Here is a 144,179-nt window from a genome sequence, read left to right on the forward strand (position 1 = left end):
GAGAGAATAGACAGACAGCAGGACGGGGAATGGCTGATAACAGAGAGAAATAGACTGAGAGCAGGACGAGGGAATGGCTGATAACAGAGAGAAATAGACTGACAGCAGGACGGGGAATGGCTGATAACAGAGAGAAATAGACTGACAGCAGGACGGGGAATGGCTGATAACAGAGAGAAATAGACTGACAGCAGGACGGAGAATGGCTGATAACAGAGAGCAATAGACTGACAGCAGGACGGGGATTGGCTGATAACAGAGAGAAAAAGACTGACAGCAGGACAGGGGAATGGCTGATAACAGAAAGAAATAGACTGACAGCAGGATGGGGAATGGCTGATAGAGAGAAATAGACTGACAACAGGACGGGGGAATGGCTGATAACAGAGAGAATAGACTGACAGCAGGACGGGGGAATGGCTGATAAAAGAGAAAAATAGACTGACAGCAGGACAGGAGAATGGCTGATAACAGAGAGAAATAGACTGACAGCGGGATGGGGAATGGCTGATAACAGAGAGAATAGACTGACAGCGGGATGGGGAATGGCTGATAACAGAGAGAATAGACTGACAGCGGGATGGGGAATGGCTGATAACAGAGAGAAATAGACTGAGAGCAGGACAAGGGAATGGCTGATAACAGAGAGAAATAGACTGACAGCAGGACGGGGGAATGGCTGATAACAGAGAGAAATAGACAGACAGCAGGACGGGGAATGGCTGATAACAGAGAGAAATAGACTGACAGCAGGACGTGGAATGGCTGATAAGAGAGAGAAAAAGACTGACAGCAGGACAGGGAATGGCTGATAACAGAGAGAAATAGACTGACAGCGGGATGGGGAATGGCTGTTAACAGAGAGAAAAAGACTGACAGCAGGACAGGGGAATGGCTGATAACAGAGAAATAGACTGACAGCAAGATGGGGAATGGCTGATAACAGAGAGAAATAGACTGACAGCGGGATGGGGAATGGCTGATAACAGAGAAATAGACTGACAGCGGGATGGGGAATGGCTGATAACAGAGAGAAATAGACTGACAGCAGGACGGGGGAATGGCTGATAACAGAGAGAAATAGACTGACAGCAGGATGGGGATTGGCTGTTAACAGAGAGAAATAGACTGACAGCAGGACAGGGGAATGGCTGATAACAGAGAGAAATAGACTGACAGCAGGACGGGGGAATGGCTGATAACAGAGAGAAATAAACTGACAGCAGGACGGGGGAATGGCTGATAACAGAGAGAAATAGACTGACAGCGGCATGGGGAATGGCTGATAACAGAGAGAAATAGACTGACAGCAGGACGAGATTGGCTGATAACAGAGAGAAATAGACTGACAGCAGGACAGGGGAATGGCTGATAGCAGAGAGAAAAAGACTGACAGCAGGACGGGGAATGGCTGAAAACAGAGAGAAATAGACTGACAGCAGTAAGGGGGAATGGCTGATAACAGAGAGAAATAGACTGACAGCAGGACCGGGATTGGCTGATAACAGAGAGAAATAGACTGCCAGAAGGACAGGGGAATGGCTGATAACAGAGAGAATAGACTGACAGCAGAATAGGGGAATGGCTGATAACAGAGAGAAATAGACTGACAGCAGGACGGGGGAATGGCTGATAACAGAGAGAAATAGACTGACAGCAGGACGGGGGAATGGCTGATAACAGAGAGAAATAGACTGACAGCGGCATGGGGAATGGCTGATAACAGAGAGAAATAGACTGACAGCAGGACGAGATTGGCTGATAACAGAGAGAAATAGACTGACAGCAGGACGGGGAATGGCTGAAAACAGAGAGAAATAGACTGACAGCAGTAAGGGGGAATGGCTGATAACAGAGAGAAATAGACTGACAGCAGGACCGGGATTGGCTGATAACAGAGAGAAATAGACTGCCAGAAGGACAGGGGAATGGCTGATAACAGAGAGAATAGACTGACAGCAGGACAGGGGAATGGCTGATAACAGAGAGAAATAGACTGACAACAGGACGGGGGAATGGCTGATAACAGAGAGAATAGACTGACAGCAGGACAGAGGAATGGCTGATAACAGAGAGAATAGACTGACAGCAGGACGGGATTGGCTGATAAAAAAGAGAAATAGACTGACAGCAGGACAGGAGAATGGCTGATAGAGAGAAATAGACTGACAGCGGGATGGGGAATGGCTGATAACAGAGAGAATAGACTGACAGCAGGACATGGGAATGGTTGATAACAGAGAGAAATAAACTGAACACAGGACAGGGGAATGGCTGATAACAGAGAGAATAGACTGACAGCAGGACAGGAGAATGGCTGATAACAGAGAAATAGACGGACAGCAAGATGGGGAATGGCTGATAACAGAGAGAAATAGACTGACAGCAGGACGTGGAATGGCTGATAACAGAGAGAATAGACAGCAGGACGGGGAATGGCTGATAACAGAGAGAAATAGACTGACAGCAGAATAGGGGAATGGCTGATAACAGAGATAAATAGACTGACAGCAGGACGGGGGAATGGCTGATAACAGAGAGAAATAGACTGACAGCGGCATGGGGAATGGCTGATAACAGAGAGAAATAGACTGACAGCAGGACGGGGGAATGGCTGATAACAGAGAGAAATAGACTGACAGCGGCATGGGGAATGGCTGATAACAGAGAGAAATAGACTGACAGCAGGACGAGATTGGCTGATAACAGAGAGAAATAGACTGACAGCAGGACGGGGAATGGCTGAAAACAGAGAGAAATAGACTGACAGCAGTAAGGGGGAATGGCTGATAACAGAGAGAAATAGACTGACAGCAGGACCGGGATTGGCTGATAACAGAGAAAAATAGACTGCCAGAAGGACAGGGGAATGGCTGATAACAGAGAGAATAGACTGACAGCAGAACAGGGGAATGGCTGATAACAGAGAGAATAGACTGACAGCAGGACAGGGGAATGGCTGATAACAGAGAGAAATAGACTGACAACAGGACGGGGGAATGGCTGATAACAGAGAGAATAGACTGACAGCAGGACAGAGGAATGGCTGATAACAGAGAGAATAGACTGACAGCAGGACGGGGATTGGCTGATAAAAGAGAGAAATAAACTGACAGCAGGACAGGAGAATGGCTGATAGAGAGAAATAGACTGACAGCGGGATGGGGAATGGCTGATAACAGAGAGTATAGACTGACAGCAGGACATGGGAATGGTTGATAACAGAGAGAAATAAACTGAACACAGGACAGGGGAATGGCTGATAACAGAGAGAATAGACTGACAGCAGGACAGGAGAATGGCTGATAACAGAGAAATAGACGGACAGCAAGATGGGGAATGGCTGATAACAGAGAGAAATAGACTGACAGCAGGACGTGGAATGGCTGATAACAGAGAGAATAAACAGCAGGACGGGGAATGGCTGATAACAGAGAGAAATAGACTGAGAGCAGGACGAGGGAATGGCTGATAACAGAGAGAAATAGACTGACAGCAGGACGGGGAATGGCTGAAAACAGAGAGAAATAGACTGACAGCAGTAAGGGGGAATGGCTGATAACAGAGAGAAATAGACTGACAGCAGAACCGGGATTGGCTGATAACAGAGAGAAATAGACTGCCAGAAGGACAGGGGAATGGCTGATAACAGAGAGAATAGACTGACAGCAGAACAGGGGAATGGCTGATAGCAGAGTGAATAGACTGACAGCAGGACAGGGGAATGGCTGATAACAGAGAGAAATAGACTGACAATAGGACGGGGGAATGGCTGATAATAGAGAGAATAGACTGACAGCAGGACAGAGGAATGGCTGATAACAGAGAGAATAGACTGACAGCAGGACGGGGATTGGCTGATAAAAGAGAGAAATAGACTGACAGCAGGACAGGAGAATGGCTGATAGAGAGAAATAGACTGACAGCGGGATGGGGAATGGCTGATAACAGAGAGAATAGACAGACAGCAGGACGGGGAATGGCTGATAACAGAGAGAAATAGACTGAGAGCAGGACGAGGGAATGGCTGATAACAGAGAGAAATAGACTGACAGCAGGACGGGGAATGGCTGATAACAGAGAGAAATAGACTGACAGCAGGACAGGGAATGGCTGATAACAGAGAGAATAGACTGACAGCATGACGGGGGAATGGCTGATAACAGGGATAAATAGCCTGACAGCAGGACGGAGAATGGCTGATAACAGAGAGAAATAGACTGACAGCAGGACGGGGAATGGCTGATAACAGAGAGAAATAGACTGACAGCGGGATGGGGAATGGCTATTAACAGAGAGAAATAGACTAACAGCAGGACAGGGGAATGGCTGATAAAAGAGAGAAATAAAATGACAGCAGGACGGGGATTGGCTGATAACAGAGAGAAAAAGACTGACAGCAGGACAGGGGAATGGCTGATAACAGAAAGAAATAGACTGACAGCAGGATGGGGAATGGCTGATAGAGAGAAATAGACTGACAACAGGACGGGGGAATGGCTGATAACAGAGAGAATAGACTGACAGCAGGACGGGGGAATGGCTGATAAAAGAGAAAAATAGACTGACAGCAGGACAGGAGAATGGCTGATAACAGAGAGAAATAGACTGACAGCGGGATGGGGAATGGCTGATAACAGAGAGAAATAGACTGACAGCAGGACAGGGAATGGCTGATAACAGAGAGAAATAGACTGACAGCGGGATGGGGAATGGCTGTTAACAGAGAGAAATAGACTGACAGCAGGACAGGGGAATGGCTGATAACAGAGAAACAGACTGACAGTAAGATGGGGAATGGCTGATAACAGAGAGAAATAGACTGACAGCGGGATGGGGAATGGCTGATAACAGAGAAATAGACAGACAGCGGGATGGGGAATGGCTGATAACAGAGAGAAATAGACTGACAGCAGGACGGGGGAATGGCTGATAACAGAGAGAAATAGACTGACAGCAGGATGGGGATTGGCTGTTAACAGAGAGAAATAGACTGACAGCAGGACAGGGGAATGGCTGATAACAGAGAGAAATAGACTGACAGCAGGACGGGGGAATGGCTGATAACAGAGAGAAATAGACTGACAGCAGGACGGGGGAATGGCTGATAACAGAGAGAAATAGACTGACAGCAGGACGGGGAATGGCTGAAAACAGAGAGAAATAGACTGACAGCAGTAAGGGGGAATGGCTGATAACAGAGAGAAATAGACAGACAGCAGGACCGGGATTGGCTGATAACAAAGAGAAATAGACTGCCAGAAGGACAGGGGAATGGCTGATAACAGAGAGAATAGACTGACAGCAGAACAGGGGAATGGCTGATAACAGAGAGATATAGACTGACAACAGGACGGGGGAATGGCTGATATCAGAGAGAATAGACTGACAGCAGGATGGGGGAATGGCTGATAACAGAGAGAATAGACTGACAGCAGGACAGAGGAATGGCTGATAACAGAGAGAATAGACTGACAGCAGGACGGGGATTGGCTGATAAAAGAGAGAAATAGACTGACAGCAGGACAGGAGAATGGCTGATAGAGAGAAATAGACTGACAGCGGGATGGGGAATGGCTGATAACAGAGAGAATAGACTGACAGCAGGACAGGGGAATGGTTGATAACAGAGAGAAACAGACTGAACACAGGACAGGGGAATGGCTGATAACAGAGAGAATAGACTGACAGCGGGACAGGAGAATGGCTGATAAAAGAGAAATAGACGGACAGCAAGATGGGGAATGGCTGATAACAGAGAGAAATAGACTGACAGCGGGATGGGGAATGGCTGAAACAGAGAGAATAGACAGACAGCAGGACGGGGAATGGCTGATAACAGAGAGAAATAGACTGAGAGCAGGACGAGGGAATGGCTGATAACAGAGAGAAATAGACTGACAGCAGGACGGGGAATGGCTGATAACAGAGAGAAATAGACTGACAGCAGGACGGGGAATGGCTGATAACAGAGAGAAATAGACTGACAGCAGGACGGAGAATGGCTGATAACAGAGAGCAATAGACTGACAGCAGGACGGGGATTGGCTGATAACAGAGAGAAAAAGACTGACAGCAGGACAGGGGAATGGCTGATAACAGAAAGAAATAGACTGACAGCAGGATGGGGAATGGCTGATAGAGAGAAATAGACTGACAACAGGACGGGGGAATGGCTGATAACAGAGAGAATAGACTGACAGCAGGACGGGGGAATGGCTGATAAAAGAGAAAAATAGACTGACAGCAGGACAGGAGAATGGCTGATAACAGAGAGAAATAGACTGACAGCGGGATGGGGAATGGCTGATAACAGAGAGAATAGACTGACAGCGGGATGGGGAATGGCTGATAACAGAGAGAATAGACTGACAGCGGGATGGGGAATGGCTGATAACAGAGAGAAATAGACTGAGAGCAGGACAAGGGAATGGCTGATAACAGAGAGAAATAGACTGACAGCAGGACGGGGGAATGGCTGATAACAGAGAGAAATAGACAGACAGCAGGACGGGGAATGGCTGATAACAGAGAGAAATAGACTGACAGCAGGACGTGGAATGGCTGATAAGAGAGAGAAAAAGACTGACAGCAGGACAGGGAATGGCTGATAACAGAGAGAAATAGACTGACAGCGGGATGGGGAATGGCTGTTAACAGAGAGAAAAAGACTGACAGCAGGACAGGGGAATGGCTGATAACAGAGAAATAGACTGACAGCAAGATGGGGAATGGCTGATAACAGAGAGAAATAGACTGACAGCGGGATGGGGAATGGCTGATAACAGAGAAATAGACTGACAGCGGGATGGGGAATGGCTGATAACAGAGAGAAATAGACTGACAGCAGGACGGGGGAATGGCTGATAACAGAGAGAAATAGACTGACAGCAGGATGGGGATTGGCTGTTAACAGAGAGAAATAGACTGACAGCAGGACAGGGGAATGGCTGATAACAGAGAGAAATAGACTGACAGCAGGACGGGGGAATGGCTGATAACAGAGAGAAATAAACTGACAGCAGGACGGGGGAATGGCTGATAACAGAGAGAAATAGACTGACAGCGGCATGGGGAATGGCTGATAACAGAGAGAAATAGACTGACAGCAGGACGAGATTGGCTGATAACAGAGAGAAATAGACTGACAGCAGGACAGGGGAATGGCTGATAGCAGAGAGAAAAAGACTGACAGCAGGACGGGGAATGGCTGAAAACAGAGAGAAATAGACTGACAGCAGTAAGGGGGAATGGCTGATAACAGAGAGAAATAGACTGACAGCAGGACCGGGATTGGCTGATAACAGAGAGAAATAGACTGCCAGAAGGACAGGGGAATTGCTGATAACAGAGAGAATAGACTGACAGCAGAATAGGGGAATGGCTGATAACAGAGAGAAATAGACTGACAGCAGGACGGGGGAATGGCTGATAACAGAGAGAAATAGACTGACAGCAGGACGGGGGAATGGCTGATAACAGAGAGAAATAGACTGACAGCGGCATGGGGAATGGCTGATAACAGAGAGAAATAGACTGACAGCAGGACGAGATTGGCTGATAACAGAGAGAAATAGACTGACAGCAGGACGGGGAATGGCTGAAAACAGAGAGAAATAGACTGACAGCAGTAAGGGGGAATGGCTGATAACAGAGAGAAATAGACTGACAGCAGGACCGGGATTGGCTGATAACAGAGAGAAATAGACTGCCAGAAGGACAGGGGAATGGCTGATAACAGAGAGAATAGACTGACAGCAGGACAGGGGAATGGCTGATAACAGAGAGAAATAGACTGACAACAGTACGGGGGAATGGCTGATAACAGAGAGAATAGACTGACAGCAGGACATGGGAATGGTTGATAACAGAGAGAAATAAACTGAACACAGGACAGGGGAATGGCTGATAACAAAGAGAATAGACTGACAGCAGGACAGGAGAATGGCTGATAACAGAGAAATAGACGGACAGCAAGATGGGGAATGGCTGATAACAGAGAGAAATAGACTGACAGCAGGACGTGGAATGGCTGATAACAGAGAGAATAGACAGCAGGACGGGGAATGGCTGATAACAGAGAGAAATAGACTGAGAGCAGGACGAGGGAATGGCTGATAACAGAGAGAAATAGACTGACAGCAGGACGGGGAATGGCTGAAAACAGAGAGAAATAGACTGACAGCAGTAAGGGGGAATGGCTGATAACAGAGAGAAATAGACTGACAGCAGGACCGGGATTGGCTGATAACAGAGAGAAATAGACTGCCAGAAGGACAGGGGAATGGCTGATAACAGAGAGAATAGACTGACAGCAGAACAGGGGAATGGCTGATAGCAGAGTGAATAGACTGACAGCAGGACAGGGGAATGGCTGATAACAGAGAGAAATAGACTGACAACAGGACGGGGGAATGGCTGATAACAGAGAGAATAGACTGACAGCAGGACAGAGGAATGGCTGATAACAGAGAAAATAGACTGACAGCAGGACGGGGATTGGCTGATAAAAGAGAGAAATAGACTGACAGCAGGACAGGAGAATGGCTGATAGAGAGAAATAGACTGACAGCGGGATGGGGAATGGCTGATAACAGAGAGAATAGACTGACAGCAGGACAGGGGAATGGTTGATAACATAGAGAAATAGACTGAACACAGGACAGGGGAATGGCTGATAACAGAGAGAATAGACTGACAGCAGGACAGGAGAATGGCTGATAAAAGAGAAATAGACGGACAGCAAGATGGGGAATGGCTGATAACAGAGAGAAATAGACTGACAGCGGGATGGGGAATGGCTGATAACAGAGAGAATAGACAGACAGCAGGACGGGGAATGGCTGATAACAGAGAGAAATAGACTGAGAGCAGGACGAGGGAATGGCTGATAACAGAGAGAAATAGACTGACAGCAGGACGGGGAATGGCTGATAACAGAGAGAAATAGACTGACAGCAGGACAGGGAATGGCTGATAACAGAGAGAATAGACTGACAGCATGACGGGGGAATGGCTGATAACAGGGATAAATAGCCTGACAGCAGGACGGAGAATGGCTGATAACAGAGAGAAATAGACTGACAGCAGGACGGGGAATGGCTGATAACAGAGAGAAATAGACTGACAGCGGGATGGGGAATGGCTATTAACAGAGAGAAATAGACTAACAGCAGGACAGGGGAATGGCTGATAACAGAGAGAAATAAACTGACAGCAGGACGGGGAATGGCTGATAAAAGAGAAAAATAGACTGACAGCAGGACAGGAGAATGGCTGATAACAGAGAGAAATAGACTGAGAGCAGGACGGGAAATGGCTGATAACAGAGAGAAATAGACTGACAGCAGGACAGGGAATGGCTGATAACAGAGAGAAATAGACTGACAGCGGGACGGGGAATGGCTGTTAACAGAGAGAAATAGACTGACAGCAGGACAGGGAATGGCTGATAACAGAGAGAAATAGACTGACAGCGGGATGGGGAATGGCTGATAACAGAGAGAATAGACTGACAGCGGGATGGGGAATGGCTGATAACAGAGAGAATAGACTGACAGCGAGATGGGGAATGGCTGATAACAGAGAGAAATAGACTGAGAGCAGGACGGGAAATGGCTGATAACAGAGAGAAATAGACTGCCAGAAGGACAGGGGAATGGCTGATAACAGAGAGAATAGACTGACAGCAGAACAGGGGAATGGCTGATAGCAGAGTGAATAGACTGACAGCAGGACAGGGGAATGGCTGATAACAGAGAGAAATAGACTGACAACAGGACGGGGGAATGGCTGATAACAGAGAGAATAGACTGACAGCAGGACAGAGGAATGGCTGATAACAGAGAAAATAGACTGACAGCAGGACGGGGATTGGCTGATAACAGAGAGAAATAGACTGACAGCGGGATGGGGAATGGCTGATAACAGAGAGAATAGACTGACAGCGGGATGGGGAATGGCTGATAACAGAGAGAATAGACTGACAACGAGATGGGGAATGGCTGATAACAGAGAGAAATAGACTGAGAGCAGGACGGGAAATGGCTGATAACAGAGAGAAATAGACTGACAGCAGGACAAGGGAATGGCTGATAACAGAGAGAAATAGACTGACAGCGGGACGGGGAATGGCTGTTAACAGAGAGAAATAGACTGACAGCAGGACAGGGGAATGGCTGATAACAGAGAAATAGACTGACAGCAAGATGGGGAATGGCTGATAACAGAGAGAAATAGACTGACAGCGGGATGGGGAATGGCTGATAACAGAGAGAAATAGACTGACAGCAGGACGGGGGAATGGCTGATAACAGAGAGAAATAGACTGACAGCAGGATAGGGATTGGCTGATAACAGAGAGAAATAGACTGACAGCAGGATAGGGATTGGCTGTTAACAGAGAGAAATAGACTGACAGCAGGACAGGGGAATGGCTGATAACAGAGAGAAATAGACTGACAGCAGGACGGGGGAATGGCTGATAACAGAGAGAAATAAACTGACAGCAGGACGGGGGAATGGCTGATAACAGAGAGAAATAGACTGACAGCGGCATGGGGAATGGCTGATAACAGAGAGAAATAGACTGACAGCAGGACGAGATTGGCTGATAACAGAGAGAAATAGACTGACAGCAGTACAGGGGAATGGCTGATAACAGAGAGAAATAGACTGACAGCAGGACGGGGAATGGCTGAAAACAGAGAGAAATAGACTGACAGCAGTAAGGGGAATGGCTGATAACAGAGAGAAATAGACTGACAGCGGGATGGGGAATGGCTGATAACAGAGAAATAGACTGACAGCGGGATGGGGAATGGCTGATAACAGAGAGAAATAGACTGACAGCGGGATGGGGAATGGCTGATAACAGAGAAATAGACTGACAGCGGGATGGGGAATGGCTGATAACAGAGAGAAATAGACTGACAGCAGGACGGGGGAATGGCTGATAACAGAGAGAAATAGACTGACAGCAGGATGGGGATTGGCTGTTAACAGAGAGAAATAGACTGACAGCAGGACAGGGGAATGGCTGATAACAGAGAGAAATAGACTGACAGCAGGACGGGGGAATGGCTGATAACAGAGAGAAATAGACTGACAGCAGGACGGGGGAATGGCTGATAACAGAGAGAAATAGACTGACAGCAGGACGGGGAATGGCTGAAAACAGAGAGAAATAGACTGACAGCAGTAAGGGGGAATGGCTGATAACAGAGAGAAATAGACTGACAGCAGGACCGGGATTGGCTGATAACAAAGAGAAATAGACTGCCAGAAGGACAGGGGAATGGCTGATAACAGAGAGAATAGACTGACAGCAGAACAGGGGAATGGCTGATAACAGAGAGATATAGACTGACAACAGGACGGGGGAATGGCTGATATCAGAGAGAATAGACTGACAGCAGGATGGGGGAATGGCTGATAACAGAGAGAATAGACTGACAGCAGGACAGAGGAATGGCTGATAACAGAGAGAATAGACTGACAGCAGGACGGGGATTGGCTGATAAAAGAGAGAAATAGACTGACAGCAGGACAGGAGAATGGCTGATAGAGAGAAATAGACTGACAGCGGGATGGGGAATGGCTGATAACAGAGAGAATAGACTGACAGCAGGACAGGGGAATGGTTGATAACAGAGAGAAACAGACTGAACACAGGACAGGGGAATGGCTGATAACAGAGAGAATAGACTGACAGCGGGACAGGAGAATGGCTGATAAAAGAGAAATAGACGGACAGCAAGATGGGGAATGGCTGATAACAGAGAGAAATAGACTGACAGCGGGATGGGGAATGGCTGATAACAGAGAGAAATAGACTGACAGCAGGACGGGGGAATGGCTGATAACAGAGAGAAATAGACTGACAGCAGGATAGGGATTGGCTGATAACAGAGAGAAATAGACTGACAGCAGGATAGGGATTGGCTGTTAACAGAGAGAAATAGACTGACAGCAGGACAGGGGAATGGCTGATAACAGAGAGAAATAGACTGACAGCAGGACGGGGGAATGGCTGATAACAGAGAGAAATAAACTGACAGCAGGACGGGGGAATGGCTGATAACAGAGAGAAATAGACTGACAGCGGCATGGGGAATGGCTGATAACAGAGAGAAATAGACTGACAGCAGGACGAGATTGGCTGATAACAGAGAGAAATAGACTGACAGCAGTACAGGGGAATGGCTGATAACAGAGAGAAATAGACTGACAGCAGGACGGGGAATGGCTGAAAACAGAGAGAAATAGACTGACAGCAGTAAGGGGAATGGCTGATAACAGAGAGAAATAGACTGACAGCGGGATGGGGAATGGCTGATAACAGAGAAATAGACTGACAGCGGGATGGGGAATGGCTGATAACAGAGAGAAATAGACTGACAGCGGGATGGGGAATGGCTGATAACAGAGAAATAGACTGACAGCGGGATGGGGAATGGCTGATAACAGAGAGAAATAGACTGACAGCAGGACGGGGGAATGGCTGATAACAGAGAGAAATAGACTGACAGCAGGATGGGGATTGGCTGTTAACAGAGAGAAATAGACTGACAGCAGGACAGGGGAATGGCTGATAACAGAGAGAAATAGACTGACAGCAGGACGGGGGAATGGCTGATAACAGAGAGAAATAGACTGACAGCAGGACGGGGGAATGGCTGATAACAGAGAGAAATAGACTGACAGCAGGACGGGGAATGGCTGAAAACAGAGAGAAATAGACTGACAGCAGTAAGGGGGAATGGCTGATAACAGAGAGAAATAGACTGACAGCAGGACCGGGATTGGCTGATAACAAAGAGAAATAGACTGCCAGAAGGACAGGGGAATGGCTGATAACAGAGAGAATAGACTGACAGCAGAACAGGGGAATGGCTGATAACAGAGAGATATAGACTGACAACAGGACGGGGGAATGGCTGATATCAGAGAGAATAGACTGACAGCAGGATGGGGGAATGGCTGATAACAGAGAGAATAGACTGACAGCAGGACAGAGGAATGGCTGATAACAGAGAGAATAGACTGACAGCAGGACGGGGATTGGCTGATAAAAGAGAGAAATAGACTGACAGCAGGACAGGAGAATGGCTGATAGAGAGAAATAGACTGACAGCGGGATGGGGAATGGCTGATAACAGAGAGAATAGACTGACAGCAGGACAGGGGAATGGTTGATAACAGAGAGAAACAGACTGAACACAGGACAGGGGAATGGCTGATAACAGAGAGAATAGACTGACAGCGGGACAGGAGAATGGCTGATAAAAGAGAAATAGACGGACAGCAAGATGGGGAATGGCTGATAACAGAGAGAAATAGACTGACAGCGGGATGGGGAATGGCTGATAACAGAGAGAATAGACAGACAGCAGGACGGGGAATGGCTGATAACAGAGAGAAATAGACTGAGAGCAGGACGAGGGAATGGCTGATAACAGAGAGAAATAGACTGACAGCAGGACGGGGAATGGCTGATAACAGAGAGAAATAGACTGACAGCAGGACGGGGAATGGCTGATAACAGAGAGAAATAGACTGACAGCAGGACGGAGAATGGCTGATAACAGAGAGCAATAGACTGACAGCAGGACGGGGAATGGCTGATAACAGAGAGAAAAAGACTGACAGCAGGACAGGGGAATGGCTGATAACAGAAAGAAAAAGACTGACAGCAGGATGGGGAATGGCTGATAGAGAGAAATAGACTGACAACAGGACGGGGGAATGGCTGATAACAGAGAGAAATAGACTGACAGCAGGACGGGGGAATGGCTGATAACAGAGAGAAATAAACTGACAGCAGGACGGGGGAATGGCTGATAACAGAGAGAAATAGACTGACAGCGGCATGGGGAACGGCTGATAACAGAGAGAAATAGACTGACAGCAGGACGAGATTGGCTGATAACAGAGAGAAATAGACTGACAGCAGTACAGGGGAATGGCTGATAACAGAGAGAAATAGACTGACAGCAGGACGGGGAATGGCTGAAAACAGAGAGAAATAGACTGACAGCAGGACCGGGATTGGCTGATAACAGAGAGAAATAGACTGCCAGAAGGACAGGGGAATGGCTGATAACAGAGAGAATAGACTGACAGCAGAATAGGGGAATGGCTGACAACAGAGAGAAATAGACTGACAGCAGGACGGGGGAATGGCTGATAACAGAGAGAAATAGACTGACAGCAGGACGGGGGAATGGCTGATAACAGAGAGAAATAGACTGACAGCGGCATGGGGAATGGCTGATAACAGAGAGAAATAGACTGACAGCAGGACGAGATTGGCTGATAACAGAGAGAAATAGACTGACAGCAGTAAGGGGGAATGGCTGATAACAGAGAGAAATAGACTGACAGCAGGACCGGGATTGGCTGATAACAGAGAGAAATAGACTGCCAGAAGGACAGGGGAATGGCTGATAACAGAGAGAATAGACTGACAGCAGAACAGGGGAATGGCTGATAACAGAGAGAATAGACTGACAGCAGGACAGGGGAATGGCTGATAACAGAGAGAAATAGACTGACAACAGGACGGGGGAATGGCTGATAACAGAGAGAATAGACTGACAGCAGGATGGGGGAATGGCTGATAACAGAGAGAATAGACTGACAGCAGGACAGAGGAATGGCTGATAACAGAGAGAATAGACTGACAGCAGGACGGGGATTGGCTGATAAAAGAGAGAAATAGACTGACAGCAGGACAGGAGAATGGCTGATAGAGAGAAATAGACTGACAGCGGGATGGGGAATGGCTGATAACAGAGAGAATAGACTGACAGCAGGACAGGGGAATGGTTGATAACAGAGAGAAATAGACTGAACACAGGACAGGGGAATGGCTGATAACAGAGAGAATAGACTGACAGCAGGACAGGAGAATGGCTGATAACAGAGAAATAGACGGACAGCAAGATGGGGAATGGCTGATAACAGAGAGAAATAGACTGACAGCAGGACGGGGAATGGCTGATAACAGAGAGAAATAGACTGACAGCAGGACAGGGAATGGCTGATAACAGAGAGAATAGACTGACAGCATGACGGGGGAATGGCTGATAACAGGGATAAATAGCCTGACAGCAGGACGGAGAATGGCTGATAACAGAGAGAAATAGACTGACAGCAGGACGGGGAATGGCTGATAACAGAGAGAAATAGACTGACAGCGGCATGGGGAATGGCTGATAACAGAGAGAAATAGACTGACAGCAGGACGAGATTGGCTGATAACAGAGAGAAATAGACTGACAGCAGGACGGGGAATGGCTGAAAACAGAGAGAAATAGACTGACAGCAGTAAGGGGGAATGGCTGATAACAGAGAGAAATAGACTGACAGCAGGACCGGGATTGGCTGATAACAGAGAGAAATAGACTGCCAGAAGGACAGGGGAATGGCTGATAACAGAGAGAATAGACTGACAGCAGAACAGGGGAATGGCTGATAACAGAGAGAATAGACTGACAGCAGGACAGGGGAATGGCTGATAACAGAGAGAAATAGACTGACAACAGGACGGGGGAATGGCTGATAACAGAGAGAATAGACTGACAGCAGGATGGGGGAATAGCTGATAACAGAGAGAATAGACTGACAGCAGGACAGAGGAATGGCTGATAAGAGAGAGAATAGACTGACAGCAGGACGGGGATTGGCTGATAAAAGAGAGAAATAGACTGACAGCAGGACAGGAGAATGGCTGATAGAGAGAAATAGACTGACAGCGGGATGGGGAATGGCTGATAACAGAGAGAATAGACTGACAGCAGGACAGGGGAATGGTTGATAACAGAGAGAAATAGACTGAACACAGGACAGGGGAATGGCTGATAACAGAGAGAAATAGACTGACAGCAGGACGGGGGAATGGCTGATAACAGAGAGAAATAGACTGACAGCAGGACGGGGAATGGCTGAAAACAGAGAGAAATAGACTGACAGCAGTAAGGGGGAATGGCTGATAACAGAGAGAAATAGACTGACAGCAGGACCGGGATTGGCTGATAACAAAGAGAAATAAACTGCCAGAAGGACAGGGGAATGGCTGATAACAGAGAGAATAGACTGACAGCAGAACAGGGGAATGGCTGATAACAGAGAGATATAGACTGACAACAGGACGGGGGAATGGCTGATATCAGAGAGAATAGACTGACAGCAGGACAGGGGGAATGGCTGATAACAGAGAGAATAGACTGACAGCAGGACAGAGGAATGGCTGATAACAGAGAGAATAGACTGACAGCAGGACGGGGATTGGCTGATAAAAGAGAGAAATAGACTGACAGCAGGACAGGAGAATGGCTGATAGAGAGAAATAGACTGACAGCGGGATGGGGAATGGCTGATAACAGAGAGAATAGACTGACAGCAGGACAGGGGAATGGTTGATAACAGAGAGAAACAGACTGAACACAGGACAGGGGAATGGCTGATAACAGAGAGAATAGACTGACAGCGGGACAGGAGAATGGCTGATAAAAGAGAAATAGACGGACAGCAAGATGGGGAATGGCTGATAACAGAGAGAAATAGACTGACAGCGGGATGGGGAATGGCTGATAACAGAGAGAATAGACAGACAGCAGGACGGGGAATGGCTGATAACAGAGAGAAATAGACTGAGAGCAGGACGAGGGAATGGCTGATAACAGAGAGAAATAGACTGACAGCAGGACGGGGAATGGCTGATAACAGAGAGAAATAGACTGACAGCAGGACGGGGAATGGCTGATAACAGAGAGAAATAGACTGACAGCAGGACGGAGAATGGCTGATAACAGAGAGCAATAGACTGACAGCAGGACGGGGAATGGCTGATAACAGAGAGAAAAAGACTGACAGCAGGACAGGGGAATGGCTGATAACAGAAAGAAATAGACTGACAGCAGGATGGGGAATGGCTGATAGAGAGAAATAGACTGACAACAGGACGGGGGAATGGCTGATAACAGAGAGAAATAGACTGACAGCAGGACGGGGGAATGGCTGATAACAGAGAGAAATAAACTGACAGCAGGACGGGGGAATGGCTGATAACAGAGAGAAATAGACTGACAGCGGCATGGGGAATGGCTGATAACAGAGAGAAATAGACTGACAGCAGGACGAGATTGGCTGATAACAGAGAGAAATAGACTGACAGCAGTACAGGGGAATGGCTGATAACAGAGAGAAATAGACTGAGAGCAGGACGGGGAATGGCTGAAAACAGAGAGAAATAGACTGCCAGAAGGACAGGGGAATGGCTGATAACAGAGAGAATAGACTGACAGCAGAATAGGGGAAAGGCTGACAACAGAGAGAAATAGACTGACAGCAGGACGGGGGAATGGCTGATAACAGAGATAAATAGACTGACAGCAGGACGGGGGAATGGCTGATAACAGAGAGAAATAGACTGACAGCGGCATGGGGAATGGCTGATAACAGAGAGAAATAGACTGACAGCAGGACGAGATTGGCTGATAACAGAGAGAAATAGACTGACAGCAGGACGGGGAATGGCTGAAAAGAGAGAGAAATAGACTGACAGCAGTAAGGGGGAATGGCTGATAACAGAGAGAAATAGACTGACAGCAGGACCGGGATTGGCTGATAACAGAGAGAAATAGACTGCCAGAAGGACAGGGGAATGGCTGATAACAGAGAGAATAGACTGACAGCAGAACAGGGGAATGGCTGATAACAGAGAGAATAGACTGACAGCAGGACAGGGGAATGGCTGATAACAGAGAGAAATAGACTGACAGCAGGACAGGAGAATGGCTGATAGAGAGAAATAGACTGACAGCGGGATGGGGAATGGCTGATAACAGAGAGAATAGACTGACAGCAGGACAGGGGAATGGTTGATAACAGAGAGAAATAGACTGAACACAGGACAGGGGAATGGCTGATAACAGAGAGAATAGACTGACAGCAGGACAGGAGAATGGCTGATAACAGAGAAATAGACGGACAGCAAGATGGGGAATGGCTGATAACAGAGAGAAATAGACTGACAGCAGGACGGGGAATGGCTGATAACAGAGAGAAATAGACTGACAGCAGGACAGGGAATGGCTGATAACAGAGAGAATAGACTGACAGCATGACGGGGGAATGGCTGATAACAGGGATAAATAGCCTGACAGCAGGACGGAGAATGGCTGATAACAGAGAGAAATAGACTGACAGCAGGACGGGGAATGGCTGATAACAGAGAGAAATAGACTGACAGCGGCATGGGGAATGGCTGATAACAGAGAGAAATAGACTGACAGCAGGACGAGATTGGCTGATAACAGAGAGAAATAGACTGACAGCAGGACGGGGAATGGCTGAAAACAGAGAGAAATAGACTGACAGCAGTAAGGGGGAATGGCTGATAACAGAGAGAAATAGACTGACAGCAGGACCGGGATTGGCTGATAACAGAGAGAAATAGACTGCCAGAAGGACAGGGGAATGGCTGATAACAGAGAGAATAGACTGACAGCAGAACAGGGGAATGGCTGATAACAGAGAGAATAGACTGACAGCAGGACAGGGGAATGGCTGATAACAGAGAGAAATAGACTGACAACAGGACGGGGGAATGGCTGATAACAGAGAGAATAGACTGACAGCAGGATGGGGGAATAGCTGATAACAGAGAGAATAGACTGACAGCAGGACAGAGGAATGGCTGATAAGAGAGAGAATAGACTGACAGCAGGACGGGGATTGGCTGATAAAAGAGAGAAATAGACTGACAGCAGGACAGGAGAATGGCTGATAGAGAGAAATAGACTGACAGCGGGATGGGGAATGGCTGATAACAGAGAGAATAGACTGACAGCAGGACAGGGGAATGGTTGATAACAGAGAGAAATAGACTGAACACAGGACAGGGGAATGGCTGATAACAGAGAGAATAGACTGACAGCAGGACAGGAGAATGGCTGATAACAGAGAAATAGACGGACAGCAAGATGGGGAATGGCTGATAACAGAGAGAAATAGACTGACAGCAGGACGGGGAATGGCTGATAACAGAGAGAAATAGACTGACAGCAGGACGGGGAATGGCTGATAACAGAGAGAAATAGACTGACAGCAGGACAGGGAATGGCTGATAACAGAGAGAAATAGACTGACAGCGGGATGGGGAATGGCTATTAACAGAGAGAAATAGACTAACAGCAGGACAGGGGAATGGCTGATAACAGAGAGAAATAAACTGACAGCAGGACGGGGGAATGGCTGATAACAGAGGGAAATAGACTGACAGCAGGATTGGGATTGGCTGTTAACAGAGAGAAATAGACTGACAGCAGGACGGGGAAATGGCTGATAACAGAGAGCAATAGACTGACAGCAGGACGGGGATTGGCTGATAACAGAGAGAAATAGACTGACAGCAGGACAGGGGAATGGCTGATAACAGAGAGAAATAGACTGGCAGCAGGACAGGGGAATGGCTGATAACAGATAGAAATAGACTGACAGCAGGATGGGGAATGGCTGATAGAGAGAAATAGACTGACAACAGGACGGGGGAATGGCTGATAACAGAGAGAATAGACTGACAGCAGGACGGGGGAATGGCTGATAAAAGAGAAAAATAGACTGACAGCAGGACAGGAGAATGGCTGATAACAGAGAGAAATAGACTGACAGCGGGATGGGGAATGGCTGATAACAGAGAGAATAGACTGACAGCGGGATGGGGAATGGCTGATAACAGAGAAAATAGACTGACAGCGGGATGGGGAATGGCTGATAACAGAGAGAAATAGACTGAGAGCAGGACAAGGGAATGGCTGATAACAGAGAGAAATAGACAGACAGCAGGATGGGGAATGGCTGATAACAGAGAGAAATAGACTGACAGCAGTTCGGGGAATGGCTGATAAGAGAGAGAAATAGACTGACAGCAGGACAGGGAATGGCTGATAACAGAGAGAAATAGACTGAGAGCAGGACGGGGAATGGCTGATAACAGAGAGAAATAGACTGACAGCAGGATAGGGATTGGCTGTTAACAGAGAGAAATAGACTGACTGCAGGACGGGGAATGGCTGATAACAGAGAGCAATAGACTGACAGCAGGACAGGGGAATGGCTGATAACAGAGAGAAATAGACTGGCAGCAGGACAGGGGAATGGCTGATAACAGATAGAAATAGACTGACAGCAGGATGGGGAATGGCTGATAACAGAGACAATAGACTGACAGCAGGACGGGGGAATGGCTGATAAAAGAGAAAAATAGACTGACAGCAGGACAGGAGAATGGCTGATAACAGAGAGAAATAGACTGACAGCGGGATGGGGAATGGCTGATAACAGAGAGAATAGACTGACAGCGGAATGGGGAATGGCTGATAACAGAGAGAATAGACTGACAGCGGGATGGGGAATGGCTGATAACAGAGAGAAATAGACTGAGAGCAGGACAAGGGAATGGCTGAAAACAGAGAGAAATAGACTGCCAGAAGGACAGGGGAATGGCTGATAACAGAGAGAATAGACTGACAGCAGAATAGGGGAAAGGCTGACAACAGAGAGAAATAGACTGACAGCAGGACGGGGGAATGGCTGATAACAGAGATAAATAGACTGACAGCAGGACGGGGGAATGGCTGATAACAGAGAGAAATAGACTGACAGCGGCATGGGGAATGGCTGATAACAGAGAGAAATAGACTGACAGCAGGACGAGATTGGCTGATAACAGAGAGAAATAGACTGACAGCAGGACGGGGAATGGCTGAAAAGAGAGAGAAATAGACTGACAGCAGTAAGGGGGAATGGCTGATAACAGAGAGAAATAGACTGACAGCAGGACCGGGATTGGCTGATAACAGAGAGAAATAGACTGCCAGAAGGACAGGGGAATGGCTGATAACAGAGAGAATAGACTGACAGCAGAACAGGGGAATGGCTGATAACAGAGAGAATAGACTGACAGCAGGACAGGGGAATGGCTGATAACAGAGAGAAATAGACTGACAGCAGGACAGGAGAATGGCTGATAGAGAGAAATAGACTGACAGCGGGATGGGGAATGGCTGATAACAGAGAGAATAGACTGACAGCAGGACAGGGGAATGGTTGATAACAGAGAGAAATAGACTGAACACAGGACAGGGGAATGGCTGATAACAGAGAGAATAGACTGACAGCAGGACAGGAGAATGGCTGATAACAGAGAAATAGACGGACAGCAAGATGGGGAATGGCTGATAACAGAGAGAAATAGACTGACAGCAGGACGGGGAATGGCTGATAACAGAGAGAAATAGACTGACAGCAGGACAGGGAATGGCTGATAACAGAGAGAATAGACTGACAGCATGACGGGGGAATGGCTGATAACAGGGATAAATAGCCTGACAGCAGGACGGAGAATGGCTGATAACAGAGAGAAATAGACTGACAGCAGGACGGGGAATGGCTGATAACAGAGAGAAATAGACTGACAGCGGCATGGGGAATGGCTGATAACAGAGAGAAATAGACTGACAGCAGGACGAGATTGGCTGATAACAGAGAGAAATAGACTGACAGCAGGACGGGGAATGGCTGAAAACAGAGAGAAATAGACTGACAGCAGTAAGGGGGAATGGCTGATAACAGAGAGAAATAGACTGACAGCAGGACCGGGATTGGCTGATAACAGAGAGAAATAGACTGCCAGAAGGACAGGGGAATGGCTGATAACAGAGAGAATAGACTGACAGCAGAACAGGGGAATGGCTGATAACAGAGAGAATAGACTGACAGCAGGACAGGGGAATGGCTGATAACAGAGAGAAATAGACTGACAACAGGACGGGGGAATGGCTGATAACAGAGAGAATAGACTGACAGCAGGATGGGGGAATAGCTGATAACAGAGAGAATAGACTGACAGCAGGACAGAGGAATGGCTGATAAGAGAGAGAATAGACTGACAGCAGGACGGGGATTGGCTGATAAAAGAGAGAAATAGACTGACAGCAGGACAGGAGAATGGCTGATAGAGAGAAATAGACTGACAGCGGGATGGGGAATGGCTGATAACAGAGAGAATAGACTGACAGCAGGACAGGGGAATGGTTGATAACAGAGAGAAATAGACTGAACACAGGACAGGGGAATGGCTGATAACAGAGAGAATAGACTGACAGCAGGACAGGAGAATGGCTGATAACAGAGAAATAGACGGACAGCAAGATGGGGAATGGCTGATAACAGAGAGAAATAGACTGACAGCAGGACGGGGAATGGCTGATAACAGAGAGAAATAGACTGACAGCAGGACGGGGAATGGCTGATAACAGAGAGAAATAGACTGACAGCAGGACAGGGAATGGCTGATAACAGAGAGAAATAGACTGACAGCGGGATGGGGAATGGCTATTAACAGAGAGAAATAGACTAACAGCAGGACAGGGGAATGGCTGATAACAGAGAGAAATAAACTGACAGCAGGACGGGGGAATGGCTGATAACAGAGAGAAATAGACTGACAGCGGGATGGGGAATGGCTATTAACAGAGAGAAATAGACTAACAGCAGGACAGGGGAATGGCTGATAACAGAGAGAAATAGACTGACAACAGGACGGGGGAATGGCTGATAACAGAGAGAATAGACTGACAGCAGGACAGAGGAATGGCTGATAACAGAGAGAATAGACTGACAGCAGGACGGGATTGGCTGATAAAAAAGAGAAATAGACTGACAGCAGGACAGGAGAATGGCTGATAGAGAGAAATAGACTGACAGCGGGATGGGGAATGGCTGATAACAGAGAGAATAGACTGACAGCAGGACATGGGAATGGTTGATAACAGAGAGAAATAAACTGAACACAGGACAGGGGAATGGCTGATAACAGAGAGAATAGACTGACAGCAGGACAGGAGAATGGCTGATAACAGAGAAATAGACGGACAGCAAGATGGGGAATGGCTGATAACAGAGAGAAATAGACTGACAGCAGGACGTGGAATGGCTGATAACAGAGAGAATAGACAGCAGGACGGGGAATGGCTGATAACAGAGAGAAATAGACTGACAGCAGAATAGGGGAATGGCTGATAACAGAGAGAAATAGACTGACAGCAGGACGGGGGAATGGCTGATAACAGAGAGAAATAGACTGACAGCGGCATGGGGAATGGCTGATAACAGAGAGAAATAGACTGACAGCAGGACGGGGGAATGGCTGATAACAGAGAGAAATAGACTGACAGCGGCATGGGGAATGGCTGATAACAGAGAGAAATAGACTGACAGCAGGACGAGATTGGCTGATAACAGAGAGAAATAGACTGACAGCAGGACGGGGAATGGCTGAAAACAGAGAGAAATAGACTGACAGCAGTAAGGGGGAATGGCTGATAACAGAGAGAAATAGACTGACAGCAGGACCGGGATTGGCTGATAACAGAGAAAAATAGACTGCCAGAAGGACAGGGGAATGGCTGATAACAGAGAGAATAGACTGACAGCAGAACAGGGGAATGGCTGATAACAGAGAGAATAGACTGACAGCAGGACAGGGGAATGGCTGATAACAGAGAGAAATAGACTGACAACAGGACGGGGGAATGGCTGATAACAGAGAGAATAGACTGACAGCAGGACAGAGGAATGGCTGATAACAGAGAGAATAGACTGACAGCAGGACGGGGATTGGCTGATAAAAGAGAGAAATAAACTGACAGCAGGACAGGAGAATGGCTGATAGAGAGAAATAGACTGACAGCGGGATGGGGAATGGCTGATAACAGAGAGTATAGACTGACAGCAGGACATGGGAATGGTTGATAACAGAGAGAAATAAACTGAACACAGGACAGGGGAATGGCTGATAACAGAGAGAATAGACTGACAGCAGGACAGGAGAATGGCTGATAACAGAGAAATAGACGGACAGCAAGATGGGGAATGGCTGATAACAGAGAGAAATAGACTGACAGCAGGACGTGGAATGGCTGATAACAGAGAGAATAAACAGCAGGACGGGGAATGGCTGATAACAGAGAGAAATAGACTGAGAGCAGGACGAGGGAATGGCTGATAACAGAGAGAAATAGACTGACAGCAGGACGGGGAATGGCTGAAAACAGAGAGAAATAGACTGACAGCAGTAAGGGGGAATGGCTGATAACAGAGAGAAATAGACTGACAGCAGAACCGGGATTGGCTGATAACAGAGAGAAATAGACTGCCAGAAGGACAGGGGAATGGCTGATAACAGAGAGAATAGACTGACAGCAGAACAGGGGAATGGCTGATAGCAGAGTGAATAGACTGACAGCAGGACAGGGGAATGGCTGATAACAGAGAGAAATAGACTGACAATAGGACGGGGGAATGGCTGATAATAGAGAGAATAGACTGACAGCAGGACAGAGGAATGGCTGATAACAGAGAGAATAGACTGACAGCAGGACGGGGATTGGCTGATAAAAGAGAGAAATAGACTGACAGCAGGACAGGAGAATGGCTGATAGAGAGAAATAGACTGACAGCGGGATGGGGAATGGCTGATAACAGAGAGAATAGACAGACAGCAGGACGGGGAATGGCTGATAACAGAGAGAAATAGACTGAGAGCAGGACGAGGGAATGGCTGATAACAGAGAGAAATAGACTGACAGCAGGACGGGGAATGGCTGATAACAGAGAGAAATAGACTGACAGCAGGACAGGGAATGGCTGATAACAGAGAGAATAGACTGACAGCATGACGGGGGAATGGCTGATAACAGGGATAAATAGCCTGACAGCAGGACGGAGAATGGCTGATAACAGAGAGAAATAGACTGACAGCAGGACGGGGAATGGCTGATAACAGAGAGAAATAGACTGACAGCGGGATGGGGAATGGCTATTAACAGAGAGAAATAGACTAACAGCAGGACAGGGGAATGGCTGATAAAAGAGAGAAATAAAATGACAGCAGGACGGGGATTGGCTGATAACAGAGAGAAAAAGACTGACAGCAGGACAGGGGAATGGCTGATAACAGAAAGAAATAGACTGACAGCAGGATGGGGAATGGCTGATAGAGAGAAATAGACTGACAACAGGACGGGGGAATGGCTGATAACAGAGAGAATAGACTGACAGCAGGACGGGGGAATGGCTGATAAAAGAGAAAAATAGACTGACAGCAGGACAGGAGAATGGCTGATAACAGAGAGAAATAGACTGACAGCGGGATGGGGAATGGCTGATAACAGAGAGAAATAGACTGACAGCAGGACAGGGAATGGCTGATAACAGAGAGAAATAGACTGACAGCGGGATGGGGAATGGCTGTTAACAGAGAGAAATAGACTGACAGCAGGACAGGGGAATGGCTGATAACAGAGAAACAGACTGACAGTAAGATGGGGAATGGCTGATAACAGAGAGAAATAGACTGACAGCGGGATGGGGAATGGCTGATAACAGAGAAATAGACAGACAGCGGGATGGGGAATGGCTGATAACAGAGAGAAATAGACTGACAGCAGGACGGGGGAATGGCTGATAACAGAGAGAAATAGACTGACAGCAGGATGGGGATTGGCTGTTAACAGAGAGAAATAGACTGACAGCAGGACAGGGGAATGGCTGATAACAGAGAGAAATAGACTGACAGCAGGACGGGGGAATGGCTGATAACAGAGAGAAATAGACTGACAGCAGGACGGGGGAATGGCTGATAACAGAGAGAAATAGACTGACAGCAGGACGGGGAATGGCTGAAAACAGAGAGAAATAGACTGACAGCAGTAAGGGGGAATGGCTGATAACAGAGAGAAATAGACAGACAGCAGGACCGGGATTGGCTGATAACAAAGAGAAATAGACTGCCAGAAGGACAGGGGAATGGCTGATAACAGAGAGAATAGACTGACAGCAGAACAGGGGAATGGCTGATAACAGAGAGATATAGACTGACAACAGGACGGGGGAATGGCTGATATCAGAGAGAATAGACTGACAGCAGGATGGGGGAATGGCTGATAACAGAGAGAATAGACTGACAGCAGGACAGAGGAATGGCTGATAACAGAGAGAATAGACTGACAGCAGGACGGGGATTGGCTGATAAAAGAGAGAAATAGACTGACAGCAGGACAGGAGAATGGCTGATAGAGAGAAATAGACTGACAGCGGGATGGGGAATGGCTGATAACAGAGAGAATAGACTGACAGCAGGACAGGGGAATGGTTGATAACAGAGAGAAACAGACTGAACACAGGACAGGGGAATGGCTGATAACAGAGAGAATAGACTGACAGCGGGACAGGAGAATGGCTGATAAAAGAGAAATAGACGGACAGCAAGATGGGGAATGGCTGATAACAGAGAGAAATAGACTGACAGCGGGATGGGGAATGGCTGAAACAGAGAGAATAGACAGACAGCAGGACGGGGAATGGCTGATAACAGAGAGAAATAGACTGAGAGCAGGACGAGGGAATGGCTGATAACAGAGAGAAATAGACTGACAGCAGGACGGGGAATGGCTGATAACAGAGAGAAATAGACTGACAGCAGGACGGGGAATGGCTGATAACAGAGAGAAATAGACTGACAGCAGGACGGAGAATGGCTGATAACAGAGAGCAATAGACTGACAGCAGGACGGGGATTGGCTGATAACAGAGAGAAAAAGACTGACAGCAGGACAGGGGAATGGCTGATAACAGAAAGAAATAGACTGACAGCAGGATGGGGAATGGCTGATAGAGAGAAATAGACTGACAACAGGACGGGGGAATGGCTGATAACAGAGAGAATAGACTGACAGCAGGACGGGGGAATGGCTGATAAAAGAGAAAAATAGACTGACAGCAGGACAGGAGAATGGCTGATAACAGAGAGAAATAGACTGACAGCGGGATGGGGAATGGCTGATAACAGAGAGAATAGACTGACAGCGGGATGGGGAATGGCTGATAACAGAGAGAATAGACTGACAGCGGGATGGGGAATGGCTGATAACAGAGAGAAATAGACTGAGAGCAGGACAAGGGAATGGCTGATAACAGAGAGAAATAGACTGACAGCAGGACGGGGGAATGGCTGATAACAGAGAGAAATAGACAGACAGCAGGACGGGGAATGGCTGATAACAGAGAGAAATAGACTGACAGCAGGACGTGGAATGGCTGATAAGAGAGAGAAAAAGACTGACAGCAGGACAGGGAATGGCTGATAACAGAGAGAAATAGACTGACAGCGGGATGGGGAATGGCTGTTAACAGAGAGAAAAAGACTGACAGCAGGACAGGGGAATGGCTGATAACAGAGAAATAGACTGACAGCAAGATGGGGAATGGCTGATAACAGAGAGAAATAGACTGACAGCGGGATGGGGAATGGCTGATAACAGAGAAATAGACTGACAGCGGGATGGGGAATGGCTGATAACAGAGAGAAATAGACTGACAGCAGGACGGGGGAATGGCTGATAACAGAGAGAAATAGACTGACAGCAGGATGGGGATTGGCTGTTAACAGAGAGAAATAGACTGACAGCAGGACAGGGGAATGGCTGATAACAGAGAGAAATAGACTGACAGCAGGACGGGGGAATGGCTGATAACAGAGAGAAATAAACTGACAGCAGGACGGGGGAATGGCTGATAACAGAGAGAAATAGACTGACAGCGGCATGGGGAATGGCTGATAACAGAGAGAAATAGACTGACAGCAGGACGAGATTGGCTGATAACAGAGAGAAATAGACTGACAGCAGGACAGGGGAATGGCTGATAGCAGAGAGAAAAAGACTGACAGCAGGACGGGGAATGGCTGAAAACAGAGAGAAATAGACTGACAGCAGTAAGGGGGAATGGCTGATAACAGAGAGAAATAGACTGACAGCAGGACCGGGATTGGCTGATAACAGAGAGAAATAGACTGCCAGAAGGACAGGGGAATTGCTGATAACAGAGAGAATAGACTGACAGCAGAATAGGGGAATGGCTGATAACAGAGAGAAATAGACTGACAGCAGGACGGGGGAATGGCTGATAACAGAGAGAAATAGACTGACAGCAGGACGGGGGAATGGCTGATAACAGAGAGAAATAGACTGACAGCGGCATGGGGAATGGCTGATAACAGAGAGAAATAGACTGACAGCAGGACGAGATTGGCTGATAACAGAGAGAAATAGACTGACAGCAGGACGGGGAATGGCTGAAAACAGAGAGAAATAGACTGACAGCAGTAAGGGGGAATGGCTGATAACAGAGAGAAATAGACTGACAGCAGGACCGGGATTGGCTGATAACAGAGAGAAATAGACTGCCAGAAGGACAGGGGAATGGCTGATAACAGAGAGAATAGACTGACAGCAGGACAGGGGAATGGCTGATAACAGAGAGAAATAGACTGACAACAGTACGGGGGAATGGCTGATAACAGAGAGAATAGACTGACAGCAGGACATGGGAATGGTTGATAACAGAGAGAAATAAACTGAACACAGGACAGGGGAATGGCTGATAACAGAGAGAATAGACTGACAGCAGGACAGGAGAATGGCTGATAACAGAGAAATAGACGGACAGCAAGATGGGGAATGGCTGATAACAGAGAGAAATAGACTGACAGCAGGACGTGGAATGGCTGATAACAGAGAGAATAGACAGCAGGACGGGGAATGGCTGATAACAGAGAGAAATAGACTGAGAGCAGGACGAGGGAATGGCTGATAACAGAGAGAAATAGACTGACAGCAGGACGGGGAATGGCTGAAAACAGAGAGAAATAGACTGACAGCAGTAAGGGGGAATGGCTGATAACAGAGAGAAATAGACTGACAGCAGGACCGGGATTGGCTGATAACAGAGAGAAATAGACTGCCAGAAGGACAGGGGAATGGCTGATAACAGAGAGAATAGACTGACAGCAGAACAGGGGAATGGCTGATAGCAGAGTGAATAGACTGACAGCAGGACAGGGGAATGGCTGATAACAGAGAGAAATAGACTGACAACAGGACGGGGGAATGGCTGATAACAGAGAGAATAGACTGACAGCAGGACAGAGGAATGGCTGATAACAGAGAAAATAGACTGACAGCAGGACGGGGATTGGCTGATAAAAGAGAGAAATAGACTGACAGCAGGACAGGAGAATGGCTGATAGAGAGAAATAGACTGACAGCGGGATGGGGAATGGCTGATAACAGAGAGAATAGACTGACAGCAGGACAGGGGAATGGTTGATAACATAGAGAAATAGACTGAACACAGGACAGGGGAATGGCTGATAACAGAGAGAATAGACTGACAGCAGGACAGGAGAATGGCTGATAAAAGAGAAATAGACGGACAGCAAGATGGGGAATGGCTGATAACAGAGAGAAATAGACTGACAGCGGGATGGGGAATGGCTGATAACAGAGAGAATAGACAGACAGCAGGACGGGGAATGGCTGATAACAGAGAGAAATAGACTGAGAGCAGGACGAGGGAATGGCTGATAACAGAGAGAAATAGACTGACAGCAGGACGGGGAATGGCTGATAACAGAGAGAAATAGACTGACAGCAGGACAGGGAATGGCTGATAACAGAGAGAATAGACTGACAGCATGACGGGGGAATGGCTGATAACAGGGATAAATAGCCTGACAGCAGGACGGAGAATGGCTGATAACAGAGAGAAATAGACTGACAGCAGGACGGGGAATGGCTGATAACAGAGAGAAATAGACTGACAGCGGGATGGGGAATGGCTATTAACAGAGAGAAATAGACTAACAGCAGGACAGGGGAATGGCTGATAACAGAGAGAAATAAACTGACAGCAGGACGGGGATTGGCTGATAACAGAAAGAAATAGACTGACAGCAGGATGGGGAATGGCTGATAGAGAGAAATAGACTGACAACAGGACGGGGGAATGGCTGATAACAGAGAGAATAGACTGACAGCAGGACGGGGGAATGGCTGATAAAAGAGAAAAATAGACTGACAGCAGGACAGGAGAATGGCTGATAACAGAGAGAAATAGACTGAGAGCAGGACGGGAAATGGCTGATAACAGAGAGAAATAGACTGACAGCAGGACAGGGAATGGCTGATAACAGAGAGAAATAGACTGACAGCGGGACGGGGAATGGCTGTTAACAGAGAGAAATAGACTGACAGCAGGACAGGGAATGGCTGATAACAGAGAGAAATAGACTGACAGCGGGATGGGGAATGGCTGATAACAGAGAGAATAGACTGACAGCGGGATGGGGAATGGCTGATAACAGAGAGAATAGACTGACAGCGAGATGGGGAATGGCTGATAACAGAGAGAAATAGACTGAGAGCAGGACGGGAAATGGCTGATAACAGAGAGAAATAGACTGCCAGAAGGACAGGGGAATGGCTGATAACAGAGAGAATAGACTGACAGCAGAACAGGGGAATGGCTGATAGCAGAGTGAATAGACTGACAGCAGGACAGGGGAATGGCTGATAACAGAGAGAAATAGACTGACAACAGGACGGGGGAATGGCTGATAACAGAGAGAATAGACTGACAGCAGGACAGAGGAATGGCTGATAACAGAGAAAATAGACTGACAGCAGGACGGGGATTGGCTGATAACAGAGAGAAATAGACTGACAGCGGGATGGGGAATGGCTGATAACAAAGAGAATAGACTGACAGCGGGATGGGGAATGGCTGATAACAGAGAGAATAGACTGACAACGAGATGGGGAATGGCTGATAACAGAGAGAAATAGACTGAGAGCAGGACGGGAAATGGCTGATAACAGAGAGAAATAGACTGACAGCAGGACAAGGGAATGGCTGATAACAGAGAGAAATAGACTGACAGCGGGACGGGGAATGGCTGTTAACAGAGAGAAATAGACTGACAGCAGGACAGGGGAATGGCTGATAACAGAGAAATAGACTGACAGCAAGATGGGGAATGGCTGATAACAGAGAGAAATAGACTGACAGCGGGATGGGGAATGGCTGATAACAGAGAGAAATAGACTGACAGCAGGACGGGGGAATGGCTGATAACAGAGAGAAATAGACTGACAGCAGGATAGGGATTGGCTGATAACAGAGAGAAATAGACTGACAGCAGGATAGGGATTGGCTGTTAACAGAGAGAAATAGACTGACAGCAGGACAGGGGAATGGCTGATAACAGAGAGAAATAGACTGACAGCAGGACGGGGGAATGGCTGATAACAGAGAGAAATAAACTGACAGCAGGACGGGGGAATGGCTGATAACAGAGAGAAATAGACTGACAGCGGCATGGGGAATGGCTGATAACAGAGAGAAATAGACTGACAGCAGGACGAGATTGGCTGATAACAGAGAGAAATAGACTGACAGCAGTACAGGGGAATGGCTGATAACAGAGAGAAATAGACTGACAGCAGGACGGGGAATGGCTGAAAACAGAGAGAAATAGACTGACAGCAGTAAGGGGAATGGCTGATAACAGAGAGAAATAGACTGACAGCGGGATGGGGAATGGCTGATAACAGAGAAATAGACTGACAGCGGGATGGGGAATGGCTGATAACAGAGAGAAATAGACTGACAGCGGGATGGGGAATGGCTGATAACAGAGAAATAGACTGACAGCGGGATGGGGAATGGCTGATAACAGAGAGAAATAGACTGACAGCAGGACGGGGGAATGGCTGATAACAGAGAGAAATAGACTGACAGCAGGATGGGGATTGGCTGTTAACAGAGAGAAATAGACTGACAGCAGGACAGGGGAATGGCTGATAACAGAGAGAAATAGACTGACAGCAGGACGGGGGAATGGCTGATAACAGAGAGAAATAGACTGACAGCAGGACGGGGGAATGGCTGATAACAGAGAGAAATAGACTGACAGCAGGACGGGGAATGGCTGAAAACAGAGAGAAATAGACTGACAGCAGTAAGGGGGAATGGCTGATAACAGAGAGAAATAGACTGACAGCAGGACCGGGATTGGCTGATAACAAAGAGAAATAGACTGCCAGAAGGACAGGGGAATGGCTGATAACAGAGAGAATAGACTGACAGCAGAACAGGGGAATGGCTGATAACAGAGAGATATAGACTGACAACAGGACGGGGGAATGGCTGATATCAGAGAGAATAGACTGACAGCAGGATGGGGGAATGGCTGATAACAGAGAGAATAGACTGACAGCAGGACAGAGGAATGGCTGATAACAGAGAGAATAGACTGACAGCAGGACGGGGATTGGCTGATAAAAGAGAGAAATAGACTGACAGCAGGACAGGAGAATGGCTGATAGAGAGAAATAGACTGACAGCGGGATGGGGAATGGCTGATAACAGAGAGAATAGACTGACAGCAGGACAGGGGAATGGTTGATAACAGAGAGAAACAGACTGAACACAGGACAGGGGAATGGCTGATAACAGAGAGAATAGACTGACAGCGGGACAGGAGAATGGCTGATAAAAGAGAAATAGACGGACAGCAAGATGGGGAATGGCTGATAACAGAGAGAAATAGACTGACAGCGGGATGGGGAATGGCTGATAACAGAGAGAATAGACAGACAGCAGGACGGGGAATGGCTGATAACAGAGAGAAATAGACTGAGAGCAGGACGAGGGAATGGCTGATAACAGAGAGAAATAGACTGACAGCAGGACGGGGAATGGCTGATAACAGAGAGAAATAGACTGACAGCAGGACGGGGAATGGCTGATAACAGAGAGAAATAGACTGACAGCAGGACGGAGAATGGCTGATAACAGAGAGCAATAGACTGACAGCAGGACGGGGAATGGCTGATAACAGAGAGAAAAAGACTGACAGCAGGACAGGGGAATGGCTGATAACAGAAAGAAAAAGACTGACAGCAGGATGGGGAATGGCTGATAGAGAGAAATAGACTGACAACAGGACGGGGGAATGGCTGATAACAGAGAGAAATAGACTGACAGCAGGACGGGGGAATGGCTGATAACAGAGAGAAATAAACTGACAGCAGGACGGGGGAATGGCTGATAACAGAGAGAAATAGACTGACAGCGGCATGGGGAACGGCTGATAACAGAGAGAAATAGACTGACAGCAGGACGAGATTGGCTGATAACAGAGAGAAATAGACTGACAGCAGTACAGGGGAATGGCTGATAACAGAGAGAAATAGACTGACAGCAGGACGGGGAATGGCTGAAAACAGAGAGAAATAGACTGACAGCAGGACCGGGATTGGCTGATAACAGAGAGAAATAGACTGCCAGAAGGACAGGGGAATGGCTGATAACAGAGAGAATAGACTGACAGCAGAATAGGGGAATGGCTGACAACAGAGAGAAATAGACTGACAGCAGGACGGGGGAATGGCTGATAACAGAGAGAAATAGACTGACAGCAGGACGGGGGAATGGCTGATAACAGAGAGAAATAGACTGACAGCGGCATGGGGAATGGCTGATAACAGAGAGAAATAGACTGACAGCAGGACGAGATTGGCTGATAACAGAGAGAAATTGACTGACAGCAGTAAGGGGGAATGGCTGATAACAGAGAGAACTAGACTGACAGCAGGACCGGGATTGGCTGATAACAGAGAGAAATAGACTGCCAGAAGGACAGGGGAATGGCTGATAACAGAGAGAATAGACTGACAGCAGAACAGGGGAATGGCTGATAACAGAGAGAATAGACTGACAGCAGGACAGGGGAATGGCTGATAACAGAGAGAAATAGACTGACAACAGGACGGGGGAATGGCTGATAACAGAGAGAATAGACTGACAGCAGGATGGGGGAATGGCTGATAACAGAGAGAATAGACTGACAGCAGGACAGAGGAATGGCTGATAACAGAGAGAATAGACTGACAGCAGGACGGGGATTGGCTGATAAAAGAGAGAAATAGACTGACAGCAGGACAGGAGAATGGCTGATAGAGAGAAATAGACTGACAGCGGGATGGGGAATGGCTGATAACAGAGAGAATAGACTGACAGCAGGACAGGGGAATGGTTGATAACAGAGAGAAATAGACTGAACACAGGACAGGGGAATGGCTGATAACAGAGAGAATAGACTGACAGCAGGACAGGAGAATGGCTGATAACAGAGAAATAGACGGACAGCAAGATGGGGAATGGCTGATAACAGAGAGAAATAGACTGACAGCAGGACGGGGAATGGCTGATAACAGAGAGAAATAGACTGACAGCAGGACAGGGAATGGCTGATAACAGAGAGAATAGACTGACAGCATGACGGGGGAATGGCTGATAACAGGGATAAATAGCCTGACAGCAGGACGGAGAATGGCTGATAACAGAGAGAAATAGACTGACAGCAGGACGGGGAATGGCTGATAACAGAGAGAAATAGACTGACAGCGGCATGGGGAATGGCTGATAACAGAGAGAAATAGACTGACAGCAGGACGAGATTGGCTGATAACAGAGAGAAATAGACTGACAGCAGGACGGGGAATGGCTGAAAACAGAGAGAAATAGACTGACAGCAGTAAGGGGGAATGGCTGATAACAGAGAGAAATAGACTGACAGCAGGACCGGGATTGGCTGATAACAGAGAGAAATAGACTGCCAGAAGGACAGGGGAATGGCTGATAACAGAGAGAATAGACTGACAGCAGAACAGGGGAATGGCTGATAACAGAGAGAATAGACTGACAGCAGGACAGGGGAATGGCTGATAACAGAGAGAAATAGACTGACAACAGGACGGGGGAATGGCTGATAACAGAGAGAATAGACTGACAGCAGGATGGGGGAATAGCTGATAACAGAGAGAATAGACTGACAGCAGGACAGAGGAATGGCTGATAAGAGAGAGAATAGACTGACAGCAGGACGGGGATTGGCTGATAAAAGAGAGAAATAGACTGACAGCAGGACAGGAGAATGGCTGATAGAGAGAAATAGACTGACAGCGGGATGGGGAATGGCTGATAACAGAGAGAATAGACTGACAGCAGGACAGGGGAATGGTTGATAACAGAGAGAAATAGACTGAACACAGGACAGGGGAATGGCTGATAACAGAGAGAAATAGACTGACAGCAGGACGGGGGAATGGCTGATAACAGAGAGAAATAGACTGACAGCAGGACGGGGAATGGCTGAAAACAGAGAGAAATAGACTGACAGCAGTAAGGGGGAATGGCTGATAACAGAGAGAAATAGACTGACAGCAGGACCGGGATTGGCTGATAACAAAGAGAAATAGACTGCCAGAAGGACAGGGGAATGGCTGATAACAGAGAGAATAGACTGACAGCAGAACAGGGGAATGGCTGATAACAGAGAGATATAGACTGACAACAGGACGGGGGAATGGCTGATATCAGAGAGAATAGACTGACAGCAGGACAGGGGGAATGGCTGATAACAGAGAGAATAGACTGACAGCAGGACAGAGGAATGGCTGATAACAGAGAGAATAGACTGACAGCAGGACGGGGATTGGCTGATAAAAGAGAGAAATAGACTGACAGCAGGACAGGAGAATGGCTGATAGAGAGAAATAGACTGACAGCGGGATGGGGAATGGCTGATAACAGAGAGAATAGACTGACAGCAGGACAGGGGAATGGTTGATAACAGAGAGAAACAGACTGAACACAGGACAGGGGAATGGCTGATAACAGAGAGAATAGACTGACAGCGGGACAGGAGAATGGCTGATAAAAGAGAAATAGACGGACAGCAAGATGGGGAATGGCTGATAACAGAGAGAAATAGACTGACAGCGGGATGGGGAATGGCTGATAACAGAGAGAATAGACAGACAGCAGGACGGGGAATGGCTGATAACAGAGAGAAATAGACTGAGAGCAGGACGAGGGAATGGCTGATAACAGAGAGAAATAGACTGACAGCAGGACGGGGAATGGCTGATAACAGAGAGAAATAGACTGACAGCAGGACGGGGAATGGCTGATAACAGAGAGAAATAGACTGACAGCAGGACGGAGAATGGCTGATAACAGAGAGCAATAGACTGACAGCAGGACGGGGAATGGCTGATAACAGAGAGAAAAAGACTGACAGCAGGACAGGGGAATGGCTGATAACAGAAAGAAATAGACTGACAGCAGGATGGGGAATGGCTGATAGAGAGAAATAGACTGACAACAGGACGGGGGAATGGCTGATAACAGAGAGAAATAGACTGACAGCAGGACGGGGGAATGGCTGATAACAGAGAGAAATAAACTGACAGCAGGACGGGGGAATGGCTGATAACAGAGAGAAATAGACTGACAGCGGCATGGGGAATGGCTGATAACAGAGAGAAATAGACTGACAGCAGGACGAGATTGGCTGATAACAGAGAGAAATAGACTGACAGCAGTACAGGGGAATGGCTGATAACAGAGAGAAATAGACTGAGAGCAGGACGGGGAATGGCTGAAAACAGAGAGAAATAGACTGCCAGAAGGACAGGGGAATGGCTGATAACAGAGAGAATAGACTGACAGCAGAATAGGGGAAAGGCTGACAACAGAGAGAAATAGACTGACAGCAGGACGGGGGAATGGCTGATAACAGAGATAAATAGACTGACAGCAGGACGGGGGAATGGCTGATAACAGAGAGAAATAGACTGACAGCGGCATGGGGAATGGCTGATAACAGAGAGAAATAGACTGACAGCAGGACGAGATTGGCTGATAACAGAGAGAAATAGACTGACAGCAGGACGGGGAATGGCTGAAAAGAGAGATAAATAGACTGACAGCAGTAAGGGGGAATGGCTGATAACAGAGAGAAATAGACTGACAGCAGGACCGGGATTGGCTGATAACAGAGAGAAATAGACTGCCAGAAGGACAGGGGAATGGCTGATAACAGAGAGAATAGACTGACAGCAGAACAGGGGAATGGCTGATAACAGAGAGAATAGACTGACAGCAGGACAGGGGAATGGCTGATAACAGAGAGAAATAGACTGACAGCAGGACAGGAGAATGGCTGATAGAGAGAAATAGACTGACAGCGGGATGGGGAATGGCTGATAACAGAGAGAATAGACTGACAGCAGGACAGGGGAATGGTTGATAACAGAGAGAAATAGACTGAACACAGGACAGGGGAATGGCTGATAACAGAGAGAATAGACTGACAGCAGGACAGGAGAATGGCTGATAACAGAGAAATAGACGGACAGCAAGATGGGGAATGGCTGATAACAGAGAGAAATAGACTGACAGCAGGACGGGGAATGGCTGATAACAGAGAGAAATAGACTGACAGCAGGACAGGGAATGGCTGATAACAGAGAGAATAGACTGACAGCATGACGGGGGAATGGCTGATAACAGGGATAAATAGCCTGACAGCAGGACGGAGAATGGCTGATAACAGAGAGAAATAGACTGACAGCAGGACGGGGAATGGCTGATAACAGAGAGAAATAGACTGACAGCGGCATGGGGAATGGCTGATAACAGAGAGAAATAGACTGACAGCAGGACGAGATTGGCTGATAACAGAGAGAAATAGACTGACAGCAGGACGGGGAATGGCTGAAAACAGAGAGAAATAGACTGACAGCAGTAAGGGGGAATGGCTGATAACAGAGAGAAATAGACTGACAGCAGGACCGGGATTGGCTGATAACAGAGAGAAATAGACTGCCAGAAGGACAGGGGAATGGCTGATAACAGAGAGAATAGACTGACAGCAGAACAGGGGAATGGCTGATAACAGAGAGAATAGACTGACAGCAGGACAGGGGAATGGCTGATAACAGAGAGAAATAGACTGACAACAGGACGGGGGAATGGCTGATAACAGAGAGAATAGACTGACAGCAGGATGGGGGAATAGCTGATAACAGAGAGAATAGACTGACAGCAGGACAGAGGAATGGCTGATAAGAGAGAGAATAGACTGACAGCAGGACGGGGATTGGCTGATAAAAGAGAGAAATAGACTGACAGCAGGACAGGAGAATGGCTGATAGAGAGAAATAGACTGACAGCGGGATGGGGAATGGCTGATAACAGAGAGAATAGACTGACAGCAGGACAGGGGAATGGTTGATAACAGAGAGAAATAGACTGAACACAGGACAGGGGAATGGCTGATAACAGAGAGAATAGACTGACAGCAGGACAGGAGAATGGCTGATAACAGAGAAATAGACGGACAGCAAGATGGGGAATGGCTGATAACAGAGAGAAATAGACTGACAGCAGGACGGGGAATGGCTGATAACAGAGAGAAATAGACTGACAGCAGGACGGGGAATGGCTGATAACAGAGAGAAATAGACTGACAGCAGGACAGGGAATGGCTGATAACAGAGAGAAATAGACTGACAGCGGGATGGGGAATGGCTATTAACAGAGAGAAATAGACTAACAGCAGGACAGGGGAATGGCTGATAACAGAGAGAAATAAACTGACAGCAGGACGGGGGAATGGCTGATAACAGAGGGAAATAGACTGACAGCAGGATTGGGATTGGCTGTTAACAGAGAGAAATAGACTGACAGCAGGACGGGGAAATGGCTGATAACAGAGAGCAATAGACTGACAGCAGGACGGGGATTGGCTGATAACAGAGAGAAATAGACTGACAGCAGGACAGGGGAATGGCTGATAACAGAGAGAAATAGACTGGCAGCAGGACAGGGGAATGGCTGATAACAGATAGAAATAGACTGACAGCAGGATGGGGAATGGCTGATAGAGAGAAATAGACTGACAACAGGACGGGGGAATGGCTGATAACAGAGAGAATAGACTGACAGCAGGACGGGGGAATGGCTGATAAAAGAGAAAAATAGACTGACAGCAGGACAGGAGAATGGCTGATAACAGAGAGAAATAGACTGACAGCGGGATGGGGAATGGCTGATAACAGAGAGAATAGACTGACAGCGGGATGGGGAATGGCTGATAACAGAGAAAATAGACTGACAGCGGGATGGGGAATGGCTGATAACAGAGAGAAATAGACTGAGAGCAGGACAAGGGAATGGCTGATAACAGAGAGAAATAGACAGACAGCAGGATGGGGAATGGCTGATAACAGAGAGAAATAGACTGACAGCAGTTCGGGGAATGGCTGATAAGAGAGAGAAATAGACTGACAGCAGGACAGGGAATGGCTGATAACAGAGAGAAATAGACTGAGAGCAGGACGGGGAATGGCTGATAACAGAGAGAAATAGACTGACAGCAGGATAGGGATTGGCTGTTAACAGAGAGAAATAGACTGACTGCAGGACGGGGAATGGCTGATAACAGAGAGCAATAGACTGACAGCAGGACAGGGGAATGGCTGATAACAGAGAGAAATAGACTGGCAGCAGGACAGGGGAATGGCTGATAACAGATAGAAATAGACTGACAGCAGGATGGGGAATGGCTGATAACAGAGACAATAGACTGACAGCAGGACGGGGGAATGGCTGATAAAAGAGAAAAATAGACTGACAGCAGGACAGGAGAATGGCTGATAACAGAGAGAAATAGACTGACAGCGGGATGGGGAATGGCTGATAACAGAGAGAATAGACTGACAGCGGAATGGGGAATGGCTGATAACAGAGAGAATAGACTGACAGCGGGATGGGGAATGGCTGATAACAGAGAGAAATAGACTGAGAGCAGGACAAGGGAATGGCTGAAAACAGAGAGAAATAGACTGCCAGAAGGACAGGGGAATGGCTGATAACAGAGAGAATAGACTGACAGCAGAATAGGGGAAAGGCTGACAACAGAGAGAAATAGACTGACAGCAGGACGGGGGAATGGCTGATAACAGAGATAAATAGACTGACAGCAGGACGGGGGAATGGCTGATAACAGAGAGAAATAGACTGACAGCGGCATGGGGAATGGCTGATAACAGAGAGAAATAGACTGACAGCAGGACGAGATTGGCTGATAACAGAGAGAAATAGACTGACAGCAGGACGGGGAATGGCTGAAAAGAGAGAGAAATAGACTGACAGCAGTAAGGGGGAATGGCTGATAACAGAGAGAAATAGACTGACAGCAGGACCGGGATTGGCTGATAACAGAGAGAAATAGACTGCCAGAAGGACAGGGGAATGGCTGATAACAGAGAGAATAGACTGACAGCAGAACAGGGGAATGGCTGATAACAGAGAGAATAGACTGACAGCAGGACAGGGGAATGGCTGATAACAGAGAGAAATAGACTGACAGCAGGACAGGAGAATGGCTGATAGAGAGAAATAGACTGACAGCGGGATGGGGAATGGCTGATAACAGAGAGAATAGACTGACAGCAGGACAGGGGAATGGTTGATAACAGAGAGAAATAGACTGAACACAGGACAGGGGAATGGCTGATAACAGAGAGAATAGACTGACAGCAGGACAGGAGAATGGCTGATAACAGAGAAATAGACGGACAGCAAGATGGGGAATGGCTGATAACAGAGAGAAATAGACTGACAGCAGGACGGGGAATGGCTGATAACAGAGAGAAATAGACTGACAGCAGGACAGGGAATGGCTGATAACAGAGAGAATAGACTGACAGCATGACGGGGGAATGGCTGATAACAGGGATAAATAGCCTGACAGCAGGACGGAGAATGGCTGATAACAGAGAGAAATAGACTGACAGCAGGACGGGGAATGGCTGATAACAGAGAGAAATAGACTGACAGCGGCATGGGGAATGGCTGATAACAGAGAGAAATAGACTGACAGCAGGACGAGATTGGCTGATAACAGAGAGAAATAGACTGACAGCAGGACGGGGAATGGCTGAAAACAGAGAGAAATAGACTGACAGCAGTAAGGGGGAATGGCTGATAACAGAGAGAAATAGACTGACAGCAGGACCGGGATTGGCTGATAACAGAGAGAAATAGACTGCCAGAAGGACAGGGGAATGGCTGATAACAGAGAGAATAGACTGACAGCAGAACAGGGGAATGGCTGATAACAGAGAGAATAGACTGACAGCAGGACAGGGGAATGGCTGATAACAGAGAGAAATAGACTGACAACAGGACGGGGGAATGGCTGATAACAGAGAGAATAGACTGACAGCAGGATGGGGGAATAGCTGATAACAGAGAGAATAGACTGACAGCAGGACAGAGGAATGGCTGATAAGAGAGAGAATAGACTGACAGCAGGACGGGGATTGGCTGATAAAAGAGAGAAATAGACTGACAGCAGGACAGGAGAATGGCTGATAGAGAGAAATAGACTGACAGCGGGATGGGGAATGGCTGATAACAGAGAGAATAGACTGACAGCAGGACAGGGGAATGGTTGATAACAGAGAGAAATAGACTGAACACAGGACAGGGGAATGGCTGATAACAGAGAGAATAGACTGACAGCAGGACAGGAGAATGGCTGATAACAGAGAAATAGACGGACAGCAAGATGGGGAATGGCTGATAACAGAGAGAAATAGACTGACAGCAGGACGGGGAATGGCTGATAACAGAGAGAAATAGACTGACAGCAGGACGGGGAATGGCTGATAACAGAGAGAAATAGACTGACAGCAGGACAGGGAATGGCTGATAACAGAGAGAAATAGACTGACAGCGGGATGGGGAATGGCTATTAACAGAGAGAAATAGACTAACAGCAGGACAGGGGAATGGCTGATAACAGAGAGAAATAAACTGACAGCAGGACGGGGGAATGGCTGATAACAGAGGGAAATAGACTGACAGCAGGATTGGGATTGGCTGTTAACAGAGAGAAATAGACTGACAGCAGGACGGGGAAATGGCTGATAACAGAGAGCAATAGACTGACAGCAGGACGGGGATTGGCTGATAACAGAGAGAAATAGACTGACAGCAGGACAGGGGAATGGCTGATAACAGAGAGAAATAGACTGGCAGCAGGACAGGGGAATGGCTGATAACAGATAGAAATAGACTGACAGCAGGATGGGGAATGGCTGATAGAGAGAAATAGACTGACAACAGGACGGGGGAATGGCTGATAACAGAGAGAATAGACTGACAGCAGGACGGGGGAATGGCTGATAAAAGAGAAAAATAGACTGACAGCAGGACAGGAGAATGGCTGATAACAGAGAGAAATAGACTGACAGCGGGATGGGGAATGGCTGATAACAGAGAGAATAGACTGACAGCGGGATGGGGAATGGCTGATAACAGAGAAAATAGACTGACAGCGGGATGGGGAATGGCTGATAACAGAGAGAAATAGACTGAGAGCAGGACAAGGGAATGGCTGATAACAGAGATAAATAGACAGACAGCAGGATGGGGAATGGCTGATAACAGAGAGAAATAGACTGACAGCAGTTCGGGGAATGGCTGATAAGAGAGAGAAATAGACTGACAGCAGGACAGGGAATGGCTGATAACAGAGAGAAATAGACTGAGAGCAGGACGGGGAATGGCTGATAACAGAGAGAAATAGACTGACAGCAGGATAGGGATTGGCTGTTAACAGAGAGAAATAGACTGACTGCAGGACGGGGAATGGCTGATAACAGAGAGCAATAGACTGACAGCAGGACAGGGGAATGGCTGATAACAGAGAGAAATAGACTGGCAGCAGGACAGGGGAATGGCTGATAACAGATAGAAATAGACTGACAGCAGGATGGGGAATGGCTGATAACAGAGACAATAGACTGACAGCAGGACGGGGGAATGGCTGATAAAAGAGAAAAATAGACTGACAGCAGGACAGGAGAATGGCTGATAACAGAGAGAAATAGACTGACAGCGGGATGGGGAATGGCTGATAACAGAGAGAATAGACTGACAGCGGAATGGGGAATGGCTGATAACAGAGAGAATAGACTGACAGCGGGATGGGGAATGGCTGATAACAGAGAGAAATAGACTGAGAGCAGGACAAGGGAATGGCTGATAACAGAGAGAAATAGACTGACAGCAGGACGGGGGAATGGCTGATAACAGAGAGAAATAGACAGACAGCAGGACGGGGAATGGCTGATAACAGAGAGAAATAGACTGACAGCAGGACGGGGAATGGCTGATAAGAGAGAGAAATAGACTGACAGCAGGACAGGGAAAGGCTGATAACAGAGAGAAATAGACTGACAGCGGGATGGGGAATGGCTGTTAACAGAGAGAAATAGACTGACAGCAGGACAGGGGAATGGCTGATAACAGAGAAATAGACTGACAGCAAGATGGGGAATGGCTGATAACAGAGAGAAATAGACTGACAGCGGGATGGGGAATGGCTGATAACAGAGAAATAGACTGACAGCGGGATGGGGAATGGCTGATAACAGAGAGAAATAGACTGACAGCAGGACGGGGGAATGGCTGATAACAGAGAGAAATAGACTGACAGCAGGATGGGGATTGGCTGTTAACAGAGAGAAATAGACTGACAGCAGGACAGGGGAATGGCTGATAACAGAGAGAAATAGACTGACAGCAGGACGGGGTAATGGCTGATAACAGAGAGAAATAGACTGACAGCAGGACGGGGGAATGGCAGATAACAGAGAGAAATAGACTGACAGCGGCATGGGGAATGGCTGATAACAGAGAGAAATAGACTGACAGCAGGACGAGATTGGCTGATAACAGAGAGAAATAGACTGACAGCAGGACAGGGGAATGGCTGATAACAGAGAGAAATAGACTGACAGCAGTAAGGGGGAATGGCTGATAACAGAGAGAAATAGACTGACAGCAGGACCGGGATTGGCTGATAACAGAGAGAAATAGACTGCCAGAAGGACAGGGGAATGGCTGATAACAGAGAGAATAGACTGACAGCAGAACAGGGGAATGGCTGATAGCAGAGAGAATAGACTGACAGCAGGACAGGGGAATGGCTGATAAGAGAGAGAAATAGACTGACAACAGGACGGGGGAATGGCTGATAACAGAGAGAATAGACTGACAGCAGGATGGGGGAATGGCTGATAACAGAGAGAATAGACTGACAACAGGACGGGGGAATGGCTGATAACAGAGAGAATAGACTGACAGTAGGACAGAGGAATGGCTGATAACAGAGAGAATAGACTGACAGCAGGACGGGGATTGGCTGATAAAAGAGAGAAATAGACTGACAGCAGGACAGGAGAATGGCTGATAGAGAGAAATAGACTGACAGCGGGATGGGGAATGGCTGATAACAGAGAGAATAGACTGCCAGAAGGACAGGGGAATGGCTGATAACAGAGAGAATAGACTGACAGCAGAACAGGGGAATGGCTGATAGCGGAGAGAATAGACTGACAGCAGGACAGGGGAATGGCTGATAAGAGAGAGAAATAGACTGACAACAGGACGGGGGAATGGCTGATAACAGAGAGAATAGACTGACAGCAGGATGGGGGAATGGCTGATAACAGAGAGAATAGACTGACAGCAGGACAGAGGAATGGCTGATAACAGAGAGAATAGACTGACAGCAGGACGGAGATTGGCTGATAAAAGAGAGAAATAGACTGACAGCAGGACAGGAGAATGGCTGATAGAGAGAAATAGACTGACAGTGGGATGGGGAATGGCTGATAACAGAGAGAATAGACTGACAGCAGGACAGGGGAATGGTTGATAACAGAGAGAAATAGACTGACAGCAGGACCGGGATTGGCTGATAACAGAGAGAATAGACAGACAGCAGGACAGGAGAATGGCTGATAACAGAGAGAATAGACTGACAGCAGGACAGGAGAATGGCTGATAAAAGAGAAATAGACTGACAGCGGGATGGGGAATGGCTGATAACAGAGAGAAATAGACTGACAGCAGGACAGGGAATGGCTGATAACAGAGAGAATAGACTGACAGCATGACGGGGGAATGGCTGATAACAGGGATAAATAGCCTGACAGCAGGACGGAGAATGGCTGATAACAGAGAGAAATAAACTGACAGCAGGATAGGGATTGGCTGTTAACAGAGAGAAATAGACTGACTGCAGGACGGGGAAATGGCTGATAACAGATAGCAATAGACTGACAGCAGGACGGGGATTGGCTGATAACAGAGAGAAAAAGACTGACAGCAGGACAGGGGAATGGCTGATAACAGAAAGAAATAGACTGACAGCAGGATGGGGAATGGCTGATAGAGAGAAATAGACTGACAACAGGACGGGGGAATGGCTGATAACAGAGAGAAATAGACTGACAGCAGGATGGGGATTGGCTGTTAACAGAGAGAAATAGACTGACAGCAGGACAGGGGAATGGCTGATAACAGAGAGAAATAGACTGACAGCAGGACGGGGGAATGGCTGATAACAGAGAGAGATAAACTGACAGCAGGATGGGGGAATGGCTGATAACAGAGAGAAATAGACTGACAGCGGCATGGGGAATGGCTGATAACAGAGAGAAATAGACTGACAGCAGGACGAGATTGGCTGATAACAGAGAGAAATAGACTGACAGCAGGACAGGGGAATGGCTGATAGCAGAGAGAAAAAGACTGACAGCAGGACGGGGAATGGCTGAAAACAGAGAGAAATAGACTGACAGCAGTAAGGGGGAATGGCTGATAACAGAGAGAAATAGACTGACAGCAGGACCGGGATTGGCTGATAACAGAGAGAAATAGACTGCCAGAAGGACAGGGGAATGGCTGATAACAGAGAGAATAGACTGACAGCAGGATGGGGGAATGGCTGATAACAGAGAGAAATAGACTGACAGCATGACGGGGGAATGGCTGATAACAGAGAGAAATAGACTGACAGCGGCATGGGGAATGGCTGATAACAGAGAGAAATAGACTGACAGCAGGACGAGATTGGCTGATAACAGAGAGAAATAGACTGACAGCAGGACGGGGAATGGCTGAAAACAGAGAGAAATAGACTGACAGCAGTAAGGGTAATGGCTGAAAACAGAGAGAAATAGACTGACAGCAGGACCGGGATTGGCTGATAACAGAGAGAAATAGACTGACAGCAGGACGGGGAATGGCTAAAAACAGAGAGAAATAGACTGACAGCAGGACGGGGAATGGCTGAAAACAGAGAGAAATAGACTGACAGCAGGACCGGGATTGGCTGATAACAGAGAGAAATAGACTGCCAGAAGGACAGGGGAATGGCTGATAACAGAGAGAATAGACTGACAGCAGGACGGGGATTGGCTGATAAAAGAGAGAAATAGACTGACAGCAGAACAGGGGAATGGCTGATAACAGCGAGAATAGACTGATAGACTGACAGCAGGACAGGGGAATGGCTGAGAACAGAGAGAAATAGACTGACAACAGGACGGGGGAATGTCTGATAACAGAGAGAATAGACTGACAGTAGGACAGAGGAATGGCTGATAACAGAGAGAATAGACTGACAGCAGGACGGGGATTGGCTGATAAAAGAGAGAAATAGACTGAACACAGGACAGGGGAATGGCTGATAAAAGAGAAAAATAGACTGACAGCAGGACAGGAGAATGGCTGATAACAGAGAGAAATAGACTGACAGCAGGACGTGGAATGGCTGATAAGAGAGAGAAATAGACTGACAGCAGGACAGGGAATGGCTGATAACAGAGAAAAATAGACTGACAGCGGGATGGGGAATGGCTGTTAACAGAGAGAAAAAGACTGACAGCAGGACAGGGGAATGGCTGATAACAGAGAAATAGACTGACAGCAAGATGGGGAATGGCTGATAACAGAGAGAAATAGACTGACAGCGGGATGGGGAATGGCTGATAATAGAGAAATAGACTGACAGCGGGATGGGGAATGGCTGATAACAGAGAGAAATAGACTGACAGCAGGACTGGGGAATGGCTGATAACAGAGAGAAATAGACTGACAGCAGGATGGGGATTGGCTGTTAACAGAGAGAAATAGACTGACAGCAGGACAGGGGAATGGCTGATAACAGAGAGAAATAGACTGACAGCAGGACGGGGGAATGGCTGATAACAGAGAGAAATAAACTGACAGCAGGACGGGGGAATGGCTGATAACAGAGAAATAGACTGACAGTGGCATGGGGAATGGCTGATAACAGAGAGAAATAGACTGACAGCAGGACGAGATTGGCTGATAACAGAGAGAAATAGACTGACAGCAGGACAGGGGAATGACTGATAGCAGAGAGAAAAAGACTGACAGCAGGACGGGGAATGGCTGAAAACAGAGAGAAATAGACTGACAGCAGTAAGGGGGAATGGCTGATAACAGAGAGAAATAGACTGACAGCAGGACCGGGATTGGCTGATAACAGAGAGAAATAGACTGCCAGAAGGACAGGGGAATGGCTGATAACAGAGAGAATAGACTGACAGCAGAATAGGGGAATGGCTGATAACAGAGAGAAATAGACTGACAGCAGGACGGGGGAATGGCTGATAACAGAGAGAAATAGACTGACAGCAGGACGGGGGAATGGCTGATAACAGAGAGAAATAGACTGACAGCGGCATGGGGAATGGCTGATAGCAGAGAGAAAAAGACTGACAGCAGGACGGGGAATGGCTGAAAACAGAGAGAAATAGACTGACAGCAGTAAGGGGGAATGGCTGATAACAGAGAGAAATAGACTGACAGCAGGACCGGGATTGGCTGATAACAGAGAGAAATAGACTGCCAGAAGGACAGGGGAATGGCTGATAACAGAGAGAATAGACTGACAGCAGGATGGGGGAATGGCTGATAACAGAGAGAAATAGACTGACAGCATGACGGGGGAATGGCTGATAACAGAGAGAAATAGACTGACAGCGGCATGGGGAATGGCTGATAACAGAGAGAAATAGACTGACAGCAGGACGAGATTGGCTGATAACAGAGAGAAATAGACTGACAGCAGGACGGGGAATGGCTGAAAACAGAGAGAAATAGACTGACAGCAGTAAGGGTAATGGCTGAAAACAGAGAGAAATAGACTGACAGCAGGACCGGGAATGGCTAAAAACAGAGAGAAATAGACTGACAGCAGGACGGGGAATGGCTGAAAACAGAGAGAAATAGACTGACAGCAGGACCGGGATTGGCTGATAACAGAGAGAAATAGACTGCCAGAAGGACAGGGGAATGGCTGATAACAGAGAGAATAGACTGACAGCAGAATAGGGGAATGGCTGATAACAGAGAGAAATAGACTGACAGCAGGACGGGGGAATGGCTGATAACAGAGAGAAATAGACTGACAGCAGGACGGGGGAATGGCTGATAACAGAGAGAAATAGACTGACAGCGGCATGGGGAATGGCTGATAGCAGAGAGAAAAAGACTGACAGCAGGACGGGGAATGGCTGAAAACAGAGAGAAATAGACTGACAGCAGTAAGGGGGAATGGCTGATAACAGAGAGAAATAGACTGACAGCAGGACCGGGATTGGCTGATAACAGAGAGAAATAGACTGCCAGAAGGACAGGGGAATGGCTGATAACAGAGAGAATAGACTGACAGCAGGATGGGGGAATGGCTGATAACAGAGAGAAATAGACTGACAGCATGACGGGGGAATGGCTGATAACAGAGAGAAATAGACTGACAGCGGCATGGGGAATGGCTGATAACAGAGAGAAATAGACTGACAGCAGGACGAGATTGGCTGATAACAGAGAGAAATAGACTGACAGCAGGACGGGGAATGGCTGAAAACAGAGAGAAATAGACTGACAGCAGTAAGGGTAATGGCTGAAAACAGAGAGAAATAGACTGACAGCAGGACGGGGAATGGCTAAAAACAGAGAGAAATAGACTGACAGCAGGACGGGGAATGGCTGAAAACAGAGAGAAATAGACTGACAGCAGGACCGGGATTGGCTGATAACAGAGAGAAATAGACTGCCAGAAGGACAGGGGAATGGCTGATAACAGAGAGAATAGACTGACAGCAGAACAGGGGAATGGCTGATAACAGCGAGAATAGACTGATAGACTGACAGCAGGACAGGGGAATGGCTGAGAACAGAGAGAAATAGACTGACAACAGGACGGGGGAATGTCTGATAACAGAGAGAATAGACTGACAGTAGGACAGAGGAATGGCTGATAACAGAGAGAATAGACTGACAGCAGGACGGGGATTGGCTGATAAAAGAGAGAAATAGACTGACAGCAGGACAGGAGAATGGCTGATAGAGAGAAATAGACTGACAGCGGGATGGGGAATGGCTGATAACAGAGAGAATAGACTGACAGCAGGACAGGGGAATGGTTGATAACAGAGAGAAATAGACTGAACACAGGACAGGGGAATGGCTGATAAAAGAGAAAAATAGACTGACAGCAGGACAGGAGAATGGCTGATAACAGAGAGAAATAGACTGACAGCAGGACGTGGAATGGCTGATAAGAGAGAGAAATAGACTGACAGCAGGACAGGGAATGGCTGATAACAGAGAAAAATAGACTGACAGCGGGATGGGGAATGGCTGTTAACAGAGAGAAAAAGACTGACAGCAGGACAGGGGAATGGCTGATAACAGAGAAATAGACTGACAGCAAGATGGGGAATGGCTGATAACAGAGAGAAATAGACTGACAGCGGGATGGGGAATGGCTGATAATAGAGAAATAGACTGACAGCGGGATGGGGAATGGCTGATAACAGAGAGAAATAGACTGACAGCAGGACTGGGGAATGGCTGATAACAGAGAGAAATAGACTGACAGCAGGATGGGGATTGGCTGTTAACAGAGAGAAATAGACTGACAGCAGGACAGGGGAATGGCTGATAACAGAGAGAAATAGACTGACAGCAGGACGGGGGAATGGCTGATAACAGAGAGAAATAAACTGACAGCAGGACGGGGGAATGGCTGATAACAGAGAAATAGACTGACAGTGGCATGGGGAATGGCTGATAACAGAGAGAAATAGACTGACAGCAGGACGAGATTGGCTGATAACAGAGAGAAATAGACTGACAGCAGGACAGGGGAATGACTGATAGCAGAGAGAAAAAGACTGACAGCAGGACGGGGAATGGCTGAAAACAGAGAGAAATAGACTGACAGCAGTAAGGGGGAATGGCTGATAACAGAGAGAAATAGACTGACAGCAGGACCGGGATTGGCTGATAACAGAGAGAAATAGACTGCCAGAAGGACAGGAGAATGGCTGATAACAGAGAGAATAGACTGACAGCAGAATAGGGGAATGGCTGATAACAGAGAGAAATAGACTGACAGCAGGACGGGGGAATGGCTGATAACAGAGAGAAATAGACTGACAGCAGGACGGGGGAATGGCTGATAACAGAGAGAAATAGACTGACAGCGGCATGGGGAATGGCTGATAACAGAGAGAAATAGACTGACAGCAGGACAGGGAATGGCTGAAAACAGAGAGAAATAGACTGACAGCAGTAAGGGGGAATGGCTGATAACAGAGAGAAATAGACTGACAGCAGGACCGGGATTGGCTGATAACAGAGAGAAATAGACTGCCAGAAGGACAGGGGAATGGCTGATAACAGAGAGAATAGACTGACAGCAGAACAGGGGAATGGCTGATAACAGAGAGAATAGACTGACAGCAGGACAGGGGAATGGCTGATAACAGAGAGAAATAGACTGACAACAGGACGGGGGAATGGCTGATAACAGAGAGAATAGACTGACAGCAGGACAGAGGAATGGCTGATAACAGAGAGAAAAGACTGACAGCAGGACGGGGATTGGCTGATAAAGGAGAGAAATAGACTGACAGCAGGACAGGAGAATGGCTGATAGAGAGAAATAGACTGACAGCGGGATGGGGAATGGCTGATAACAGAGAGTATAGACTGACAGCAGGACATGGGAATGGTTGATAACAGAGAGAAATAAACTGAACACAGGACAGGGGAATGGCTGATAACAGAGAGAATAGACTGACAGCAGGACAGGAGAATGGCTGATAACAGAGAGAAATAGACTGACAGCAGGACCGGGATTGGCTGATAACAGAGAGAAATAGACTGCCAGAAGGACAGGGGAATGGCTGATAACAGAGAGAATAGACTGACAGCAGAACAGGGGAATGGCTGATAGCAGAGTGAATAGACTGACAGCAGGACAGGGGAATGGCTGATAACAGAGAGAATAGACTGACAGCAGGACAGAGGAATGGCTGATAACAGAGAGAATAGACTGACAGCAGGACGGGGATTGGCTGATAAAAGAGAGAAATAGACTGACAGCAGGACAGGAGAATGGCTGATAGAGAGAAATAGACTGACAGCGGGATGGGGAATGGCTGATAACAGAGAGAATAGACTGACAGCAGGACAGGGGAATGGTTGATAACAGAGAGAAATAGACTGAACACAGGACAGGGGAATGGCTGATAAAAGAGAAATAGACGGACAGCAAGATGGGGAATGGCTGATAACAGAGAGAATAGACTGACAGCGGGATGGGGAATGGCTGATAACAGAGAGAATAGACAGACAGCAGGACGGGGAATGGCTGATAACAGAGAGAAATAGACTGAGAGCAGGACGAGGGAATGGCTGATAACAGAGAGAAATAGACTGACAGCAGGACGGGGAATGGCTGATAACAGAGAGAAATAGACTGACAGCAGGACAGGGAATGGCTGATAACAGAGAGAATAGACTGACAGCATGACGGGGGAATGGCTGATAACAGGGATAAATAGCCTGACAGCAGGACGGAGAATGGCTGATAACAGAGAGAAATAGACTGACAGCAGGACGGGGAATGGCTGATAACAGAGAGAAATAGACTGACAGCGGGATGGGGAATGGCTATTAACAGAGAGAAATAGACTAACAGCAGGACAGGGGAATGGCTGATAACAGAGAGAAATAAACTGACAGCAGGACGGGGATTGGCTGATAACAGAGAGAAAAAGACTGACAGCAGGACAGGGGAATGGCTGATAACAGAAAGAAATAGACTGACAGCAGGATGGGGAATGGCTGATAGAGAGAAATAGACTGACAACAGGACGGGGGAATGGCTGATAACAGAGAGAATAGACTGACAGCAGGACGGGGGAATGGCTGATAAAAGAGAAAAATAGACTGACAGCAGGACAGGAGAATGGCTGATAACAGAGAGAAATAGACTGACAGCGGGATGGGGAATGGCTGATAACAGAGAGAATAGACTGACAGCAGGACGGGGAATGGCTGATAAGAGAGAGAAATAGACTGACAGCAGGACAGGGAATGGCTGATAACAGAGAGAAATAGACTGACAGCGGGATGGGGAATGGCTGTTAACAGAGAGAAATAGACTGACAGCAGGACAGGGGAATGGCTGATAACAGAGAAACAGACTGACAGTAAGATGGGGAATGGCTGATAACAGAGAGAAATAGACTGACAGCGGGATGGGGAATGGCTGATAACAGAGAGAAATAGACTGACAGCAGGACGGGGGAATGGCTGATAACAGAGAGAAATAGACTGACAGCAGGATGGGGATTGGCTGTTAACAGAGAGAAATAGACTGACAGCAGGACAGGGGAATGGCTGATAACAGAGAGAAATAGACTGACAGCAGGACGGGGGAATGGCTGATAACAGAGAGAAATAGACTGACAGCAGGACGGGGGAATGGCTGATAACAGAGAGAAATAGACTGACAGCAGGACGGGGAATGGCTGAAAACAGAGAGAAATAGACTGACAGCAGTAAGGGGGAATGGCTGATAACAGAGAGAAATAGACAGACAGCAGGACCGGGATTGGCTGATAACAAAGAGAAATAGACTGCCAGAAGGACAGGGGAATGGCTGATAACAGAGAGAATAGACTGACAGCAGAACAGGGGAATGGCTGATAACAGAGAGATATAGACTGACAACAGGACGGGGGAATGGCTGATATCAGAGAGAATAGACTGACAGCAGGATGGGGGAATGGCTGATAACAGAGAGAATAGACTGACAGCAGGACAGAGGAATGGCTGATAACAGAGAGAATAGACTGACAGCAGGACGGGGATTGGCTGATAAAAGAGAGAAATAGACTGACAGCAGGACAGGAGAATGGCTGATAGAGAGAAATAGACTGACAGCGGGATGGGGAATGGCTGATAACAAAGAGAATAGACTGACAGCAGGACAGGGGAATGGTTGATAACAGAGAGAAACAGACTGAACACAGGACAGGGGAATGGCTGATAACAGAGAGAATAGACTGACAGCGGGACAGGAGAATGGCTGATAAAAGAGAAATAGACGGACAGCAAGATGGGGAATGGCTGATAACAGAGAGAAATAGACTGACAGCGGGATGGGGAATGGCTGAAACAGAGAGAATAGACAGACAGCAGGACGGGGAATGGCTGATAACAGAGAGAAATAGACGGAGAGCAGGACGAGGGAATGGCTGATAACAGAGAGAAATAGACTGACAGCAGGACGGGGAATGGCTGATAACAGAGAGAAATAGACTGACAGCAGGACGGGGAATGGCTGATAACAGAGAGAAATAGACTGACAGCAGGACGGAGAATGGCTGATAACAGAGAGCAATAGACTGACAGCAGGACAGGGGAATGGCTGATAGCAGAGAGAAAAAGACTGACAGCAGGACGGGGAATGGCTGAAAACAGAGAGAAATAGACTGACAGCAGTAAGGGGGAATGGCTGATAACAGAGAGAAATAGACTGACAGCAGGATCGGGATTGGCTGATAACAGAGAGAAATAGACTGCCAGAAGGACAGGGGAATGGCTGATAACAGAGAGAATAGACTGACAGCAGAATAGGGGAATGGCTGATAACAGAGAGAAATAGACTGACAGCAGGACGGGGGAATGGCTGATAACAGAGAGAAATAGACTGACAGCATGACGGGGGAATGGCTGATAACAGAGAGAAATAGACTGACAGCGGCATGGGGAATGGCTGATAACAGAGAGAAATAGACTGACAGCAGGACGAGATTGGCTGATAACAGAGAGAAATAGACTGACAGCAGGACGGGGAATGGCTGAAAACAGAGAGAAATAGACTGACAGCAGGAAGGGTAATGGCTGAAAACAGAGAGAAATAGACTGACAGCAGGACCGGGATTAGCTGATAACAGAGAGAAATAGACTGACAGCAGGACGGGGAATGGCTAAAAACAGAGAGAAATAGACTGACAGCAGGACGGGGAATGGCTGAAAACAGAGAGAAATAGACTGACAGCAGGACCGGGATTGGCTGATAACAGAGAGAAATAGACTGCCAGAAGGACAGGGGAATGGCTGATAACAGAGAGAATAGACTGACAGCAGAACAGGGGAATGGCTGATAACAGAGAGAATAGACTGATAGACTGACAGCAGGACAGGGGAATGGCTGATAACAGAGAGAAAGACTGACAACAGGACGGGGGAATGGCTGATAACAGAGAGAATAGACTGACAGTAGGACAGAGGAATGGCTGATAACAGAGAGAATAGACTGACAGCAGGACGGGGATTGGCTGATAAAAGAGAGAAATAGACTGACAGCAGGACAGGAGAATGGCTGATAGAGAGAAATAGACTGACAGCGGGATGGGGAATGGCTGATAACAGAGAGAATAGACTGCCAGAAGGACAGGGGAATGGCTGATAACAGAGAGAATAGACTGACAGCAGAACAGGGGAATGGCTGATAGCAGAGAGAATAGACTGACAGCAGGACAGGGGAATGGCTGATAAGAGAGAGAAATAGACTGACAACAGGACGGGGGAATGGCTGATAACAGAGAGAATAGACTGACAGCAGGACAGAGGAATGGCTGATAACAGAGAGAATAGACTGACAGCAGGACGGGGATTGGCTGATAAAAGAGAGAAATAGACTGACAGCAGGACAGGAGAATGGCTGATAGAGAGAAATAGACTGACAGTGGGATGGGGAATGGCTGATAACAGAGAGAATAGACTGACAGCAGGACAGGGGAATGGTTGATAACAGAGAGAAATAGACTGACAGCAGGACCGGGATTGGCTGATAACAGAGAGAATAGACTGACAGCAGGACAGGAGAATGGCTGATAAAAGAGAAATAGACTGACAGCGGGATGGGGAATGGCTGATAACAGAGAGAAATAGACTGACAGCAGGACAGGGAATGGCTGATAACAGAGAGAATAGACTGACAGCATGACGGGGGAATGGCTGATAACAGGGATAAATAGCCTGACAGCAGGACGGAGAATGGCTGATAACAGAGAGAAATAAACTGACAGCAGGATAGGGATTGGCTGTTAACAGAGAGAAATAGACTGACTGCAGGATGGGGAAATGGCTGATAACAGAGAGCAATAGACTGACAGCAGGACGGGGATCGGCTGATAACAGAGAGAAAAAGACTGACAGCAGGACAGGGGAATGGCTGATAACAGAAAGAAATAGACTGACAGCAGGATGGGGAATGGCTGATAGAGAGAAATAGACTGACAACAGGACGGGGGAATGGCTGATAACAGAGAGAAATAGACTGACAGCAGGATGGGGATTGGCTGTTAACAGAGAGAAATAGACTGACAGCAGGACAGGGGAATGGCTGATAACAGAGAGAAATAGACTGACAGCAGGACGGGGGAATGGCTGATAACAGAGAGAAATAAACTGACAGCAGGATGGGGGAATGGCTGATAACAGAGAGAAATAGACTGACAGCGGCATGGGGAATGGCTGATAACAGAGAGAAATAGACTGACAGCAGGACGAGATTGGCTGATAACAGAGAGAAATAGACTGACAGCAGGACAGGGGAATGGCTGATAAGAGAGAGAAATAGACTGACAGCAGGACAGGGAATGGCTGATAACAGAGAAAAATAGACTGACAGCGGGATGGGGAATGGCTGTTAACAGAGAGAAAAAGACTGACAGCAGGACAGGGGAATGGCTGATAACAGAGAAATAGACTGACAGCAAGATGGGGAATGGCTGATAACAGAGAGAAATAGACTGACAGCGGGATGGGGAATGGCTGATAATAGAGAAATAGACTGACAGCGGGATGGGGAATGGCTGATAACAGAGAGAAATAGACTGACAGCAGGACTGGGGAATGGCTGATAACAGAGAGAAATAGACTGACAGCAGGATGGGGATTGGCTGTTAACAGAGAGAAATAGACTGACAGCAGGACAGGGGAATGGCTGATAACAGAGAGAAATAGACTGACAGCAGGACGGGGGAATGGCTGATAACAGAGAGAAATAAACTGACAGCAGGACGGGGGAATGGCTGATAACAGAGAAATAGACTGACAGTGGCATGGGGAATGGCTGATAACAGAGAGAAATAGACTGACAGCAGGACGAGATTGGCTGATAACAGAGAGAAATAGACTGACAGCAGGACAGGGGAATGACTGATAGCAGAGAGAAAAAGACTGACAGCAGGACGGGGAATGGCTGAAAACAGAGAGAAATAGACTGACAGCAGTAAGGGGGAATGGCTGATAACAGAGAGAAATAGACTGACAGCAGGACCGGGATTGGCTGATAACAGAGAGAAATAGACTGCCAGAAGGACAGGGGAATGGCTGATAACAGAGAGAATAGACTGACAGCAGAATAGGGGAATGGCTGATAACAGAGAGAAATAGACTGACAGCAGGACGGGGGAATGGCTGATAACAGAGAGAAATAGACTGACAGCAGGACGGGGGAATGGCTGATAACAGAGAGAAATAGACTGACAGCGGCATGGGGAATGGCTGATAGCAGAGAGAAAAAGACTGACAGCAGGACGGGGAATGGCTGAAAACAGAGAGAAATAGACTGACAGCAGTAAGGGGGAATGGCTGATAACAGAGAGAAATAGACTGACAGCAGGACCGGGATTGGCTGATAACAGAGAGAAATAGACTGCCAGAAGGACAGGGGAATGGCTGATAACAGAGAGAATAGACTGACAGCAGGATGGGGGAATGGCTGATAACAGAGAGAAATAGACTGACAGCATGACGGGGGAATGGCTGATAACAGAGAGAAATAGACTGACAGCGGCATGGGGAATGGCTGATAACAGAGAGAAATAGACTGACAGCAGGACGAGATTGGCTGATAACAGAGAGAAATAGACTGACAGCAGGACGGGGAATGGCTGAAAACAGAGAGAAATAGACTGACAGCAGTAAGGGTAATGGCTGAAAACAGAGAGAAATAGACTGACAGCAGGACCGGGAATGGCTAAAAACAGAGAGAAATAGACTGACAGCAGGACGGGGAATGGCTGAAAACAGAGAGAAATAGACTGACAGCAGGACCGGGATTGGCTGATAACAGAGAGAAATAGACTGCCAGAAGGACAGGGGAATGGCTGATAACAGAGAGAATAGACTGACAGCAGAATAGGGGAATGGCTGATAACAGAGAGAAATAGACTGACAGCAGGACGGGGGAATGGCTGATAACAGAGAGAAATAGACTGACAGCAGGACGGGGGAATGGCTGATAACAGAGAGAAATAGACTGACAGCGGCATGGGGAATGGCTGATAGCAGAGAGAAAAAGACTGACAGCAGGACGGGGAATGGCTGAAAACAGAGAGAAATAGACTGACAGCAGTAAGGGGGAATGGCTGATAACAGAGAGAAATAGACTGACAGCAGGACCGGGATTGGCTGATAACAGAGAGAAATAGACTGCCAGAAGGACAGGGGAATGGCTGATAACAGAGAGAATAGACTGACAGCAGGATGGGGGAATGGCTGATAACAGAGAGAAATAGACTGACAGCATGACGGGGGAATGGCTGATAACAGAGAGAAATAGACTGACAGCGGCATGGGGAATGGCTGATAACAGAGAGAAATAGACTGACAGCAGGACGAGATTGGCTGATAACAGAGAGAAATAGACTGACAGCAGGACGGGGAATGGCTGAAAACAGAGAGAAATAGACTGACAGCAGTAAGGGTAATGGCTGAAAACAGAGAGAAATAGACTGACAGCAGGACGGGGAATGGCTAAAAACAGAGAGAAATAGACTGACAGCAGGACGGGGAATGGCTGAAAACAGAGAGAAATAGACTGACAGCAGGACCGGGATTGGCTGATAACAGAGAGAAATAGACTGCCAGAAGGACAGGGGAATGGCTGATAACAGAGAGAATAGACTGACAGCAGAACAGGGGAATGGCTGATAACAGCGAGAATAGACTGATAGACTGACAGCAGGACAGGGGAATGGCTGAGAACAGAGAGAAATAGACTGACAACAGGACGGGGGAATGTCTGATAACAGAGAGAATAGACTGACAGTAGGACAGAGGAATGGCTGATAACAGAGAGAATAGACTGACAGCAGGACGGGGATTGGCTGATAAAAGAGAGAAATAGACTGACAGCAGGACAGGAGAATGGCTGATAGAGAGAAATAGACTGACAGCGGGATGGGGAATGGCTGATAACAGAGAGAATAGACTGACAGCAGGACAGGGGAATGGTTGATAACAGAGAGAAATAGACTGAACACAGGACAGGGGAATGGCTGATAAAAGAGAAAAATAGACTGACAGCAGGACAGGAGAATGGCTGATAACAGAGAGAAATAGACTGACAGCAGGACGTGGAATGGCTGATAAGAGAGAGAAATAGACTGACAGCAGGACAGGGAATGGCTGATAACAGAGAAAAATAGACTGACAGCGGGATGGGGAATGGCTGTTAACAGAGAGAAAAAGACTGACAGCAGGACAGGGGAATGGCTGATAACAGAGAAATAGACTGACAGCAAGATGGGGAATGGCTGATAACAGAGAGAAATAGACTGACAGCGGGATGGGGAATGGCTGATAATAGAGAAATAGACTGACAGCGGGATGGGGAATGGCTGATAACAGAGAGAAATAGACTGACAGCAGGACTGGGGAATGGCTGATAACAGAGAGAAATAGACTGACAGCAGGATGGGGATTGGCTGTTAACAGAGAGAAATAGACTGACAGCAGGACAGGGGAATGGCTGATAACAGAGAGAAATAGACTGACAGCAGGACGGGGGAATGGCTGATAACAGAGAGAAATAAACTGACAGCAGGACGGGGGAATGGCTGATAACAGAGAAATAGACTGACAGTGGCATGGGGAATGGCTGATAACAGAGAGAAATAGACTGACAGCAGGACGAGATTGGCTGATAACAGAGAGAAATAGACTGACAGCAGGACAGGGGAATGACTGATAGCAGAGAGAAAAAGACTGACAGCAGGACGGGGAATGGCTGAAAACAGAGAGAAATAGACTGACAGCAGTAAGGGGGAATGGCTGATAACAGAGAGAAATAGACTGACAGCAGGACCGGGATTGGCTGATAACAGAGAGAAATAGACTGCCAGAAGGACAGGGGAATGGCTGATAACAGAGAGAATAGACTGACAGCAGAATAGGGGAATGGCTGATAACAGAGAGAAATAGACTGACAGCAGGACGGGGGAATGGCTGATAACAGAGAGAAATAGACTGACAGCAGGACGGGGGAATGGCTGATAACAGAGAGAAATAGACTGACAGCGGCATGGGGAATGGCTGATAACAGAGAGAAATAGACTGACAGCAGGACAGGGAATGGCTGAAAACAGAGAGAAATAGACTGACAGCAGTAAGGGGGAATGGCTGATAACAGAGAGAAATAGACTGACAGCAGGACCGGGATTGGCTGATAACAGAGAGAAATAGACTGCCAGAAGGACAGGGGAATGGCTGATAACAGAGAGAATAGACTGACAGCAGAACAGGGGAATGGCTGATAACAGAGAGAATAGACTGACAGCAGGACAGGGGAATGGCTGATAACAGAGAGAAATAGACTGACAACAGGACGGGGGAATGGCTGATAACAGAGAGAATAGACTGACAGCAGGACAGAGGAATGGCTGATAACAGAGAGAAAAGACTGACAGCAGGACGGGGATTGGCTGATAAAAGAGAGAAATAGACTGACAGCAGGACAGGAGAATGGCTGATAGAGAGAAATAGACTGACAGCGGGATGGGGAATGGCTGATAACAGAGAGTATAGACTGACAGCAGGACATGGGAATGGTTGATAACAGAGAGAAATAAACTGAACACAGGACAGGGGAATGGCTGATAACAGAGAGAATAGACTGACAGCAGGACAGGAGAATGGCTGATAACAGAGAGAAATAGACTGACAGCAGGACCGGGATTGGCTGATAACAGAGAGAAATAGACTGCCAGAAGGACAGGGGAATGGCTGATAACAGAGAGAATAGACTGACAGCAGAACAGGGGAATGGCTGATAGCAGAGTGAATAGACTGACAGCAGGACAGGGGAATGGCTGATAACAGAGAGAATAGACTGACAGCAGGACAGAGGAATGGCTGATAACAGAGAGAATAGACTGACAGCAGGACGGGGATTGGCTGATAAAAGAGAGAAATAGACTGACAGCAGGACAGGAGAATGGCTGATAGAGAGAAATAGACTGACAGCGGGATGGGGAATGGCTGATAACAGAGAGAATAGACTGACAGCAGGACAGGGGAATGGTTGATAACAGAGAGAAATAGACTGAACACAGGACAGGGGAATGGCTGATAAAAGAGAAATAGACGGACAGCAAGATGGGGAATGGCTGATAACAGAGAGAATAGACTGACAGCGGGATGGGGAATGGCTGATAACAGAGAGAATAGACAGACAGCAGGACGGGGAATGGCTGATAACAGAGAGAAATAGACTGAGAGCAGGACGAGGGAATGGCTGATAACAGAGAGAAATAGACTGACAGCAGGACGGGGAATGGCTGATAACAGAGAGAAATAGACTGACAGCAGGACAGGGAATGGCTGATAACAGAGAGAATAGACTGACAGCATGACGGGGGAATGGCTGATAACAGGGATAAATAGCCTTACAGCAGGACGGAGAATGGCTGATAACAGAGAGAAATAGACTGACAGCAGGACGGGGAATGGCTGATAACAGAGAGAAATAGACTGACAGCGGGATGGGGAATGGCTATTAACAGAGAGAAATAGACTAACAGCAGGACAGGGGAATGGCTGATAACAGAGAGAAATAAACTGACAGCAGGACGGGGATTGGCTGATAACAGAGAGAAAAAGACTGACAGCAGGACAGGGGAATGGCTGATAACAGAAAGAAATAGACTGACAGCAGGATGGGGAATGGCTGATAGAGAGAAATAGACTGACAACAGGACGGGGGAATGGCTGATAACAGAGAGAATAGACTGACAGCAGGACGGGGGAATGGCTGATAAAAGAGAAAAATAGACTGACAGCAGGACAGGAGAATGGCTGATAACAGAGAGAAATAGACTGACAGCGGGATGGGGAATGGCTGATAACAGAGAGAATAGACTGACAGCAGGACGGGGAATGGCTGATAAGAGAGAGAAATAGACTGACAGCAGGACAGGGAATGGCTGATAACAGAGAGAAATAGACTGACAGCGGGATGGGGAATGGCTGTTAACAGAGAGAAATAGACTGACAGCAGGACAGGGGAATGGCTGATAACAGAGAAACAGACTGACAGTAAGATGGGGAATGGCTGATAACAGAGAGAAATAGACTGACAGCGGGATGGGGAATGGCTGATAACAGAGAAATAGACTGACAGCGGGATGGGGAATGGCTGATAACAGAGAGAAATAGACTGACAGCAGGACGGGGGAATGGCTGATAACAGAGAGAAATAGACTGACAGCAGGATGGGGATTGGCTGTTAACAGAGAGAAATAGACTGACAGCAGGACAGGGGAATGGCTGATAACAGAGAGAAATAGACTGACAGCAGGACGGGGGAATGGCTGATAACAGAGAGAAATAGACTGACAGCAGGACGGGGGAATGGCTGATAACAGAGAGAAATAGACTGACAGCAGGACGGGGAATGGCTGAAAACAGAGAGAAATAGACTGACAGCAGTAAGGGGGAATGGCTGATAACAGAGAGAAATAGACAGACAGCAGGACCGGGATTGGCTGATAACAAAGAGAAATAGACTGCCAGAAGGACAGGGGAATGGCTGATAACAGAGAGAATAGACTGACAGCAGAACAGGGGAATGGCTGATAACAGAGAGATATAGACTGACAACAGGACGGGGGAATGGCTGATATCAGAGAGAATAGACTGACAGCAGGATGGGGGAATGGCTGATAACAGAGAGAATAGACTGACAGCAGGACAGAGGAATGGCTGATAACAGAGAGAATAGACTGACAGCAGGACGGGGATTGGCTGATAAAAGAGAGAAATAGACTGACAGCAGGACAGGAGAATGGCTGATAGAGAGAAATAGACTGACAGCGGGATGGGGAATGGCTGATAACAAAGAGAATAGACTGACAGCAGGACAGGGGAATGGTTGATAACAGAGAGAAACAGACTGAACACAGGACAGGGGAATGGCTGATAACAGAGAGAATAGACTGACAGCGGGACAGGAGAATGGCTGATAAAAGAGAAATAGACGGACAGCAAGATGGGGAATGGCTGATAACAGAGAGAAATAGACTGACAGCGGGATGGGGAATGGCTGAAACAGAGAGAATAGACAGACAGCAGGACGGGGAATGGCTGATAACAGAGAGAAATAGACTGAGAGCAGGACGAGGGAATGGCTGATAACAGAGAGAAATAGACTGACAGCAGGACGGGGAATGGCTGATAACAGAGAGAAATAGACTGACAGCAGGACGGGGAATGGCTGATAACAGAGAGAAATAGACTGACAGCAGGACGGAGAATGGCTGATAACAGAGAGCAATAGACTGACAGCAGGACAGGGGAATGGCTGATAGCAGAGAGAAAAAGACTGACAGCAGGACGGGGAATGGCTGAAAACAGAGAGAAATAGACTGACAGCAGTAAGGGGGAATGGCTGATAACAGAGAGAAATAGACTGACAGCAGGATCGGGATTGGCTGATAACAGAGAGAAATAGACTGCCAGAAGGACAGGGGAATGGCTGATAACAGAGAGAATAGACTGACAGCAGAATAGGGGAATGGCTGATAACAGAGAGAAATAGACTGACAGCAGGACGGGGGAATGGCTGATAACAGAGAGAAATAGACTGACAGCATGACGGGGGAATGGCTGATAACAGAGAGAAATAGACTGACAGCGGCATGGGGAATGGCTGATAACAGAGAGAAATAGACTGACAGCAGGACGAGATTGGCTGATAACAGAGAGAAATAGACTGACAGCAGGACGGGGAATGGCTGAAAACAGAGAGAAATAGACTGACAGCAGGAAGGGTAATGGCTGAAAACAGAGAGAAATAGACTGACAGCAGGACCGGGATTAGCTGATAACAGAGAGAAATAGACTGACAGCAGGACGGGGAATGGCTAAAAACAGAGAGAAATAGACTGACAGCAGGACGGGGAATGGCTGAAAACAGAGAGAAATAGACTGACAGCAGGACCGGGATTGGCTGATAACAGAGAGAAATAGACTGCCAGAAGGACAGGGGAATGGCTGATAACAGAGAGAATAGACTGACAGCAGAACAGGGGAATGGCTGATAACAGAGAGAATAGACTGATAGACTGACAGCAGGACAGGGGAATGGCTGATAACAGAGAGAAAGACTGACAACAGGACGGGGGAATGGCTGATAACAGAGAGAATAGACTGACAGTAGGACAGAGGAATGGCTGATAACAGAGAGAATAGACTGACAGCAGGACGGGGATTGGCTGATAAAAGAGAGAAATAGACTGACAGCAGGACAGGAGAATGGCTGATAGAGAGAAATAGACTGACAGCGGGATGGGGAATGGCTGATAACAGAGAGAATAGACTGCCAGAAGGACAGGGGAATGGCTGATAACAGAGAGAATAGACTGACAGCAGAACAGGGGAATGGCTGATAGCAGAGAGAATAGACTGACAGCAGGACAGGGGAATGGCTGATAAGAGAGAGAAATAGACTGACAACAGGACGGGGGAATGGCTGATAACAGAGAGAATAGACTGACAGCAGGACAGAGGAATGGCTGATAACAGAGAGAATAGACTGACAGCAGGACGGGGATTGGCTGATAAAAGAGAGAAATAGACTGACAGCAGGACAGGAGAATGGCTGATAGAGAGAAATAGACTGACAGTGGGATGGGGAATGGCTGATAACAGAGAGAATAGACTGACAGCAGGACAGGGGAATGGTTGATAACAGAGAGAAATAGACTGACAGCAGGACCGGGATTGGCTGATAACAGAGAGAATAGACTGACAGCAGGACAGGAGAATGGCTGATAAAAGAGAAATAGACTGACAGCGGGATGGGGAATGGCTGATAACAGAGAGAAATAGACTGACAGCAGGACAGGGAATGGCTGATAACAGAGAGAATAGACTGACAGCATGACGGGGGAATGGCTGATAACAGGGATAAATAGCCTGACAGCAGGACGGAGAATGGCTGATAACAGAGAGAAATAAACTGACAGCAGGATAGGGATTGGCTGTTAACAGAGAGAAATAGACTGACTGCAGGATGGGGAAATGGCTGATAACAGAGAGCAATAGACTGACAGCAGGACGGGGATCGGCTGATAACAGAGAGAAAAAGACTGACAGCAGGACAGGGGAATGGCTGATAACAGAAAGAAATAGACTGACAGCAGGATGGGGAATGGCTGATAGAGAGAAATAGACTGACAACAGGACGGGGGAATGGCTGATAACAGAGAGAAATAGACTGACAGCAGGATGGGGATTGGCTGTTAACAGAGAGAAATAGACTGACAGCAGGACAGGGGAATGGCTGATAACAGAGAGAAATAGACTGACAGCAGGACGGGGGAATGGCTGATAACAGAGAGAAATAAACTGACAGCAGGATGGGGGAATGGCTGATAACAGAGAGAAATAGACTGACAGCGGCATGGGGAATGGCTGATAACAGAGAGAAATAGACTGACAGCAGGACGAGATTGGCTGATAACAGAGAGAAATAGACTGACAGCAGGACAGGGGAATGGCTGATAGCAGAGAGAAAAAGACTGACAGCAGGACGGGGAATGGCTGAAAACAGAGAGAAATAGACTGACAGCAGTAAGGGGGAATGGCTGATAACAGAGAGAAATAGACTGACAGCAGGACCGGGATTGGCTGATAACAGAGAGAAATAGACTGCCAGAAGGACAGGGGAATGGCTGATAACAGAGAGAATAGACTGACAGCAGAATAGGGGAATGGCTGATAACAGAGAGAAATAGACTGACAGCAGGACGGGGGAATGGCTGATAACAGAGAGAAATAGACTGACAGCATGACGGGGGAATGGCTGATAACAGAGAGAAATAGACTGACAGCGGCATGGGGAAAGGCTGATAACAGAGAGAAATAGACTGACAGCAGGACGAGATTGGCTGATAACAGAGAGAAATAGACTGACAGCAGGACGGGGAATGGCTGAAAACAGAGAGAAATAGACTGACAGCAGTAAGGGTAATGGCTGAAAACAGAGAGAAATAGACTGACAGCAGGACCGGGATTGGCTGATAACAGAGAGAAATAGACTGACAGCAGGACGGGGAATGGCTAAAAACAGAGAGAAATAGACTGACAGCAGGACGGGGAATGGCTGAAAACAGAGAGAAAGAGACTGACAGCAGGACCGGGATTGGCTGATAACAGAGAGAAATAGACTGCCAGAAGGACAGGGGAATGGCTGATAACAGAGAGAATAGACTGACAGCAGAACAGGGGAATGGCTGATAACAGAGAGAATAGACTGATAGACTGACAGCAGGACAGGGGAATGGCTGAGAACAGAGAGAAATAGACTGACAACAGGACGGGGGAATGGCTGATAACAGAGAGAATAGACTGACAGTAGGACAGAGGAATGGCTGATAACAGAGAGAATAGACTGACAGCAGGACGGGGATTGGCTGATAAAAGAGAGAAATAGACTGACAGCAGGACAGGAGAATGGCTGATAGAGAGAAATAGACTGACAGCGGGATGGGGAATGGCTGATAACAGAGAGAATAGACTGAACACAGGACAGGGGAATGGTTGATAACAGAGAGAAATAGACTGAACACAGGACAGGGGAATGGCTGATAAAAGAGAAAAATAGACTGACAGCAGGACAGGAGAATGGCTGATAACAGAGAGAAATAGACTGACAGCAGGACGTGGAATGGCTGATAAGAGAGAGAAATAGACTGACAGCAGGACAGGGAATGGCTGATAACAGAGAAAAATAGACTGACAGCGGGATGGGGAATGGCTGTTAACAGAGAGAAAAAGACTGACAGCAGGACAGGGGAATGGCTGATAACAGAGAAATAGACTGACAGCAAGATGGGGAATGGCTGATAACAGAGAGAAATAGACTGACAGCGGGATGGGGAATGGCTGATAACAGAGAAATAGACTGACAGCGGGATGGGGAATGGCTGATAACAGAGAGAAATAGACTGACAGCAGGACTGGGGAATGGCTGATAACAGAGAGAAATAGACTGACAGCAGGATGGGGATTGGCTGTTAACAGAGAGAAATAGACTGACAGCAGGACAGGGGAATGGCTGATAACAGAGAGAAATAGACTGACAGCAGGACGGGGGAATGGCTGATAACAGAGAGAAATAAACTGACAGCAGGACGGGGGAATGGCTGATAACAGAGAAATAGACTGACAGTGGCATGGGGAATGGCTGATAACAGAGAGAAATAGACTGACAGCAGGACGAGATTGGCTGATAACAGAGAGAAATAGACTGACAGCAGGACAGGGGAATGGCTGATAGCAGAGAGAAAAAGACTGACAGCAGGACGGGGAATGGCTGAAAACAGAGAGAAATAGACTGACAGCAGTAAGGGGGAATGGCTGATAACAGAGAGAAATAGACTGACAGCAGGACCGGGATTGGCTGATAACAGAGAGAAATAGACTGCCAGAAGGACAGGGGAATGGCTGATAACAGAGAGAATAGACTGACAGCAGAATAGGGGAATGGCTGATAACAGAGAGAAATAGACTGACAGCAGGACGGGGGAATGGCTGATAACAGAGAGAAATAGACTGACAGCAGGACGGGGGAATGGCTGATAACAGAGAGAAATAGACTGACAGCGGCATGGGGAATGGCTGATAACAGAGAGAAATAGACTGACAGCAGGACCGGGATTGGCTGATAACAGAGAGAAATAGACTGCCAGAAGGACAGGGGAATGGCTGATAACAGAGAGAATAGACTGACAGCAGAACAGGGGAATGGCTGATAACAGAGAGAATAGACTGACAGCAGGACAGGGGAATGGCTGATAACAGAGAGAAATAGACTGACAACAGGACGGGGGAATGGCTGATAACAGAGAGAATAGACTGACAGCAGGACAGAGGAATGGCTGATAACAGAGAGAAAAGACTGACAGCAGGACGGGGATTGGCTGATAAAAGAGAGAAATAGACTGACAGCAGGACAGGAGAATGGCTGATAGAGAGAAATAGACTGACAGCGGGATGGGGAATGGCTGATAACAGAGAGTATAGACTGACAGCAGGACATGGGAATGGTTGATAACAGAGAGAAATAAACTGAACACAGGACAGGGGAATGGCTGATAACAGAGAGAATAGACTGACAGCAGGACAGGAGAATGGCTGATAACAGAGAAATAGACGGACAGCAAGATGGGGAATGGCTGATAACAGAGAGAAATAGACTGACAGCAGGACGTGGAATGGCTGATAACAGAGAGAATAGACAGCAGGACGGGGAATGGCTGATAACAGAGAGAAATAGACTGAGAGCAGGACGAGGGAATGGCTGATAACAGAGAGAAATAGACTGACAGCAGGACGGGGAATGGCTGAAAACAGAGAGAAATAGACTGACAGCAGTAAGGGGGAATGGCTGATAACAGAGAGAAATAGACTGACAGCAGGACCGGGATTGGCTGATAACAGAGAGAAATAGACTGCCAGAAGGACAGGGGAATGGCTGATAACAGAGAGAATAGACTGACAGCAGAACAGGGGAATGGCTGATAGCAGAGTGAATAGACTGACAGCAGGACAGGGGAATGGCTGATAACAGAGAGAATAGACTGACAGCAGGACAGAGGAATGGCTGATAACAGAGAGAATAGACTGACAGCAGGACGGGGATTGGCTGATAAAAGAGAGAAATAGACTGACAGCAGGACAGGAGAATGGCTGATAGAGAGAAATAGACTGACAGCGGGATGGGGAATGGCTGATAACAGAGAGAATAGACTGACAGCAGGACAGGGGAATGGTTGATAACAGAGAGAAATAGACTGAACACAGGACAGGGGAATGGCTGATAACAGAGAGAATAGACTGACAGCAGGACAGGAGAATGGCTGATAAAAGAGAAATAGACGGACAGCAAGATGGGGAATGGCTGATAACAGAGAAAAATAGACTGACAGCGGGATGGGGAATGGCTGATAACAGAGAGAATAGACAGACAGCAGGACGGGGAATGGCTGATAACAGAGAGAAATAGACTGAGAGCAGGACGAGGGAATGGCTGATAACAGAGAGAAATAGACTGACAGCAGGACGGGGAATGGCTGATAACAGAGAGAAATAGACTGACAGCAGGACAGGGAATGGCTGATAACAGAGAGAATAGACTGACAGCATGACGGGGGAATGGCTGATAACAGGGATAAATAGCCTGACAGCAGGACGGAGAATGGCTGATAACAGAGAGAAATAGACTGACAGCAGGACGGGGAATGGCTGATAACAGAGAGAAATAGACTGACAGCGGGATGGGGAATGGCTATTAACAGAGAGAAATAGACTAACAGCAGGACAGGGGAATGGCTGATAACAGAGAGAAATAAACTGACAGCAGGACGGGGATTGGCTGATAACAGAGAGAAAAAGACTGACAGCAGGACAGGGGAATGGCTGATAACAGAAAGAAATAGACTGACAGCAGGATGGGGAATGGCTGATAGAGAGAAATAGACTGACAACAGGACGGGGGAATGGCTGATAACAGAGAGAATAGACTGACAGCAGGACGGGGGAATGGCTGATAAAAGAGAAAAATAGACTGACAGCAGGACAGGAGAATGGCTGATAACAGAGAGAAATAGACTGACAGCGGGATGGGGAATGGCTGATAACAGAGAGAATAGACTGACAGCAGGACGGGGAATGGCTGATAAGAGAGAGAAATAGACTGACAGCAGGACAGGGAATGGCTGATAACAGAGAGAAATAGACTGACAGCGGGATGGGGAATGGCTGTTAACAGAGAGAAATAGACTGACAGCAGGACAGGGGAATGGCTGATAACAGAGAAACAGACTGACAGTAAGATGGGGAATGGCTGATAACAGAGAGAAATAGACTGACAGCGGGATGGGGAATGGCTGATAACAGAGAGAAATAGACTGACAGCAGGATGGGGATTGGCTGTTAACAGAGAGAAATAGACTGACAGCAGGACAGGGGAATGGCTGATAACAGAGAGAAATAGACTGACAGCAGGACGGGGGAATGGCTGATAACAGAGAGAAATAGACTGACAGCAGGACGGGGGAATGGCTGATAACAGAGAGAATAGACTGACAGCAGAACAGGGGAATGGCTGATAACAGAGAGATATAGACTGACAACAGGACGGGGGAATGGCTGATATCAGAGAGAATAGACTGACAGCAGGATGGGGGAATGGCTGATAACAGAGAGAATAGACTGACAGCAGGACAGAGGAATGGCTGATAACAGAGAGAAATAGACTGACAGCAGGACGGGGGAATGGCTGATAACAGAGAGAAATAGACTGACAGCAGGACGGGGGAATGGCTGATAACAGAGAGAAATAGACTGACAGCAGGACGGGGAATGGCTGAAAACAGAGAGAAATAGACTGACAGCAGTAAGGGGGAATGGCTGATAACAGAGAGAAATAGACAGACAGCAGGACCGGGATTGGCTGATAACAAAGAGAAATAGACTGCCAGAAGGACAGGGGAATGGCTGATAACAGAGAGAATAGACTGACAGCAGAACAGGGGAATGGCTGATAACAGAGAGATATAGACTGACAACAGGACGGGGGAATGGCTGATATCAGAGAGAATAGACTGACAGCAGGATGGGGGAATGGCTGATAACAGAGAGAATAGACTGACAGCAGGACAGAGGAATGGCTGATAACAGAGAGAATAGACTGACAGCAGGACGGGGATTGGCTGATAAAAGAGAGAAATAGACTGACAGCAGGACAGGAGAATGGCTGATAGAGAGAAATAGACTGACAGCGGGATGGGGAATGGCTGATAACAAAGAGAATAGACTGACAGCAGGACAGGGGAATGGTTGATAACAGAGAGAAACAGACTGAACACAGGACAGGGGAATGGCTGATAACAGAGAGAATAGACTGACAGCGGGACAGGAGAATGGCTGATAAAAGAGAAATAGACGGACAGCAAGATGGGGAATGGCTGATAACAGAGAGAAATAGACTGACAGCGGGATGGGGAATGGCTGAAACAGAGAGAATAGACAGACAGCAGGACGGGGAATGGCTGATAACAGAGAGAAATAGACTGAGAGCAGGACGAGGGAATGGCTGATAACAGAGAGAAATAGACTGACAGCAGGACGGGGAATGGCTGATAACAGAGAGAAATAGACTGACAGCAGGACGGGGAATGGCTGATAACAGAGAGAAATAGACTGACAGCAGGACGGAGAATGGCTGATAACAGAGAGCAATAGACTGACAGCAGGACGGGGATTGGCTGATAACAGAGAGAAAAAGACTGACAGCAGGACAGGGGAATGGCTGATAACAGAAAGAAATAGACTGACAGCAGGATGGGGAATGGCTGATAGAGAGAAATAGACTGACAACAGGACGGGGGAATGGCTGATAACAGAGAGAATAGACTGACAGCAGGACGGGGGAATGGCTGATAAAAGAGAAAAATAGACTGACAGCAGGACAGGAGAATGGCTGATAACAGAGAGAAATAGACTGACAGCGGGATGGGGAATGGCTGATAACAGAGAGAATAGACTGACAGCGGGATGGGGAATGGCTGATAACAGAGAGAATAGACTGACAGCGGGATGGGGAATGGCTGAAAACAGAGAGAAATAGACTGAGAGCAGGACAAGGGAATGGCTGATAACAGAGAGAAATAGACTGACAGCAGGACGGGGGAATGGCTGATAACAGAGAGAAATAGACAGACAGCAGGACGGGGAATGGCTGATAACAGAGAGAAATAGACTGACAGCAGGACGTGGAATGGCTGATAAGAGAGAGAAAAAGACTGACAGCAGGACAGGGAATGGCTGATAACAGAGAGAAATAGACTGACAGCGGGATGGGGAATGGCTGTTAACAGAGAGAAAAAGACTGACAGCAGGACAGGGGAATGGCTGATAACAGAGAAATAGACTGACAGCAAGATGGGGAATGGCTGATAACAGAGAGAAATAGACTGACAGCGGGATGGGGAATGGCTGATAACAGAGAAATAGACTGACAGCGGGATGGGGAATGGCTGATAACAGAGAGAAATAGACTGACAGCAGGACGGGGGAATGGCTGATAACAGAGAGAAATAGACTGACAGCAGGATGGGGATTGGCTGTTAACAGAGAGAAATAGACTGACAGCAGGACAGGGGAATGGCTGATAACAGAGAGAAATAGACTGACAGCAGGACGGGGGAATGGCTGATAACAGAGAGAAATAAACTGACAGCAGGACGGGGGAATGGCTGATAACAGAGAGAAATAGACTGACAGCGGCATGGGGAATGGCTGATAACAGAGAGAAATAGACTGACAGCAGGACGAGATTGGCTGATAACAGAGAGAAATAGACTGCCAGAAGGACAGGGGAATGGCTGATAACAGAGAGAATAGACTGACAGCAGGACGGGGAATGGCTGAAAACAGAGAGAAATAGACTGACAGCAGTAAGGGGGAATGGCTGATAACAGAGAGAAATAGACTGACAGCAGGACCGGGATTGGCTGATAACAGAGAGAAATAGACTGCCAGAAGGACAGGGGAATGGCTGATAACAGAGAGAATAGACTGACAGCAGGACAGGGGAATGGCTGATAACAGAGAGAAATAGACTGACAACAGGACGGGGGAATGGCTGATAACAGAGAGAATAGACTGACAGCAGGACAGAGGAATGGCTGATAACAGAGAGAATAGACTGACAGCAGGACGGGGATTGGCTGATAAAAAAGAGAAATAGACTGACAGCAGGACAGGAGAATGGCTGATAGAGAGAAATAGACTGACAGCGGGATGGGAAATGGCTGATAACAGAGAGAATAGACTGACAGCAGGACATGGGAATGGTTGATAACAGAGAGAAATAAACTGAACACAGGACAGGGGAATGGCTGATAACAGAGAGAATAGACTGACAGCAGGACAGGAGAATGGCTGATAACAGAGAAATAGACGGACAGCAAGATGGGGAATGGCTGATAACAGAGAGAAATAGACTGACAGCAGGACGTTGAATAGCTGATAACAGAGAGAATAGACAGCAGGACGGGGAATGGCTGATAACAGAGAGAAATAGACTGAGAGCAGGACGAGGGAATGGCTGATAACAGAGAGAAATAGACTGAGAGCAGGACGAGGGAATGGCTGATAACAGAGAGAAATAAACTGACAGCAGGACGGGGAATGGCTGAAAACAGAGAGAAATAGACTGACAGCAGTAAGGGGGAATGGCTGATAACAGAGAGAAATAGACTGCCAGAAGGACAGGGGAATGGCTGATAACAGAGAGAATAGACTGACAGCAGAACAGGGGAATGGCTGATAGCAGAGTGAATAGACTGACAGCAGGACAGGGGAATGGCTGATAACAGAGAGAAATAGACTGACAACAGGACGGGGGAATGGCTGATAACAGAGAGAATAGACTGACAGCAGGACAGAGGAATGGCTGATAACAGAGAGAATAGACTGACAGCAGGACGGGAATTGGCTGATAAAAGAGAGAAATAGACTGACAGTAGGACAGGAGAATGGCTGATAGAGAGAAATAGACTGACAGCGGGATGGGGAATGGCTGATAACAGAGAGAATAGACTGACAGCAGGACAGGGGAATGGTTGATAACAGAGAGAAATAGACTGAACACAGGACAGGGGAATGGCTGATAACAGAGAGAATAGACTGACAGCAGGACAGGAGAATGGCTGATAAAAGAGAAATAGACGGACAGCAAGATGGGGAATGGCTGATAACAGAGAGAAATAGACTGACAGCGGGATGGGGAATGGCTGATAACAGAGAGAATAGACAGACAGCAGGACGGGGAATGGCTGATAACAGAGAGAAATAGACTGAGAGCAGGACGAGGGAATGGCTGATAACAGAGAGAAATAGACTGACAGCAGGACGCGGAATGGCTGATAACAGAGAGAAATAGACTGACAGCAGGACAGGGAATGGCTGATAACAGAGAGAATAGACTGACAGCATGACGGGGGAATGGCTGATAACAGGGATAAATAGCCTGACAGCAGGACGGAGAATGGCTGATAACAGAGAGAAATAGACTGACAGCAGGACGGGGAATGGCTGATAACAGAGAGAAATAGACTGACAGCGGGATGGGGAATGGCTATTAACAGAGAGAAATAGACTAACAGCAGGACAGGGGAATGGCTGATAACAGAGAGAAATAAACTGACAGCAGGACGGGGATTGGCTGATAACAGAGAGAAAAAGACTGACAGCAGGACAGGGGAATGGCTGATAACAGAAAGAAATAGACTGACAGCAGGATGGGGAATGGCTGATAGAGAGAAATAGACTGACAACAGGACGGGGGAATGGCTGATAACAGAGAGAATAGACTGACAGCAGGACGGGGGAATGGCTGATAAAAGAGAAAAATAGACTGACAGCAGGACAGGAGAATGGCTGATAACAGAGAAATAGACTGACAGCAAGATGGGGAATGGCTGATAACAGAGAGAAATAGACTGACAGCGGGATGGGGAATGGCTGATAACAGAGAAATAGACTGACAGCGGGATGGGGAATGGCTGATAACAGAGAGAAATAGACTGACAGCAGGACTGGGGAATGGCTGATAACAGAGAGAAATAGACTGACAGCAGGATGGGGATTGGCTGTTAACAGAGAGAAATAGACTGACAGCAGGACAGGGGAATGGCTGATAACAGAGAGAAATAGACTGACAGCAGGACGGGGGAATGGCTGATAACAGAGAGAAATAAACTGACAGCAGGACGGGGGAATGGCTGATAACAGAGAAATAGACTGACAGTGGCATGGGGAATGGCTGATAACAGAGAGAAATAGACTGACAGCAGGACGAGATTGGCTGATAACAGAGAGAAATAGACTGACAGCAGGACAGGGGAATGGCTGATAGCAGAGAGAAAAAGACTGACAGCAGGACGGGGAATGGCTGAAAACAGAGAGAAATAGACTGACAGCAGTAAGGGGGAATGGCTGATAACAGAGAGAAATAGACTGACAGCAGGACCGGGATTGGCTGATAACAGAGAGAAATAGACTGCCAGAAGGACAGGGGAATGGCTGATAACAGAGAGAATAGACTGACAGCAGAATAGGGGAATGGCTGATAACAGAGAGAAATAGACTGACAGCAGGACGGGGGAATGGCTGATAACAGAGAGAAATAGACTGACAGCAGGACGGGGGAATGGCTGATAACAGAGAGAAATAGACTGACAGCGGCATGGGGAATGGCTGATAACAGAGAGAAATAGACTGACAGCAGGACCGGGATTGGCTGATAACAGAGAGAAATAGACTGCCAGAAGGACAGGGGAATGGCTGATAACAGAGAGAATAGACTGACAGCAGAACAGGGGAATGGCTGATAACAGAGAGAATAGACTGACAGCAGGACAGGGGAATGGCTGATAACAGAGAGAAATAGACTGACAACAGGACGGGGGAATGGCTGATAACAGAGAGAATAGACTGACAGCAGGACAGAGGAATGGCTGATAACAGAGAGAAAAGACTGACAGCAGGACGGGGATTGGCTGATAAAAGAGAGAAATAGACTGACAGCAGGACAGGAGAATGGCTGATAGAGAGAAATAGACTGACAGCGGGATGGGGAATGGCTGATAACAGAGAGTATAGACTGACAGCAGGACATGGGAATGGTTGATAACAGAGAGAAATAAACTGAACACAGGACAGGGGAATGGCTGATAACAGAGAGAATAGACTGACAGCAGGACAGGAGAATGGCTGATAACAGAGAAATAGACGGACAGCAAGATGGGGAATGGCTGATAACAGAGAGAAATAGACTGACAGCAGGACGTGGAATGGCTGATAACAGAGAGAATAGACAGCAGGACGGGGAATGGCTGATAACAGAGAGAAATAGACTGAGAGCAGGACGAGGGAATGGCTGATAACAGAGAGAAATAGACTGACAGCAGGACGGGGAATGGCTGAAAACAGAGAGAAATAGACTGACAGCAGTAAGGGGGAATGGCTGATAACAGAGAGAAATAGACTGACAACAGGACCGGGATTGGCTGATAACAGAGAGAAATAGACTGCCAGAAGGACAGGGGAATGGCTGATAACAGAGAGAATAGACTGACAGCAGAACAGGGGAATGGCTGATAGCAGAGTGAATAGACTGACAGCAGGACAGGGGAATGGCTGATAACAGAGAGAATAGACTGACAGCAGGACAGAGGAATGGCTGATAACAGAGAGAATAGACTGACAGCAGGACGGGGATTGGCTGATAAAAGAGAAATAGACTGACAGCAGGACAGGAGAATGGCTGATAGAGAGAAATAGACTGACAGCGGGATGGGGAATGGCTGATAACAGAGAGAATAGACTGACAGCAGGACAGGGGAATGGTTGATAACAGAGAGAAATAGACTGAACACAGGACAGGGGAATGGCTGATAACAGAGAGAATAGACTGACAGCAGGACAGGAGAATGGCTGATAAAAGAGAAATAGACGGACAGCAAGATGGGGAATGGCTGATAACAGAGAAAAATAGACTGACAGCGGGATGGGGAATGGCTGATAACAGAGAGAATAGACAGACAGCAGGACGGGGAATGGCTGATAACAGAGAGAAATAGACTGAGAGCAGGACGAGGGAATGGCTGATAACAGAGAGAAATAGACTGACAGCAGGACGGGGAATGGCTGATAACAGAGAGAAATAGACTGACAGCAGGACAGGGAATGGCTGATAACAGAGAGAATAGACTGACAGCATGACGGGGGAATGGCTGATAACAGGGATAAATAGCCTGACAGCAGGACGGAGAATGGCTGATAACAGAGAGAAATAGACTGACAGCAGGACGGGGAATGGCTGATAACAGAGAGAAATAGACTGACAGCGGGATGGGGAATGGCTATTAACAGAGAGAAATAGACTAACAGCAGGACAGGGGAATGGCTGATAACAGAGAGAAATAAACTGACAGCAGGACGGGGATTGGCTGATAACAGAGAGAAAAAGACTGACAGCAGGACAGGGGAATGGCTGATAACAGAAAGAAATAGACTGACAGCAGGATGGGGAATGGCTGATAGAGAGAAATAGACTGACAACAGGACGGGGGAATGGCTGATAACAGAGAGAATAGACTGACAGCAGGACGGGGGAATGGCTGATAAAAGAGAAAAATAGACTGACAGCAGGACAGGAGAATGGCTGATAACAGAGAGAAATAGACTGACAGCGGGATGGGGAATGGCTGATAACAGAGAGAATAGACTGACAGCAGGACGGGGAATGGCTGATAAGAGAGAGAAATAGACTGACAGCAGGACAGGGAATGGCTGATAACAGAGAGAAATAGACTGACAGCGGGATGGGGAATGGCTGTTAACAGAGAGAAATAGACTGACAGCAGGACAGGGGAATGGCTGATAACAGAGAAACAGACTGACAGTAAGATGGGGAATGGCTGATAACAGAGAGAAATAGACTGACAGCGGGATGGGGAATGGCTGATAACAGAGAGAAATAGACTGACAGCAGGATGGGGATTGGCTGTTAACAGAGAGAAATAGACTGACAGCAGGACAGGGGAATGGCTGATAACAGAGAGAAATAGACTGACAGCAGGACGGGGGAATGGCTGATAACAGAGAGAAATAGACTGACAGCAGGACGGGGGAATGGCTGATAACAGAGAGAATAGACTGACAGCAGAACAGGGGAATGGCTGATAACAGAGAGATATAGACTGACAACAGGACGGGGGAATGGCTGATATCAGAGAGAATAGACTGACAGCAGGATGGGGGAATGGCTGATAACAGAGAGAATAGACTGACAGCAGGACAGAGGAATGGCTGATAACAGAGAGAAATAGACTGACAGCAGGACGGGGGAATGGCTGATAACAGAGAGAAATAGACTGACAGCAGGACGGGGGAATGGCTGATAACAGAGAGAAATAGACTGACAGCAGGACGGGGAATGGCTGAAAACAGAGAGAAATAGACTGACAGCAGTAAGGGGGAATGGCTGATAACAGAGAGAAATAGACAGACAGCAGGACCGGGATTGGCTGATAACAAAGAGAAATAGACTGCCAGAAGGACAGGGGAATGGCTGATAACAGAGAGAATAGACTGACAGCAGAACAGGGGAATGGCTGATAACAGAGAGATATAGACTGACAACAGGACGGGGGAATGGCTGATATCAGAGAGAATAGACTGACAGCAGGATGGGGGAATGGCTGATAACAGAGAGAATAGACTGACAGCAGGACAGAGGAATGGCTGATAACAGAGAGAATAGACTGACAGCAGGACGGGGATTGGCTGATAAAAGAGAGAAATAGACTGACAGCAGGACAGGAGAATGGCTGATAGAGAGAAATAGACTGACAGCGGGATGGGGAATGGCTGATAACAAAGAGAATAGACTGACAGCAGGACAGGGGAATGGTTGATAACAGAGAGAAACAGACTGAACACAGGACAGGGGAATGGCTGATAACAGAGAGAATAGACTGACAGCGGGACATGAGAATGGCTGATAAAAGAGAAATAGACTGACAGCAAGATGGGGAATGGCTGATAACAGAGAGAAATAGACTGACAGCGGGATGGGGAATGGCTGAAACAGAGAGAATAGACAGACAGCAGGACGGGGAATGGCTGATAACAGAGAGAAATAGACTGAGAGCAGGACGAGGGAATGGCTGATAACAGAGAGAAATAGACTGACAGCAGGACGGGGAATGGCTGATAACAGAGAGAAATAGACTGACAGCAGGACGGGGAATGGCTGATAACAGAGAGAAATAGACTGACAGCAGGACGGAGAATGGCTGATAACAGAGAGCAATAGACTGACAGCAGGACGGGGATTGGCTGATAACAGAGAGAAAAAGACTGACAGCAGGACAGGGGAATGGCTGATAACAGAAAGAAATAGACTGACAGCAGGATGGGGAATGGCTGATAGAGAGAAATAGACTGACAACAGGACGGGGGAATGGCTGATAACAGAGAGAATAGACTGACAGCAGGACGGGGGAATGGCTGATAAAAGAGAAAAATAGACTGACAGCAGGACAGGAGAATGGCTGATAACAGAGAGAAATAGACTGACAGCGGGATGGGGAATGGCTGATAACAGAGAGAATAGACTGACAGCGGGATGGGGAATGGCTGATAACAGAGAGAATAGACTGACAGCGGGATGGGGAATGGCTGAAAACAGAGAGAAATAGACTGAGAGCAGGACAAGGGAATGGCTGATAACAGAGAGAAATAGACTGACAGCAGGACGGGGGAATGGCTGATAACAGAGAGAAATAGACAGACAGCAGGACGGGGAATGGCTGATAACAGAGAGAAATAGACTGACAGCAGGACGTGGAATGGCTGATAAGAGAGAGAAAAAGACTGACAGCAGGACAGGGAATGGCTGATAACAGAGAGAAATAGACTGACAGCGGGATGGGGAATGGCTGTTAACAGAGAGAAAAAGACTGACAGCAGGACAGGGGAATGGCTGATAACAGAGAAATAGACTGACAGCAAGATGGGGAATGGCTGATAACAGAGAGAAATAGACTGACAGCGGGATGGGGAATGGCTGATAACAGAGAAATAGACTGACAGCGGGATGGGGAATGGCTGATAACAGAGAGAAATAGACTGACAGCAGGACGGGGGAATGGCTGATAACAGAGAGAAATAGACTGACAGCAGGATGGGGATTGGCTGTTAACAGAGAGAAATAGACTGACAGCAGGACAGGGGAATGGCTGATAACAGAGAGAAATAGACTGACAGCAGGACGGGGGAATGGCTGATAACAGAGAGAAATAAACTGACAGCAGGACGGGGGAATGGCTGATAACAGAGAGAAATAGACTGACAGCGGCATGGGGAATGGCTGATAACAGAGAGAAATAGACTGACAGCAGGACGAGATTGGCTGATAACAGAGAGAAATAGACTGCCAGAAGGACAGGGGAATGGCTGATAACAGAGAGAATAGACTGACAGCAGGACGGGGAATGGCTGAAAACAGAGAGAAATAGACTGACAGCAGTAAGGGGGAATGGCTGATAACAGAGAGAAATAGACTGACAGCAGGACCGGGATTGGCTGATAACAGAGAGAAATAGACTGCCAGAAGGACAGGGGAATGGCTGATAACAGAGAGAATAGACTGACAGCAGAATAGGGGAATGGCTGATAACAGAGAGAAATAGACTGACAGCAGGACGGGGGAATGGCTGATAACAGAGAGAAATAGACTGACAGCAGGACGGGGGAATGGCTGATAACAGAGAGAAATAGACTGACAGCGGCATGGGGAATGGCTGATAACAGAGAGAAATAGACTGGCTGATAACAGAGAGAAATAGACTGACAGAAGGACGGGGAATGGCTGAAAACAGAGAGAAATAGACTGACAGCAGTAAGGGGGAATGGCTGATAACAGAGAGAAATAGACTGACAGCAGGACCGGGATTGGCTGATAACAGAGAGAAATAGACTGCCAGAAGGACAGGGGAATGGCTGATAACAGAGAGAATAGACTGACAGCAGGACAGGGGAATGGCTGATAACAGAGAGAAATAGACTGACAACAGGACGGGGGAATGGCTGATAACAGAGAGAATAGACTGACAGCAGGACAGAGGAATGGCTGATAACAGAGAGAATAGACTGACAGCAGGACGGGGATTGGCTGATAAAAAAGAGAAATAGACTGACAGCAGGACAGGAGAATGGCTGATAGAGAGAAATAGACTGACAGCGGGATGGGGAATGGCTGATAACAGAGAGAATAGACTGACAGCAGGACATGGGAATGGTTGATAACAGAGAGAAATAAACTGAACACAGGACAGGGGAATGGCTGATAACAGAGAGAATAGACTGACAGCAGGACAGGAGAATGGCTGATAACAGAGAAATAGACGGACAGCAAGATGGGGAATGGCTGATAACAGAGAGAAATAGACTGACAGCAGGACGTTGAATAGCTGATAACAGAGAGAATAGACAGCAGGACGGGGAATGGCTGATAACAGAGAGAAATAGACTGAGAGCAGGACGAGGGAATGGCTGATAACAGAGAGAAATAGACTGAGAGCAGGACGAGGGAATGGCTGATAACAGAGAGAAATAAACTGACAGCAGGACGGGGAATGGCTGAAAACAGAGAGAAATAGACTGACAGCAGTAAGGGGGAATGGCTGATAACAGAGAGAAATAGACTGCCAGAAGGACAGGGGAATGGCTGATAACAGAGAGAATAGACTGACAGCAGAACAGGGGAATGGCTGATAGCAGAGTGAATAGACTGACAGCAGGACAGGGGAATGGCTGATAACAGAGAGAAATAGACTGACAACAGGACGGGGGAATGGCTGATAACAGAGAGAATAGACTGACAGCAGGACAGAGGAATGGCTGATAACAGAGAGAATAGACTGACAGCAGGACGGGAATTGGCTGATAAAAGAGAGAAATAGACTGACAGTAGGACAGGAGAATGGCTGATAGAGAGAAATAGACTGACAGCGGGATGGGGAATGGCTGATAACAGAGAGAATAGACTGACAGCAGGACAGGGGAATGGTTGATAACAGAGAGAAATAGACTGAACACAGGACAGGGGAATGGCTGATAACAGAGAGAATAGACTGACAGCAGGACAGGAGAATGGCTGATAAAAGAGAAATAGACGGACAGCAAGATGGGGAATGGCTGATAACAGAGAGAAATAGACTGACAGCGGGATGGGGAATGGCTGATAACAGAGAGAATAGACAGACAGCAGGACGGGGAATGGCTGATAACAGAGAGAAATAGACTGAGAGCAGGACGAGGGAATGGCTGATAACAGAGAGAAATAGACTGACAGCAGGACGCGGAATGGCTGATAACAGAGAGAAATAGACTGACAGCAGGACAGGGAATGGCTGATAACAGAGAGAATAGACTGACAGCATGACGGGGGAATGGCTGATAACAGGGATAAATAGCCTGACAGCAGGACGGAGAATGGCTGATAACAGAGAGAAATAGACTGACAGCAGGACGGGGAATGGCTGATAACAGAGAGAAATAGACTGACAGCGGGATGGGGAATGGCTATTAACAGAGAGAAATAGACTAACAGCAGGACAGGGGAATGGCTGATAACAGAGAGAAATAAACTGACAGCAGGACGGGGATTGGCTGATAACAGAGAGAAAAAGACTGACAGCAGGACAGGGGAATGGCTGATAACAGAAAGAAATAGACTGACAGCAGGATGGGGAATGGCTGATAGAGAGAAATAGACTGACAACAGGACGGGGGAATGGCTGATAACAGAGAGAATAGACTGACAGCAGGACGGGGGAATGGCTGATAAAAGAGAAAAATAGACTGACAGCAGGACAGGAGAATGGCTGATAACAGAGAGAAATAGACTGACAGCGGGATGGGGAATGGCTGATAACAGAGAGAATAGACTGACAGCGGGATGGGGAATGGCTGATAACAGAGAGAATAGACTGACAGCGAGATGGGGAATGGATGATAACAGAGAGAAATAGACTGAGAGCAGGACGGGAAATGGCTGATAACAGAGAGAAATAGACTGACAGAAGGACAGGGAATGGCTGATAACAGAGAGAAATAGACTGACAGCGGGACGGGGAATGGCTGTTAACAGAGAGAAATAGACTGACAGCAGGACAGGGGAATGGCTGATAGCAGAGAAATAGACTGACAGCAAGATGGGGAATGGCTGATAACAGAGAGAAATAGACTGACAGCGGGATGGGGAATGGCTGATAACAGAGAGAAATAGACTGACAGCAGGACGGGGGAATGGCTGATAACAGAGAGAAATAGACTGACAGCAGGATAGGGATTGGCTGATAACAGAGAGAAATAGACTGACAGCAGGATAGGGATTGGCTGTTAACAGAGAGAAATAGACTGACAGCAGGACAGGGGAATGGCTGATAACAGAGAGAAATAGACTGACAGCAGGACGGGGGAATGGCTGATAACAGAGAGAAATAAACTGACAGCAGGACGGGGGAATGGCTGATAACAGAGAGAAATAGACTGACAGCGGCATGGGGAATGGCTGATAACAGAGAGAAATAGACTGACAGCAGGACGAGATTGGCTGATAACAGAGAGAAATAGACTGACAGCAGTACAGGGGAATGGCTGATAACAGAGAGAAATAGACTGACAGCAGGACGGGGAATGGCTGAAAACAGAGAGAAATAGACTGACAGCAGTAAGGGGAATGGCTGATAACAGAGAGAAATAGACTGACAGCGGGATGGGGAATGGCTGATAACAGAGAAATAGACTGACAGCGGGATGGGGAATGGCTGATAACAGAGAGAAATAGACTGACAGCGGGATGGGGAATGGCTGATAACAGAGAAATAGACTGACAGCGGGATGGGGAATGGCTGATAACAGAGAGAAATAGACTGACAGCAGGACGGGGGAATGGCTGATAACAGAGAGAAATAGACTGACAGCAGGATGGGGATTGGCTGTTAACAGAGAGAAATAGACTGACAGCAGGACAGGGGAATGGCTGATAACAGAGAGAAATAGACTGACAGCAGGACGGGGGAATGGCTGATAACAGAGAGAAATAGACTGACAGCAGGACGGGGGAATGGCTGATAACAGAGAGAAATAGACTGACAGCAGGACGGGGAATGGCTGAAAACAGAGAGAAATAGACTGACAGCAGTAAGGGGGAATGGCTGATAACAGAGAGAAATAGACTGACAGCAGGACCGGGATTGGCTGATAACAAAGAGAAATAGACTGCCAGAAGGACAGGGGAATGGCTGATAACAGAGAGAATAGACTGACAGCAGAACAGGGGAATGGCTGATAACAGAGAGATATAGACTGACAACAGGACGGGGGAATGGCTGATATCAGAGAGAATAGACTGACAGCAGGATGGGGGAATGGCTGATAACAGAGAGAATAGACTGACAGCAGGACAGAGGAATGGCTGATAACAGAGAGAATAGACTGACAGCAGGACAGGGATTGGCTGATAAAAGAGAGAAATAGACTGACAGCAGGACAGGAGAATGGCTGATAGAGAAAAATAGACTGACAGCGGGATGCGGAATGGCTGATAACAGAGAGAATAGACTGACAGCAGGACAGGGGAATGGTTGATAACAGAGAGAAACAGACTGAACACAGGACAGGGGAATGGCTGATAACAGAGAGAATAGACTGACAGCGGGACAGGAGAATGGCTGATAAAAGAGAAATAGACGGACAGCAAGATGGGGAATGGCTGATAACAGAGAGAAATAGACTGACAGCGGGATGGGGAATGGCTGATAACAGAGAGAATAGACAGACAGCAGGACGGGGAATGGCTGATAACAGAGAGAAATAGACTGAGAGCAGGACGAGGGAATGGCTGATAACAGAGAGAAATAGACTGACAGCAGGACGGGGAATGGCTGATAACAGAGAGAAATAGACTGACAGCAGGACGGGGAATGGCTGATAACAGAGAGAAATAGACTGACAGCAGGACGGAGAATGGCTGATAACAGAGAGAAATAGACTGACAACAGGACGGGGGAATGGCTGATAACAGAGAGAAATAGACTGACAGCAGGACGGGGGAATGGCTGATAACAGAGAGAAATAAACTGACAGCAGGACGGGGGAATGGCTGATAACAGAGAGAAATAGACTGACAGCGGCATGGGGAATGGCTGATAACAGAGAGAAATAGACTGACAGCAGGACGAGATTGGCTGATAACAGAGAGAAATAGACTGACAGCAGTACAGGGGAATGGCTGATAACAGAGAGAAATAGACTGACAGCAGGACGGGGAATGGCTGAAAACAGAGAGAAATAGACTGACAGCAGGACCGGGATTGGCTGATAACAGAGAGAAATAGACTGCCAGAAGGACAGGGGAATGGCTGATAACAGAGAGAATAGACTGACAGCAGAATAGGGGAATGGCTGACAAAAGAGAGAAATAGACTGACAGCAGGACGGGGGAATGGCTGATAACAGAGAGAAATAGACTGACAGCAGGACGGGGAATGGCTGAAAACAGAGAGAAATAGACTGACAGCAGTAAGGGGGAATGGCTGATAACAGAGAGAAATAGACTGACAGCAGGACCGGGATTGGCTGATAACAAAGAGAAATAGACTGCCAGAAGGACAGGGGAATGGCTGATAACAGAGAGAATAGACTGACAGCAGAACAGGGGAATGGCTGATAACAGAGAGATATCGACTGACAACAGGACGGGGGAATGGCTGATATCAGAGAGAATAGACTGACAGCAGGATGGGGGAATGGCTGATAACAGAGAGAATAGACTGACAGCAGGACAGAGGAATGGCTGATAACAGAGAGAATAGACTGACAGCAGGACGGGGATTGGCTGATAAAAGAGAGAAATAGACTGACAGCAGGACAGGAGAATGGCTGATAGAGAGAAATAGACTGACAGCGGGATGCGGAATGGCTGATAACAGAGAGAATAGACTGACAGCAGGACAGGGGAATGGTTGATAACAGAGAGAAACAGACTGAACACAGGACAGGGGAATGGCTGATAACAGAGAGAATAGACTGACAGCGGGACAGGAGAATGGCTGATAAAAGAGAAATAGACGGACAGCAAGATGGGGAATGGCTGATAACAGAGAGAAATAGACTGACAGCGGGATGGGGAATGGCTGATAACAGAGAGAATAGACAGACAGCAGGACGGGGAATGGCTGATAACAGAGAGAAATAGACTGAGAGCAGGACGAGGGAATGGCTGATAACAGAGAGAAATAGACTGACAGCAGGACGGGGAATGGCTGATAACAGAGAGAAATAGACTGACAGCAGGACGGGGAATGGCTGATAACAGAGAGAAATAGACTGACAGCAGGACGGAGAATGGCTGATAACAGAGCAATAGACTGACAGCAGGACGGGGATTGGCTGATAACAGAGAGAAAAAGACTGACAGCAGGACAAGGGAATGGCTGATAACAGAAAGAAATAGACTGACAGCAGGATGGGGAATGGCTGATAGAGAGAAATAGACTGACAGCAGGACGGGGGAATGGCTGATAACAGAGAGAAATAGACTGACAGCAGGACGAGATTGGCTGATAACAGAGAGAAATAGACTGACAGCAGGACAGGGGAATGGCTGATAACAGAGAGAAATAGACTGGCAGCAGGACAGGGGAATGGCTGATAACAGATAGAAATAGACTGACAGCAGAATAGGGGAATGGCTGACAACAGAGAGAAATAGACTGACAGCAGGACGGGGGAATGGCTGATAACAGAGAGAAATAGACTGCCAGAAGGACAGGGGAATGGCTGATAACAGAGAGAATAGACTGACAGCAGAATAGGGGAATGGCTGACAACAGAGAGAAATAGACTGACAGCAGGACGGGGGAATGGCTGATAACAGAGAGAAATAGACTGACAGCAGGACGGGGGAATGGCTGATAACAGAGAGAAATAGACTGACAGCGGCATGGGGAATGGCTGATAACAGAGAGAAATAGACTGACAGCAGGACGAGATTGGCTGATAACAGAGAGAAATAGACTGACAGCAGGACGGGGAATGGCTGAAAAGAGAGAGAAATAGACTGACAGCAGTAAGGGGGAATGGCTGATAACAGAGAGAAATAGACTGACAGCAGGACCGGGATTGGCTGATAACAGAGAGAAATAGACTGCCAGAAGGACAGGGGAATGGCTGATAACAGAGAGAATAGACTGACAGCAGAACAGGGGAATGGCTGATAACAGAGAGAATAGACTGACAGCAGGACAGGGGAATGGCTGATAACAGAGAGAAATAGACTGACAACAGGACGGGGGAATGGCTGATAACAGAGAGAATAGACTGACAGCAGGATGGGGGAATGGCTGATAACAGAGAGAATAGACTGACAGCAGGACAGAGGAATGGCTGATAACAGAGAGAATAGACTGACTGCAGGACGGGGATTGGCTGATAAAAGAGAGAAATAGACTGACAGCAGGACAGGAGAATGGCTGATAGAGAGAAATAGACTGACAGCGGGATGGGGAATGGCTGATAACAGAGAGAATAGACTGACAGCAGGACAGGGGAATGGTTGATAACAGAGAGAAATAGACTGAACACAGGACAGGGGAATGGCTGATAACAGAGAGAATAGACTGACAGCAGGACAGGAGAATGGCTGATAACAGAGAAATAGACGGACAGCAAGATGGGGAATGGCTGATAACAGAGAGAAATAGACTGACAGCAGGACGGGGAATGGCTGATAACAGAGAGAAATAGACTGACAGCAGGACAGGGAATGGCTGATAACAGAGAGAATAGACTGACAGCATGACGGGGGAATGGCTGATAACAGGGATAAATAGCCTGACAGCAGGACGGAGAATGGCTGATAACAGAGAGAAATAGACTGACAGCAGGACGGGGAATGGCTGATAACAGAGAGAAATAGACTGACAGCGGCATGGGGAATGGCTGATAACAGAGAGAAATAGACTGACAGCAGGACGGGGAATGGCTGAAAACAGAGAGAAATAGACTGACAGCAGTAAGGGGGAATGGCTGATAACAGAGAGAAATAGACTGACAGCAGGACCGGGATTGGCTGATAACAGAGAGAAATAGACTGCCAGAAGGACAGGGGAATGGCTGATAACAGAGAGAATAGACTGACAGCAGGACAGGGGAATGGCTGATAACAGAGAGAAATAGACTGACAACAGGACGGGGGAATGGCTGATAACAGAGAGAATAGACTGACAGCAGGATGGGGGAATAGCTGATAACAGAGAGAATAGACTGACAGCAGGACAGAGGAATGGCTGATAAGAGAGAGAATAGACTGACAGCAGGACGGGGATTGGCTGATAAAAGAGAGAAATAGACTGACAGCAGGACAGGAGAATGGCTGATAGAGAGAAATAGACTGACAGCGGGATGGGGAATGGCTGATAACAGAGAGAATAGACTGACAGCAGGACAGGGGAATGGTTGATAACAGAGAGAAATAGACTGAACACAGGACAGGGGAATGGCTGATAACAGAGAGAATAGACTGACAGCAGGACAGGAGAATGGCTGATAACAGAGAAATAGACGGACAGCAAGATGGGGAATGGCTGATAACAGAGAGAAATAGACTGACAGCAGGACGGGGAATGGCTGATAACAGAGAGAAATAGACTGACAGCAGGACAGGGAATGGCTGATAACAGAGAGAAATAGACTGACAGCGGGATGGGGAATGGCTATTAACAGAGAGAAATAGACTAACAGCAGGACAGGGGAATGGCTGATAACAGAGAGAAATAAACTGACAGCAGGACGGGGGAATGGCTGATAACAGAGGGAAATAGACTGACAGCAGGATTGGGATTGGCTGTTAACAGAGAGAAATAGACTGACAGCAGGACGGGGAAATGGCTGATAACAGAGAGCAATAGACTGACAGCAGGACGGGGATTGGCTGATAACAGAGAGAAATAGACTGACAGCAGGACGAGATTGGCTGATAACAGAGAGAAATAGACTGCCAGAAGGACAGGGGAATGGCTGATAACAGAGAGAATAGACTGACAGCAGAACAGGGGAATGGCTGATAACAGAGAGAATAGACTGACAGCAGGACAGGGGAATGGCTGATAACAGAGAGAAATAGACTGACAACAGGACGGGGGAATGGCTGATAACAGAGAGAATAGACTGACAGCAGGATGGGGGAATGGCTGATAACAGAGAGAATAGACTGACAGCAGGACGAGATTGGCTGATAACAGAGAGAAATAGACTGACAGCAGTACAGGGGAATGGCTGATAACAGAGAGAAATAGACTGACAGCAGGACGGGGAATGGCTGAAAACAGAGAGAAATAGACTGACAGCAGGACCGGGATTGGCTGATAACAGAGAGAAATAGACTGCCAGAAGGACAGGGGAATGGCTGATAACAGAGAGAAATAGACTGACAGCAGGACGGGGGAATGGCTGATAACAGAGAGAAATAGACTGACAGCAGGACGGGGGAATGGCTGATAACAGAGAGAAATAGACTGACAGCGGCATGGGGAATGGCTGATAACAGAGAGAAATAGACTGACAGCAGGACGAGATTGGCTGATAACAGAGAGAAATAGACTGACAGCAGGACGGGGAATGGCTGAAAAGAGAGAGAAATAGACTGACAGCAGTAAGGGGGAATGGCTGATAACAGAGAGAAATAGACTGACAGCAGGACCGGGATTGGCTGATAACAGAGAGAAATAGACTGCCAGAAGGACAGGGGAATGGCTGATAACAGAGAGAATAGACTGACAGCAGAATAGGGGAATGGCTGACAACAGAGAGAAATAAACTGACAGCAGGACGGGGGAATGGCTGATAACAGAGAGAAATAGACTGACAGCAGGACGGGGGAATGGCTGATAACAGAGAGAAATAGACTGACAGCGGCATGGGGAATGGCTGATAACAGAGAGAAATAGACAGACAGCAGGACGGGGAATGGCTGATAACAGAGAGAAATAGACTGAGAGCAGGACGAGGGAATGGCTGATAACAGAGAGAAATAGACTGACAGCAGGACGGGGAATGGCTGATAACAGAGAGAAATAGACTGACAGCAGGACCGGGATTGGCTGATAACAGAGAGAAATAGACTGCCAGAAGGACAGGGGAATGGCTGATAACAGAGAGAATAGACTGACAGCAGAATAGGGGAATGGCTGACAACAGAGAGAAATAGACTGACAGCAGGACGGGGGAATGGCTGATAACAGAGAGAAATAGACTGACAGCAGGACGGGGGAATGGCTGATAACAGAGAGAAATAGACTGACAGCGGCATGGGGAATGGCTGATAACAGAGAGAAATAGACTGACAGCAGGACGAGATTGGCTGATAACAGAGAGAAATAGACTGACAGCAGGACGGGGAATGGCTGAAAAGAGAGAGAAATAGACTGACAGCAGTAAGGGGGAATGGCTGATAACAGAGAGAAATAGACTGACAGCAGGACCGGGATTGGCTGATAACAGAGAGAAATAGACTGCCAGAAGGACAGGGGAATGGCTGATAACAGAGAGAATAGACTGACAGCAGAACAGGGGAATGGCTGATAACAGAGAGAATAGACTGACAGCAGGACAGGGGAATGGCTGATAACAGAGAGAAATAGACTGACAACAGGACGGGGGAATGGCTGATAACAGAGAGAATAGACTGACAGCAGGATGGGGGAATGGCTGATAACAGAGAGAATAGACTGACAGCAGGACAGAGGAATGGCTGATAACAGAGAGAATAGACTGACTGCAGGACGGGGATTGGCTGATAAAAGAGAGAAATAGACTGACAGCAGGACAGGAGAATGGCTGATAGAGAGAAATAGACTGACAGCGGGATGGGGAATGGCTGATAACAGAGAGAATAGACTGACAGCAGGACAGGGGAATGGTTGATAACAGAGAGAAATAGACTGAACACAGGACAGGGGAATGGCTGATAACAGAGAGAATAGACTGACAGCAGGACAGGAGAATGGCTGATAACAGAGAAATAGACGGACAGCAAGATGGGGAATGGCTGATAACAGAGAGAAATAGACTGACAGCAGGACGGGGAATGGCTGATAACAGAGAGAAATAGACTGACAGCAGGACAGGGAATGGCTGATAACAGAGAGAATAGACTGACAGCATGACGGGGGAATGGCTGATAACAGGGATAAATAGCCTGACAGCAGGACGGAGAATGGCTGATAACAGAGAGAAATAGACTGACAGCAGGACGGGGAATGGCTGATAACAGAGAGAAATAGACTGACAGCGGCATGGGGAATGGCTGATAACAGAGAGAAATAGACTGACAGCAGGACGGGGAATGGCTGAAAACAGAGAGAAATAGACTGACAGCAGTAAGGGGGAATGGCTGATAACAGAGAGAAATAGACTGACAGCAGGACCGGGATTGGCTGATAACAGAGAGAAATAGACTGCCAGAAGGACAGGGGAATGGCTGATAACAGAGAGAATAGACTGACAGCAGGACAGGGGAATGGCTGATAACAGAGAGAAATAGACTGACAACAGGACGGGGGAATGGCTGATAACAGAGAGAATAGACTGACAGCAGGATGGGGGAATAGCTGATAACAGAGAGAATAGACTGACAGCAGGACAGAGGAATGGCTGATAAGAGAGAGAATAGACTGACAGCAGGACGGGGATTGGCTGATAAAAGAGAGAAATAGACTGACAGCAGGACAGGAGAATGGCTGATAGAGAGAAATAGACTGACAGCGGGATGGGGAATGGCTGATAACAGAGAGAATAGACTGACAGCAGGACAGGGGAATGGTTGATAACAGAGAGAAATAGACTGAACACAGGACAGGGGAATGGCTGATAACAGAGAGAATAGACTGACAGCAGGACAGGAGAATGGCTGATAACAGAGAAATAGACGGACAGCAAGATGGGGAATGGCTGATAACAGAGAGAAATAGACTGACAGCAGGACGGGGAATGGCTGATAACAGAGAGAAATAGACTGACAGCAGGACAGGGAATGGCTGATAACAGAGAGAAATAGACTGACAGCGGGATGGGGAATGGCTATTAACAGAGAGAAATAGACTAACAGCAGGACAGGGGAATGGCTGATAACAGAGAGAAATAAACTGACAGCAGGACGGGGGAATGGCTGATAACAGAGGGAAATAGACTGACAGCAGGATTGGGATTGGCTGTTAACAGAGAGAAATAGACTGACAGCAGGACGGGGAAATGGCTGATAACAGAGAGCAATAGACTGACAGCAGGACGGGGATTGGCTGATAACAGAGAGAAATAGACTGACAGCAGGACAGGGGAATGGCTGATAACAGAGAGAAATAGACTGACAGCAGGACAGGGAATGGCTGATAACAGAGAGAAATAGACTGAGAGCAGGACGGGGAATGGCTGATAACAGAGAGAAATAGACTGACAGCAGGATAGGGATTGGCTGTTAACAGAGAGAAATAGACTGACTGCAGGACGGGGAATGGCTGATAACAGAGAGCAATAGACTGACAGCAGGACAGGGGAATGGCTGATAACAGAGAGAAATAGACTGGCAGCAGGACAGGGGAATGGCTGATAACAGATAGAAATAGACTGACAGCAGGATGGGGAATTGCTGATAACAGAGAGAATAGACTGACAGCAGGACGGGGGAATGGCTGATAAAAGAGAAAAATAGACTGACAGCAGGACAGGAGAATGGCTGATAACAGAGAGAAATAGACTGACAGCGGGATGGGGAATGGCTGATAACAGAGAGAATAGACTGACAGCGGAATGGGGAATGGCTGATAACAGAGAGAATAGACTGACAGCGGGATGGGGAATGGCTGATAACAGAGAGAAATAGACTGAGAGCAGGACAAGGGAATGGCTGATAACAGAGAGAAATAGACTGACAGCAGGACGGGGGAATGGCTGATAACAGAGAGAAATAGACAGACAGCAGGACGGGGAATGGCTGATAACAGAGAGAAATAGACTGACAGCAGGACGGGGAATGGCTGATAAGAGAGAGAAATAGACTGACAGCAAGATGGGGAATGGCTGATAACAGAGAGAAATAGACTGACAGCAGGACAGGGGAATGGCTGATAACAGAGAAATAGACTGACAGCGGGATGGGGAATGGCTGATAACAGAGAAATAGACTGACAGCGGGATGGGGAATGGCTGATAACAGAGAGAAATAGACTGACAGCAGGACGGGGGAATGGCTGATAACAGAGAGAAATAGACTGACAGCAGGATGGGGATTGGCTGTTAACAGAGAGAAATAGACTGACAGCAGGACAGGGGAATGGCTGATAACAGAGAGAAATAGACTGACAGCAGGACGGGGGAATGGCTGATAACAGAGAGAAATAGACTGACAGCAGGACGGGGGAATGGCAGATAACAGAGAGAAATAGACTGACAGCGGCATGGGGAATGGCTGATAACAGAGAGAAATAGACTGACAGCAGGACGAGATTGGCTGATAACAGAGAGAAATAGACTGACAGCAGGACAGGGGAATGGCTGATAACAGAGAGAAATAGACTGACAGCAGTAAGGGGGAATGGCTGATAACAGAGAGAAATAGACTGACAGCAGGACCAGGATTGGCTGATAACAGAGAGAAATAGACTGCCAGAAGGACAGGGGAATGGCTGATAACAGAGAGAATAGACTGACAGCAGAACAGGGGAATGGCTGATAGCAGAGAGAATAGACTGACAGCAGGACAGGGGAATGGCTGATAAGAGAGAGAAATAGACTGACAACAGGACGGGGGAATGGCTGATAACAGAGAGAATAGACTGACAGCAGGATGGGGGAATGGCTGATAACAGAGAGAATAGACTGACAGCAGGACAGAGGAATGGCTGATAAGAGAGAGAATAGACTGACAGCAGGACGGGGATTGGCTGATAAAAGAGAGAAATAGACTGACAGCAGGACAGGAGAATGGCTGATAGAGAGAAATAGACTGACAGCGGGATGGGGAATGGCTGATAACAGAGAGAATAGACTGACAGCAGGACAGGGGAATGGCTGATAACAGAGAGAAATAGACTGACAACAGGACGGGGGAATGGCTGATAACAGAGAGAATAGACTGACAGCAGGATGGGGGAATAGCTGATAACAGAGAGAATAGACTGACAGCAGGACAGAGGAATGGCTGATAAGAGAGAGAATAGACTGACAGCAGGACGGGGATTGGCTGATAAAAGAGAGAAATAGACTGACAGCAGGACAGGAGAATGGCTGATAGAGAGAAATAGACTGACAGCGGGATGGGGAATGGCTGATAACAGAGAGAATAGACTGACAGCAGGACAGGGGAATGGTTGATAACAGAGAGAAATAGACTGAACACAGGACAGGGGAATGGCTGATAACAGAGAGAATAGACTGACAGCAGGACAGGAGAATGGCTGATAACAGAGAAATAGACGGACAGCAAGATGGGGAATGGCTGATAACAGAGAGAAATAGACTGACAGCAGGACGGGGAATGGCTGATAACAGAGAGAAATAGACTGACAGCAGGACAGGGAATGGCTGATAACAGAGAGAAATAGACTGACAGCGGGATGGGGAATGGCTATTAACAGAGAGAAATAGACTAACAGCAGGACAGGGGAATGGCTGATAACAGAGAGAAATAAACTGACAGCAGGACGGGGGAATGGCTGATAACAGAGGGAAATAGACTGACAGCAGGATTGGGATTGGCTGTTAACAGAGAGAAATAGACTGACAGCAGGACGGGGAAATGGCTGATAACAGAGAGCAATAGACTGACAGCAGGACGGGGATTGGCTGATAACAGAGAGAAATAGACTGACAGCAGGACAGGGGAATGGCTGATAACAGAGAGAAATAGACTGACAGCAGGACAGGGAATGGCTGATAACAGAGAGAAATAGACTGAGAGCAGGACGGGGAATGGCTGATAACAGAGAGAAATAGACTGACAGCAGGATAGGGATTGGCTGTTAACAGAGAGAAATAGACTGACTGCAGGACGGGGAATGGCTGATAACAGAGAGCAATAGACTGACAGCAGGACAGGGGAATGGCTGATAACAGAGAGAAATAGACTGGCAGCAGGACAGGGGAATGGCTGATAACAGATAGAAATAGACTGACAGCAGGATGGGGAATTGCTGATAACAGAGAGAAATAGACTGACAGCGGGATGGGGAATGGCTGATAACAGAGAGAATAGACTGACAGCGGAATGGGGAATGGCTGATAACAGAGAGAATAGACTGACAGTGGGATGGGGAATGGCTGATAACAGAGAGAAATAGACTGAGAGCAGGACAAGGGAATGGCTGATAACAGAGAGAAATAGACTGACAGCAGGACGGGGGAATGGCTGATAACAGAGAGAAATAGACAGACAGCAGGACGGGGAATGGCTGATAACAGAGAGAAATAGACTGACAGCAGGACGGGGAATGGCTGATAAGAGAGAGAAATAGACTGACAGCAAGATGGGGAATGGCTGATAACAGAGAGAAATAGACTGACAGCAGGACAGGGGAATGGCTGATAACAGAGAAATAGACTGACAGCGGGATGGGGAATGGCTGATAACAGAGAAATAGACTGACAGCGGGATGGGGAATGGCTGATAACAGAGAGAAATAGACTGACAGCAGGACGGGGGAATGGCTGATAACAGAGAGAAATAGACTGACAGCAGGATGGGGATTGGCTGTTAACAGAGAGAAATAGACTGACAGCAGGACAGGGGAATGGCTGATAACAGAGAGAAATAGACTGACAGCAGGACGGGGGAATGGCTGATAACAGAGAGAAATAGACTGACAGCAGGACGGGGGAATGGCAGATAACAGAGAGAAATAGACTGACAGCGGCATGGGGAATGGCTGATAACAGAGAGAAATAGACTGACAGCAGGACGAGATTGGCTGATAACAGAGAGAAATAGACTGACAGCAGGACAGGGGAATGGCTGATAACAGAGAGAAATAGACTGACAGCAGTAAGGGGGAATGGCTGATAACAGAGAGAAATAGACTGACAGCAGGACCGGGATTGGCTGATAACAGAGAGAAATAGACTGCCAGAAGGACAGGGGAATGGCTGATAACAGAGAGAATAGACTGACAGCAGAACAGGGGAATGGCTGATAGCAGAGAGAATAGACTGACAGCAGGACAGGGGAATGGCTGATAAGAGAGAGAAATAGACTGACAACAGGACGGGGGAATGGCTGATAACAGAGAGAATAGACTGACAGCAGGATGGGGGAATGGCTGATAACAGAGAGAATAGACTGACAGCAGGACAGAGGAATGGCTGATAACAGAGAGAATAGACTGACAGCAGGACGGGGATTGGCTGATAAAAGAGAGAAATAGACTGACAGCAGGACAGGAGAATGGCTGATAGAGAGAAATAGACTGACAGTGGGATGGGGAATGGCTGATAACAGAGAGAATAGACTGACAGCAGGACAGGGGAATGGTTGATAACAGAGAGAAATAGACTGACAGCAGGACCGGGATTGGCTGATAACAGAGAGAATAGACAGACAGCAGGACAGGAGAATGGCTGATAACAGAGAGAATAGACTGACAGCAGGACAGGAGAATGGCTGATAAAAGAGAAATAGACTGACAGCGGGATGGGGAATGGCTGATAACAGAGAGAAATAGACTGACAGCAGGACAGGGAATGGCTGATAACAGAGAGAATAGACTGACAGCATGACGGGGGAATGGCTGATAACAGGGATAAATAGCCTGACAGCAGGACGGAGAATGGCTGATAACAGAGAGAAATAGACTGACAGCAGGACAGGGAATGGCTGATAACAGAGAGAAATAGACTGACAGCGGGATGGGGAATGGCTATTAACAGAGAGAAATAGACTAACAGCAGGACAGGGGAATGGCTGATAACAGAGAGAAATAAACTGACAGCAGGACGGGGGAATGGCTGATAACAGAGGGAAATAGACTGACAGCAGGATTGGGATTGGCTGTTAACAGAGAGAAATAGACTGACAGCAGGACGGGGAAATGGCTGATAACAGAGAGCAATAGACTGACAGCAGGACGGGGATTGGCTGATAACAGAGAGAAATAGACTGACAGCAGGACAGGGGAATGGCTGATAACAGAGAGAAATAGACTGGCAGCAGGACAGGGGAATGGCTGATAACAGATAGAAATAGACTGACAGCAGGATGGGGAATGGCTGATAGAGAGAAATAGACTGACAACAGGACGGGGGAATGGCTGATAACAGAGAGAATAGACTGACAGCAGGACGGGGGAATGGCTGATAAAAGAGAAAAATAGACTGACAGCAGGACAGGAGAATGGCTGATAACAGAGAGAAATAGACTGACAGCGGGATGGGGAATGGCTGATAACAGAGAGAATAGACTGACAGCGGGATGGGGAATGGCTGATAACAGAGAGAATAGACTGACAGCGGGATGGGGAATGGCTGATAACAGAGAGAAATAGACTGAGAGCAGGACAAGGGAATGGCTGATAACAGAGAGAAATAGACAGACAGCAGGATGGGGAATGGCTGATAACAGAGAGAAATAGACTGACAGCAGTTCGGGGAATGGCTGATAAGAGAGAGAAATAGACTGACAGCAGGACAGGGAATGGCTGATAACAGAGAGAAATAGACTGAGAGCAGGACGGGGAATGGCTGATAACAGAGAGAAATAGACTGACAGCAGGATAGGGATTGGCTGTTAACAGAGAGAAATAGACTGACTGCAGGACGGGGAATGGCTGATAACAGAGAGCAATAGACTGACAGCAGGACAGGGGAATGGCTGATAACAGAGAGAAATAGACTGGCAGCAGGACAGGGGAATGGCTGATAACAGATAGAAATAGACTGACAGCAGGATGGGGAATTGCTGATAACAGAGAGAATAGACTGACAGCAGGACGGGGGAATGGCTGATAAAAGAGAAAAATAGACTGACAGCAGGACAGGAGAATGGCTGATAACAGAGAGAAATAGACTGACAGCGGGATGGGGAATGGCTGATAACAGAGAGAATAGACTGACAGCGGAATGGGGAATGGCTGATAACAGAGAGAATAGACTGACAGCGGGATGGGGAATGGCTGATAACAGAGAGAAATAGACTGAGAGCAGGACAAGGGAATGGCTGATAACAGAGAGAAATAGACTGACAGCAGGACGGGGGAATGGCTGATAACAGAGAGAAATAGACAGACAGCAGGACGGGGAATGGCTGATAACAGAGAGAAATAGACTGACAGCAGGACGGGGAATGGCTGATAAGAGAGAAATAGACTGACAGCAAGATGGGGAATGGCTGATAACAGAGAGAAATAGACTGACAGCAGGACAGGGGAATGGCTGATAACAGAGAAATAGACTGACAGCGGGATGGGGAATGGCTGATAACAGAGAAATAGACTGACAGCGGGATGGGGAATGGCTGATAACAGAGAGAAATAGACTGACAGCAAGACGGGGGAATGGCTGATAACAGAGAGAAATAGACTGACAGCAGGATGGGGATTGGCTGTTAACAGAGAGAAATAGACTGACAGCAGGACAGGGGAATGGCTGATAACAGAGAGAAATAGACTGACAGCAGGACGGGGGAATGGCTGATAACAGAGAGAAATAGACTGACAGCAGGACGGGGGAATGGCAGATAACAGAGAGAAATAGACTGACAGCGGCATGGGGAATGGCTGATAACAGAGAGAAATAGACTGACAGCAGGACGAGATTGGCTGATAACAGAGAGAAATAGACTGACAGCAGGACAGGGGAATGGCTGATAACAGAGAGAAATAGACTGACAGCAGTAAGGGGGAATGGCTGATAACAGAGAGAAATAGACTGACAGCAGGACCGGGATTGGCTGATAACAGAGAGAAATAGACTGCCAGAAGGACAGGGGAATGGCTGATAACAGAGAGAATAGACTGACAGCAGAACAGGGGAATGGCTGATAGCAGAGAGAATAGACTGACAGCAGGACAGGGGAATGGCTGATAAGAGAGAGAAATAGACTGACAACAGGACGGGGGAATGGCTGATAACAGAGAGAATAGACTGACAGCAGGATGGGGGAATGGCTGATAACAGAGAGAATAGACTGACAGCAGGACAGAGGAATGGCTGATAACAGAGAGAATAGACTGACAGCAGGACGGGGATTGGCTGATAAAAGAGAGAAATAGACTGACAGCAGGACAGGAGAATGGCTGATAGAGAGAAATAGACTGACAGTGGGATGGGGAATGGCTGATAACAGAGAGAATAGACTGACAGCAGGACAGGGGAATGGTTGATAACAGAGAGAAATAGACTGACAGCAGGACCGGGATTGGCTGATAACAGAGAGAATAGACAGACAGCAGGACAGGAGAATGGCTGATAACAGAGAGAATAGACTGACAGCAGGACAGGAGAATGGCTGATAAAAGAGAAATAGACTGACAGCGGGATGGGGAATGGCTGATAACAGAGAGAAATAGACTGACAGCAGGACAGGGAATGGCTGATAACAGAGAGAATAGACTGACAGCATGACGGGGGAATGGCTGATAACAGGGATAAATAGCCTGACAGCAGGACGGAGAATGGCTGATAACAGAGAGAAATAAACTGACAGCAGGATAGGGATTGGCTGTTAACAGAGAGAAATAGACTGACTGCAGGACGGGGAAATGGCTGATAACAGAGAGCAATAGACTGACAGCAGGACGGGGATTGGCTGATAACAGAGAGAAAAAGACTGACAGCAGGACAGGGGAATGGCTGATAACAGAAAGAAATAGACTGACAGCAGGATGGGGAATGGCTGATAGAGAGAAATAGACTGACAACAGGACGGGGGAATGGCTGATAACAGAGAGAAATAGACTGACAGCAGGATGGGGATTGGCTGTTAACAGAGAGAAATAGACTGACAGCAGGACAGGGGAATGGCTGATAACAGAGAGAAATAGACTGACAGCAGGACGGGGGAATGACTGATAACAGAGAGAAATAAACTGACAGCAGGACGGGGGAATGGCTGATAACAGAGAGAAATAGACTGACAGCGGCATGGGGAATGGCTGATAACAGAGAGAAATAGACTGACAGCAGGACGAGATTGGCTGATAACAGAGAGAAATAGACTGACAGCAGGACCGGGATTGGCTGATAACAGAGAGAAATAGACTGACAGCAGCACCGGGATTGGCTGATAACAGAGAGAAATAGACTGCCAGAAGGACAGGGGAATGGCTGATAACAGAGAGAATAGACTGACAGCAGAATAGGGGATTGGCTGATAACAGAGAGAAATAGACTGACAGCAGCACCGGGATTGGCTGATAACAGAGAGAAATAGACTGCCAGAAGGACAGGGGAATGGCTGATAACAGAGAGAATAGACTGACAGCAGAATAGGGGAATGGCTGATAACAGAGAGAAATAGACTGACAGCAGGACGGGGGAATGGCTGATAACAGAGAGAAATAGACTGACAGCATGACGGGGGAATGGCTGATAACAGAGAGAAATAGACTGACAGCGGCATGGGGAATGGCTGATAACAGAGAGAAATAGACTGACAGCAGGACGAGATTGGCTGATAACAGAGAGAAATAGACTGACAGCAGGACGGGGAATGGCTGAAAACAGAGAGAAATAGACTGACAGCAGTAAGGGTAATGGCTGAAAACAGAGAGAAATAGACTGACAGCAGGACCGGGATTGGCTGATAACAGAGAGAAATAGACTGACAGCAGGACGGGGAATGGCTAAAAACAGAGAGAAATAGACTGACAGCAGGACGGGGAATGGCTGAAAACAGAGAGAAATAGACTGACAGCAGGACCGGGATTGGCTGATAACAGAGAGAAATAGACTGCCAGAAGGACAGGGGAATGGCTGATAACAGAGAGAATAGACTGATAGACTGACAGCAGGACAGGGGAATGGCTGATAACAGAGAGAAATAGACTGACAACAGGACGGGGGAATGGCTGATAACAGAGAGAATAGACTGACAGTAGGACAGAGGAATGGCTGATAACAGAGAGAATAGACTGACAGCAGGACGGGGATTGGCTGATAAAAGAGAGAAATAGACTGACAGCAGGACAGGAGAATGGCTGATAGAGAGAAATAGACTGACAGCGGGATGGGGAATGGCTGATAACAGAGAGAATAGACTGACAGCAGGACAGGGGAATGGTTGATAACAGAGAGAAATAGACTGAACACAGGACAGGGGAATGGCTGATAACAGAGAGAATAGACTGACAGCAGGACAGGAGAATGGCTGATAACAGAGAAATAGACGGACAGCAAGATGGGGAATGGCTGATAACAGAGAGAATAGACAGACAGCAGGACGGGGAATGGCTGATAACAGAGAGAAATAGACTGAGAGCAGGACGAGGGAATGGCTGATAACAGAGAGAAATAGACTGACAGCAGGACGTGGAATGGCTGAAAACAGAGAGAAATAGACTGACAGCAGTAAGGGGGAATGGCTGATAACAGAGAGAAATAGACTGACAGCAGGACCGGGATGGGCTGATAACAGAGAGAAATAGACTGCCAGAAGGACAGGGGAATGGCTGATAACAGAAAGAATAGACTGACAGCAGAACAGGGGAATGGCTGATAGCAGAGAGAATAGACTGACAGCAGGACAGGGGAATGGCTGATAACAGAGAGAAATAGACTGACAACAGGACTGGGGAATGGCTGATAACAGAGAGAATAGACTGACAGCAGGATGGGGGAATGGCTGATAACAGAGAGAATAGACTGACAGCAGGACGGGGATTGGCTGATAAAAGAGAGAAATAGACTGACAGCAGGACAGGAGAATGGCTGATAGAGAGAAATAGACTGACAGCAGTAAGGGGGAATGGCTGATAACAGAGAGAAATAGACTGACAGCAGGACCGGGATTGGCTGATAACAGAGAGAAATAGACTGCCAGAAGGACAGGGGAATGGCTGATAACAGAGAGAATAGACTGACAGCAGAACAGGGGAATGGCTGATAGCAGAGAGAATAGACTGACAGCAGGGCAGGGGAATGGCTGATAAGAGAGAGAAATAGACTGACAACAGGACGGGGGAATGGCTGATAACAGAGAGAATAGACTGACAGCAGGATGGGGGAATGGCTGATAACAGAGAGAATAGACTGACAGCAGGACAGAGGAATGGCTGATAACAGAGAGAATAGACTGACAGCAGGACGGGGATTGGCTGATAACAGAGAAATAGACGGACAGCAAGATGGGGAATGGCTGATAACAGAGAGAAATAGACTGACAGCAGGACGGGGAATGGCTGATAACAGAGAGAAATAGACTGACAGCAGGACAGGGAATGGCTGATAACAGAGAGAATAGACTGACAGCATGACGGGGGAATGGCTGATAACAGGGATAAATAGCCTGACAGCAGGACGGAGAATGGCTGATAACAGAGAGAAATAGACTGACAGCAGGACGGGGAATGGCTGATAACAGAGAGAAATAGACTGACAGCGGCATGGGGAATGGCTGATAACAGAGAGAAATAGACTGACAGCAGGACGGGGAATGGCTGAAAACAGAGAGAAATAGACTGACAGCAGTAAGGGGGAATGGCTGATAACAGAGAGAAATAGACTGACAGCAGGACCGGGATTGGCTGATAACAGAGAGAAATAGACTGCCAGAAGGACAGGGGAATGGCTGATAACAGAGAGAATAGACTGACAGCAGAACAGGGGAATGGCTGATAACAGAGAGAATAGACTGACAGCAGGACAGGGGAATGGCTGATAACAGAGAGAAATAGACTGACAACAGGACGGGGGAATGGCTGATAACAGAGAGAATAGACTGACAGCAGGATGGGGGAATAGCTGATAACAGAGAGAATAGACTGACAGCAGGACAGAGGAATGGCTGATAAGAGAGAGAATAGACTGACAGCAGGACGGGGATTGGCTGATAAAAGAGAGAAATAGACTGACAGCAGGACAGGAGAATGGCTGATAGAGAGAAATAGACTGACAGCGGGATGGGGAATGGCTGATAACAGAGAGAATAGACTGACAGCAGGACAGGGGAATGGTTGATAACAGAGAGAAATAGACTGAACACAGGACAGGGGAATGGCTGATAACAGAGAGAATAGACTGACAGCAGGACAGGAGAATGGCTGATAACAGAGAAATAGACGGACAGCAAGATGGGGAATGGCTGATAACAGAGAGAAATAGACTGACAGCAGGACGGGGAATGGCTGATAACAGAGAGAAATAGACTGACAGCAGGACAGGGAATGGCTGATAACAGAGAGAAATAGACTGACAGCGGGATGGGGAATGGCTATTAACAGAGAGAAATAGACTAACAGCAGGACAGGGGAATGGCTGATAACAGAGAGAAATAAACTGACAGCAGGACGGGGGAATGGCTGATAACAGAGGGAAATAGACTGACAGCAGGATTGGGATTGGCTGTTAACAGAGAGAAATAGACTGACAGCAGGACGGGGAAATGGCTGATAACAGAGAGCAATAGACTGACAGCAGGACGGGGATTGGCTGATAACAGAGAGAAATAGACTGACAGCAGGACAGGGGAATGGCTGATAACAGAGAGAAATAGACTGACAGCAGGACAGGGAATGGCTGATAACAGAGAGAAATAGACTGAGAGCAGGACGGGGAATGGCTGATAACAGAGAGAAATAGACTGACAGCAGGATAGGGATTGGCTGTTAACAGAGAGAAATAGACTGACTGCAGGACGGGGAATGGCTGATAACAGAGAGCAATAGACTGACAGCAGGACAGGGGAATGGCTGATAACAGAGAGAAATAGACTGGCAGCAGGACGGGAATGGCTGATAACAGATAGAAATAGACTGACAGCAGGATGGGGAATTGCTGATAACAGAGAGAATAGACTGACAGCAGGACGGGGGAATGGCTGATAAAAGAGAAAAATAGACTGACAGCAGGACAGGAGAATGGCTGATAACAGAGAGAAATAGACTGACAGCGGGATGGGGAATGGCTGATAACAGAGAGAATAGACTGACAGCGGAATGGGGAATGGCTGATAACAGAGAGAATAGACTGACAGCGGGATGGGGAATGGCTGATAACAGAGAGAAATAGACTGAGAGCAGGACAAGGGAATGGCTGATAACAGAGAGAAATAGACTGACAGCAGGACGGGGGAATGGCTGATAACAGAGAGAAATAGACAGACAGCAGGACGGGGAATGGCTGATAACAGAGAGAAATAGACTGACAGCAGGACGGGGAATGGCTGATAAGAGAGAGAAATAGACTGACAGCAAGATGGGGAATGGCTGATAACAGAGAGAAATAGACTGACAGCAGGACAGGGGAATGGCTGATAACAGAGAAATAGACTGACAGCGGGATGGGGAATGGCTGATAACAGAGAAATAGACTGACAGCGGGATGGGGAATGGCTGATAACAGAGAGAAATAGACTGACAGCAGGACGGGGGAATGGCTGATAACAGAGAGAAATAGACTGACAGCAGGATGGGGATTGGCTGTTAACAGAGAGAAATAGACTGACAGCAGGACAGGGGAATGGCTGATAACAGAGAGAAATAGACTGACAGCAGGACGGGGGAATGGCTGATAACAGAGAGAAATAGACTGACAGCAGGACGGGGGAATGGCAGATAACAGAGAGAAATAGACTGACAGCGGCATGGGGAATGGCTGATAACAGAGAGAAATAGACTGACAGCAGGACGAGATTGGCTGATAACAGAGAGAAATAGACTGACAGCAGGACAGGGGAATGGCTGATAACAGAGAGAAATAGACTGACAGCAGTAAGGGGGAATGGCTGATAACAGAGAGAAATAGACTGACAGCAGGACCGGGATTGGCTGATAACAGAGAGAAATAGACTGCCAGAAGGACAGGGGAATGGCTGATAACAGAGAGAATAGACTGACAGCAGAACAGGGGAATGGCTGATAGCAGAGAGAATAGACTGACAGCAGGACAGGGGAATGGCTGATAAGAGAGAGAAATAGACTGACAACAGGACGGGGGAATGGCTGATAACAGAGAGAATAGACTGACAGCAGGATGGGGGAATGGCTGATAACAGAGAGAATAGACTGACAGCAGGACAGAGGAATGGCTGATAAGAGAGAGAATAGACTGACAGCAGGACGGGGATTGGCTGATAAAAGAGAGAAATAGACTGACAGCAGGACAGGAGAATGGCTGATAGAGAGAAATAGACTGACAGCGGGATGGGGAATGGCTGATAACAGAGAGAATAGACTGACAGCAGGACAGGGGAATGGTTGATAACAGAGAGAAATAGACTGAACACAGGACAGGGGAATGGCTGATAACAGAGAGAATAGACTGACAGCAGGACAGGAGAATGGCTGATAACAGAGAAATAGACGGACAGCAAGATGGGGAATGGCTGATAACAGAGAGAAATAGACTGACAGCAGGACGGGGAATGGCTGATAACAGAAAGAAATAGACTGACAGCAGGACAGGGAATGGCTGATAACAGAGAGAAATAGACTGACAGCGGGATGGGGAATGGCTATTAACAGAGAGAAATAGACTAACAGCAGGACAGGGGAATGGCTGATAACAGAGAGAAATAAACTGACAGCAGGACGGGGGAATGGCTGATAACAGAGGGAAATAGACTGACAGCAGGATTGGGATTGGCTGTTAACAGAGAGAAATAGACTGACAGCAGGACGGGGAAATGGCTGATAACAGAGAGCAATAGACTGACAGCAGGACGGGGATTGGCTGATAACAGAGAGAAATAGACTGACAGCAGGACAGGGGAATGGCTGATAACAGAGAGAAATAGACTGACAGCAGGACAGGGAATGGCTGATAACAGAGAGAAATAGACTGAGAGCAGGACGGGGAATGGCTGATAACAGAGAGAAATAGACTGACAGCAGGATAGGGATTGGCTGTTAACAGAGAGAAATAGACTGACTGCAGGACGGGGAATGGCTGATAACAGAGAGCAATAGACTGACAGCAGGACAGGGGAATGGCTGATAACAGAGAGAAATAGACTGGCAGCAGGACAGGGGAATGGCTGATAACAGATAGAAATAGACTGACAGCAGGATGGGGAATTGCTGATAACAGAGAGAATAGACTGACAGCAGGACGGGGGAATGGCTGATAAAAGAGAAAAATAGACTGACAGCAGGACAGGAGAATGGCTGATAACAGAGAGAAATAGACTGACAGCGGGATGGGGAATGGCTGATAACAGAGAGAATAGACTGACAGCGGAATGGGGAATGGCTGATAACAGAGAGAATAGACTGACAGCGGGATGGGGAATGGCTGATAACAGAGAGAAATAGACTGAGAGCAGGACAAGGGAATGGCTGATAACAGAGAGAAATAGACTGACAGCAGGACGGGGGAATGGCTGATAACAGAGAGAAATAGACAGACAGCAGGACGGGGAATGGCTGATAACAGAGAGAAATAGACTGACAGCAGGACGGGGAATGGCTGATAAGAGAGAGAAATAGACTGACAGCAAGATGGGGAATGGCTGATAACAGAGAGAAATAGACTGACAGCAGGACAGGGGAATGGCTGATAACAGAGAAATAGACTGACAGCGGGATGGGGAATGGCTGATAACAGAGAAATAGACTGACAGCGGGATGGGGAATGGCTGATAACAGAGAGAAATAGACTGACAGCAGGACGGGGGAATGGCTGATAACAGAGAGAAATAGACTGACAGCAGGATGGGGATTGGCTGTTAACAGAGAGAAATAGACTGACAGCAGGACAGGGGAATGGCTGATAACAGAGAGAAATAGACTGACAGCAGGACGGGGGAATGGCTGATAACAGAGAGAAATAGACTGACAGCAGGACGGGGGAATGGCAGATAACAGAGAGAAATAGACTGACAGCGGCATGGGGAATGGCTGATAACAGAGAGAAATAGACTGACAGCAGGACGAGATTGGCTGATAACAGAGAGAAATAGACTGACAGCAGGACAGGGGAATGGCTGATAACAGAGAGAAATAGACTGACAGCAGTAAGGGGGAATGGCTGATAACAGAGAGAAATAGACTGACAGCAGGACCGGGATTGGCTGATAACAGAGAGAAATAGACTGCCAGAAGGACAGGGGAATGGCTGATAACAGAGAGAATAGACTGACAGCAGAACAGGGGAATGGCTGATAGCAGAGAGAATAGACTGACAGCAGGACAGGGGAATGGCTGATAAGAGAGAGAAATAGACTGACAACAGGACGGGGGAATGGCTGATAACAGAGAGAATAGACTGACAGCAGGATGGGGGAATGGCTGATAACAGAGAGAATAGACTGACAGCAGGACAGAGGAATGGCTGATAACAGAGAGAATAGACTGACAGCAGGACGGGGATTGGCTGATAAAAGAGAGAAATAGACTGACAGCAGGACAGGAGAATGGCTGATAGAGAGAAATAGACTGACAGTGGGATGGGGAATGGCTGATAACAGAGAGAATAGACTGACAGCAGGACAGGGGAATGGTTGATAACAGAGAGAAATAGACTGACAGCAGGACCGGGATTGGCTGATAACAGAGAGAATAGACAGACAGCAGGACAGGAGAATGGCTGATAACAGAGAGAATAGACTGACAGCAGGACAGGAGAATGGCTGATAAAAGAGAAATAGACTGACAGCGGGATGGGGAATGGCTGATAACAGAGAGAAATAGACTGACAGCAGGACAGGGAATGGCTGATAACAGAGAGAATAGACTGACAGCATGACGGGGGAATGGCTGATAACAGGGATAAATAGCCTGACAGCAGGACGGAGAATGGCTGATAACAGAGAGAAATAGACTGACAGCAGGACAGGGAATGGCTGATAACAGAGAGAAATAGACTGACAGCGGGATGGGGAATGGCTATTAACAGAGAGAAATAGACTAACAGCAGGACAGGGGAATGGCTGATAACAGAGAGAAATAAACTGACAGCAGGACGGGGGAATGGCTGATAACAGAGGGAAATAGACTGACAGCAGGATTGGGATTGGCTGTTAACAGAGAGAAATAGACTGACAGCAGGACGGGGAAATGGCTGATAACAGAGAGCAATAGACTGACAGCAGGACGGGGATTGGCTGATAACAGAGAGAAATAGACTGACAGCAGGACAGGGGAATGGCTGATAACAGAGAGAAATAGACTGGCAGCAGGACAGGGGAATGGCTGATAACAGATAGAAATAGACTGACAGCAGGATGGGGAATGGCTGATAGAGAGAAATAGACTGACAACAGGACGGGGGAATGGCTGATAACAGAGAGAATAGACTGACAGCAGGACGGGGGAATGGCTGATAAAAGAGAAAAATAGACTGACAGCAGGACAGGAGAATGGCTGATAACAGAGAGAAATAGACTGACAGCGGGATGGGGAATGGCTGATAACAGAGAGAATAGACTGACAGCAGGACGGGGGAATGGCTGATAAAAGAGAAAAATAGACTGACAGCAGGACAGGAGAATGGCTGATAACAGAGAGAAATAGACTGACAGCGGGATGGGGAATGGCTGATAACAGAGAGAATAGACTGACAGCGGAATGGGGAATGGCTGATAACAGAGAGAATAGACTGACAGCAGGATGGGGAATTGCTGATAACAGAGAGAATAGACTGACAGCAGGACGGGGGAATGGCTGATAAAAGAGAAAAATAGACTGACAGCAGGACAGGAGAATGGCTGATAACAGAGAGAAATAGACTGACAGCGGGATGGGGAATGGCTGATAACAGAGAGAATAGACTGACAGCGGAATGGGGAATGGCTGATAACAGAGAGAATAGACTGACAGCGGGATGGGGAATGGCTGATAACAGAGAGAAATAGACTGAGAGCAGGACAAGGGAATGGCTGATAACAGAGAGAAATAGACTGACAGCAGGACGGGGGAATGGCTGATAACAGAGAGAAATAGACAGACAGCAGGACGGGGAATGGCTGATAACAGAGAGAAATAGACTGACAGCAGGACGGGGAATGGCTGATAAGAGAGAGAAATAGACTGACAGCAAGATGGGGAATGGCTGATAACAGAGAGAAATAGACTGACAGCAGGACAGGGGAATGGCTGATAACAGAGAAATAGACTGACAGCGGGATGGGGAATGGCTGATAACAGAGAAATAGACTGACAGCGGGATGGGGAATGGCTGATAACAGAGAGAAATAGACTGACAGCAGGACGGGGGAATGGCTGATAACAGAGAGAAATAGACTGACAGCAGGATGGGGATTGGCTGTTAACAGAGAGAAATAGACTGACAGCAGGACAGGGGAATGGCTGATAACAGAGAGAAATAGACTGACAGCAGGACGGGGGAATGGCTGATAACAGAGAGAAATAGACTGACAGCAGGACGGGGGAATGGCAGATAACAGAGAGAAATAGACTGACAGCGGCATGGGGAATGGCTGATAACAGAGAGAAATAGACTGACAGCAGGACGAGATTGGCTGATAACAGAGAGAAATAGACTGACAGCAGGACAGGGGAATGGCTGATAACAGAGAGAAATAGACTGACAGCAGTAAGGGGGAATGGCTGATAACAGAGAGAAATAGACTGACAGCAGGACCGGGATTGGCTGATAACAGAGAGAAATAGACTGCCAGAAGGACAGGGGAATGGCTGATAACAGAGAGAATAGACTGACAGCAGAACAGGGGAATGGCTGATAGCAGAGAGAATAGACTGACAGCAGGACAGGGGAATGGCTGATAAGAGAGAGAAATAGACTGACAACAGGACGGGGGAATGGCTGATAACAGAGAGAATAGACTGACAGCAGGATGGGGGAATGGCTGATAACAGAGAGAATAGACTGACAGCAGGACAGAGGAATGGCTGATAAGAGAGAGAATAGACTGACAGCAGGACGGGGATTGGCTGATAAAAGAGAGAAATAGACTGACAGCAGGACAGGAGAATGGCTGATAGAGAGAAATAGACTGACAGCGGGATGGAGAATGGCTGATAACAGAGAGAATAGACTGACAGCAGGACAGGGGAATGGTTGATAACAGAGAGAAATAGACTGAACACAGGACAGGGGAATGGCTGATAACAGAGAGAATAGACTGACAGCAGGACAGGAGAATGGCTGATAACAGAGAAATAGACGGACAGCAAGATGGGGAATGGCTGATAACAGAGAGAAATAGACTGACAGCAGGACGGGGAATGGCTGATAACAGAAAGAAATAGACTGACAGCAGGACAGGGAATGGCTGATAACAGAGAGAAATAGACTGACAGCGGGATGGGGAATGGCTATTAACAGAGAGAAATAGACTAACAGCAGGACAGGGGAATGGCTGATAACAGAGAGAAATAAACTGACAGCAGGACGGGGGAATGGCTGATAACAGAGGGAAATAGACTGACAGCAGGATTGGGATTGGCTGTTAACAGAGAGAAATAGACTGACAGCAGGACGGGGAAATGGCTGATAACAGAGAGCAATAGACTGACAGCAGGACGGGGATTGGCTGATAACAGAGAGAAATAGACTGACAGCAGGACAGGGGAATGGCTGATAACAGAGAGAAATAGACTGACAGCAGGACAGGGAATGGCTGATAACAGAGAGAAATAGACTGAGAGCAGGACGGGGAATGGCTGATAACAGAGAGAAATAGACTGACAGCAGGATAGGGATTGGCTGTTAACAGAGAGAAATAGACTGACTGCAGGACGGGGAATGGCTGATAACAGAGAGCAATAGACTGACAGCAGGACAGGGGAATGGCTGATAACAGAGAGAAATAGACTGGCAGCAGGACAGGGGAATGGCTGATAACAGATAGAAATAGACTGACAGCAGGATGGGGAATTGCTGATAACAGAGAGAATAGACTGACAGCAGGACGGGGGAATGGCTGATAAAAGAGAAAAATAGACTGACAGCAGGACAGGAGAATGGCTGATAACAGAGAGAAATAGACTGACAGCGGGATGGGGAATGGCTGATAACAGAGAGAATAGACTGACAGCGGAATGGGGAATGGCTGATAACAGAGAGAATAGACTGACAGCGGGATGGGGAATGGCTGATAACAGAGAGAAATAGACTGAGAGCAGGACAAGGGAATGGCTGATAACAGAGAGAAATAGACTGACAGCAGGACGGGGGAATGGCTGATAACAGAGAGAAATAGACAGACAGCAGGACGGGGAATGGCTGATAACAGAGAGAAATAGACTGACAGCAGGACGGGGAATGGCTGATAAGAGAGAGAAATAGACTGACAGCAAGATGGGGAATGGCTGATAACAGAGAGAAATAGACTGACAGCAGGACAGGGGAATGGCTGATAACAGAGAAATAGACTGACAGCGGGATGGGGAATGGCTGATAACAGAGAAATAGACTGACAGCGGGATGGGGAATGGCTGATAACAGAGAGAAATAGACTGACAGCAGGACGGGGGAATGGCTGATAACAGAGAGAAATAGACTGACAGCAGGATGGGGATTGGCTGTTAACAGAGAGAAATAGACTGACAGCAGGACAGGGGAATGGCTGATAACAGAGAGAAATAGACTGACAGCAGGACGGGGGAATGGCTGATAACAGAGAGAAATAGACTGACAGCAGGACGGGGGAATGGCAGATAACAGAGAGAAATAGACTGACAGCGGCATGGGGAATGGCTGATAACAGAGAGAAATAGACTGACAGCAGGACGAGATTGGCTGATAACAGAGAGAAATAGACTGACAGCAGGACAGGGGAATGGCTGATAACAGAGAGAAATAGACTGACAGCAGTAAGGGGGAATGGCTGATAACAGAGAGAAATAGACTGACAGCAGGACCGGGATTGGCTGATAACAGAGAGAAATAGACTGCCAGAAGGACAGGGGAATGGCTGATAACAGAGAGAATAGACTGACAGCAGAACAGGGGAATGGCTGATAGCAGAGAGAATAGACTGACAGCAGGACAGGGGAATGGCTGATAAGAGAGAGAAATAGACTGACAACAGGACGGGGGAATGGCTGATAACAGAGAGAATAGACTGACAGCAGGATGGGGGAATGGCTGATAACAGAGAGAATAGACTGACAGCAGGACAGAGGAATGGCTGATAACAGAGAGAATAGACTGACAGCAGGACGGGGATTGGCTGATAAAAGAGAGAAATAGACTGACAGCAGGACAGGAGAATGGCTGATAGAGAGAAATAGACTGACAGTGGGATGGGGAATGGCTGATAACAGAGAGAATAGACTGACAGCAGGACAGGGGAATGGTTGATAACAGAGAGAAATAGACTGACAGCAGGACCGGGATTGGCTGATAACAGAGAGAATAGACAGACAGCAGGACAGGAGAATGGCTGATAACAGAGAGAATAGACTGACAGCAGGACAGGAGAATGGCTGATAAAAGAGAAATAGACTGACAGCGGGATGGGGAATGGCTGATAACAGAGAGAAATAGACTGACAGCAGGACAGGGAATGGCTGATAACAGAGAGAATAGACTGACAGCATGACGGGGGAATGGCTGATAACAGGGATAAATAGCCTGACAGCAGGACGGAGAATGGCTGATAACAGAGAGAAATAGACTGACAGCAGGACAGGGAATGGCTGATAACAGAGAGAAATAGACTGACAGCGGGATGGGGAATGGCTATTAACAGAGAGAAATAGACTAACAGCAGGACAGGGGAATGGCTGATAACAGAGAGAAATAAACTGACAGCAGGACGGGGGAATGGCTGATAACAGAGGGAAATAGACTGACAGCAGGATTGGGATTGGCTGTTAACAGAGAGAAATAGACTGACAGCAGGACGGGGAAATGGCTGATAACAGAGAGCAATAGACTGACAGCAGGACGGGGATTGGCTGATAACAGAGAGAAATAGACTGACAGCAGGACAGGGGAATGGCTGATAACAGAGAGAAATAGACTGGCAGCAGGACAGGGGAATGGCTGATAACAGATAGAAATAGACTGACAGCAGGATGGGGAATGGCTGATAGAGAGAAATAGACTGACAACAGGACGGGGGAATGGCTGATAACAGAGAGAATAGACTGACAGCAGGACGGGGGAATGGCTGATAAAAGAGAAAAATAGACTGACAGCAGGACAGGAGAATGGCTGATAACAGAGAGAAATAGACTGACAGCGGGATGGGGAATGGCTGATAACAGAGAGAATAGACTGACAGCGGGATGGGGAATGGCTGATAACAGAGAGAATAGACTGACAGCGGGATGGGGAATGGCTGATAACAGAGAGAAATAGACTGAGAGCAGGACAAGGGAATGGCTGATAACAGAGAGAAATAGACAGACAGCAGGATGGGGAATGGCTGATAACAGAGAGAAATAGACTGACAGCAGTTCGGGGAATGGCTGATAAGAGAGAGAAATAGACTGACAGCAGGACAGGGAATGGCTGATAACAGAGAGAAATAGACTGAGAGCAGGACGGGGAATGGCTGATAACAGAGAGAAATAGACTGACAGCAGGATAGGGATTGGCTGTTAACAGAGAGAAATAGACTGACTGCAGGACGGGGAATGGCTGATAACAGAGAGCAATAGACTGACAGCAGGACAGGGGAATGGCTGATAACAGAGAGAAATAGACTGGCAGCAGGACAGGGGAATGGCTGATAACAGATAGAAATAGACTGACAGCAGGATGGGGAATTGCTGATAACAGAGAGAATAGACTGACAGCAGGACGGGGGAATGGCTGATAAAAGAGAAAAATAGACTGACAGCAGGACAGGAGAATGGCTGATAACAGAGAGAAATAGACTGACAGCGGGATGGGGAATGGCTGATAACAGAGAGAATAGACTGACAGCGGAATGGGGAATGGCTGATAACAGAGAGAATAGACTGACAGCGGGATGGGGAATGGCTGATAACAGAGAGAAATAGACTGAGAGCAGGACAAGGGAATGGCTGATAACAGAGAGAAATAGACTGACAGCAGGACGGGGGAATGGCTGATAACAGAGAGAAATAGACAGACAGCAGGACGGGGAATGGCTGATAACAGAGAGAAATAGACTGACAGCAGGACGGGGAATGGCTGATAAGAGAGAGAAATAGACTGACAGCAAGATGGGGAATGGCTGATAACAGAGAGAAATAGACTGACAGCAGGACAGGGGAATGGCTGATAACAGAGAGAAATAGACTGACAGCGGGATGGGGAATGGCTGATAACAGAGAGAAATAGACTGACAGCAGGACGAGATTGGCTGATAACAGAGAGAAATAGACTGACAGCAGGACAGGGGAATGGCTGATAACAGAGAGAAATAGACTGACAGCAGTAAGGGGGAATGGCTGATAACAGAGAGAAATAGACTGACAGCAGGACCGGGATTGGCTGATAACAGAGAGAAATAGACTGCCAGAAGGACAGGGGAATGGCTGATAACAGAGAGAATAGACTGACAGCAGAACAGGGGAATGGCTGATAGCAGAGAGAATAGACTGACAGCAGGACAGGGGAATGGCTGATAAGAGAGAGAAATAGACTGACAACAGGACGGGGGAATGGCTGATAACAGAGAGAATAGACTGACAGCAGGATGGGGGAATGGCTGATAACAGAGAGAATAGACTGACAGCAGGACAGAGGAATGGCTGATAACAGAGAGAATAGACTGACAGCAGGACGGGGATTGGCTGATAAAAGAGAGAAATAGACTGACAGCAGGACAGGAGAATGGCTGATAGAGAGAAATAGACTGACAGTGGGATGGGGAATGGCTGATAACAGAGAGAATAGACTGACAGCAGGACAGGGGAATGGTTGATAACAGAGAGAAATAGACTGACAGCAGGACCGGGATTGGCTGATAACAGAGAGAATAGACAGACAGCAGGACAGGAGAATGGCTGATAACAGAGAGAATAGACTGACAGCAGGACAGGAGAATGGCTGATAAAAGAGAAATAGACTGACAGCGGGATGGGGAATGGCTGATAACAGAGAGAAATAGACTGACAGCAGGACAGGGAATGGCTGATAACAGAGAGAATAGACTGACAGCATGACGGGGGAATGGCTGATAACAGGGATAAATAGCCTGACAGCAGGACGGAGAATGGCTGATAACAGAGAGAAATAAACTGACAGCAGGATAGGGATTGGCTGTTAACAGAGAGAAATAGACTGACTGCAGGACGGGGAAATGGCTGATAACAGAGAGCAATAGACTGACAGCAGGACGGGGATTGGCTGATAACAGAGAGAAAAAGACTGACAGCAGGACAGGGGAATGGCTGATAACAGAAAGAAATAGACTGACAGCAGGATGGGGAATGGCTGATAGAGAGAAATAGACTGACAACAGGACGGGGGAATGGCTGATAACAGAGAGAAATAGACTGACAGCAGGATGGGGATTGGCTGTTAACAGAGAGAAATAGACTGACAGCAGGACAGGGGAATGGCTGATAACAGAGAGAAATAGACTGACAGCAGGACGGGGGAATGGCTGATAACAGAGAGAAATAAACTGACAGCAGGACGGGGGAATGGCTGATAACAGAGAGAAATAGACTGACAGCGGCATGGGGAATGGCTGATAACAGAGAGAAATAGACTGACAGCAGGACGAGATTGGCTGATAACAGAGAGAAATAGACTGACAGCAGGACCGGGATTGGCTGATAACAGAGAGAAATAGACTGACAGCAGCACCGGGATTGGCTGATAACAGAGAGAAATAGACTGCCAGAAGGACAGGGGAATGGCTGATAACAGAGAGAATAGACTGACAGCAGAATAGGGGATTGGCTGATAACAGAGAGAAATAGACTGACAGCAGCACCGGGATTGGCTGATAACAGAGAGAAATAGACTGCCAGAAGGACAGGGGAATGGCTGATAACAGAGAGAATAGACTGACAGCAGAATAGGGGAATGGCTGATAACAGAGAGAAATAGACTGACAGCAGGACGGGGGAATGGCTGATAACAGAGAGAAATAGACTGACAGCATGACGGGGGAATGGCTGATAACAGAGAGAAATAGACTGACAGCGGCATGGGGAATGGCTGATAACAGAGAGAAATAGACTGACAGCAGGACGAGATTGGCTGATAACAGAGAGAAATAGACTGACAGCAGGACGGGGAATGGCTGAAAACAGAGAGAAATAGACTGACAGCAGTAAGGGTAATGGCTGAAAACAGAGAGAAATAGACTGACAGCAGGACCGGGATTGGCTGATAACAGAGAGAAATAGACTGACAGCAGGACGGGGAATGGCTAAAAACAGAGAGAAATAGACTGACAGCAGGACGGGGAATGGCTGAAAACAGAGAGAAATAGACTGACAGCAGGACCGGGATTGGCTGATAACAGAGAGGAATAGACTGCCAGAAGGACAGGGGAATGGCTGATAACAGAGAGAATAGACTGACAGCAGAACAGGGGAATGGCTGATAACAGAGAGAATAGACTGATAGACTGACAGCAGGACAGGGGAATGGCTGATAACAGAGAGAAATAGACTGACAACAGGACGGGGGAATGGCTGATAACAGAGAGAATAGACTGACAGTAGGACAGAGGAATGGCTGATAACAGAGAGAATAGACTGACAGCAGGACGGGGATTGGCTGATAAAAGAGAGAAATAGACTGACAGCAGGACAGGAGAATGGCTGATAGAGAGAAATAGACTGACAGCGGGATGGGGAATGGCTGATAACAGAGAGAATAGACTGACAGCAGGACAGGGGAATGGTTGATAACAGAGAGAAATAGACTGAACACAGGACAGGGGAATGGCTGATAACAGAGAGAATAGACTGACAGCAGGACAGGAGAATGGCTGATAACAGAGAAATAGACGGACAGCAAGATGGGGAATGGCTGATAACAGAGAGAATAGACAGACAGCAGGACGGGGAATGGCTGATAACAGAGAGAAATAGACTGAGAGCAGGACGAGGGAATGGCTGATAACAGAGAGAAATAGACTGACAGCAGGACGTGGAATGGCTGAAAACAGAGAGAAATAGACTGACAGCAGTAAGGGGGAATGGCTGATAACAGAGAGAAATAGACTGACAGCAGGACCGGGATGGGCTGATAACAGAGAGAAATAGACTGCCAGAAGGACAGGGGAATGGCTGATAACAGAAAGAATAGACTGACAGCAGAACAGGGGAATGGCTGATAGCAGAGAGAATAGACTGACAGCAGGACAGGGGAATGGCTGATAACAGAGAGAAATAGACTGACAACAGGACTGGGGAATGGCTGATAACAGAGAGAATAGACTGACAGCAGGATGGGGGAATGGCTGATAACAGAGAGAATAGACTGACAGCAGGACGGGGATTGGCTGATAAAAGAGAGAAATAGACTGACAGCAGGACAGGAGAATGGCTGATAGAGAGAAATAGACTGACAGCAGTAAGGGGGAATGGCTGATAACAGAGAGAAATAGACTGACAGCAGGACCGGGATTGGCTGATAACAGAGAGAAATAGACTGCCAGAAGGACAGGGGAATGGCTGATAACAGAGAGAATAGACTGACAGCAGAACAGGGGAATGGCTGATAGCAGAGAGAATAGACTGACAGCAGGGCAGGGGAATGGCTGATAAGAGAGAGAAATAGACTGACAACAGGACGGGGGAATGGCTGATAACAGAGAGAATAGACTGACAGCAGGATGGGGGAATGGCTGATAACAGAGAGAATAGACTGACAGCAGGACAGAGGAATGGCTGATAACAGAGAGAATAGACTGACAGCAGGACGGGGATTGGCTGATAAAAGAGAGAAATAGACTGACAGCAGGACAGGAGAATGGCTGATAGAGAGAAATAGACTGACAGCGGGATGGGGAATGGCTGATAACAGAGAGAATAGACTGACAGCGGAATGGGGAATGGCTGATAACAGAGAGAATAGACTGACAGCGGGATGGGGAATGGCTGATAACAGAGAGAAATAGACTGAGAGCAGGACAAGGGAATGGCTGATAACAGAGAGAAATAGACTGACAGCAGGACGGGGGAATGGCTGATAACAGAGAGAAATAGACAGACAGCAGGACGGGGAATGGCTGATAACAGAGAGAAATAGACTGACAGCAGGACGGGGAATGGCTGATAAGAGAGAGAAATAGACTGACAGCAAGATGGGGAATGGCTGATAACAGAGAGAAATAGACTGACAGCAGGACAGGGGAATGGCTGATAACAGAGAAATAGACTGACAGCGGGATGGGGAATGGCTGATAACAGAGAAATAGACTGACAGCGGGATGGGGAATGGCTGATAACAGAGAGAAATAGACTGACAGCAGGACGGGGGAATGGCTGATAACAGAGAGAAATAGACTGACAGCAGGATGGGGATTGGCTGTTAACAGAGAGAAATAGACTGACAGCAGGACAGGGGAATGGCTGATAACAGAGAGAAATAGACTGACAGCAGGACGGGGGAATGGCTGATAACATAGAGAAATAGACTGACAGCAGGACGGGGGAATGGCAGATAACAGAGAGAAATAGACTGACAGCGGCATGGGGAATGGCTGATAACAGAGAGAAATAGACTGACAGCAGGACGAGATTGGCTGATAACAGAGAGAAATAGACTGACAGCAGGACAGGGGAATGGCTGATAACAGAGAGAAATAGACTGACAGCAGTAAGGGGGAATGGCTGATAACAGAGAGAAATAGACTGACAGCAGGACCGGGATTGGCTGATAACAGAGAGAAATAGACTGCCAGAAGGACAGGGGAATGGCTGATAACAGAGAGAATAGACTGACAGCAGAACAGGGGAATGGCTGATAGCAGAGAGAATAGACTGACAGCAGGACAGGGGAATGGCTGATAAGAGAGAGAAATAGACTGACAACAGGACGGGGGAATGGCTGATAACAGAGAGAATAGACTGACAGCAGGATGGGGGAATGGCTGATAACAGAGAGAATAGACTGACAGCAGGACAGAGGAATGGCTGATAAGAGAGAGAATAGACTGACAGCAGGACGGGGATTGGCTGATAAAAGAGAGAAATAGACTGACAGCAGGACAGGAGAATGGCTGATAGAGAGAAATAGACTGACAGCGGGATGGGGAATGGCTGATAACAGAGAGAATAGACTGACAGCAGGACAGGGGAATGGTTGATAACAGAGAGAAATAGACTGAACACAGGACAGGGGAATGGCTGATAACAGAGAGAATAGACTGACAGCAGGACAGGAGAATGGCTGATAACAGAGAAATAGACGGACAGCAAGATGGGGAATGGCTGATAACAGAGAGAAATAGACTGACAGCAGGACGGGGAATGGCTGATAACAGAAAGAAATAGACTGACAGCAGGACAGGGAATGGCTGATAACAGAGAGAAATAGACTGACAGCGGGATGGGGAATGGCTATTAACAGAGAGAAATAGACTAACAGCAGGACAGGGGAATGGCTGATAACAGAGAGAAATAAACTGACAGCAGGACGGGGGAATGGCTGATAACAGAGGGAAATAGACTGACAGCAGGATTGGGATTGGCTGTTAACAGAGAGAAATAGACTGACAGCAGGACGGGGAAATGGCTGATAACAGAGAGCAATAGACTGACAGCAGGACGGGGATTGGCTGATAACAGAGAGAAATAGACTGACAGCAGGACAGGGGAATGGCTGATAACAGAGAGAAATAGACTGACAGCAGGACAGGGAATGGCTGATAACAGAGAGAAATAGACTGAGAGCAGGACGGGGAATGGCTGATAACAGAGAGAAATAGACTGACAGCAGGATAGGGATTGGCTGTTAACAGAGAGAAATAGACTGACTGCAGGACGGGGAATGGCTGATAACAGAGAGCAATAGACTGACAGCAGGACAGGGGAATGGCTGATAACAGAGAGAAATAGACTGGCAGCAGGACAGGGGAATGGCTGATAACAGATAGAAATAGACTGACAGCAGGATGGGGAATTGCTGATAACAGAGAGAATAGACTGACAGCAGGACGGGGGAATGGCTGATAAAAGAGAAAAATAGACTGACAGCAGGACAGGAGAATGGCTGATAACAGAGAGAAATAGACTGACAGCGGGATGGGGAATGGCTGATAACAGAGAGAATAGACTGACAGCGGAATGGGGAATGGCTGATAACAGAGAGAATAGACTGACAGCGGGATGGGGAATGGCTGATAACAGAGAGAAATAGACTGAGAGCAGGACAAGGGAATGGCTGATAACAGAGAGAAATAGACTGACAGCAGGACGGGGGAATGGCTGATAACAGAGAGAAATAGACAGACAGCAGGACGGGGAATGGCTGATAACAGAGAGAAATAGACTGACAGCAGGACGGGGAATGGCTGATAAGAGAGAGAAATAGACTGACAGCAAGATGGGGAATGGCTGATAACAGAGAGAAATAGACTGACAGCAGGACAGGGGAATGGCTGATAACAGAGAAATAGACTGACAGCGGGATGGGGAATGGCTGATAACAGAGAAATAGACTGACAGCGGGATGGGGAATGGCTGATAACAGAGAGAAATAGACTGACAGCAGGACGGGGGAATGGCTGATAACAGAGAGAAATAGACTGACAGCAGGATGGGGATTGGCTGTTAACAGAGAGAAATAGACTGACAGCAGGACAGGGGAATGGCTGATAACAGAGAGAAATAGACTGACAGCAGGACGGGGGAATGGCTGATAACAGAGAGAAATAGACTGACAGCAGGACGGGGGAATGGCAGATAACAGAGAGAAATAGACTGACAGCGGCATGGGGAATGGCTGATAACAGAGAGAAATAGACTGACAGCAGGACGAGATTGGCTGATAACAGAGAGAAATAGACTGACAGCAGGACAGGGGAATGGCTGATAACAGAGAGAAATAGACTGACAGCAGTAAGGGGGAATGGCTGATAACAGAGAGAAATAGACTGACAGCAGGACCGGGATTGGCTGATAACAGAGAGAAATAGACTGCCAGAAGGACAGGGGAATGGCTGATAACAGAGAGAATAGACTGACAGCAGAACAGGGGAATGGCTGATAGCAGAGAGAATAGACTGACAGCAGGACAGGGGAATGGCTGATAAGAGAGAGAAATAGACTGACAACAGGACGGGGGAATGGCTGATAACAGAGAGAATAGACTGACAGCAGGATGGGGGAATGGCTGATAACAGAGAGAATAGACTGACAGCAGGACAGAGGAATGGCTGATAACAGAGAGAATAGACTGACAGCAGGACGGGGATTGGCTGATAAAAGAGAGAAATAGACTGACAGCAGGACAGGAGAATGGCTGATAGAGAGAAATAGACTGACAGTGGGATGGGGAATGGCTGATAACAGAGAGAATAGACTGACAGCAGGACAGGGGAATGGTTGATAACAGAGAGAAATAGACTGACAGCAGGACCGGGATTGGCTGATAACAGAGAGAATAGACAGACAGCAGGACAGGAGAATGGCTGATAACAGAGAGAATAGACTGACAGCAGGACAGGAGAATGGCTGATAAAAGAGAAATAGACTGACAGCGGGATGGGGAATGGCTGATAACAGAGAGAAATAGACTGACAGCAGGACAGGGAATGGCTGATAACAGAGAGAATAGACTGACAGCATGACGGGGGAATGGCTGATAACAGGGATAAATAGCCTGACAGCAGGACGGAGAATGGCTGATAACAGAGAGAAATAGACTGACAGCAGGACAGGGAATGGCTGATAACAGAGAGAAATAGACTGACAGCGGGATGGGGAATGGCTATTAACAGAGAGAAATAGACTAACAGCAGGACAGGGGAATGGCTGATAACAGAGAGAAATAAACTGACAGCAGGACGGGGGAATGGCTGATAACAGAGGGAAATAGACTGACAGCAGGATTGGGATTGGCTGTTAACAGAGAGAAATAGACTGACAGCAGGACGGGGAAATGGCTGATAACAGAGAGCAATAGACTGACAGCAGGACGGGGATTGGCTGATAACAGAGAGAAATAGACTGACAGCAGGACAGGGGAATGGCTGATAACAGAGAGAAATAGACTGGCAGCAGGACAGGGGAATGGCTGATAACAGATAGAAATAGACTGACAGCAGGATGGGGAATGGCTGATAGAGAGAAATAGACTGACAACAGGACGGGGGAATGGCTGATAACAGAGAGAATAGACTGACAGCAGGACGGGGGAATGGCTGATAAAAGAGAAAAATAGACTGACAGCAGGACAGGAGAATGGCTGATAACAGAGAGAAATAGACTGACAGCGGGATGGGGAATGGCTGATAACAGAGAGAATAGACTGACAGCAGGACGGGGGAATGGCTGATAAAAGAGAAAAATAGACTGACAGCAGGACAGGAGAATGGCTGATAACAGAGAGAAATAGACTGACAGCGGGATGGGGAATGGCTGATAACAGAGAGAATAGACTGACAGCGGAATGGGGAATGGCTGATAACAGAGAGAATAGACTGACAGCAGGATGGGGAATTGCTGATAACAGAGAGAATAGACTGACAGCAGGACGGGGGAATGGCTGATAAAAGAGAAAAATAGACTGACAGCAGGACAGGAGAATGGCTGATAACAGAGAGAAATAGACTGACAGCGGGATGGGGAATGGCTGATAACAGAGAGAATAGACTGACAGCGGAATGGGGAATGGCTGATAACAGAGAGAATAGACTGACAGCGGGATGGGGAATGGCTGATAACAGAGAGAAATAGACTGAGAGCAGGACAAGGGAATGGCTGATAACAGAGAGAAATAGACTGACAGCAGGACGGGGGAATGGCTGATAACAGAGAGAAATAGACAGACAGCAGGACGGGGAATGGCTGATAACAGAGAGAAATAGACTGACAGCAGGACGGGGAATGGCTGATAAGAGAGAGAAATAGACTGACAGCAAGATGGGGAATGGCTGATAACAGAGAGAAATAGACTGACAGCAGGACAGGGGAATGGCTGATAACAGAGAAATAGACTGACAGCGGGATGGGGAATGGCTGATAACAGAGAAATAGACTGACAGCGGGATGGGGAATGGCTGATAACAGAGAGAAATAGACTGACAGCAGGACGGGGGAATGGCTGATAACAGAGAGAAATAGACTGACAGCAGGATGGGGATTGGCTGTTAACAGAGAGAAATAGACTGACAGCAGGACAGGGGAATGGCTGATAACAGAGAGAAATAGACTGACAGCAGGACGGGGGAATGGCTGATAACAGAGAGAAATAGACTGACAGCAGGACGGGGGAATGGCAGATAACAGAGAGAAATAGACTGACAGCGGCATGGGGAATGGCTGATAACAGAGAGAAATAGACTGACAGCAGGACGAGATTGGCTGATAACAGAGAGAAATAGACTGACAGCAGGACAGGGGAATGGCTGATAACAGAGAGAAATAGACTGACAGCAGTAAGGGGGAATGGCTGATAACAGAGAGAAATAGACTGACAGCAGGACCGGGATTGGCTGATAACAGAGAGAAATAGACTGCCAGAAGGACAGGGGAATGGCTGATAACAGAGAGAATAGACTGACAGCAGAACAGGGGAATGGCTGATAGCAGAGAGAATAGACTGACAGCAGGACAGGGGAATGGCTGATAAGAGAGAGAAATAGACTGACAACAGGACGGGGGAATGGCTGATAACAGAGAGAATAGACTGACAGCAGGATGGGGGAATGGCTGATAACAGAGAGAATAGACTGACAGCAGGACAGAGGAATGGCTGATAAGAGAGAGAATAGACTGACAGCAGGACGGGGATTGGCTGATAAAAGAGAGAAATAGACTGACAGCAGGACAGGAGAATGGCTGATAGAGAGAAATAGACTGACAGCGGGATGGGGAATGGCTGATAACAGAGAGAATAGACTGACAGCAGGACAGGGGAATGGTTGATAACAGAGAGAAATAGACTGAACACAGGACAGGGGAATGGCTGATAACAGAGAGAATAGACTGACAGCAGGACAGGAGAATGGCTGATAACAGAGAAATAGACGGACAGCAAGATGGGGAATGGCTGATAACAGAGAGAAATAGACTGACAGCAGGACGGGGAATGGCTGATAACAGAAAGAAATAGACTGACAGCAGGACAGGGAATGGCTGATAACAGAGAGAAATAGACTGACAGCGGGATGGGGAATGGCTATTAACAGAGAGAAATAGACTAACAGCAGGACAGGGGAATGGCTGATAACAGAGAGAAATAAACTGACAGCAGGACGGGGGAATGGCTGATAACAGAGGGAAATAGACTGACAGCAGGATTGGGATTGGCTGTTAACAGAGAGAAATAGACTGACAGCAGGACGGGGAAATGGCTGATAACAGAGAGCAATAGACTGACAGCAGGACGGGGATTGGCTGATAACAGAGAGAAATAGACTGACAGCAGGACAGGGGAATGGCTGATAACAGAGAGAAATAGACTGACAGCAGGACAGGGAATGGCTGATAACAGAGAGAAATAGACTGAGAGCAGGACGGGGAATGGCTGATAACAGAGAGAAATAGACTGACAGCAGGATAGGGATTGGCTGTTAACAGAGAGAAATAGACTGACTGCAGGACGGGGAATGGCTGATAACAGAGAGCAATAGACTGACAGCAGGACAGGGGAATGGCTGATAACAGAGAGAAATAGACTGGCAGCAGGACAGGGGAATGGCTGATAACAGATAGAAATAGACTGACAGCAGGATGGGGAATTGCTGATAACAGAGAGAATAGACTGACAGCAGGACGGGGGAATGGCTGATAAAAGAGAAAAATAGACTGACAGCAGGACAGGAGAATGGCTGATAACAGAGAGAAATAGACTGACAGCGGGATGGGGAATGGCTGATAACAGAGAGAATAGACTGACAGCGGAATGGGGAATGGCTGATAACAGAGAGAATAGACTGACAGCGGGATGGGGAATGGCTGATAACAGAGAGAAATAGACTGAGAGCAGGACAAGGGAATGGCTGATAACAGAGAGAAATAGACTGACAGCAGGACGGGGGAATGGCTGATAACAGAGAGAAATAGACAGACAGCAGGACGGGGAATGGCTGATAACAGAGAGAAATAGACTGACAGCAGGACGGGGAATGGCTGATAAGAGAGAGAAATAGACTGACAGCAAGATGGGGAATGGCTGATAACAGAGAGAAATAGACTGACAGCAGGACAGGGGAATGGCTGATAACAGAGAAATAGACTGACAGCGGGATGGGGAATGGCTGATAACAGAGAAATAGACTGACAGCGGGATGGGGAATGGCTGATAACAGAGAGAAATAGACTGACAGCAGGACGGGGGAATGGCTGATAACAGAGAGAAATAGACTGACAGCAGGATGGGGATTGGCTGTTAACAGAGAGAAATAGACTGACAGCAGGACAGGGGAATGGCTGATAACAGAGAGAAATAGACTGACAGCAGGACGGGGGAATGGCTGATAACAGAGAGAAATAGACTGACAGCAGGACGGGGGAATGGCAGATAACAGAGAGAAATAGACTGACAGCGGCATGGGGAATGGCTGATAACAGAGAGAAATAGACTGACAGCAGGACGAGATTGGCTGATAACAGAGAGAAATAGACTGACAGCAGGACAGGGGAATGGCTGATAACAGAGAGAAATAGACTGACAGCAGTAAGGGGGAATGGCTGATAACAGAGAGAAATAGACTGACAGCAGGACCGGGATTGGCTGATAACAGAGAGAAATAGACTGCCAGAAGGACAGGGGAATGGCTGATAACAGAGAGAATAGACTGACAGCAGAACAGGGGAATGGCTGATAGCAGAGAGAATAGACTGACAGCAGGACAGGGGAATGGCTGATAAGAGAGAGAAATAGACTGACAACAGGACGGGGGAATGGCTGATAACAGAGAGAATAGACTGACAGCAGGATGGGGGAATGGCTGATAACAGAGAGAATAGACTGACAGCAGGACAGAGGAATGGCTGATAACAGAGAGAATAGACTGACAGCAGGACGGGGATTGGCTGATAAAAGAGAGAAATAGACTGACAGCAGGACAGGAGAATGGCTGATAGAGAGAAATAGACTGACAGTGGGATGGGGAATGGCTGATAACAGAGAGAATAGACTGACAGCAGGACAGGGGAATGGTTGATAACAGAGAGAAATAGACTGACAGCAGGACCGGGATTGGCTGATAACAGAGAGAATAGACAGACAGCAGGACAGGAGAATGGCTGATAACAGAGAGAATAGACTGACAGCAGGACAGGAGAATGGCTGATAAAAGAGAAATAGACTGACAGCGGGATGGGGAATGGCTGATAACAGAGAGAAATAGACTGACAGCAGGACAGGGAATGGCTGATAACAGAGAGAATAGACTGACAGCATGACGGGGGAATGGCTGATAACAGGGATAAATAGCCTGACAGCAGGACGGAGAATGGCTGATAACAGAGAGAAATAGACTGACAGCAGGACAGGGAATGGCTGATAACAGAGAGAAATAGACTGACAGCGGGATGGGGAATGGCTATTAACAGAGAGAAATAGACTAACAGCAGGACAGGGGAATGGCTGATAACAGAGAGAAATAAACTGACAGCAGGACGGGGGAATGGCTGATAACAGAGGGAAATAGACTGACAGCAGGATTGGGATTGGCTGTTAACAGAGAGAAATAGACTGACAGCAGGACGGGGAAATGGCTGATAACAGAGAGCAATAGACTGACAGCAGGACGGGGATTGGCTGATAACAGAGAGAAATAGACTGACAGCAGGACAGGGGAATGGCTGATAACAGAGAGAAATAGACTGGCAGCAGGACAGGGGAATGGCTGATAACAGATAGAAATAGACTGACAGCAGGATGGGGAATGGCTGATAGAGAGAAATAGACTGACAACAGGACGGGGGAATGGCTGATAACAGAGAGAATAGACTGACAGCAGGACGGGGGAATGGCTGATAAAAGAGAAAAATAGACTGACAGCAGGACAGGAGAATGGCTGATAACAGAGAGAAATAGACTGACAGCGGGATGGGGAATGGCTGATAACAGAGAGAATAGACTGACAGCGGGATGGGGAATGGCTGATAACAGAGAGAATAGACTGACAGCGGGATGGGGAATGGCTGATAACAGAGAGAAATAGACTGAGAGCAGGACAAGGGAATGGCTGATAACAGAGAGAAATAGACAGACAGCAGGATGGGGAATGGCTGATAACAGAGAGAAATAGACTGACAGCAGTTCGGGGAATGGCTGATAAGAGAGAGAAATAGACTGACAGCAGGACAGGGAATGGCTGATAACAGAGAGAAATAGACTGAGAGCAGGACGGGGAATGGCTGATAACAGAGAGAAATAGACTGACAGCAGGATAGGGATTGGCTGTTAACAGAGAGAAATAGACTGACTGCAGGACGGGGAATGGCTGATAACAGAGAGCAATAGACTGACAGCAGGACAGGGGAATGGCTGATAACAGAGAGAAATAGACTGGCAGCAGGACAGGGGAATGGCTGATAACAGATAGAAATAGACTGACAGCAGGATGGGGAATTGCTGATAACAGAGAGAATAGACTGACAGCAGGACGGGGGAATGGCTGATAAAAGAGAAAAATAGACTGACAGCAGGACAGGAGAATGGCTGATAACAGAGAGAAATAGACTGACAGCGGGATGGGGAATGGCTGATAACAGAGAGAATAGACTGACAGCGGAATGGGGAATGGCTGATAACAGAGAGAATAGACTGACAGCGGGATGGGGAATGGCTGATAACAGAGAGAAATAGACTGAGAGCAGGACAAGGGAATGGCTGATAACAGAGAGAAATAGACTGACAGCAGGACGGGGGAATGGCTGATAACAGAGAGAAATAGACAGACAGCAGGACGGGGAATGGCTGATAACAGAGAGAAATAGACTGACAGCAGGACGGGGAATGGCTGATAAGAGAGAGAAATAGACTGACAGCAAGATGGGGAATGGCTGATAACAGAGAGAAATAGACTGACAGCAGGACAGGGGAATGGCTGATAACAGAGAGAAATAGACTGACAGCGGGATGGGGAATGGCTGATAACAGAGAGAAATAGACTGACAGCAGGACGAGATTGGCTGATAACAGAGAGAAATAGACTGACAGCAGGACAGGGGAATGGCTGATAACAGAGAGAAATAGACTGACAGCAGTAAGGGGGAATGGCTGATAACAGAGAGAAATAGACTGACAGCAGGACCGGGATTGGCTGATAACAGAGAGAAATAGACTGCCAGAAGGACAGGGGAATGGCTGATAACAGAGAGAATAGACTGACAGCAGAACAGGGGAATGGCTGATAGCAGAGAGAATAGACTGACAGCAGGACAGGGGAATGGCTGATAAGAGAGAGAAATAGACTGACAACAGGACGGGGGAATGGCTGATAACAGAGAGAATAGACTGACAGCAGGATGGGGGAATGGCTGATAACAGAGAGAATAGACTGACAGCAGGACAGAGGAATGGCTGATAACAGAGAGAATAGACTGACAGCAGGACGGGGATTGGCTGATAAAAGAGAGAAATAGACTGACAGCAGGACAGGAGAATGGCTGATAGAGAGAAATAGACTGACAGTGGGATGGGGAATGGCTGATAACAGAGAGAATAGACTGACAGCAGGACAGGGGAATGGTTGATAACAGAGAGAAATAGACTGACAGCAGGACCGGGATTGGCTGATAACAGAGAGAATAGACAGACAGCAGGACAGGAGAATGGCTGATAACAGAGAGAATAGACTGACAGCAGGACAGGAGAATGGCTGATAAAAGAGAAATAGACTGACAGCGGGATGGGGAATGGCTGATAACAGAGAGAAATAGACTGACAGCAGGACAGGGAATGGCTGATAACAGAGAGAATAGACTGACAGCATGACGGGGGAATGGCTGATAACAGGGATAAATAGCCTGACAGCAGGACGGAGAATGGCTGATAACAGAGAGAAATAAACTGACAGCAGGATAGGGATTGGCTGTTAACAGAGAGAAATAGACTGACTGCAGGACGGGGAAATGGCTGATAACAGAGAGCAATAGACTGACAGCAGGACGGGGATTGGCTGATAACAGAGAGAAAAAGACTGACAGCAGGACAGGGGAATGGCTGATAACAGAAAGAAATAGACTGACAGCAGGATGGGGAATGGCTGATAGAGAGAAATAGACTGACAACAGGACGGGGGAATGGCTGATAACAGAGAGAAATAGACTGACAGCAGGATGGGGATTGGCTGTTAACAGAGAGAAATAGACTGACAGCAGGACAGGGGAATGGCTGATAACAGAGAGAAATAGACTGACAGCAGGACGGGGGAATGGCTGATAACAGAGAGAAATAAACTGACAGCAGGACGGGGGAATGGCTGATAACAGAGAGAAATAGACTGACAGCGGCATGGGGAATGGCTGATAACAGAGAGAAATAGACTGACAGCAGGACGAGATTGGCTGATAACAGAGAGAAATAGACTGACAGCAGGACCGGGATTGGCTGATAACAGAGAGAAATAGACTGACAGCAGCACCGGGATTGGCTGATAACAGAGAGAAATAGACTGCCAGAAGGACAGGGGAATGGCTGATAACAGAGAGAATAGACTGACAGCAGAATAGGGGATTGGCTGATAACAGAGAGAAATAGACTGACAGCAGCACCGGGATTGGCTGATAACAGAGAGAAATAGACTGTCAGAAGGACAGGGGAATGGCTGATAACAGAGAGAATAGACTGACAGCAGAATAGGGGAATGGCTGATAACAGAGAGAAATAGACTGACAGCAGGACGGGGGAATGGCTGATAACAGAGAGAAATAGACTGACAGCATGACGGGGGAATGGCTGATAACAGAGAGAAATAGACTGACAGCGGCATGGGGAATGGCTGATAACAGAGAGAAATAGACTGACAGCAGGACGAGATTGGCTGATAACAGAGAGAAATAGACTGACAGCAGGACGGGGAATGGCTGAAAACAGAGAGAAATAGACTGACAGCAGTAAGGGTAATGGCTGAAAACAGAGAGAAATAGACTGACAGCAGGACCGGGATTGGCTGATAACAGAGAGAAATAGACTGACAGCAGGACGGGGAATGGCTAAAAACAGAGAGAAATAGACTGACAGCAGGACGGGGAATGGCTGAAAACAGAGAGAAATAGACTGACAGCAGGACCGGGATTGGCTGATAACAGAGAGAAATAGACTGCCAGAAGGACAGGGGAATGGCTGATAACAGAGAGAATAGACTGACAGCAGAACAGGGGAATGGCTGATAACAGAGAGAATAGACTGATAGACTGACAGCAGGACAGGGGAATGGCTGATAACAGAGAGAAATAGACTGACAACAGGACGGGGGAATGGCTGATAACAGAGAGAATAGACTGACAGTAGGACAGAGGAATGGCTGATAACAGAGAGAATAGACTGACAGCAGGACGGGGATTGGCTGATAAAAGAGAGAAATAGACTGACAGCAGGACAGGAGAATGGCTGATAGAGAGAAATAGACTGACAGCGGGATGGGGAATGGCTGATAACAGAGAGAATAGACTGACAGCAGGACAGGGGAATGGTTGATAACAGAGAGAAATAGACTGAACACAGGACAGGGGAATGGCTGATAACAGAGAGAATAGACTGACAGCAGGACAGGAGAATGGCTGATAACAGAGAAATAGACGGACAGCAAGATGGGGAATGGCTGATAACAGAGAGAATAGACAGACAGCAGGACGGGGAATGGCTGATAACAGAGAGAAATAGACTGAGAGCAGGACGAGGGAATGGCTGATAACAGAGAGAAATAGACTGACAGCAGGACGTGGAATGGCTGAAAACAGAGAGAAATAGACTGACAGCAGTAAGGGGGAATGGCTGATAACAGAGAGAAATAGACTGACAGCAGGACCGGGATGGGCTGATAACAGAGAGAAATAGACTGCCAGAAGGACAGGGGAATGGCTGATAACAGAAAGAATAGACTGACAGCAGAACAGGGGAATGGCTGATAGCAGAGAGAATAGACTGACAGCAGGACAGGGGAATGGCTGATAACAGAGAGAAATAGACTGACAACAGGACTGGGGAATGGCTGATAACAGAGAGAATAGACTGACAGCAGGATGGGGGAATGGCTGATAACAGAGAGAATAGACTGACAGCAGGACGGGGATTGGCTGATAAAAGAGAGAAATAGACTGACAGCAGGACAGGAGAATGGCTGATAGAGAGAAATAGACTGACAGCAGTAAGGGGGAATGGCTGATAACAGAGAGAAATAGACTGACAGCAGGACCGGGATTGGCTGATAACAGAGAGAAATAGACTGCCAGAAGGACAGGGGAATGGCTGATAACAGAGAGAATAGACTGACAGCAGAACAGGGGAATGGCTGATAGCAGAGAGAATAGACTGACAGCAGGGCAGGGGAATGGCTGATAAGAGAGAGAAATAGACTGACAACAGGACGGGGGAATGGCTGATAACAGAGAGAATAGACTGACAGCAGGATGGGGGAATGGCTGATAACAGAGAGAATAGACTGACAGCAGGACAGAGGAATGGCTGATAACAGAGAGAATAGACTGACAGCAGGACGGGGATTGGCTGATAAAAGAGAGAAATAGACTGACAGCAGGACAGGAGAATGGCTGATAGAGAGAAATAGACTGACAGCGGGATGGGGAATGGCTGATAACAGAGAGAATAGACTGACAGCAGGACAGGGGAATGGTTGATAACAGAGAGAAATAGACTGAACACAGGACAGGGGAATGGCTGATAACAGAGAGAATAGACTGACAGCAGGACAGGAGAATGGCTGATAAAAGAGAAATAGACGGACAGCAAGATGGGGAATGGCTGATAACAGAGAGAAATAGACTGACAGCGGGATGGGGAATGGCTGATAACAGAGAGAATAGACAGACAGCAGGACGGGGAATGGCTGATAACAGAGAGAAATAGACTGAGAGCAGGACGAGGGAATGGCTGATAACAGAGAGAAATAGACTGACAGCAGGACGGGGAATGGCTGATAACAGAGAGAAATAGACTGACAGCAGGACAGGGAATGGCTGATAACAGAGAGAATAGACTGACAGCATGACGGGGGAATGGCTGATAACAGGGATAAATAGCCTGACAGCAGGACGGAGAATGGCTGATAACAGAGAGAAATAGACTGACAGCAGGACGGGGAATGGCTGATAACAGAGAGAAATAGACTGACAGCGGGATGGGGAATGGCTATTAACAGAGAGAAATAGACTAACAGCAGGACAGGGGAATGGCTGATAACAGAGAGAAATAAACTGACAGCAGGACGGGGATTGGCTGATAACAGAGAGAAAAAGACTGACAGCAGGACAGGGGAATGGCTGATAACAGAAAGAAATTGACTGACAGCAGGATGGGGAATGGCTGATAGAGAGAAATAGACTGACAACAGGACGGGGGAATGGCTGATAACAGAGAGAATAGACTGACAGCAGGACGGGGGAATGGCTGATAAAAGAGAAAAATAGACTGACAGCGGGATGGGGAATGGCTGATAACAGAGAGAATAGACTGACAGCAGGACGGGGGAATGGCTGATAACAGAGAGAAATAGACTGACAGCGGGATGGGGAATGGCTGATAACAGAGAGAATAGACTGACAGCGGGATGTGGAATGGCTGATAACAGAGAGAATAGACTGACAGCGGGATGGGGAATGGCTGATAACAGAGAGAAATAGACTGAGAGCAGGACGGGAAATGGCTGATAACAGAGAGAAATAGACTGACAGCAGGACGGGGAATGGCTGATAAGAGAGAGAAATAGACTGACAGCAGGACAGGGAATGGCTGATAACAGAGAGAAATAGACTGACAGCGGGATGGGGAATGGCTGTTAACAGAGAGAAATAGACTGACAGCAGGACAGGGGAATGGCTGATAACAGAGAAATAGACTGACAGCAAGATGGGGAATGGCTGATAACAGAGAGAAATAGACTGACAACGGGATGGGGAATGGCTGATAACAGAGAGAAATAGACTGACAGCAGGACGGGGGAATGGCTGATAACAGAGAGAAATAGACTGACAGCAGGATAGGGATTGGCTGTTAACAGAGAGAAATAGACTGACAGCAGGACAGGGGAATGGCTGATAACAGAGAGAAATAGACTGACAGCAGGACGGGGGAATGGCTGATAACAGAGAGAAATAAACTGACAGCAGGACGGGGGAATGGCTGATAACAGAGAGAAATAGACTGACAGCGGCATGGGGAATGGCTGATAACAGAGAGAAATAGACTGACAGCAGGACGAGATTGGCTGATAACAGAGAGAAATAGACTGACAGCAGGACAGGGGAATGGCTGATAGCAGAGAGAAATAGACTGACAGCAGGACGGGGAATGGCTGAAAACAGAGAGAAATAGACTGACAGCAGTAAGGGGAATGGCTGATAACAGAGAGAAATAGACTGACAGCAGCACCGGGATTGGCTGATAACAGAGAGAAATAGACTGCCAGAAGGACAGGGGAATGGCTGATAACAGAGAGAATAGACTGACAGCAGAATAGGGGAATGGCTGACAACAGAGAGAAATAGACTGACAGCAGGACGGGGGAATGGCTGATAACAGAGAGAAATAGACTGACAGCAGGACGGGGGAATGGCTGATAACAGAGAGAAATAGACTGACAGCGGCATGGGGAATGGCTGATAACAGAGAGAAATAGACTGACAGCAGGGCGAGATTGGCTGATAACAGAGAGAAATAGACTGACAGCAGGACGGGGAATGGCTGAAAACAGAGAGAAATAGACTGACAGCAGGCCCGGGATTGGCTGATAACAGAGAGAAATAGACTGCCAGAAGGACAGGGGAATGGCTGATAACAGAGAGAATAGACTGACAGCAGAACAGGGGAATGGCTGATAACAGAGAGAATAGACTGACAGCAGGACAGGGGAATGGCTGATAACAGAGAGAAATAGACTGACAACAGGACGGGGGAATGGCTGATAACAGAGAGAATAGACTGACAGCAGGATGGGGGAATGGCTGATAAAAGAGAGAATAGACTCACAGCAGGACAGAGGAATGGCTGATAACAGAGAGAATAGACTGACAGCAAGATGGGGAATGGCTGATAACAGAGAGAAATAGACTGACAGCGGGATGGGGAATGGCTGATAACAGAGAAATAGACTGACAGCGGGATGGGGAATGGCTGATAACAGAGAGAAATAGACTGACAGCAGGACGGGGGAATGGCTGATAACAGAGAGAAATAGACTGACAGCAGGATGGGGATTGGCTGTTAACAGAGAGAAATAGACTGACAGCAGGACAGGGGAATGGCTGATAACAGAGAGAAATAGACTGACAGCAGGACGGGGGAATGGCTGATAACAGAGAGAAATAGACTGACAGCAGGACGGGGGAATGGCAGATAACAGAGAGAAATAGACTGACAGCGGCATGGGGAATGGCTGATAACAGAGAGAAATAGACTGACAGCAGGACGAGATTGGCTGATAACAGAGAGAAATAGACTGACAGCAGGACAGGGGAATGGCTGATAACAGAGAGAAATAGACTGACAGCAGTAAGGGGGAATGGCTGATAACAGAGAGAAATAGACTGACAGCAGGACCGGGATTGGCTGATAACAGAGAGAAATAGACTGCCAGAAGGACAGGGGAATGGCTGATAACAGAGAGAATAGACTGACAGCAGAACAGGGGAATGGCTGATAGCAGAGAGAATAGACTGACAGCAGGACAGGGGAATGGCTGATAAGAGAGAGAAATAGACTGACAACAGGACGGGGGAATGGCTGATAACAGAGAGAATAGACTGACAGCAGGATGGGGGAATGGCTGATAACAGAGAGAATAGACTGACAGCAGGACAGAGGAATGGCTGATAACAGAGAGAATAGACTGACAGCAGGACGGGGATTGGCTGATAAAAGAGAGAAATAGACTGACAGCAGGACAGGAGAATGGCTGATAGAGAGAAATAGACTGACAGTGGGATGGGGAATGGCTGATAACAGAGAGAATAGACTGACAGCAGGACAGGGGAATGGTTGATAACAGAGAGAAATAGACTGACAGCAGGACCGGGATTGGCTGATAACAGAGAGAATAGACAGACAGCAGGACAGGAGAATGGCTGATAACAGAGAGAATAGACTGACAGCAGGACAGGAGAATGGCTGATAAAAGAGAAATAGACTGACAGCGGGATGGGGAATGGCTGATAACAGAGAGAAATAGACTGACAGCAGGACAGGGAATGGCTGATAACAGAGAGAATAGACTGACAGCATGACGGGGGAATGGCTGATAACAGGGATAAATAGCCTGACAGCAGGACGGAGAATGGCTGATAACAGAGAGAAATAAACTGACAGCAGGATAGGGATTGGCTGTTAACAGAGAGAAATAGACTGACTGCAGGACGGGGAAATGGCTGATAACAGAGAGCAATAGACTGACAGCAGGACGGGGATTGGCTGATAACAGAGAGAAAAAGACTGACAGCAGGACAGGGGAATGGCTGATAACAGAAAGAAATAGACTGACAGCAGGATGGGGAATGGCTGATAGAGAGAAATAGACTGACAACAGGACGGGGGAATGGCTGATAACAGAGAGAAATAGACTGACAGCAGGATGGGGATTGGCTGTTAACAGAGAGAAATAGACTGACAGCAGGACAGGGGAATGGCTGATAACAGAGATAAATAGACTGACAGCAGGACGGGGGAATGGCTGATAACAGAGAGAAATAAACTGACAGCAGGACGGGGGATGGCTGATAACAGAGAGAAATAGACTGACAGCGGCATGGGGAATGGCTGATAACAGAGAGAAATAGACTGACAGCAGGACGAGATTGGCTGATAACAGAGAGAAATAGACTGACAGCAGGACAGGGGAATGGCTGATAGCAGAGAGAAAAAGACTGACAGCAGGACGGGGAATGGCTGAAAACAGAGAGAAATAGACTGACAGCAGTAAGGGGGAATGGCTGATAACAGAGAGAAATAGACTGACAGCAGGACGGGGGAATGGCTGATAACAGAGAGAAATAGACTGACAGCAGGACGGGGGAATGGCAGATAACAGAGAGAAATAGACTGACAGCGGCATGGGGAATGGCTGATAACAGAGAGAAATAGACTGACAGCAGGACGAGATTGGCTGATAACAGAGAGAAATAGACTGCCAGAAGGACAGGGGAATGGCTGATAACAGAGAGAATAGACTGACAGCAGAATAGGGGAATGGCTGATAACAGAGAGAAATAGACTGACAGCAGGACGGGGAATGGCTGATAACAGAGAGAAATAGACTGACAGCATGACGGGGGAATGGCTGATAACAGAGAGAAATAGACTGACAGCGGCATGGGGAATGGCTGATAACAGAGAGAAATAGACTGACAGCAGGACGAGATTGGCTGATAACAGAGAGAAATAGACTGACAGCAGGACGGGGAATGGCTGAAAACAGAGAGAAATAGACTGACAGCAGTAAGGGTAATGGCTGAAAACAGAGAGAAATAGACTGACAGCAGGACCGGGATTGGCTGATAACAGAGAGAAATAGACTGACAGCAGGACGGGGAATGGCTAAAAACAGAGAGAAATAGACTGACAGCAGGACGGGGAATGGCTGAAAACAGAGAGAAATAGACTGACAGCAGGACCGGGATTGGCTGATAACAGAGAGAAATAGACTGCCAGAAGGACAGGGGAATGGCTGATAACAGAGAGAATAGACTGACAGCAGAACAGGGGAATGGCTGATAACAGAGAGAATAGACTGATAGACTGACAGCAGGACAGGGGAATGGCTGATAACAGAGAGAAATAGACTGACAGCAGGACAGGAGAATGGCTGATAGAGAGAAATAGACTGACAGCGGGATGGGGAATGGCTGATAACAGAGAGAATAGACTGACAGCGGGACAGGGGAATGGTTGATAACAGAGAGAAATAGACTGAACACAGGACAGGGGAATGGCTGATAACAGAGAGAATAGACTGACAGCAGGACAGGAGAATGGCTGATAACAGAGAAATAGACGGACAGCAAGATGGGGAATGGCTGATAACAGAGAGAATAGACAGACAGCAGGACGGGGAATGGCTGATAACAGAGAGAAATAGACTGAGAGCAGGACGAGGGAATGGCTGATAACAGAGAGAAATAGACTGACAGCAGGACGTGGAATGGCTGAAAACAGAGAGAAATAGACTGACAGCAGTAAGGGGGAATGGCTGATAACAGAGAGAAATAGACTGACAGCAGGACCGGGATGGGCTGATAACAGAGAGAAATAGACTGCCAGAAGGACAGGGGAATGGCTGATAACAGAAAGAATAGACTGACAGCAGAACAGGGGAATGGCTGATAGCAGAGAGAATAGACTGACAGCAGGACAGGGGAATGGCTGATAACAGAGAGAAATAGACTGACAGCATGACGGGGGAATGGCTGATAACAGGGATAAATAGCCTGACAGCAGGACGGAGAATGGCTGATAACAGAGAGAAATAAACTGACAGCAGGATAGGGATTGGCTGTTAACAGAGAGAAATAGACTGACTGCAGGACGGGGAAATGGCTGATAACAGAGAGCAATAGACTGACAGCAGGACGGGGATTGGCTGATAACAGAGAGAAAAAGACTGACAGCAGGACAGGGGAATGGCTGATAACAGAAAGAAATAGACTGACAGCAGGATGGGGAATGGCTGATAGAGAGAAATAGAATGACAACAGGACGGGGGAATGGCTGATAACAGAGAGAAATAGACTGACAGCAGGATGGGGATTGGCTGTTAACAGAGAGAAATAGACTGACAGCAGGACAGGGGAATGGCTGATAACAGAGATAAATAGACTGACAGCAGGACGGGGGAATGGCTGATAACAGAGAGAAATAAACTGACAGCAGGACGGGGGAATGGCTGATAACAGAGAGAAATAGACTGACAGCGGCATGGGGAATGGCTGATAACAGAGAGAAATAGACTGACAGCAGGACGAGATTGGCTGATAACAGAGAGAAATAGACTGACAGCAGGACAGGGGAATGGCTGATAGCAGAGAGAAAAAGACTGACAGCAGGACGGGGAATGGCTGAAAACAGAGAGAAATAGACTGACAGCAGTAAGGGGGAATGGCTGATAACAGAGAGAAATAGACTGACAGCAGGACGGGGGAATGGCTGATAACAGAGAGAAATAGACTGACAGCAGGACGGGGGAATGGCAGATAACAGAGAGAAATAGACTGACAGCGGCATGGGGAATGGCTGATAACAGAGAGAAATAGACTGACAGCAGGACGAGATTGGCTGATAACAGAGAGAAATAGACTGCCAGAAGGACAGGGGAATGGCTGATAACAGAGAGAATAGACTGACAGCAGAATAGGGGAATGGCTGATAACAGAGAGAAATAGACTGACAGCAGGACGGGGGAATGGCTGATAACAGAGAGAAATAGACTGACAGCATGACGGGGGAATGGCTGATAACAGAGAGAAATAGACTGACAGCAGGACCGGGATGGGCTGATAACAGAGAGAAATAGACTGACAGCAGGATGGGGAATGGCTGATAGAGAGAAATAGACTGACAACAGGACGGGGGAATGGCTGATAACAGAGAGAAATAGACTGACAGCAGGATGGGGATTGGCTGTTAACAGAGAGAAATAGACTGACAGCAGGACAGGGGAATGGCTGATAACAGAGATAAATAGACTGACAGCAGGACGGGGGAATGGCTGATAACAGAGAGAAATAAACTGACAGCAGGACGGGGGATGGCTGATAACAGAGAGAAATAGACTGACAGCGGCATGGGGAATGGCTGATAACAGAGAGAAATAGACTGACAGCAGGACGAGATTGGCTGATAACAGAGAGAAATAGACTGACAGCAGGACAGGGGAATGGCTGATAGCAGAGAGAAAAAGACTGACAGCAGGACGGGGAATGGCTGAAAACAGAGAGAAATAGACTGACAGCAGTAAGGGGGAATGGCTGATAACAGAGAGAAATAGACTGACAGCAGGACGGGGGAATGGCTGATAACAGAGAGAAATAGACTGACAGCAGGACGGGGGAATGGCAGATAACAGAGAGAAATAGACTGACAGCGGCATGGGGAATGGCTGATAACAGAGAGAAATAGACTGACAGCAGGACGAGATTGGCTGATAACAGAGAGAAATAGACTGCCAGAAGGACAGGGGAATGGCTGATAACAGAGAGAATAGACTGACAGCAGAATAGGGGAATGGCTGATAACAGAGAGAAATAGACTGACAGCAGGACGGGGGAATGGCTGATAACAGAGAGAAATAGACTGACAGCATGACGGGGGAATGGCTGATAACAGAGAGAAATAGACTGACAGCGGCATGGGGAATGGCTGATAACAGAGAGAAATAGACTGACAGCAGGACGAGATTGGCTGATAACAGAGAGAAATAGACTGACAGCAGGACGGGGAATGGCTGAAAACAGAGAGAAATAGACTGACAGCAGTAAGGGTAATGGCTGAAAACAGAGAGAAATAGACTGACAGCAGGACCGGGATTGGCTGATAACAGAGAGAAATAGACTGACAGCAGGACCGGGAATGGCTAAAAACAGAGAGAAATAGACTGACAGCAGGACGGGGAATGGCTGAAAACAGAGAGAAATAGACTGACAGCAGGACCGGGATTGGCTGATAACAGAGAGAAATAGACTGCCAGAAGGACAGGGGAATGGCTGATAACAGAGAGAATAGACTGACAGCAGAACAGGGGAATGGCTGATAACAGAGAGAATAGACTGATAGACTGACAGCAGGACAGGGGAATGGCTGATAACAGAGAGAAATAGACTGACAGCAGGACAGGAGAATGGCTGATAGAGAGAAATAGACTGACAGCGGGATGGGGAATGGCTGATAACAGAGAGAATAGACTGACAGCGGGACAGGGGAATGGTTGATAACAGAGAGAAATAGACTGAACACAGGACAGGGGAATGGCTGATAACAGAGAAATAGACGGACAGCAAGATGGGGAATGGCTGATAACAGAGAGAATAGACAGACAGCAGGACGGGGAATGGCTGATAACAGAGAGAAATAGACTGAGAGCAGGACGAGGGAATGGCTGATAACAGAGAGAAATAGACTGACAGCAGGACGTGGAATGGCTGAAAACAGAGAGAAATAGACTGACAGCAGTAAGGGGGAATGGCTGATAACAGAGAGAAATAGACTGACAGCAGGACCGGGATGGGCTGATAACAGAGAGAAATAGACTGCCAGAAGGACAGGGGAATGGCTGATAACAGAAAGAATAGACTGACAGCAGAACAGGGGAATGGCTGATAGCAGAGAGAATAGACTGACAGCAGGACAGGGGAATGGCTGATAACAGAGAGAAATAGACTGACAGCATGACGGGGGAATGGCTGATAACAGGGATAAATAGCCTGACAGCAGGACGGAGAATGGCTGATAACAGAGAGAAATAAACTGACAGCAGGATAGGGATTGGCTGTTAACAGAGAGAAATAGACTGACTGCAGGACGGGGAAATGGCTGATAACAGAGAGCAATAGACTGACAGCAGGACGGGGATTGGCTGATAACAGAGAGAAAAAGACTGACAGCAGGACAGGGGAATGGCTGATAACAGAAAGAAATAGACTGACAGCAGGATGGGGAATGGCTGATAGAGAGAAATAGAATGACAACAGGACGGGGGAATGGCTGATAACAGAGAGAAATAGACTGACAGCAGGATGGGGATTGGCTGTTAACAGAGAGAAATAGACTGACAGCAGGACAGGGGAATGGCTGATAACAGAGATAAATAGACTGACAGCAGGACGGGGGAATGGCTGATAACAGAGAGAAATAAACTGACAGCAGGACGGGGGAATGGCTGATAACAGAGAGAAATAGACTGACAGCGGCATGGGGAATGGCTGATAACAGAGAGAAATAGACTGACAGCAGGACGAGATTGGCTGATAACAGAGAGAAATAGACTGACAGCAGGACAGGGGAATGGCTGATAGCAGAGAGAAAAAGACTGACAGCAGGACGGGGAATGGCTGAAAACAGAGAGAAATAGACTGACAGCAGTAAGGGGGAATGGCTGATAACAGAGAGAAATAGACTGACAGCAGGACGGGGGAATGGCAGATAACAGAGAGAAATAGACTGACAGCGGCATGGGGAATGGCTGATAACAGAGAGAAATAGACTGACAGCAGGACGAGATTGGCTGATAACAGAGAGAAATAGACTGCCAGAAGGACAGGGGAATGGCTGATAACAGAGAGAATAGACTGACAGCAGAATAGGGGAATGGCTGATAACAGAGAGAAATAGACTGACAGCAGGACGGGGGAATGGCTGATAACAGAGAGAAATAGACTGACAGCATGACGGGGGAATGGCTGATAACAGAGAGAAATAGACTGACAGCGGCATGGGGAATGGCTGATAACAGAGAGAAATAGACTGACAGCAGGACGAGATTGGCTGATAACAGAGAGAAATAGACTGACAGCAGGACGGGGAATGGCTGAAAACAGAGAGAAATAGACTGACAGCAGTAAGGGTAATGGCTGAAAACAGAGAGAAATAGACTGACAGCAGGACCGGGATTGGCTGATAACAGAGAGAAATAGACTGACAGCAGGACGGGGAATGGCTAAAAACAGAGAGAAATAGACTGACAGCAGGACGGGGAATGGCTGAAAACAGAGAGAAATAGACTGACAGCAGGACCGGGATTGGCTGATAACAGAGAGAAATAGACTGCCAGAAGGACAGGGGAATGGCTGATAACAGAGAGAATAGACTGACAGCAGAACAGGGGAATGGCTGATAACAGAGAGAATAGACTGATAGACTGACAGCAGGACAGGGGAATGGCTGATAACAGAGAGAAATAGACTGACAGCGGGATGGGGAATGGCTGATAACAGAGAGAATAGACTGACAGCAGGACAGGGGAATGGTTGATAACAGAGAGAAATAGACTGAACACAGGACAGGGGAATGGCTGATAACAGAGAGAATAGACTGACAGCAGGACAGGAGAATGGCTGATAACAGAGAAATAGACGGACAGCAAGATGGGGAATGGCTGATAACAGAGAGAATAGACAGACAGCAGGACGGGGAATGGCTGATAACAGAGAGAAATAGACTGAGAGCAGGACGAGGGAATGGCTGATAACAGAGAGAAATAGACTGACAGCAGGACGTGGAATGGCTGAAAACAGAGAGAAATAGACTGACAGCAGTAAGGGGAAATGGCTGATAACAGAGAGAAATAGACTGACAGCAGGACCGGGATGGGCTGATAACAGAGAGAAATAGACTGCCAGAAGGACAGGGGAATGGCTGATAACAGAAAGAATAGACTGACAGCAGAACAGGGGAATGGCTGATAGCAGAGAGAATAGACTGACAGCAGGACAGGGGAATGGCTGATAACAGAGAGAAATAGACTGACAACAGGACGGGGGAATGGCTGATAACAGAGCGAATAGACTGACAGCAGGATGGGGGAATGGCTGATAACAGAGAGAAATAGACTGACAGCGGCATGGGGAATGGCTGATAACAGAGAGAAATAGACTGACAGCAGGACGAGATTGGCTGATAACAGAGAGAAATAGACTGACAGCAGGACAGGGGAATGGCTGATAGCAGAGAGAAAAAGACTGACAGCAGGACGGGGAATGGCTGAAAACAGAGAGAAATAGACTGACAGCAGTAAGGGGGAATGGCTGATAACAGAGAGAAATAGACTGACAGCAGGACGGGGGAATGGCTGATAACAGAGAGAAATAGACTGACAGCAGGACGGGGGAATGGCAGATAACAGAGAGAAATAGACTGACAGCGGCATGGGGAATGGCTGATAACAGAGAGAAATAGACTGACAGCAGGACGAGATTGGCTGATAACAGAGAGAAATAGACTGCCAGAAGGACAGGGGAATGGCTGATAACAGAGAGAATAGACTGACAGCAGAATAGGGGAATGGCTGATAACAGAGAGAAATAGACTGACAGCAGGACGGGGAATGGCTGATAACAGAGAGAAATAGACTGACAGCATGACGGGGGAATGGCTGATAACAGAGAGAAATAGACTGACAGCGGCATGGGGAATGGCTGATAACAGAGAGAAATAGACTGACAGCAGGACGAGATTGGCTGATAACAGAGAGAAATAGACTGACAGCAGGACGGGGAATGGCTGAAAACAGAGAGAAATAGACTGACAGCAGTAAGGGTAATGGCTGAAAACAGAGAGAAATAGACTGACAGCAGGACCGGGATTGGCTGATAACAGAGAGAAATAGACTGACAGCAGGACGGGGAATGGCTAAAAACAGAGAGAAATAGACTGACAGCAGGACGGGGAATGGCTGAAAACAGAGAGAAATAGACTGACAGCAGGACCGGGATTGGCTGATAACAGAGAGAAATAGACTGCCAGAAGGACAGGGGAATGGCTGATAACAGAGAGAATAGACTGACAGCAGAACAGGGGAATGGCTGATAACAGAGAGAATAGACTGATAGACTGACAGCAGGACAGGGGAATGGCTGATAACAGAGAGAAATAGACTGACAGCAGGACAGGAGAATGGCTGATAGAGAGAAATAGACTGACAGCGGGATGGGGAATGGCTGATAACAGAGAGAATAGACTGACAGCGGGACAGGGGAATGGTTGATAACAGAGAGAAATAGACTGAACACAGGACAGGGGAATGGCTGATAACAGAGAGAATAGACTGACAGCAGGACAGGAGAATGGCTGATAACAGAGAAATAGACGGACAGCAAGATGGGGAATGGCTGATAACAGAGAGAATAGACAGACAGCAGGACGGGGAATGGCTGATAACAGAGAGAAATAGACTGAGAGCAGGACGAGGGAATGGCTGATAACAGAGAGAAATAGACTGACAGCAGGACGTGGATTGGCTGAAAACAGAGAGAAATAGACTGACAGCAGTAAGGGGGAATGGCTGATAACAGAGAGAAATAGACTGACAGCAGGACCGGGATGGGCTGATAACAGAGAGAAATAGACTGCCAGAAGGACAGGGGAATGGCTGATAACAGAAAGAATAGACTGACAGCAGAACAGGGGAATGGCTGATAGCAGAGAGAATAGACTGACAGCAGGACAGGGGAATGGCTGATAACAGAGAGAAATAGACTGACAGCATGACGGGGGAATGGCTGATAACAGGGATAAATAGCCTGACAGCAGGACGGAGAATGGCTGATAACAGAGAGAAATAAACTGACAGCAGGATAGGGATTGGCTGTTAACAGAGAGAAATAGACTGACTGCAGGACGGGGAAATGGCTGATAACAGAGAGCAATAGACTGACAGCAGGACGGGGATTGGCTGATAACAGAGAGAAAAAGACTGACAGCAGGACAGGGGAATGGCTGATAACAGAAAGAAATAGACTGACAGCAGGATGGGGAATGGCTGATAGAGAGAAATAGAATGACAACAGGACGGGGGAATGGCTGATAACAGAGAGAAATAGACTGACAGCAGGATGGGGATTGGCTGTTAACAGAGAGAAATAGACTGACAGCAGGACAGGGGAATGGCTGATAACAGAGATAAATAGACTGACAGCAGGACGGGGGAATGGCTGATAACAGAGAGAAATAAACTGACAGCAGGACGGGGGAATGGCTGATAACAGAGAGAAATAGACTGACAGCGGCATGGGGAATGGCTGATAACAGAGAGAAATAGACTGACAGCAGGACGAGATTGGCTGATAACAGAGAGAAATAGACTGACAGCA

This window comes from Ranitomeya imitator, chromosome 1 (genome assembly GCF_032444005.1).
Source record: "Ranitomeya imitator isolate aRanImi1 chromosome 1, aRanImi1.pri, whole genome shotgun sequence".
NCBI classification, from domain to species: Eukaryota; Metazoa; Chordata; class Amphibia; order Anura; family Dendrobatidae; genus Ranitomeya; species Ranitomeya imitator.